General features: G+C 44.6%; 3 protein-coding genes and 2 long non-coding RNA genes across 10 annotated transcripts; 3 read left to right on the top strand and 2 right to left on the bottom strand.

Moving 5' to 3' along the window:
• Positions 1-33753: 33753 nt before the first annotated feature.
• Positions 33754-51984, bottom strand: LOC309716932. 2 transcript variants are annotated; one of them, XR_014279578.1, is made up of 6 exons: positions 51909-51984; positions 40668-40789; positions 38753-38923; positions 38329-38669; positions 35468-35618; positions 33754-34810 (listed from the first exon to the last, which is right to left on the bottom strand). It is a non-coding gene; the product is annotated as an uncharacterized lncRNA (long non-coding RNA). The 2 variants fall into 2 exon arrangements; XR_014279579.1 differs by lacking the exon at positions 51909-51984 and adding an exon at positions 47032-48929.
• Positions 41043-46718, top strand: LOC309717971 (uncharacterized protein; the record flags this gene model as incomplete). Its single annotated transcript, XM_082552912.1, has 3 exons — positions 41043-43852; positions 43919-44322; positions 46678-46718. The coding sequence occupies exons 1-3, from the start codon at positions 41721-41723 to the stop codon at positions 46716-46718; spliced, it is 2577 nt and encodes an 858-aa protein (XP_082409038.1). The 5' UTR covers positions 41043-41720.
• Positions 50000-124680, top strand: LOC309716923 (uncharacterized protein). 5 transcript variants are annotated; one of them, XR_014279545.1, is made up of 5 exons: positions 50000-51433; positions 52231-52320; positions 82567-82628; positions 122271-124485; positions 124573-124680. XR_014279545.1 is itself a non-coding variant. In XM_082551075.1 (5 exons), the coding sequence occupies exons 1-4, from the start codon at positions 52054-52056 to the stop codon at positions 122381-122383; spliced, it is 309 nt and encodes a 102-aa protein (XP_082407201.1). In that variant the 5' UTR covers positions 52006-52053; the 3' UTR covers positions 122384-124485; positions 124573-124680. The 5 variants fall into 5 exon arrangements, 2 of the variants coding, with proteins under 2 accessions (XP_082407201.1, XP_082407200.1); XR_014279546.1 differs by having other exon boundaries at positions 52191-52320; XM_082551075.1 differs by lacking the exon at positions 50000-51433 and adding an exon at positions 52006-52057 and having other exon boundaries at positions 52191-52320.
• LOC309716941 lies at positions 53262-55708 on the top strand. Its single transcript, XR_014279589.1, has 2 exons — positions 53262-53347; positions 54728-55708. It is a non-coding gene; the product is annotated as an uncharacterized lncRNA (long non-coding RNA).
• A 7695-nt stretch (positions 124681-132375) lies between the features above and the next one.
• On the bottom strand, positions 132376-134160 carry LOC309717851 (uncharacterized protein). Its single transcript, XM_082552716.1, has 2 exons — positions 133035-134160; positions 132376-132858 (listed from the first exon to the last, which is right to left on the bottom strand). Exons 1-2 carry the CDS (start codon positions 133527-133529, stop codon positions 132799-132801), a joined length of 555 nt encoding a protein of 184 aa, XP_082408842.1. The 5' UTR covers positions 133530-134160; the 3' UTR covers positions 132376-132798.
• Between the last annotated feature and the right edge of the window lie 10019 nt (positions 134161-144179).

The raw sequence follows: 144179 nt of genomic DNA, 5'->3' as shown, positions 1-144179 counted from the left end.
TAGGAAAAAAGGACCATAAATAGTGCCATCATTGCCAGACCTGGCCTACATCTGGTTGACATACACTCTGCAATGACACCGGTCAGTCAGAAGTACCATCTTGATGTCAGATCCGGGCCAGACCTGTTTTCTGTGGGCCTGGGTCACATAAACCAAACCACAACTGAGCCAGATATGGCATGCCATCACATAGACATTGCCATCTATGCCAGGCCTGGCCCATATCTGGATGGAATACGTCTTATCATGCCAGAAGTCAACCAGCAGTGCCGGCTTGATACCAGATCCGGGCCAGACCTCCTATGTGGGAATAATGTAGGGTCTGCAGTTAAAGGCTCAGTTCAATTAAATTAAATTAAATTAAATTAAATTTATATAGCGCCAAATCACAACAAAAGTCGCCTCAAGGTGCTTCATAGATACAGAGAAAAACCCAACAATCATATGACCCCCTATGAGCAAGCACTTTGGTGACAGTGGGAAGAAAAAACTCCCTTTTAACAGGAAGAAACCTCCGGCAGAACCAGGCTCAGGGAGAGGTGGCCATCTGCTGCGACTGGTTGGCGTGAGAGAAGGAAGACAGGATAAAAGACATGCTGTGGAAGAGAGACAGAGGTTAATAACAGATATGATTCAATGCAGAGGTGTCTATTAACACATAGTGAGTGAGAAAGGTGACTGGAAAGGAAAAACTCAATGCACCATGGGAATCCCCGGCAGCCTACGTCTATTGCAGCATAACTAAGGGCGGATTCAGGGTCACCTGGTCCAACCCTAACTATATGCTTTAGCAAAAAAGAAAGTTTTAAGCTTAATCCTGAAAGTAGAGATAGTTTCTGTCTCCCGAATCCAAACTGGAAGCTGGTTCCACAGAAGATGGGCCTGAAAACTGAAGGCTCTCCCTCCCATTCTACTTTTAAATAGAGATGGCACGATACCACTTTTTTATGTCCAATACCGATACCGATATCGTAAATTTGGATATCTGCCGATACCGATATGGATCCGATATAGTGTGTTTTTTAATCAATAAAACTGTTTTTTTAATATATTGCTGCATTTTGTATAAGTTCATACTCAAGTTTAAATAAACAACAACACTAAAGCTATTCTGTTACACCTGTATGCAAAAAATACACTGTACCCAAAATAATTCATAGTTCAGCAATACTGATCAATCTAATAAACTTAAACCTACTCAATCCTTCCTATTCTGGTATTTTAAAGAGTACTTAGCAGAAATATTAGGCAACCTAACTAATAGGGTTGCAAACTCCCAACAAAAAAAAATAGGGAACCACCCTCCACCTCATGATGCTTAATCGACGTAATCAACTTTAATTTGATGCAGTGTGGAAAAAAAATGCACAGAAATAAATTATTTTTCAAGAATAATTAAATAGATTCAACATCTTTCTTCGACAGAATTGCAGACTGCAAGATGGTACCTTCCCAATCGAAAAAGTAGTATAGCTTACTAGGGTATTTTAGACTTAACAGTTACTATATACAGTAATGGACTTCTATATATTTTACATAAGATTAAAACTTTGGGTGTAAGATTCAGATAATTATTTATTAAAAGCTAGACATTTTAAATGAGAATAAGAAAGAAAAGTATGTCTTTGTGCCCCCCTTTCCCTGTTAACTCATTCACTGCCATTGACGTCTATAGCCGTCAATGGCAGTGAATGAGTCAATGGGTTTAACTCATTCACTGCCAATGGCTGGCAGTGAATGAGTTAATGCCCATTGGCCCCCCCTGGCTAAACTTTGCTAGATCCGCCCCTGCACAGTTACCAGCCGTCAGCTGCGTAGAAAAGGATCCTGATCTAGAAAGTAATCTTAAATAAATTCTAAAATGCTGGTTCGGTAGCGAGGCTAAAAATACACACAGCCGCTCTATCACGTGACGCACACTGCTCCGATGCGCTACGGTTATGAGCCGAGTTATGCCATGTCACAAGTTTTGTGAGGTGCTTTTTTGATATTTAATGGATCGGATTACATTTTTTATTTCTCTCCGATATCTGATCCAGTAATTTAGGTCAGTATCGGACCGATACCGATACGTAATATCGGATCGGTCCAGCTCTACTTTTGAATACTCCAGGAACAACAAGTAGGCCTGCCGTGCGAGAGCGAAGTGCTCTAATAGGGTGATATGGTACTACAAGATCAGTAAGATAAGATGGGGCCTGATTATTTAAGACCTTGTATGTGAGGAGCAGGATTTCAGTTCAGTTCAGTTTCAGTTTTATTTGACATATGCAAGTTAGCTCAGGGTCAGCATTGCAATGAAATGTGTTTGACAAGCAGAAGATAAGTCACTCAGCAGTATAGTATGATAAAAATATTACCAATATTAAGAGACTAAATTTATATAAATATATATACACACATGTATAAATGAAAAAATCTTAAGAAATCTTAATCTTAGGCTGTATGAGATGATTGTTATGAATTACTTTTTGAGCACTTAGCACTTAGTTCCTCCTACGCCGGGTGGTGCATCGGGCAGCTAGTGATCTCCATCGATGTCGGTCAGCAGCAACTGCTATTCGGTCCCGGTAGGAAATTCTCAGGATTCGCCGCAAGCCACGTTGTTGAAGCATGTTCAGGTGTTGAATAATTGCACTTGTGGAGCACCAGGTTTCACTAGCGTAAAGTGCAGTAGGGAAGACGATAGAGTTCAATAGTCTGATCTTGACCCTTACATTCAGGGAGGTCGAGTTCCAAATAGGTTGGAGACATCGCAGGACACCAACTGCCTTCCCTACTCTGGCGTCGACATCCCGATCACAGACCCCGTCATTTGAGATGATGCTGCCAAGATATGTAAAATTCTCCACCTCTTCAGCACGTTGTTGGTTGATCATGACCGGAATGCGGGTACGTGCATAGCCAACTCAGAGTACCTTGGTTTTTTTGGCGCTGATTCTTAATCCAACTTTCGTCGCCTCCCTCTGCAGGGCCACGGTCAACTTTTGGAGGTCTTCCTGAGTCGAGCCCAGCAGGGCGATGTCATCTGCGAAGTCCAAGTCAGTGAGATTACGTGCTTCGTGCCAAGGCACACCGATGCCAGCTTCGTCAACTGATCGTCGCATGATGAAGTCAATTACCAACAGGAAGAGGAAATAGTACGCATCCTTGTCGGACGCCAGTATTGATCTTGAAGAAATCTGTGCAGCCGTCATCCGTCTGGACGCAGCAACGGGAGTTGGAGTAGAGACAACGAAAGGCATCTACAAACTGCTGAGGGACTCCATAGTGACGTAGGATAGCCCATAGAGTTGGCCGGTGGACGCTGTCAAAAGCCTTCTTGGAGTCAATGAAATTAATAGAAATCTTCCTTTGGTATTCCAGTGTTTGTTCAATGATCATAAAACTGTTCAAAAAGAGTTATAAAAATATGATCTTCTCGATATATAAAGAAAAGGAAAATATTTAAATTAAGTGAATGTCTCTATTTAAAAACAAACAAACAAACAAAAAATTCATGATGTGATATTATAGTATATAGTATATCAGAAATCTGTTCACTATTTTTATTACAAATTATATCAGTAAGGAAGCTGACTAAATATTCACTGATAATTTATGGCAAAGGGGTGGGATTAAATAAGTGTATACTTCTTCCCACTCCCTTTCAACATGTAAATTAATCAGAATGTTTTTTTGTATGTAATTTGTATAGTATTTCTTTCTCTCTTATTTCTTTTCTAAATGTACTTGTATATTGTTCACATGTTGAAATAAATTACCAATCAATCAATCAATCAATCAATCATGCGGAGGGTGAAGATTTGCTCGACGCATGACCGGCCACTCCGAAACCCAGCCTGCTCTTCTCGCAATCGTTCGTTCACTGCGTGTCGTAGCTGATTCAAAAGAGCGAGGCAAAACACTTTCCCGGGTACCGACAGCAACGTGATGCCCCGCCAGTTGTTACAGTCACCCAAATGACCTTTCTTTGGAAGTTTGATGATGGTGCCTTTTGTCCAATCATCGGGTACATGTGATGATGACCAGCAGGCGTTTAAGAGTCTTGTAAGGGCGGCTTCAAGATGGGGTCCGCCATGCTTCAGCATTTTGGACTCCGCCATTGCCGGTCCCAAGCCCGGATGAAAAGGGAGGAGGGTTGGGTGTGGGGCTAGCAACCCCACCCTGTAAAAACTCCAACTGCTACGAAAACAGCAAGTGAATCTCATTATCGATTGTTATGAATAGCACCACATAAATAAAAATGATACTGGGTGTACTATTGTCAAGAAATGAAAACATGAAAACTGAGATGAGATTAACTCAAGCTTAAAGTATGTAGCGTGGATGATATCTGTGAATTTAAAGCCACGAAATTATTCATTTTATCTTTTTTGTCTCAAAATAAATAAATTCTTCTTATCACGCTCAGGGAGTTCAACACATAGAGAGAACAGTACAGTGAAAAGCCATTTTCGTCCAGCACAGTTATGGACGCAGAAATGGACGACAAAGTGTCAACAGTATTCAGCACGTCTTCCTCGAAGCATTCAGTAGCCAGTGCCACTGCAAAAGCCAGAGCTATCAATTTGGAAAAAGCTACACTTGAGGCAGATCTGGAAGCACTGGAGCTTGGAAAAGCAGCTGCTGTTGCTAAGGAAGAAGAAGAAGAAGAAGCAGCAGCAGCCATAGAATGTGATGATATACACAGCAACAGGAGCAGCATCTCACACTTGTTCATCAAACAGCAAACCAAGGAAGATGAAGATCAAGCTCGGATCAGTTTCAAACCTGCCATAGACTCTCAAGACACACTGAGCCCTGTCTATGTCAGGAAAGCATCGCTGTCAACAAAAAAGAACCCCCAGAATCTAGTGTAGAATATCACACTTCACCCTCAAAACCAGGTTACTCAAGCTATCGTATTTTCACGACCATAAGACGCACTGTACTAAAAGGCGCAGTCTCAGTTATGTGTGCCATTACTGTATTTAACACACACATAAGGCGCACTGGATTATAGGGCGCATACAAGTACCGTATGCGTATTTAAAAATAAAGCGGGAGCAAACCTGAGTTCGGTACCTTACTCACATTTCTATTACCGGTAATCGTCAACACAAGCATACAAGTGTGCGTATTTAAAAATAAAGCAGGAGCAAAACGAAGTTTGGTACTCACATTTTTATCATCAATCAAACCCATCGAAGTCCTCATTCTCTGTGTCTGAATTGAACAGCTGCGCTAAATCTCCATCAAACATGCCAAGTTCACTTTCTTCACTGTCAGAGTCACTTTCCGCGCCGTGCGGCTCCTCGGAAATGATGCCGGCTTTTGCGAAAGCTCGAACAACAGTGCCAGCAGACATGTTAGCCCAAGCATCTACAATCCATTGGCAAATTGTGGCGTAACTCGCCCGGCGCTGCCTTCCACTCTTGGTGAAACTGTGGTCTCCATCGGTCATCCATCGCTCCCAGGCCGCTCGCAGCCTTACTTTGAACAGGCGGTTCACACCGATGTCCAGCGGTTGGAGTTCCTTTGTCAGGCCTCCCGGAATGACAGCAAGCTCACATCATTTGTTTCACTAGTTTTTTCACATCGGCTGTGAGATGGGCACACATAGAGTCACAGATTAAGAGCAATGGTGATGCGTGGAAAAAACCACCTGGTCTCCTTACATACACCTCCCTCAGCCACTCTTTCATCATTTCCTCATCCATCCAGCCCTTTTCATTTGCCTTAGTGATGATTCATGCTGGAAACTTCTCTTTAGGCAAAGTCTTTCGCTTAAAAATCACCATAGGCGGCAGTTTCTGTCCATTAGCATGGCAGCCAAGCACAACAGTAAAAGAAGACTTTTCATACCCCGTTGTGCGTATCGCTACCGTGCTGGTCCCCTTCTTCTCCACAGTGTGACTCACCGGGATGTCAAAAGTGAGCAGGACCTCGTCCATGTTTGTGATGTGGCTGGGCTGGATGTTTTTGTCACCGATGTGTTTGCTGCAGTAGGAGCGGAAGATGGCCAGCTTTTCCTTATAATCCGCTGGAAGTTGCTGCGCTACCATAGTCCTGGTCCGGATGGAAAAATGGCACTGTTTCATAAAACGAAAGCACCAAGACGGACCTCCTTGGAAATGTTCAATGTTCATCTCTTCAGCTAGTGAAACTGCTTTTAGCCGAATGGTGACCGTCGAAACGCTTCTCCCGCTCGTTCTTTGCTCGATGATCCACCGCTCGAGTCTTTCCTCCAACTCGGGCCACCTCGCCTTATGTCCGCGGAAACTCAGCTGCGTTTTCTTGACCTGCCGGAGCTTGTTTTCTAGCTTCCTCCATTTGCGAACCATCCATTCGTTAATCTTAAATTCTCTCGCCGCTGCTCGATTTCCACGTTCCTCCACATAGCTGATGGCCTTCAGTTTAAACTGTGCTTCATAAGCGTGTCTCTTTGCCATTTTCAGGGTTGTTAAAACAATGATGTTCCACATAATGCACATACCTGTCCTTTTAGACAGGTATGTGCGATTGTCCGGTATATACGATCAACGCCCACACTTCACCCTTTAGCGTTCTCATGGTGTTCTCTACTACGTCCTCCTTACAACACACAGGGCGCACTGCGCTATAGGGCGCGCCGTACTTTTTGAAGAAAATCTAAGACTTTTAAGTGCGCCTTATGGTCGTGAAAATACGGTAAGTGAATATCAGCCAACTGCAGGACTGCCTCAGTTAACCACGTTGTGCCCTCACTACTTTTTAAGGTATCTTCAGAATGCAGTCTACCCATGAGGCATTCAGATCCTATTCAAAGGATCAGCATACACCAACATTCCCAGAATCCATCTACAGGCATGTTAGACTTTGCAAAGTATCTGGCACACAGGGAATTAGTAACCACTAAAAACTAAGCTCTGTAGGCTTAGCATCCTTCCGTAGTGCCATTAAGGACTTGGAGCTGACAGCCAGTGAAGAGTTAGATGTACTGGTAAAATGGCTTGGTAGGGAATCATGGGAACATGTAAAAAGGATCCGTGCTGCTCACATCACTCATATCATAAAGCTGCACTTCAGTTGTCATGGCTGAGACTTTAAGAATGTTATGCAACCCCAGAAGTGATAGAGTGTGCTCCCTTTAAACAGCTGGACGGCTTCCCTCACCTCACATTGAAAGAAAACATAAGACTAAGGGAATCGAGTGACCTACTGATGGAGCTTTTGGCAGCCAAGGAAGATGGTTATTTACCAGGTCTTAAGCTGGGCATACACTGTGCGATTTTCTTCAGTCGCGCGATTCAGCTCCTGCTGTACGATTGACTCGCAGGGGTTAGAAGTTCGTAGGTCACGATGCAGGGTCTCACACTATGCTCTGATGCGACCTGAGTGCTCACACTGTGCGTCCATAAAAATGAAGGTTATAACAGAAAATCTGTCGATTGCTCTCCCTCTCTGTCTTTCACTCACACAGACACGCACACCACCACCATCAACACATCGCACAGTGGCATGATAATTATGCTTTTATCATACCAGTGGTCTGATTGATACCACAATGGACCACTGAAGCCCTGGAAAAAGAATCATGTGTCAGGTCAAACACAAATGCAAGAACAATCATGCCACTGTGCGATGTGTTCACTGCTACAGATACACATGTGGTAAATGCAGACTACAGATACCATGGCAGTGCCAGGATTGTGAGTGATTGCTGAAAATGTTGAAATGTACTCACTCACTTTTTATTATTATTTGTAAATATGTGTACAAATGGTTGGTTTTTTGTACTGTTTTTGTCAATAAATCTCAGCAACAAAGGAAATACACCCATGTGTGTTGATTTCTCCCTAAGATGGCAAACTGAAACACAAGTTTCCTTGTGGCTCAGGAAACTAACCACTCCAAGTTGGTGACTTTTGGAGAGTTATTTCCCTGGATGATTGAGAATGCATCAAGACGAACACAAAAGGAAGTTCACAGCTTTTAGCAGCTCCCCCACCCCCTCATTCACACACCCCCACTCCCCTCCAGAATTCCCAGATAACAACCTAATTTACATATGAATGACTAGCCAATTTAGCTTCCACTTGGCTGAAGCTAAAGCCTAGCTAAAAGCCTACCAGCAATTTGGCTGGAAGGCGGGTTTTAAAGGTAGAAAGGTAGAAGCCTGGCAGTGCTGGTGATATGCCAGAGAGAGACTGGCTAAGGAGGCTGGAGAACACACATGCGCTGGCTGACGTATCAGACACAGTGAGGACCGACTGGTGGACAAGCCAGCGAATGCGGACAACACGCCAGAGAACGCAGCCGGCAGCTGCAGTGCAGCCGCTGGAGAGGAGGGCCAAGCCAGGGACCCGACCTGCAGGTCGCCCCAGGGCCAAGTGGCTGCCGAGCGCTGTCCGTAGACAGGGGAGCCACAAGAGTGAACTCGAGGACGAGACACTCAAGTACAGCCAGCACCGCAGGCTGGAACACAACACAATCGCTGGCTGGCTTATCAGACACAGCGAGGCCAGGCTAACGTGTAACGGGTGAACCGCCTGCAGAGAGCCACGCACTGCAGGCTGTAGAACACTCACTCGCTGACTGAGCATCAGACACAGCAAGGTCCAGCTGGCGCGTAAACCGGCGAAGCGCGGGCAATACACCAGGGAAACACAGCCTGCAGCTGCAGCAGCAGCGGCCGCGGCTTAACCTGCGGTCAGAGCCGAGAAGCCATCCCAATCGAGGAACGACAGGAGCCCTGCTGGCCGTGTGAACCGCGCACTGCGGGCAACACGCCAGACAGGACAGGCTACACTAGGCTGGAGAAGGCATCCGCCGCAGCGAGGTGCGACTGGCGTGAAAGCCGGCGAACGCGGTCAAAACGCCAGGGCAATCGCTATGACAGAAGCCCGCGATATGCGGATGACGCCCCAGAAGGGAAGGCGGAGCCGCCAGCTGGAGAAGTCAAGTCACAACAGATTCCTGCCTGGCACTAGGCAGTGAAACACAGCCAGGGAGAGAGAGAGCCTGTCGCAGCAGCTCGGCCACTCAGAGGATGGCCGAGGTAGGATGAGGCCCAGGGCCTGTCCCAGGAGTAGAGCAGCTGACCTGGACCATCCACAACAGGGGAGGTGCTGGTGGCTCAGGCCACTGAGGGCCCAAGTGGCAACCCAAGGTTCATCACTAGGGCACAGCAACCACTCCGCGGTGTCTATAGACAGGGGGCCAGCAGAGTGGGCCTGATGAGACACTAACGGACAGACGGCAGGTGTCAGCTCACTGAGCACCTGCTCTGGCCAGGTGACCCGCGATACAGGGGCAACCCACTAGACAGAGAGCCAGCGCTGCGCGCTGGAGAACACCCATTCACCGGCTGACGTATCAGACACAGCGAGGTCCGACTGGCGTGTGAGTCGGCGAACCGCGGGCTACACGCCAGAGGAACACAGCAGCAGTACAGCTGCAAAGACGCAGGGCCAAGGCAGGGAAGCAACCTGTAGGGTCTGTACAACCATGGAGCCACCCAGCCATCCGCAGACGGGGGGCTGGCGGTCTAGCCCACTGAAAGCCAAGTGGGGACTCAACCCGAAGGTTGAGTCAGCCAGCTGAGCGGTCGCTAGCACTGTCCGCAGACAGGGGAGCAGCAAGAGTGAACTTCGAAAACAAGACACCCATGCACAGCGTCGCAGGCCGGAGAACACCCACTCGCCGGCCGAATAATCAGACACAGTGAGGCCCGGCTGGCGTGTAAACTGGCGAAGCGCAGGCAACACGCCAAGGGAACACAGCCAGGAGCTGCAGCAGCTGACATGCCAGAGAGAATCCGGATAAAATAGGCAGGAGAACGCACACTCGCCGCAGCAAGGTCCAACTGACGTGTAAGCCGGCAAATGCAGGCAACATGCCAGGGGAAGACTGCCCGGAGCTGCAGTGCAGCCAGGGACGTGACTCACCGGGGGTGTCAGCTCACTGAGCGGGCCCTGCCGGCCACGCAACCCGCAACATTTGGGCAATGTGCCAGACAGAGAGCCAGCGCCGCAGGCCGGAGAACTGTCAACTGCTGGCCGAGCCGTCAGACGCAGTGAGGTCTGACTGCCGTATGAACCGGCGAAGCGCGGGCAATAGGAGCTGGCCACTAGGCCCAACTCACAGGATGTCAGGAGGGAGGAGAGCGGCTGGAGGACAGCTGAGCCTAGGCTCCAAGTCCTCCCCACCTCAACTGAACACGGCTGTCTCTGCACACCTGCAGAGGCCCCTCAGCTTCTTTAAAGCGAGGTGGCCGCAGGCCAGACAGACAGTCCCATCAGGCAACCCTAGTCGTCTGACCGGAGCCAAGCGTCATAAACATCAACCCCCTGACCATCAACCTCCACCAGCCCAGGCCTCAAGGAGGCAGGGCCACGGGAGGGAATGCCGTGGGAGGGCCCCAGAACTAGGGAACCCAGACATGGGTTCACCCGTCCGGACCCTACCCCAGTGGCAACCAGAGGGGATTGAAGCTTCCTCAACACCTCACGATAATCAACCTCCACCGACCCAGGCCAAGCCGTGTCCCTGCCGTGTTTCCACACTGTAGCCGAGCTACCCGCTAGCCGGCAGCTGCACAGCATGGTCCGACCAGCGCATAAGCTTGTTTTTTTTTTCGAGGCGATATGCCGGGGAAGGGGGACCAACCAAGGGGAAGCAAGGGCCAGCTAGGGGGAACCAAGCTAAGGGATACCAGGGGAATACCGAGGCTACCAGGGGACCTAGAAGGGAGAAATACATCGCCCACGGAGGATGCCGAAGCACACTCCAATAGACGCACACACACAGTACTCTCAAGGTAAGCACTCTTTCGCACACACACACAACAAGTGGAGATCAACGATCACCGGTGTCACGTCTGCACAGCTGTTTTATACGTATGCTGAGGGGCGTAGCCGGGCGTGCCGGAGTGTCTTAAAGAAATATCCACACGCCACGACCAAGGGGGGTCGTACCCCGTACATATGGAATATGTAACGGTGTGGAGAGATAGTCTCGATATGCTAGAGAACACCAGTTATGTCACAAACACATAAACACATAAATGCCCTATAGGTCACTTAATTGTTTTTGTTGGTTAGCAGTCACAATGGTTACCGTAAATGTCGGGCTATAAGCCGCTACTTTTTGCACAAGCTTTGAACCCTGCGGCTTTTAGTCAGGTGCGGCTTTTCTATGGATTGTCCGTGATTTTTGTCATATCGTAAGACGATTTGTTTTGTTTGTTCCGCTGTTGTACGGCACTACGTTGCCTGGCGGAAGGATCGGGGTTCAAGAGTGGTATGTTAGTCACATGTCCGTCCGCCAGGCAACGTAGTGCCGTACGAAGTAGCGCGAAAAACAAACTTCAAAGTAGCGCTACGCGTTCAGCGGGAGTCGTGGATGATGAGCGGCGATAAACTTGCAAGTTATGCCCAAAAAGCAAGTTATGCCCAACTCCACCGGTGGATTCTGACAGCGTGGAAAAGTGTGAAAACATCCACGATCACCAACGGATTTTGAAGGGCTGGACTGCTGCATGATGGAGAGGAGGACACTGCCACGGCCCTTCTGAGGGTGTTCGACTCTGACACTGACAATGAGGATTTCTTTGGTTTTGAAAGTGACAACGAAGGAGAGAAGAAGAGTGGATGACAAAGCCATCATGAGCCTGTTCGTATCCGACACTGGAGAAGAGGACTTTGGTGGTTTTAGTGCGCAGGAAGAAGAGAAAGATGGTGAATGACTGACTTTTCTTCTTGTTAAAGCTGTGTCACTGCACCTGAGCCTAAAAGGTAGGCCGAATCTATTTTTCTGGTGTGCTGCAGGTTATTGTTATGTACTACATGTGCAAATATGTACCCATAACTTGTTTTTCAAAATATTAATAAAAGTGATGTCTCCAAACAGCCATCTCTTTCCTGACAATTCCCTTTGTGCATATTCTCTTACATATGATAAGTCAACATTGAAACACCTGCGGCTTTTGGTCAGGTGCGGCTAATGTATGTACAAAACAGGATTTTCCCCTGATTTTAGCTTGTGCGGCTAATATTTAGGTGCGCTTTGTAGTCCGGGAAATACGGTATATGTTTTGTTTATATATACATATATTTTCCCCAAAAATATGTTTTGAAAGGCAAAAGAAATTAAATTTGAGTGTTAGTGAAGCAAAACTTTCCACAAGCAGCCTTGATTCACAGTGGTTCAATTACAAAATTAATGGAATTCTAATAACAGTGCTTTTCTTTTGTTTATGTCCAAATACTCCAATTCTGATAAGTAAATGTCTGGTATTTTTTTCAATGTTATTGGAGGCTTTTTAACAGTGGATCGAATATACTAACCAGATTTACTATTTGCTGGTCTTAAAACAGTCACTTCCGACTCAAAATAACAAAAGGAATAATATCAACAATCAAAATGACAAGGTTGAGGTTTCAAATGTAGAGTCCAGGAACTAGTTTATGACCGGCTACATCTATATGTTATATCCTTTGCACTAAATTTGCAATGCACTCACACCAAACTGTAAAGGTTTAATTTTAGCCACAGTCACAATATAAACTTTTAAACATATAGTAATTAATCTTAGATAGCAAAGTACTGTAATCTTCAGAACCACTGGAACATTGCATTATATTTTACATTCAGCTTAATAACAGACAGTCAGCTCACTGATTAACTGAACAGTTCTGTTCAATGCTGGTAATTTGAGAGCATAATTTGACATAAACTGTCACAACAGCTTGTCAGACCCCTTTAAATGAGAACATCACTCTATTTTTAACTGGATAGTGGGAGGATATTTCCAGTAACAATATGAGCCATTCCCTTTAATTGGATAAACTGTAATTTTATATACTGCTCTACCATTCACTCAGATACTTCTTAGATTTATAGCTTTTGTCATTTTAGATCATTCAATTCAGTTATTTTATGTGACTTCACAAGGCACAATCATTGGTTTACATCACTTTTATTACAGTGTATTTTTACTTCACTGGTGTTGTTAGCTTTGAACATGTAAAGCTCTTTACAGTGTCTTTGTACCTTTGTTTCAGCAGACTATGTACTGTATATACAGTAGATAAATTCTAATGAATTGAATTTTCATTCATTAGGTGATATTTTAAAATTATGGTTTCATAATGATATGCAAGTAAAAACTAAAAAGAGTATTTAAAAGTAGAATGGGAGGCACTTCAGTTTTCAGGCCCCTCTTCTATGGAACCACCTTCCAGTTTGGATTCAGGACACAGACACTATCTCTACTTTTAAAATTTGGCCTAAACTTTCCTTTTTGCTAAAGCATATAGTTAGGGCTGGATCAGGTGACCCCGACTCGTCCCTTAGTTTTGCTGCAATAGGTGTAGGCTGCTGGGGGATTCCCATGATACATTGAGTCTTTTTTCTTCAGTCATCTTTCTTACCCACTATGTGTTAATAGACTCTGCACTGAATCATACTTTTTATTCATCTCTGGCTCTCTTCCACAGCATGTCTTTTAACCTGTCTTCCTTCTCTCTCCCCAACCGGTCACAGCAGATGACCCTTGCTCCCTGAGCCTGGTTCTGCCGTAGGTTTTTTCCTGTTAAAAGGGAGTTTTTTCCTTCCTGCTGTCGCCAAAGTGCTTGCTCATAGGGGGGTCGTATGATTGGCACTTGAGGCGACTGATCCTGATCAGTTGCCTCAAGTGCCTTGAGGCGACTGATGTTGTGATTTGGTGCTGTATACATAAAATTGAAATTGAATTGAATAACAAAATATCATAAAACATGCAATAGAAAATGGGAGATATGTTTACCAGCTACAGTATCTGGAGTGCTCTCAATACCATATAGATAGGTAAAAGTAATGAGCTTAAGGCAAATGGGAGGGTAAATCTCCTCCTTTGTGTGTGCTGCTTGCTATTTGGAGTGTGTAGATCAAATTTACAAAGGATTATCTGCTGGAGACTGCAGTGAAAATCTCTGATACCATCTGACTTTTTGCCCAAAGTCAATTTGTCAGAGGGATGCAATTAAAAGTTTTAGCAAGGCTGTCACAGCATGTAATTGTATAGGCTGAAATGAGATCCACTGGGCTGACTCTATCAGTGGAGAGGGGCAGTTCTGAGGTTTTATTGGCCTCAGTTTGTTGCCCTGATTGCTGTAATTCAACAGATCATTACTATTTACTGCAACCTTGAGTGTGACTTTATTGTCGTGTCTAAACAGTGAAGAAAAAAGAATTAAGAAAAGAGTGTCTGCTTACATGAATTGTAATCAGGCGAATATGGCTATCCATCCTCTGCAAGACAGCAGAGGAGGTTATCCAGCCTACATAAATGCACAATCTGTAGCCCGAATGCACAAAAAACCCCTTCAAAAATAAACAAAAGCATGCGTCACTTCCAACGTAAATATGGACTAAATCACAAACTGATTTAGTGAGAGACTACCAAACTGTGATGTTTGGTTTATTTCAGTGTTTTATTTATTACTGAGTAAACCAATCCGACTGATATTAATGTTCAAAGTTTGTTGTTTTAGTCAACTTTAATGTGTTGACAGTATATTTTGAAGTGAATCAATGACTGCCATTATCACTAGGTTTACTAAACCTGCGCAAATATGCGTAACTTCCCTAAACCCAACACCCCCTAGAATCACTGGCATTTTTATTTTCTGGTGCAAGTCCCAAGGTGTTAATCATCCTGCTGAGATTTTCACAGGTTGTCAGCTTGTTTCTCCTCCAGCTTTTGTTGTGCAAACCACCCATTATCCTTGAGGCCTTGCACATTTGCATTTGCTCACTCAGAGTTGCTCAGATCCAAGTCAGGCCAAACCTCTGTGTTACAACTTTCAGAAATGCCTGCCGTATCTATACAAAATATCCCACACATTGACTGACCTGCAAATATAAAAGACACACATTCACACCTTCCTTGACTCTCAGCACAGACCTTCCATTGTTCCGTTGTCACTGTGTATGTGAGGGAGTGGCATTGCTTGACTACAGCACAGTGCTGTGCATAAAAGCAGACCAACCCAGGCGGGAGAATCATTTCTTGTTCGCATTTCTGAGAACGCACACCAGGATGGCCTCCGTATCACTGCCACGCAGGAAGGCTTTGGCCTTGCTTCAGGAAATGGACGAAGCAGATTCTGATGGAGGAGAGGTTTCATTTGTCCAGCAGGCCACTGATACCTCCTCAGAAGTGATGGCATTCATTTCAATCCTGTTTGTAAGACCAATCATGTGTCCTGTTGGTGCCATTGTGGATTGCTGGTCAGAAAGATTTCTGGTGCCAGTAATCAAAGAGACAATGCCCCGAGATAGATTCATTTCAATTATGCAATACCGTATTTTCACGACCATAAGGCGCACTGTGCTAAAAGGCGCAGTCTCAGTTATGTGTGCCCTTACTGTATTTAACACACACATAAGGCGCACTGGACCATAGGGCGCATACAAGTACCGTATGCGTATTTAAAAATAAAGCGGGAGCAAACCTGAATTCGGTACCTTACTCACATTTCTATTGCCGGTAATCGTCATCATCAACAACACACAAGCATACAAGTGTGCGTATTTAAAAATAAAGCAGGAGCAAAACTGAGTTTGGTACTCACATTTTTATTACCAATAATCGTCATCATCAACAACACACAAGCATACAAGTGTGCGTATTTAAAAATAAAGCAGGAGCAAAACAAAGTTTGGTACTCACATTTTTATCATCAATCAAACCCATCGAAGTCCTCATCCTCTGTGTCTGAATTGAACAGCTGCGCTAAATCTCCATCAAACATGCCAGGTTCACTGTCTTCACCGTCAGAGTCACTTTCCGTGCCGTGCGGCTCCTCGGAAACGATGCCGGCTTTTGCGAAAGCTCGAACAACAGTGCCAGCAGACATGTTAGCCCAAGCATCTACAATCCATTGGCAAATTGTGGCGTAACTCGCCCGGCGCTGCCTTCCACTCTTAGTGAAACTGTGGTCTCCACCGGTCATCCATCGCTCCCAGGCCGCTCGCAGCCTTACTTTGAACGGGCGGTTCACACCGATGTCCAGCGGTTGGAGTTCCTTTGTCAGGCCTCCCGGAATGACAGCAAGCTCACAGTTCATTTGCTTCACAAGTTTTTTCACATCGGCTGTGAGATGGGCACGCTACCGTGCTGGTCCCCTTCTTCTCCACAGTGTGACTCACCGGGATGTCAAAAGTGAGCGGGACCTCGTCCATGTTTGTGATGTGGCTGGGCTGGATGTTTTTGTCGCCGATGTGTTTGCTGCAGTAGGAGCGGAAGATGGCCAGCTTTTCCTTATAATCCGCTGGAAGTTGCTGCGCTACCGTAGTCCTGGTCCGGATGGAAAAATGGCACCGTTTCATAAAACGAAAGCACCAAGACGGACCTCCTTGGAAATGTTCAATGTTCATCTCTTCAGCTAGTGAAACTGCTTTTAGCCGAATGGTGACCGTCGAAACGCTTCTCCCGCTCGCTCTTTGCTCGATGATCCACCGCTCGAGTCTTTCCTCCAACTCGGGCCACCTCGCCTTATGTCCGCGGAAATTCAGCTGCGTTTTCTTGACCTGCCGGAGCTTGTTTTCCAACTTCCTCCATTTGCGAACCATCGATTCGTTAATCTTAAATTCTCTCGCCGCTGCTCGATTTCCATGTTCCTCCGCGTAGCTGATGGCCTTCAGTTTAAACTGTGCTTCGTAAGCGTGTCTCTTTGCCATTTTCAGGGTTGTTAAAACAACCATGTCCTGCATAATGCACATACCTGTTCTTTTATACAGGTATGTGCGATTGTCCCGGTATATACGATCAACGCCCACACTTCACCCTTTAACGTTCTCATGGTGTTCTCTACTACGTCCTCCTTACAACACATAGGGCGCACCGCGCTATAGGGCGCGCCGCACTTTTTGAAGAAAATCTAAGACTTTTAAGTGCGCCTTATGGTCGTGAAAATACGGTACCTTCAATTTGATGACAGGGACACGTGGGCAGAATGGGTGAAAACAGACAAATTTGCGTCGATCTCTGACATCTGGACACGCTTCAACGAGAACTGTGCTAAGAGTTTCACTCCAGGAGAACACATGACCATAGATGAACAGCTGTTCCCTACCAAGGTTCGTTGTCCATTCACACAGTATATCGCAACCAAGCCAGACAAATTTGGGATCAAGTTCTGGATGGCCACCGACTTGGACACCAAATATGTCTGCAGTGCATCTCCTTACTTGGGAAAGGACCCCAGTCGTCAGAAGGGAGAGAGGCTGGTGAATAAAGTCCGGCGTAAACTTTCTCAACTTGCAAAAGACACTGCACAGCGAGAGGTATACTCCACTTCAGTGCTTAGAAGTGGCAGTGTCTCCTTGACAATTTATGCACCTAAAAAAAACAAGACTGTGTGTTCTAAGTTCCATGCACCAAGACGTGGCGATCGGTGACGGCAGAAAGAGGAAACCCAACACGATAACAGACTATAACCACATGAAGGTATGTGAATGTGTGTACAATTTTACACCAGTGCTACAATGTTTTCTGATGTGTGCTGTACAGGCCTATAGAAAAAAAATATATACTCATGACTCTCTCTCTCTGCTTTTATAGTGTGGTGTAGACATGTTGGACCAAATGGCGCAGATGTATTCCGTAAGAGCAGCAACACGCAGGTGGCCAGTAGTGGTTTTCTACAATATGCTGGACCTGGCGGCGGGGAATGCCTACATTTTGTACAAGGCATGTACAGGGTGGCAAAAGAAGATTGTTTCTGAGTCTTCTAGCTCAGCAACTTCGTTGCCGATTCATGCAGCACAAGGAAATATTAGCACAGAGGCAGGCTGCTGAAGCTGCTGCAGCTGCTGTGTCAGGGACTGTAAAGACAACGCAGTGCCAGGTGCAAGAGAGCTGCAACAGGAATCGCAGGTTTACCTGTGCAACATGTCAGAAATTCACCTGTGCCAAATGCAGGGATGATAGACACTGGGTCTGTAAAGTTTGAAACACTTTGAAATAAAACAGACTTGTGTACCCATATATTGTGAATGTGTGTCTTTTGTATGTAGGTTGTAACACAGAGGTTCGGCCTGCCTTGGATCTGAGTAAACAAATGCCAATGTTGCACAAACACACACACACACACACACACACACACACACGCGCACACACACACACACACGCGCACACACACACACACACACACACACACACACACACACACACACACACAGCAAATCTGCAAGTGGAAAATCTGCATTATCATTGCAAAAAAGTGGACAGTGCAAGACAAAAGCAGCTAAATAAAAACTACAAAGAGCACAGTATAGACAGTGCACTATACAAACAATCTGGAAACATAAATATGGACATGTGTATTGAAAAATCTATCTATCTATCTGTGTGTGTGTGTGTGTGTGTGTGTGTGTGTGTGTATATATATATATATATCCAGTAAGGGTCCTAAGGCTAGACCCCCTATGCTAAGCAAGCCTACCGCAGACATGAGCGAGACGGATAAATATGAAGGCATGCCGGCTCGGACGTCGCCCGGATCAACAAGGTCCGCGTCAGGTGTTGAGGAACCAGGGCACCCTGACGAAAAGTGGGCTACTGGAACAAGAAGGCATCGGTGGGCAAGGGACGAAAACAGGGCGTTGTTGGAATGCTACTACGCAAGTAACCCCGGCGGAAGGGGCTACATGAATAGGATGAGGGACCTATGGATTCTTCGATACCCAACATCCACAATGACGGCGAAACAACTAGTAGCTCAGTGTTCCAACATTCGAAAGAAGGGACTGCTCTCACAGCTAGAGATTGACGAGGTACAACACAAATGCTACGGCAAGGAGGAGTCAGGACGCCAGGTCAGGGGGGAGATATCATCACCCCCACCCGAGATTGGGTACATAGCCCCAAGTGCGATAGGAGAAGGATCGTTGAGTGCGAGAGAAACTGACCTGAAAAATAGGATCATGGCCAAGCTTGAAACCTGGAGCCCCGGTTACCAAGATTACGTGAAGTACCCTCAGAAGGTCTGCTAGATGATGTCAATGCAGCACTACGGGCAATACCTACAACCACGATTACCGACACTAACAAGCTGATCTACAATACGGCAGCAGTGATCAGTGAGATGCTTGGCTACAAGTTGAACAGCCACAAGGGGCAGTACCCTCCATGGAGAAGGAGGCTAGAGGGCAAGATCAAAGTAGCACGGAGAGAGGTTAGCCAACTAATGGAGTTGCAGAAAGGTGCGACAAATAAGGTGCCTAAGAAATACAGCAAGCTGTCCATACCTGAGGCCTTGGAAACTGCCAAGCAAAGACTCACAGCCTTGGCCAGCCGCTTGAGGAGGTACACCAGAGAGATAGAAGGCAGGAGAATAAACCAGCTGTTCTCCACAGAACCAGCAAAGGTGTACTCTCAGTGGCAAGGGAACAATAAGAGAACAGCACCACCAAGGCTGGAGACGGAGCAATACTGGAAGAGCATATGGGAGAAGGATGCAACCCATAACGGCAATGCTCAGTGGCTAGAGGATCTGAGGGCAGACCACAGCGACCTCCCTGAACAGGGTCCAGTAACCATCACAGTGGCAGATATCCAAGAAAGGGTCTCCAGTATGAAGAGTTGGACAGCACCAGGGCCCGACATGGTTCACGCCTACTGGCTGAAGAAGCTAACTGCACTCCACGAGCGTCTGGCAGCACAAATGAACCAGCTGCTAGTTAACGAGAGACACCCGGAATGGCTAACTGAAGGCCGGACGGTCCTGATCCCCAAGGACCCCAAGAAGGGACCGGTCCCCTCCAACTACCGACCAATAACCTGCCTCAGTACTACATGGAAGCTCCTGTCAGGCATCATATCGGCTAAGATGAACAGGCACATGGGTCAATACATGAGCGGGACACAGAAAGGAATTGGCAAGAATACCAGAGGCGCAAAACACCAGCTACTGGTAGACAGAACAATCAGCCGAGACTGCAAGACCAGACTGACCAACCTGTGCACTGCCTGGATTGATTACAAGAAGGCCTATGACTCAATGCCCCACAGCTGGATACTGGAATGCCTAGAATTGTACAAGATCAATGGGACCCTAAGAGCCTTCATCAGGAACTCAATGGGGATGTGGCGTACAACACTAGGCCAACTCCAAGCCCATAGCACAAGTCACCATCAAGTGCGGGATCTACCAAGGAGATGCTCTGTCCCCACTGCTGTTCTGCATAGGCCTGAACCCCCTCAGTGAGATCATTAACAAGACTGGCTACGGATACCGACTACGGAACGGAGCAGTTGTCAGCCACCTCCTGTACATGGATGACATCAAGCTGTATGCCAAGAGTGAACGAGACATCGATTCACTGATCCACACTACCAGGCTATACAGCAATGACATTGGAATGTCGTTCAGACTGGAGAAGTGTAGTCGGATGGTAACAAAGAGAGGGAAGGTAGTCAGAACTGAGGGGATTGAACTACCAGAAGGCAACATTGCAGACATAGAGGACAGTTACAAGTACTTGGGGATCCCGCAGGCGAATGGGAACCATGAAGAGGCCGCTAGAAAAGCTGCAACCACCAAGTACCTGCAGAGGGTCAGGCAAGTCCTGAGGAGTCAGCTGAATGGTAAGAACAAGATCCGGGCCATCAACACGTACGCCCTGCCCGTGCTCAGGTACCCTGCTGGGGTAATAGGCTGGCCAAAGGAGGAGATAGAAGCCACTGACATAAAGACAAGAAAGCTCCTTACCATGCATGGAGGGTTTCACCCCAAATCCAGCACCCTGAGGCTGTACGCTAAGCGGAAGGAAGGGGGCCGGGGACTGGTGAGTGTCAGCACCACAGTCCAGGATGAGACAACGAACATCCAAGAATACATTGGGAAGATGGCCCCAACTGACCGAGTGCTCAGTGAATACCTCAGGCAGCAGAAACCCAAGAAAGAGGAGGGAGACGAGGAACCATCATGGAAGGACAGGGCCCTGCACGGTATGTACCACCGGCAGATAGAGGAGGTGGCTGATATCCAGAAATCCTACCAGTGGCTGGACAAAGCTGGACTGAAAGACAGCACAGAGGCACTAATCATGGCAGCACAAGAACTCCCAAGCTAGGCGAGTGGCTCCAGCAGATCCCGGGAACAACATCGGAGATCTCTGTCCAGAAGAGCGCAGTCCTGGGAACAGCTAAGATACTGCGCAGGACCCTCAAGCTCCCAGGCCTCTGGTAGAGGACCCGAGCTTGAAGGATAAACCGCCCGCAGGGGCGTGCTGGGTGTTTATATATATATATATATCAAATCAAATCAAATCAAATCACTTTTATTGTCACATCACATGTGCAGGTACATTGGTACAGCACATGTGAGTGAAATTCTTGTGTGCGAGCTTCACAAGCAACAGAGTTGTGCAAAATACCATAATGTAAACAAGCAAAATACAAGAATGGCTACATCTGAAACTAATAAATATATGTACAATATATAATAGTATGTGCATACTAAATATTGTTCTACGTGTGTGTGTGTGTGTGTGTGTGTGTGTGTGTGTACACATATTTTACAAATTAAATAGAGTCAACAATAAATAAAATATATAAAAATATACAGAGTTGAGACATGTGCAAAACAGTGGCATTACTGTACAGTATGGAGTGCATAATGTTAAAGTTCCAGTAGTGAAGGTGAGGTGTCTATGATGTGTTCAGCAGTCTGATGGCCTGGTGGAAGAAGCTGTCTCTCAGTCTGCTGGTACGGGACCGGATGCTTGCAGAACCTCCTTCCTGATGGAAGTAGTCTGAAGGGTTTATGGCTGGGGTGACTGGAGTCCTTGATGATCCTCCCCGCTTTCCTCAGGCACCGCTTCCTGTAGATGTCTTGGAGGGAGGGAAGCTCACCTCCAATTATCCGTTCAGAGCACCGCACTACTCGCTGGAGAGCTTTGCAGTTGTAGGCGGTGCTGTTGCCATACCAGGTGGTGATGCATCCAGTGAGGATGCTCTCAATGGCACAGTGATAGAAGGTCCTGAGGATGCGGGGGCTCATGCCGAATCTTTTCAGTCTCCTGAGAAAGAAGAGGCGCTGCTGCGCCTTCTTCACTGTTTTGTTTGTGTGTACTGACCACGTAAGATCCTCAGCCAGATGTACACCAAGAAACCGGAAGCTGCTCACTCTCTCCACAGCAGCGCCGTTGATGGCGATGGGGGTGTGTACTTCTCTGCACCTCCGGAAGTCCACTATCAACTCCTTTGTCTTTGCGACGTTGAGGGTGAGATGGTTGTCTTGACACCAGTGGGTCAGGGCGCTGACCTCCTCCCTGTAAGCCGTCTCATCACCATTGGTGATAAGACCCACCACTGTAGTGTCGTCCGCAAACTTCACAATGATGTTGGAGTTGTTAGTGGCTGTGCAGTCGTAGGTGTAGAGTGAGTATAGGAGAGGGCTCAGTACACACCCCTGTGGAGCACCAGTGTTCAGTGTGATGGGGGATGAGGTGATGCTGCCCAGTCTGACCACTTGGCGTCTGTCAGACAGGAAGCTAAGGATCCAGCTGCAGAGGGAGCTGCTCAGTCCTAGATCCTGCAGTTTCCTGTCCAGCTTCGAGGGAACGATGGTATTGAATGCTGAGCTGTAATCTACAAACAGCATTCTCACATACGTGTCTCTCTTCTCCAGGTGTGACAGGGCAGTGTGTAGTGTCAGGGCTATGGCATCATCAGTGGACCTGTTGTGGCGGTATGCGAACTGTAGAGGGTCCAGTGAGTCGGGTAGTGCAGAGCAGATGAAGTCCCTGACCAGCTTCTCGAAGCATTTGCTTACGATGGGGGTCAGGGCTACAGGTCGCCAGTCGTTCAATGAGGAGATGGTGGAGGATTTGGGTACAGGGACGACGGTGGCCATTTTGAAGCAGGCTGGGACTACAGACAGAGAGAGGGAAAGGTTGAAGATGTGCGTGAACACTCCAGCCAGCTGAGCCGCGCATGACTTGAGGACGCGGCCGGGAATCCCGTCCGGACCAGTAGCTTTGCGTGCGTTCACCTTCCTGAAGCACTTCCGCACATCCTCCTCAGACACAGTGTGCGCACTGACGTCATCCGCGGTGCGCACACTGTCCGGTCTCATGGTGTTCGCTGTGTCGAATCTAGCGTAGAATACGTTTAGATCCTCACACAGAGAGGCCGTGGTCTGCGGTGTGCTGGTTTTCCCTCTAAAGTCTGTGATCGTGTTTAGTCCCTGCCACATACTCCGAGGGTTGTCAAACTGTTGCTCCACCCTGTCCCTGTACTCACGTTTGGCTGCTTTGATAGTCTTCCGGAGTTGGTAATGTGCGTGTTTGTAGTCCGATGTGTTCGCGGAGGCAAAGGCGGTGCTCCGTGCCGTGCGAACATCTCCGTTAATCCAGGGTTTTTGATTTGGGAAGGATTTAACTGTTCTGGATGGGACGACATCTTCCACGCATTTCCTGATAAATCCGCAGACTGAGTCTGTGTACTCGTCAATGTCCCTAGCAGTCACGTGAAACATTTCCCAGTCCGCGTGATCCAAACAGTCCCGCAGCGCAAACTCCGATTGGTCCGTCCAACAGTGCACCGCCCTCCGGGTTGGAGCTTCCTGTTTCAGCTTCTGCCTGTAGGCGGGCAGGAGCAGGATGGAGCGGTGATCTGATTGGCCGAATGGGGCGCGGGGGAGGGCTTTGTACGCATCCTGGAACGAGGTGTAGCAGTGGTCGAGTAGCCGGTCTCCACGAGTGTTAAAATGGATGTGTTGGTGGAGTTTGGGTGAGACTTTCTTCAGGTTTCCCTTATTAAAGTCTCCGGCTGTGATAAACGCTGCCTCTGGGTGTGGGGTTTCCTCACTGCTGATCGTGCTGTACAGTTCCCTGAGTGCTCGGTCAGTGTCGGCTTGTGGGGGAATGTAAACAGCCATAATAATCACTGCTGTAAATTCCCTCGGTAGCCAGAATGGCCGGCACTTAATCATCAGGTACTCCAGGTCCGGTGAGCAGAAGGATTTGACCGGGTGCACGTTCGCATAATCACACCAGCTGTTGTTGATCATGAAACACACACCACCGCCTCTGCTTTTCCCAGTAAGATCCTGTGACCTGTCCGCGCGATGCACGGAGAAGTAGTTGTATTGCGGAGTCCGGTACCTTGTCCGATAGCCAGGTTTCTGTGAGGCAGATCACGCAGCAGTCCCGCATCTCTCACTGGAATGAGATCCGTGTATATATATATATATATATATATATATATATATATATATATATATATATATATATATATATATATGCGATAGGAGAAGGATCGTTGAGTGCGAGAGGAACTGACCTGAAAAATAGGATCATGGCCAAGCTTGAAACCTGGATCCCCCGTAGCCGGTTACCAAGATTACGTGAAGTACCCTCAGAAGGTCTGCTAGATGATGTTAATGCAGCACTACGGGCAATACCTACAACCACGATTACCGACACTAACAAGCTGATCTACAATACGGCAGCAGTGATCAGTGAGATGCTTGGCTACAAGTTGAACAGCCACAAGGGGCAGTACCCTCCATGGAGAAGGAGGCTAGAGGGCAAGATCAAAGTAGCACGGAGGGAGGTTAGCCAACTAACGGAGTTGCAGAAAGGTGCGACAAATAAGGTGCCTAAGAAATACAGCAAGTTGTCCATACCTGAGGCCTTGGAAACTGCCAAGCAAAGACTCACAGCCTTGGCCAGCCGCTTGAGGAGGTACACCAGAGAGATAGAAGGCAGGAGAATAAACCAGCTGTTCTCCACAGAACCAGCAAAGGTGTACTCTCAGTGGCAAGGGAACAATAAGAGAACAGCACCACCAAGGCTGGAGACGGAGCAATACTGGAAGAGCATATGGGAAAAGGATGCAACCCATAACGGCAATGCTCAGTGGCTAGAGGATCTGAGGGCAGACCACAGCGACCTCCCTGAACAGGGTCCAGTAACCATCACAGTGGCAGATATCCAAGAAAGGGTCTCCAGTATGAAGAGTTGGACAGCACCAGGGCTGGTTCACGCCTACTGGCTGAAGAAGCTGACTGCACTCCACGAGCGTCTGGCAGCACAAATGAACCAGCTGCTAGTTAACGAGAGACACCCGGAATGGCTAACTGAAGGCCGGACGGTCCTGATCCCCAAGGACCCCAAGAAGGGACCGGTCCCCTCCAACTACCGACCAATAACCTGCCTCAGTACTACATGGAAGCTCCTGTCAGGCATCATATCGGCTAAGATGAACAGGCACATGGGTCAATACATGAGCGGGACACAGAAAGGAATTGGCAAGAATACCAGAGGTGCAAAACACCAGCTACTGGTAGACAGAACAATCAGCCGAGACTGCAAGACCAGGCTGACCAACCTGTGCACTGCCTGGATTGATTACAAGAAGGCCTATGACTCAATGCCCCACAGCTGGATACTGGAATGCCTAGAATTGTACAAGATCAATGGGACCCTAAGAGCCTTCATCAGGAACTCAATGGGGATGTGGCGTACAACACTAGAGGCCAACTCCAAGCCCATAGCACAAGTTACCATCAAGTGCGGGATCTACCAAGGAGATGCTCTGTCCCCACTGCTGTTCTGCATAGGCCTGAACCCCCTCAGTGAGATCATTAACAAGACTGGCTACGGATACCGACTACGGAACGGAGCAGTTGTCAGCCACCTCCTGTACATGGATGACATCAAGCTGTATGCCAAGAATGAACGAGACATCGATTCACTGATCCACACTACCAGGCTATACAGCAATGACATTGGAATGTCGTTCGGACTGGAGAAGTGTAGTCGGATGGTAACAAAGAGAGGGAAGGTAGTCAGAACTGAGGGGATTGAACTACCAGAAGGCAACATTGCAGACATAGAGGACAGTTACAAGTACCTGGGGATCCCGCAGGCAAATGGGAACCATGAAGAGGCCGCTAGAAAGGCTGCAACCACCAAGTACCTGCAGAGGGTCAGGCAAGTCCTGAGGAGTCAGCTGAATGGTAAGAACAAGATCCGGGCCATCAACACGTACGCCCTGCCCGTGATCAGGTACCCTGCTGGGGTAATAAGCTGGCCAAAGGAGGAGATAGAAGCCACGGACATAAAGACAAGAAAGCTCCTGACCATGCATGGAGGGTTTCACCCCAAGTCCAGCACCCTGAGGCTGTACGCTAAGCGGAAGGAAGGGGGCCGGGGACTGGTGAGTGTCAGCACCACAGTCCAGGATGAGACAACGAACATCCAAGAATACATTGGGAAGATGGCCCCAACTGACCGAGTGCTCAGTGAATACCTCAGGCAGCAGAAACCCAAGAAAGAGGAGGGAGACGAGGAACCATCATGGAAGGACAGGGCCCTGCACGGTATGTACCACCGGCAGATAGAGGAGGTGGCTGATATCCAGAAATCCTACCAGTGGCTGGACAAAGCTGGACTGAAAGACAGCACAGAGGCACTAATCATGGCAGCACAAGAACAAGCTCTGAGTACAAGATCCATAGAGGCTGGGGTCTATCACACCAGGCAAGACCCCAGGTGCAGGCTGTGTAAAGATGCCCCAGAGACTATCCAGCACATAACAGCAGGGTGCAAGATGCTAGCAGGCAAGGCATACATGGAACGCCATAACCAAGTGGCCGGCATAGTGTACAGGAACATCTGTGCCGAGTATAACCTAGAAGTCCCGAGGTCAAAATGGGAGATGCCCCCAAGGGTGGTGGAGAATGACCGAGCTAAGATCCTGTGGGACTTCCAGATACAGACGGACAAAATGGTGGTGGCTAACCAACCGGACATAGTGGTGGTAGACAAACAGAAGAAGACGGCCGTAGTGATCGATGTAGCGGTTCCCAATGACAGCAATATCAGGAAGAAGGAACACGAGAAGCTGGAGAAATACCAAGGGCTCAGAGAAGAGCTCGAGAGGATGTGGAGGGTGAAGGTAACGGTGGTCCCCGTGGTAATCGGAGCACTAGGTGCGGTGACTCCCAAGCTAGGCGAGTGGCTCCAGCAGATCCCGGGAAAAACATCGGAGATCTCTGTCCAGAAGAGCGCAGTCCTGGGAACAGCTAAGATACTGCGCAGGACCCTCAAGCTCCCAGGCCTCTGGTAGAGGACCCGAGCTTGAAGGATAAACCGCCCGCAGGGGGGCGTGCTGGGTGTTATATATATATATATTAGGGGTGCAACAATACTCGTATCGATTTTGAACCGTTCGATACAGTGCTTTTGGTTCGGTACGCATATGTATCGAACATTACAAAATTTTTAACTTATTTTATCAACTTTCCTTCTGACGATGCTGTCTGTGTTGAGCGCTCAGTGGATCTTTTTTTTGGCAGGGGAAGTGGTGGTAGGGGGAGATAGGCCTCCAAACCTTGGAGGGCCTAAGATGACCCCAGAGAGGTGGCGCCTGACACCCAACCTGACATATAGACACAGAAATACAGGCACACACATATACAAACATCCATTCCCACCCTCATGCTCTCATATGCACTTACTCCACACTCAACCAACGTGGAGACAGACATAAAGAGACGCTGTACACACGATCACACTCCCCAAGCGTACTCTACAAACCGGGTCTAGGTACCCTTGCCCCTGGAGGGGGGAACTGCACCCAGACCCAGGTGGTGTTACCCTTTTCCCTGCGGTGGGGGGAGGCAGACCGCCCCGACTCCGCAGCAGCAGGGAGGCCCCACACTCCAGACCGCAGTCGGACGGCCAACTCCTCCTCCTAGCCCCCCCGCTCCAGCAGGTCGCAGAGAGCGGGGGTGAGAGAAGACTCCAAACCTCCCTCCACCCGCTCATTGTAGTGTTGATGCATGTGTGTTCTAAGGTGCATTTAAAACCCAGGAGGGCATGGAGCTACCTGCCAGAGAGCAGCAGGTAAGCTCTCCTTGCAACATGGCAAATTGAACCTTCCCCACCCTCATTCAGATCTGGCATTTGGAACTATTTGGATTTTCATGTGACGTATGACCCTGAAGGTAAGCGCATCATGGACAAAAGTAAAACAGTATATTGGATGTGCCACACAATGCTCAATTACATTGGTGGGAACTAGTGCGTTAGCGCAGTTAGCTCGTTAATGTGTTGGCCGTCCAGCCCCACGCATGGGGCGATCCGCGGTAGCTCGTTAACGGAGATTTGCCGTGTTGTGGCGTTAACGTCATTTCAACGAGATTAACGCTGACAGCACTAGTGAGAACACAACCAATATGACTGCACATTTACACCGACATCATCCTAGTGCAAAGACAAGTGGAAGCAGACAAAAACAACAAGTACGCATGCTACAAACTTTACCCGAGTCATTTAGACAGCCGTTAGCACATGATTCTCCTTATGGGGACCTGATATGTTTAATATGCTGCTGAGAATATAGCCCAGAAGAAGCGTATAGTATAGCTTTTATTTTGGAAAGAGGCATTTCTCTGTAATAAACTCTCTTTTCCAAAGATGAGTGATTTCTCGATCAGATAGATTTATTTTTTTTATTACTTTGTTGTTTCAGCAACATTAAATTTAAAAACTGTACTTTTGAGATAAAATATATATTTATAATTTTAATAAATGACAAATTAAAAAGGCATGAACATTTTTTTTGGTATCGAAAAAATTATCGAACCGCGACACCTAAGTATCGAACCGAACCGAACTGAACCGTGAATTTTGTGTATCATTGAACCCCCTAATATATATATATATATATATATATATATATATATATATATATATATATATATATATATATATTAGGGGTGCAACGATACACAAAATTCACGGTTCGGTTCGGTTCGATACTTTGGTGTCACGGTTCGATATTTTTTCGATACAATAAAAATGTTCATGCCTTTTTTAATTTGTAATTTATTAAGATTATAAATATTTATTTTAACTCAAAATACAGTTTTTAAATGAAATGTTGCTGAAACAACAAAATAATAAAAGAATAAAAGAGTTTGGAAACGAGTTTATTTCAGAGAAATGTCCTTTTCCAAAATAAAAGCTATGCTATACCCTTCTTCTGGGGTAAATTCTCAGGAGCATATTGAACATATCAGGTCCCCATAAAATGAACCACTCTCTGATGGACCTCACCTCACACTCATCTTCTGGAGTGCTAGCACTTAGCTGCATATACAACAAAAACAACTTAAATAAAAATATGTATTGCACAGAAAGGCCTTCCTAAATATATTTTTAAACATTTGAAATGTTCTAAAAACAAAGTATCAACCACATACAGTTCTGCATTGTTTGGGAATCCCTGACGGTATTTTCTATTCTTGGCAGAATATAAAACAAACACACCCAATCCCTGGCATGAAATTTTTTTTTTAGAACCATGTTCTATAGTGTACAGAAAACACATGAAAACTTAAATCTGGTAAAGCTATACTTCACATATTTTCTGTTGTGCAGACTTGGCACCATGTAAAACAAACAAACAAAAAAAAAACACCATGTAAAGAGTAAAGAATAAAAAATAAATACAAATAAAAGCTATTCTATACCCTTCTTCTGGGGTATATTCTCAGCAGCATATATAACAAATCAGGTACCCATAAAATGAATCACTCTTTAATGGACCTCCCCTAACACTCATCTTCTGGAGTGCTAGCACTTAGCTGCATATACAGCATAAACAACTTAAATAAACGGTCCTGTTAAATACAAACCAAAACATAGTTTACTCAATTTCCATGTTCTTCTTCAGAAAAATTAGGATGTCCACATGTTCTGCTGACAGTACAGATCTGCTTGCTGTGACAATGTCACCTGCTGTGGAAAACACCCTCTCACTTGGGACAGAGGTTCCAGGTACAACCAAGTAACACTGTGCCAACTTGGAAAGATGAGGGTACAAGCTGTGATGTTCCTTCCACCATCTCAGTGGGTTATCATCTGTGGGAATGCAGTCTGCTAACCTGTACAAGTTAATTTCCTCCTCTGCCACTTCAGCTGCAGACCTGGTCCTTGGCTCCTGTGACATGAACAGTTCTCCAAACAACTCCTTCATGGCTGACTTTTTCTCTGGTGGAGATGCTGATGGTGAATCTGAAGAGTTTGCTGCTTGAGTCTCTGCGGAGGTCGCAGTTTCTGTGGTGCCTGCGGCTTGGTCCTGAGGAAATATAAACAACCAAACTGTTAATTGTATTTGTTTAAATAATATTTATAAATCAAGCAGTAGCTAAATAAAATTTCAAAAAAAAAAACAAAAAACCTACTTGTTCAATGCTCAAGACAAGTTCTGTGGTGAGTGCTCCATAGACTCTCAGCTGAGTGACATTATCCAAGTGTCGCAGGGACTTGAATCGAGGATCTAAAGCTGTGCACTTGTGTAGGTAATTCTGAAGGGCAGGATCAGCGTATCTCTTCTCCAGGTCCTCCCTGATGTTTTTTTTTTTACATCTCTCACTGCTGGGCTGTCATCACCAGACTGCGCCATAGAGTTCAGGATGTTCATTTTAAGTGGCAGGATCATGGATGCTGTTGGAGATGACGCTTCACACATCATGACTGTCACAGTTTTTAGGGTTTTCATGACTGTAACAAGATTTTCAGCCAGTGCATGTTCTTCCTGAGTTAGATTCTGAATGTTCTTCATACTCTTCTTCACAGTATTGTCGGCCATAGCAGCATACACTGCAGCTTGCTGTTCAAGGTATCTTTCCATCATATCATGAGAGGAGTTCCACCTAGTTGGAACATCTTGAATCAGTTTTTTTTCACTAAGCTGCAGCAGTTGCTGTTTTTTCATAAACACATTACATCCTGTTGTGCTTCTGTGAAAGAAAGAGACAATTCTTCTCATCTTTGCTAGGAGATGGGAAACCTTCTGCACTGCCATTCCTTTCTGAGCAGCTATATTAATTGTATGAGCAAAACATCCGATTTGTGGCCCCAGCCCAGCAGCTGTGACAGCATTAACTATGTTCTTAGCATTGTCAGTAGTTACAGGTATTGTCACATTTGGTCGCACTAACTTCCAGTCTTCCACAGCTTCAGAGAGACCTTTGGCTAAGTCGTCAGTGGCGTGACTTTCGACCAGGCGTGTCTGCAAAACACAGTTTTTCATCTGCCATTCCGGATCAATGTAATGTGCGGTGACAGTGAGGTAGCTCTGCGTAGCTCTTGACGTCCAGCCGTCTGAGGTCAGAGCAACAGCGGGTGCTGCTGACACTGCCGTCTCTAATTTAGCTTTTGTCTCCTTGTACAAAGCAGGAACTGCGATATTGGTGAAATAGGTTCGTGAAGGAATACTGTAACGGGGCTCAAGTACTCTCAGCATTTCCTGAAACCCGGTGTTTTCTACAACAGAAAAGGGTCGCATGTCGGCAGCAATAAAAGTAGCAATTGCCCTGTCGATTTCTTTTGCCCTCTTAGAATCATGCGCTAACGGCTGTCTAAATGACTCCGACAAAGTTTGTAGCACGTGTGTTTGTTGTTGTTTTGGTCTGCCTTCACTCGTCTTTGCACTAGGGTGATGTCGGCGTAAATGTGCATTCATATTTGTTGTGTTCCCACCGATGTAATTAACCATGGCGTGGCACATCCGACATACTGTTGTAGTTTTGTCCACAACGCGCTTACCATCAGGGTGATACTTCACACGAAAGCCAAAAAAGTTCCAAACGCCAGATTTCAATGACGGTGGAGGAGGTTCGACTTCGGGAGGCATCGAGGCAGTTGCCATGTTGCAATGAGCTTAGCTTCTGTCTCGCTAGCTTGATTGAATGCCTGTGGGTGGAGCTCAGTGGATCTGTATCCGACAGTGCAGCCTAGGCGGAGCAGTCGAACGCAGATTCACTGAGCGCTCAACACAGACAGCATCGTCAGAAGAAAAGTTGATAAAATAAATTAAAAAATGTATATTGTTCGATACATACGCGTACCGAACCGAAAGCACTGTATCGAACGGTTCAATTTCGATACGAATATCGTTGCACCCCTAATATATATATATATATATATATATATATATATATATATATATATATACATACACACACACACATATATATATATATATATATATATATATATATATATATATATACATACAGTGGGGCAAAAAAGTATTTAGTCAGCCAACGATTGTGCAAGTTCCCCCACCTAAAATGATGACAGAGGTCAGTAATTTGCACCAGAGGTACACTTCAACTGTGAGAGACAGAATGTGAAAAAAAAAATCCATGAATCCACATGGTAGGATTTGTAAAGAATTTATTCGTAAATCAGGGTGGAAAATAAGTATTTGGTCAATAACAAAAATACAACTCAATACTTTGTAACATAACCTTTGTTGGTAATAACAGAGGTCAAACATTTACTATAGGTCTTTACCAGGTTTGCACACACAGTAGCTGGTATTTTGGCCCATTCCTCCATGCAGATCTTCTCGAGAGCAGTGATGTTTTGGGGCTGTCGCCGAGCAACACGGACTTTCAACTCCCGCCACAGATTTTCTATGGGGTTGAGGTCTGGAGACTGGCTAGGCCACTCCAGGACTTTCAAATGCTTCTTACGGAGCCACTCCTTTGTTGCCCGGGCGGTGTGTTTTGGATCATTGTCATGTTGGAAGACCCAGCCTCGTTTCATCTTCAAAGTTCTCACTGATGGAAGGAGGTTTTGGCTCAAAATCTCACGCTACATGGCCCCATTCATTCTGTCCTTAACACGGATCAGTCGTCCTGTCCCCTTGGCAGAAAAACAGCCCCGTAGCATGATGTTTCCACCCCCATGCTTCACAGTAGGTATGGTGTTCTTGGGATGCAACTCAGTATTCTTCTTCCTCCAAACACGACGAGTTGAGTTTATACCAAAAAGTTCTACTTTGGTTTCATCTGACCACATGACATTCTCCCAATCCTCTGCTGTATCATCCATGTGCTCTCTGGCAAACTTCAGACGGGCCTGGACATGCACTGGCTTCAGCAGCGGAACGCGTCTGGCACTGCGGGATTTGATTCCCTGCCGTTGTAGTGTGTTACTGATGGTGACCTTTGTTACTTTGGTCCCAGCTCTCTGCAGGTCATTCACCAGGTCCCCCCGTGTGGTTCTGGGATCTTTGCTCACCGTTCTCATGATCATTTTGACCCCACGGGATGAGATCTTGCTTGGAGCCCCAGATCGAGGGAGATTATCAGTGGTCTTGTATGTCTTCCATTTTCTGATGATTGCTCCCACAGTTGATTTTTTCACACCAAGCTGCTTGCCTATTGTAGATTCACTCTTCCCAGTCTGGTGCAGGTCTACAATACTTTTCCTGGTGTCCTTCGAAAGCTCTTTAGTCTTGGCCATGGCGGAGTTTGGAGTCTGACTGTTTGAGGCTGTGGACAGGTGTCTTTTATACAGATGATGAGTTCAAACAGGTACCATTCATACAGGTAACGAGTGGGGGACAGAAAAGCTTCTTACAGAAGACGTTACAGGTCTGTGAGAGCCAGAGATTTTCCTTGTTTGAGGTGACCAAACACTTATTTTCCACCCTAATTTACGAATAAATTCTTTACAAATCCTACCATGTGAATTCATGGATTGTTTTTTCACATTCTGTCTCTCACAGTTGAAGTGTACCTCTGGTGCAAATTACTGACCTCTGTCATCATTTTAAGTGGGGGAACTTGCACAATCGTTGGCTGACTAAATACTTTTTTGCCCCACTGTATATGTGTAAAAAGAAAATGTATGAGCTGTGATAACTGTTTCTGATAGAATGAAGAGTAGACTGATATATTAAATATTCCTTTATTGGGTGAGAAAATCAGACCATGTCACAACTGCTTTAAGTCATACAGAATAGATATCAGGGCCTTAAACAGGCTGACTTCTGCTAAATGGGTCAAACTGGGCAGAAAGTATACAAACACATAACATCCTTATAGAATATGATGTAACAGTATAGATCAACTTACCTCAGAATATATAAAGCATATAAACAATTACAGCAACATGATGCAACAAACACAGCAGTGCTACTAATCCAAAATACTCAAAGCTTCATAGAACTGAAACAAACATTTATTTTTAGGTCCATTCTGCTCCTGATACATACTTTAGGTTTCTGAACTGTTGGGAGATTTTGAGTTTTGTGTCATGTTTATTTTGTAGCTTCATTTAAAGGAAGAAGAGCTTATGAGTTGTACAACTGCAGAATAGGGAAGTGAGACATTGCGTGCAGAGAATATGTGCTATGACCGTTAAACGCCTTTTTTCTGTTTCAACAAATAAGCTAACGGTTTTAAAGAGTTGTTGTTGAGTTCTATACATGCCACACCTATTGTTGTGAAAGCTGTTTGAGTATAAAATGAAGGATGTGCTGACGCCCCGCGCGATTCCTCTGTGACACATCTAGTGCACACGTTAGAGCAGAATGATCGGATCGTGTCGGGGCATCGCCCATGTACATGCAATATCTTTGAGTCTGTGTTTCTTGCCTCCTAAGAGTTTTCTCCTCACATGAACATTAAACTTGTTGCTGCCTTTCATAGTGTTTAACTTGAAGGCCCTGAGTACTTTCTCCCACACTGAAAACACTGGAATGATAAAATTATTTGAACATTACCTAATAAGACTGATTCAGGACAGACAATTGGTTCTTTTAAACTTTTCTAGCAGTCCTTCACAAACAGGGAACAGTCTGTCTATTCTCTCCATCTGTTAGCTGCTGCTGGCTCTTTCTCCTCCTCTTCCTCACACACTGCTGAGTTTGTCCTGGTGGATCATCAGGGGTGCAAAGCCTCACAGATGATGTGCAGCAGTGGGTCCCTCAATCTGTCCTCACTCTGGACACTTGCAGCTGTCACACATGGAAAAGCTGCAGGATTCAAACACAAGTGTAAATCATAAATACATGTTCATACTTTTATTACACAATCAGAGAGAAAGAAACAGAGAGAGTGCAGGACAGAGAGACAGGTGACAGTCTCAGGTGTATACACTGCTACAAAACAGCACAAGAGAAGGAGGATTTAGTGTTTGTGTTATTACGAGTGCTAAACAAGAAGAGTTCCCAGATGGAACAGTGGACACATGTGTGACTCCTGTGATTAAAGCATCTTTCTTTCACCTTAACGAGTGAACCATCAGCTTGTTCAAACACATGTTAAAGGCCGTTTGGCTAGACAACACCGAACAGACGCAGCAATATAACATAGCTAACATTAACAGTGCAGTGAATCCTGCTTGTGCCGTGATATTCAGGACTGCAAACCGAGCAGCAGACTTTCAGCTTGTTGTGTTTGTGGATATATGACTGACTTTAATTATCCATAAAATCATCACATTCTCTGTAAGATTAAGGTCAACTATATATATATTTTAAAGTAAAGGCTTTAAAACCAAGTTAACGCTGAAAGTACAAACATCACTAATGTCACATAACTTTGCCGATATGTGGCCAACAGTAATGTTTTAATGTTCTTCATTATTAAACATTCACACATAAATAAGTGACATGATATTCGGTACTTACTTTTGACAGTTCACTCTTTGGCCGCTCCCTTCTGCCTTCTGCCGTATTTTGCGGCAAAATTATCCACACCCACCGCCGCGCTTTGAATTGTGGGATATATGGGACCACGAAGCGTACACCGGATGTCACTACCCGATCCGTACCGGAGTATCTGTTAAGGTGTTAAGAATAATAAGAATCTCTTATAATGTTTCCAATAATGAAACATTTCAATATAATGTAGACAAAAATGAAAAATAAAAAGATAGTTATGGATCGGGACTCCCCGATCCTTACTGCGCATGTGCAAAGTCGGAAAGTACAAATCGGGTCTACCCAATCCGTACCGTGCATGTGCAGATGTTTTCTTCTTCTTCTGTTCTTTTAATGGCCGTTTATTCCTCAGTGTACAAGGATACTGCCACCTGATGACCGAGCGAATGAACCCTATTGTAAACTGAATTGGCGTCATTACAAAACAGGGCTCGCAAAATCGCTAGCCCGACGTCCCGGAGCTAGCAATTTTTCCAGTTGGGCTACCAAAATCTATCTCTGCCCTGCCCACCGGGCTATCATAGGAAGGAAAAATATATGTCAATGCTTTTGCATTCTTTCGGAAATGTAGCTGGGTAATTATGTCATTGGCATCGGTGAGCCTCTGTCAATATGTGACATATTGAAATCGCGTTTGAATTTGCGCTTGTTTTTTGCTTTCACTTTGCAATCGCGCAAACTGTGTATAGAGAGCGACAGCACTGATTGGTGAGTGACAATAATTTGTGCACCAATTCCTCTGACATTGTCTTATCAATCGTTAGCTTGACAAGTGAAATCTCCCGCAGCAAGCTTAAACATGTGAGAGGTTGATCTCGCAGAGAATCGCTGAGCATTATGTGAGTGCGTGTGTAAAAGCAGCAGGATATATATTTTAGTTCTGCTGAGCCAAATAAGACAGGTCGGGGTGAAGAAGTGACAGCCAAAGCTTACCACAAAACAGAAAAGTTATGACAAATCAGACTATAAGGCAAAAAGAAAGTGCAGCTTTATGGTTTCATGGACAAAAGAATTTCTTGTGGCTGCAATATGTCAAGCTAAATAACCAGGGGTGCACATAAGTGGTCCGCAAGCGCGCATTCGCTGTCAAAATAAAAACGCGCACAAGATAAGAAGTTGCAAGGCGTGTTTGCGTACATAAGATTTTCTGGAGGAGGACAGACATTTGTTTAGAACTCTTAAAGATGTCGAAGAAGCAAGCTCCTTTAAGCAATTACTTTGGTTTTCCTCCACCTCCAAAGAAATGTCAGAAGGAGTCCGAACCACAAAAGAAGCACGTATTCTTGGAAAAGTGGTTGCAGGAGGTGAGCTGGCTTCAAACAAATGATGAACGCACAGAGATTTGGTGCAGAATGTGCCGTGAAAATCCCACTCTAGCGGACAAAAACAGAATCAGAATCAGAAAGGGTTTTATTGCCAAATGTTGAGCAGGTTTACAACATTAGGAAATTGCTGCGGTGCTTCAGTGCAAACATACTGTTATAAATTAAGCTTAAATAGACATGAAAATAAAAATGAGAATAAGAATTAAAAGTGCTAAGTAGATAGATATATATATACATGATATATACATGATATATACATGAGTGCAGGTGGTGATCAGTGCCAAACATGGAATGATGCAGTGACACAGCGTAGGGTCATGTGTTAGTGGCGGGGACAGTCATACGGTTATTGTTCATGTGTTCAACAGCAGAGGGGAAGAAACTGTTCTTATGGCGAGAGGCTCTGGTGCGAATGGACCGGAGCCTCCTGCCTGAGGGGAGCAGGTCAAACAGACTGTGTCCAGGGTGAGAAGGGTCAGCCGTGATCCGAGCTGCACGCCCCAGTGTCCTGGAGGTGTACAGGTCCTGCAGAGATGGGAGTCTGCAGCCAATCACCTTCTCAGCAGAGCACAACACGCTGCAGTCTCTGTTTGTCCCTGATAGTGGCTCCAGCGTACCACACGGTGATGGAGGAGGTGAGGATGGACTCGATGATTGCAGTGTAGAATTGCATCATCGTCCGTGTTGGCAGGTTGAATTTCTTCAGCTGCCTCAGGAAGTACATCCTCTGCTGGGCTTTCTTAATGACGGAGGTGATGGTGGGCTCCCACTTCAGGTCCTGGGTGATGGTGGTACCCAGGAAGCGGAATGAGTCCACAGAGGTGATGGGGGTGTCAGTCAGGATGATGGGGGGGAGTGGGGCTGTGTGCTTCCTGAAGTCCACAATAATCTCCACTGTCTTCTGGGCATTCAGTGCCTTTTATATGGACGCAAACGCGTGTTGCAACTTCTTATTTGGTGCGCGTCTTTTATTTTGACAGCGAATGCGCACCTGCGGACCACTTATGTGCACCTGTGTAAATAACATAATGTTCTGCCGGGTGTGTTGTTGGTTTTCCCTCGATTTCTGAGTCGACAAGCGCCTTTGTTACTGGGACCAGTCATTTTAAGAAAGGCCCCCATTAGAACCCATGAGAAATGCAAGAAACGCATTATTGCTCAGTCTGCAATATCTTTCCCATGTTACGATTCGGTGTTGTCAGTGTTTTGTTTTAGGCGTGACTGTTATGTGTTTCCTGCTTTACGTCTCTGTGTCATACTTCCTGTTTTACGTTGAAGGTCTGTGTCTTATGTGAATGTGTTCAGTTTACGCTTCCTTGTCTCGTCAGTTCTTATTTCCCCCAGCTGTGCTCTCCTTCTGTGTCTCATTCCCCTCGTTACTTCCCAGTGTATTTAAACCCTGTGTTTCTCTGAGTCAGTGTCGCGTCGTCCCTCATGCTGTGTGGATCTCCCTGTGAGTTCTTAGTTTGTTGTTTCCCAGTTTAGTTTGTATGTTTGTCTTACCAGCAAATAAAGCTGCGATTTTTGAGTTCATCCCCTGAGTCCGTGAGTCTTGCATTTTGGGTCCAACTCCCGCCTGCTGCACAGCAATTCATGACAACAGTGGCCCGTTGAAATGGGATGGACTCAAGTGCAGTTTCAAAACCGGAGGCTTGAGGTCCGGTGTAACAAAAGAGTCTTTATTCACAAGGCTAGGAAGTTAACAGAAAACTCAGACTAGTATTAAGGAACGTAAACTAGATGTCTGGGGAAAGAGAAACTATGACCATAACAGAACTATGACTAGATTGCAGGGACGACTGGGTGCAGGGACAGAGCAGGGGAAACTGTGGCTGGCCAGGGCACTGAAACAGAGGAGAGAGCAGTCAGGGGAATTCCACAGAGAGCTGCGAGTGCATCCGAGAATTATTACACTGAGCTGCCTTACGTGCTTGCAGGTGGAGGTTGCTTGGAGGAGGGAGGCAGGAGACAAAGGTCCAGGTGGGTACTGCGTGCAATGCAGGGAGGCAGGCAGGAGAGACTGGCAGTTTGAAAAGGGAGAGGTTACCGGCAGCTGCAAACTTGAATCCAGGAGAGCTTGATAGGTGGGTTCCAGATGCTGACACATAATGATACACCAAGGAACAGACGTGAGGCCGAGAACTGACCAAAGTTGGCAGATAATCTGGCGAAGACTAGTTGTGTGCGCAGGTCATAAATACTGCCGGTATGATTGCCATCAGGTGAGGAACAACAAAGACTCCACCCAGAGGGGAGGAGCCGATGCCGTGGAAAACTACTCAGACGATGACGCCACCCCCCCGTCAAGGGTCGACCCCTGGCGACAGAGCCACCCCCGGCCCGCGCTGAGCCCTGTAAAAAGCAGAAAGCAAAGCAGGATCCAAAATCAACGAACGGTATAATCTGAAGACATGCTCGGTTAAAACCTTGGCTGTTTCCGTGGTGGTGGGAAGTTTGTTTTTAGAGCAATGAAGTGTGCCGCTTTGGAGAATCTATCTACTACTGTCAACCATAAGGTCCGGAGGGCAGAATCAACCCAGCGAAGACTCCAATCCAGCCGTCTGGACGACTTTGGAAAATATGAAGGAGGGCATACATTTTTGAATTAACTCTGCTTTATTAGTTTTACAACTTTGCCTAATGATAAAGATCTCCTCCATAGTGATTCATACTACATCAGAGTAGTAAAGTAACAGATAAACAATTCAATGACAGTTGTTACTTTAGAAATTTTTCATCAATCAGCAAAAGAACTTTTTCTAACTATGGGACAGTCTGGGCAGTAAGCTACCAGAATGTTTTCAGTAAATTTACACATTTATGTTTTTTTTTTCTGGTTAACATTGGTTAACACTGGTTAACATTAGCTAATAACGAGCATAATACTAACTGCAGCCACATCAGAGCTGTTAGCATGTTGAAATGGGGCTGCATAACCTGTTTACGTAGGTAAACAGGTTATTGTAATGTTTGTGTTTTTCTACAAAGAACGCTAAAAAGAAGTCACAGTATATTTTTATGCCTATGTTCATGGAGGGGTTAATTTGTTAAAATGTATGAATTTTAATAATAAGCATAACTAAAAAATCTTAGTTGTTTAATAAGTTTAAATATTATGTCACTATCCTTTCTTTAGGATAGCGTTGCCATATAAGATGTAGAGTTTAAGTTGGCTGCCAGAGTTTAAATATATTAACTATACATATTCATCATCTGTTTATTTAGTTTATTGTGAGGTAATTCATTAAATTAATTATTTAATATTATTTTAGTGGTTTTAATGCAATACGTATGTCTTGCATTTTGCTAAGTGGATTAAAAAATCTTGCAGTCTGTAGGCATTAGCATCTGTCCATAGAATTCCTATAAGGTTGGAATGTGTAAAGACATAATGGAATTCACTTGTTCCCCTTGTTTTCATATGACACAGTTTTCATGTCTTTGAATTCCCCTTGTTTGGATGTGCTGCACAGCATCACTCACACTCATTGACCCAACAAGTGAAAGGTTCAGATCACAAACCAGTCCATCTGCTCAGATCAACGAAAGGTTGTGACCTTCAAATTGGTATTTTACTGACTTTCATGCCACTCTCCTCCAAAATAATCACCGTGTTTTTCACACAGCCACAGGAGATCAGAAAGATATCCCACCAGCATCACTTCTGCAAACAGACTTTATTTCCTGGACAGTGTTATTTATGAAATGGCTTTAGAGAAAAGGCTGTAATTGCAGTGTGATAAGGTGCACAAACTGCGACTGTAATTGTCATTTTCCACTTAGAAACCACCATGCAAAACAAAATCTGACAGATATAATCTAATTTTCATGAAACTACTTACCTGCTTCCTTCTCTGTGCTCCCACATCAGGTATGATCCCTGGGGCTGTCAGTGTTGTGACAGGCTGTAAAGAAATGAGTCTGCCTGCCTCATTTGGTCAGTATGTGGCAACATCACAGCAGGCTGCAGGAAAGATAAAGTCAAAATCTTGACTGGGCATACATGGGCGTTCACTCACACGCACACAAACACACAGATGAGGGAGTTATAATGTATCAATATCAAAGGCATAATTTCCCTTGAGGTCAGATTATCTGTGCTTGCAACAGGACATTAATAACATTAAAAAAGGAATAGTCATAATGCAAAGGTGATCTTTTACAAATCAGTGTATAATGTTGTCAGCTGTCATGGTCCTGGGCCATGTGGGCCCAGTATTCTTAGTTTCCATGTATTTTTGTATTTCGTTCCTTATTTAGACCATGTTTTCTGAGTTGCCCTGTTGTGGTGTTCCTTATGTGCGTTCCCTTTGTGACTCTCACCCCCTGTGTGCCCCTCTGTGTATCTGTGAGCCTTCGTCTCTCCTTATGTTTTATTCCATGTTTCCCCTGCCCGTTATGTCTAAGTTTTCCCCGTGCTCTCTCTCCCCCCTGTGTGCCCTCTCTGTATTTATGAGCCCTCGTCTCCCTTTGTGGTTGTTCCATGTTTCCCCAGCCCGTTATGTCTGTGTTTTTCCCCGTGCTCTCTCTCCTCCTGTCTGAACCTCTGTACTTCCTGTTTGACTCTGCCCGTCTCCCGTCAGTGTCTCGTTATGGTTATCTGTGTCACCTGTGTTCCCCGTGTGTTCCCACTTTCCTCGTTAACCCTCTGTGTATTTCTGTCTGCGTCTTCCTCTGTTCGGCGTCGCGTTCTCCCTCATGCCGTGTGTGGTTCTCCCCGTGTCTTCCAGTATATGTTTCTTTAGCTTTTCCCAGTTTAGTGTAGTTTTGTATTGCTTTTTGTATCATCATTATTGTTTATCACTTATCAGCAATAAAGCTGCATTTTGAGTTTATCCCCCGTGTGTGTGAGTCTGCAATTTGGGTCCTCATCCTGCCTGCCACACGGCCGAAACATGACAGAAGAACGCGACCACAACATGGACCCAGCAGTTCACAACCCCTCCGCGGACCTCCAGGACGACGCGAACATGTCGGACCCAGCGACACGGAGGAGGGGGATCGTCCGGACAGTGGAGTCTCTCTGCGACAAGTGGCTGCACTGTTCCAGTGAGGAGGAACGAGAGGAGTTCGCCCGCCAAGTAGGGGTGTGCGTATCTGTGTTCCCCTGGTTATGGGAGACGCTGCACCCCCTCGTCAGCGACTTTCTCGTCTCCACCCTCCAACTCCGTCCGCAGGAGCAGCGGCCCGGTGGGCGTGCACCTTCACCAGAGCCGTGCCGTTGCGCCGTTTCCCCGCTGTCTCATGAGCCAGTAGCGGTCAGAGTTGGAACGGTGAGGCTCGCCACAGACACACCTTCCGCCCGCACCCCGCCGGCTTCCGCGTCTTCACCGCGGTCTGGCCGCACGGCGTGGCGCACGGAGACAACGGAAGCCATAGACTTTGGCGAGGAAGAGCGGCAGCAGGTGTTACGGGCTTATCGGGAGGACGAGCTCCGGCGGAAACCCTGGCTCATCCCGGAGGAGGACCTCTCACCTGCTGCACAGCCTACCAGCCGCTCGCCGTCTCCGATCCGCTTAGGCTATTTTTCGCCTGCCTCATTTCTGGCAAGGATGGAGGCGGACGACGGGGAACTCACCACTACGTCACCCTCTGTGTTGGCGCCATCAGCGCCCATCGCGCCAGCTTCCTCTGCTCGAAGGAGGCGGCGCGCCCGCCGCCATAAACCGGACAATGCTAAGACTACAAAACATGAAGTGGACGGCGGGTTCATCTTTGATAGAGCTATTTTTGTCGACCCTGAGCCTGCCATTTCTCGGACAGTTTTTTCTGAGCCTGCTCCTTTTCCTGCTCGTGTTTCTCCTCCCAGGTCAGTTCAGTTAGCTCCCTCGCAGCCCCTCACAACTCAGTTAGCACCCTCGCAGCCACCCTCAGTTCAGTTAGCTCCCTCGCAGCCACCCTCAGTTCAGTTAGCTCCCTCGCAGCCACCCTCAGTTCAGTTAGCTCCCTCGCAGCCACCCTCAGTTCAGTTAGTTCCCTCGCAGCCACGCTCAGTTCAGTTAGCTCCCTCGCAGCCACGCTCAGTTCAGTTAGCTCCCTCGCAGCCACGCTCAGTTCAGTTAGCTCCCTCGCAGCCACGCTCAGTTCAGTTAGCTCCCTCGCAGCCACGCTCAGTTCAGTCAGCTACCCTCCTGGAAGCCCCCGCTGCCTGGTATTTTCAGCATCGGCATCTTTTCCCGTCTAGGTTTATCGCTAAATCATTCGATCCTCCCTTAAGAGAGAGACTGCGTCCTCGCTGCCTTCACCCCAGTACACCAGTGTCACCTGGGTCTCCAGTAGCTCAGCTCCCAGTGTCACCTACCCCGCAACCACTTTCAGCTCAGTTTCCAGAGCCGCCTGTTTCAGTTCAGGCCCCAGTAGCTCCAGTGCCGCCTGTTTCAGTTCAGGCCCCAGTAGCTCCAGTGCCGCCTGTTTCAGTTCAGGCCCCAGTAGCTCCAGTGCCGCCTGTTTCAGTTCAGGCCCCAGTAGCTCCAGTGCCGCCTGTTTCAGTTCAGGCCCCAGTAGCTCCAGTGCCGCCTGTTTCAGTTCAGGCCCCAGTAGCTCCTGTAGCCCAGTCCCCGATAGCAGTACGGTCCGCTGGTCAGCTCAACATTCAGCCAGGGGTCTCAGGTCTCTCTGGCTCTACTTCAGCTCCTGCTGGAAGCTCGGATGAGCTCATCCAGGACTCCGCGGCTCCCACGCCGCCATCTACCTCGTCCGCTGGGGGTTCCAGTGAGCCCGGCCAGCACCTCCCTGTCTCCGCTGGAGGGTCCGAGAGGCCCGTTCAGCCTCCTGTCTCCGCTGGAGGGTCCGAGGGGCCCGTTCAGCCTCCTGTCTCCGCTGGAGGGTCCGAGGGGCCCGTTCAGCCTCCTGTCTCCGCTGGAGGGTCCGAGGGGCCCGTTCAGCCTCCTGTCTCCGCTGGAGGGTCCGAGGGGCCCGTTCAGCCTCCTGTCTCCGCTGGAGGGTCCGAGGGGCCCGTTCAGCCTCACGCCGCATCAGCTGGAGGGCCCGAGGAGCCTGTCCAGCCGCCATCTGCGACCGCCTCGTCATCACCTGGCCCGGCTACATCCGCCTGTGCTTCTGCTACGCCTGGCCCGGCCTCAGCCTCTGCAACCTCGCCTGGCCCGGCCTCAGCCTCTGCAACCTCGCCTGGCCCGGCCTCAGAGCCTTCGTCTGCCGCAGCCTCCTCTTCAGAGCCTTCGTCTGCCGCAGCCTCCTCTTCAGAGCCTTCGTCTGCCGCAGCCTCCTCTTCAGAGCCTTCGTCTGCCGCAGCCCCCTCTTCAGAGCCTTCGTCTGCCGCAGCCCCCTCTTCAGAGCCTTCGTCTGCCGCAGCCTCCTCTTCAGAGCCTTCGTCTGCCGCAGCAGCCTCAGAGCCTTCGTCAGCTGCAGCAGCCTCAGAGCCTTCGTCAGCTGCAGCAGCCTCAGAGCCTTCGTCAGCTGCAGCAGCCTCAGAGCCTTCGTCAGCTGCAGCAGCCTCAGAGCCTTCGTCAGCTGCAGCAGCCTCAGAGCCTTCAGCCTGTGCTTCGTCTGGTCCTGTGCCCGCCGGGCCATGGCCAGCACGCCTGACACTGGAGAGCCGCCGCTGCCTTCCGCGCGGCCGGCCCCCTGAACTGCTCCGTCGTCTCCTTCGCCGCCGCCGCTGCCTTCCGCACGGCCGGCCTCCGGACCAGCTCTGCCACCTGTGCTACCCGCCTGGTCGGCCCCCCGACCGTGTGACCCGTGAACTCTTGTGCCTGTGGGCTCTGGGTCGGCCCCCTGAACTTTATTTTGACTATGGTCATGTGCTCCTGTGTTTTCTGTTGTTTGTTTTGTTTCCCGTTCTGGTCCCTCCGTCCTGGTCCCCCGCCTCCCGCCCTGGGTGGGTTGTTTTCTGTTTTTGTTTTTGTTTCTCGGGTTTGGGCTGTCGGGAGCCAGCCCTTTAGGGGGGGGTGATGTCATGGTCCTGGGCCATGTGGGCCCAGTATTCTTAGTTTCCATGTATTTTTGTATTTCGTTCCTTATTTAGACCATGTTTTCTGAGTTGCCCTGTTGTGGTGTTCCTTATGTGCGTTCCCTTTGTGACTCTCACCCCCTGTGTGCCCCTCTGTGTATCTGTGAGCCTTCGTCTCTCCTTATGTTTTATTCCATGTTTCCCCTGCCCGTTATGTCTAAGTTTTCCCCGTGCTCTCTCTCCCCCCTGTGTGCCCTCTCTGTATTTATGAGCCCTCGTCTCCCTTTGTGGTTGTTCCATGTTTCCCCAGCCCGTTATGTCTGTGTTTTTCCCCGTGCTCTCTCTCCTCCTGTCTGAACCTCTGTACTTCCTGTTTGACTCTGCCCGTCTCCCGTCAGTGTCTCGTTATGGTTATCTGTGTCACCTGTGTTCCCCGTGTGTTCCCACTTTCCTCGTTAACCCTCTGTGTATTTCTGTCTGCGTCTTCCTCTGTTCGGCGTCGCGTTCTCCCTCATGCCGTGTGTGGTTCTCCCCGTGTCTTCCAGTATATGTTTCTTTAGCTTTTCCCAGTTTAGTGTAGTTTTGTATTGCTTTTTGTATCATCATTATTGTTTATCACTTATCAGCAATAAAGCTGCATTTTGAGTTTATCCCCCGTGTGTGTGAGTCTGCAATTTGGGTCCTCATCCTGCCTGCCACACGGCCGAAACATGACAGTCAGCAGCTCAGACAAGATGGTTTTCTGACAGAAAGAGTTGATATATAGGTATAGATATATATATAGAAAAATACAATGATGGATCAATTTCTTGAAAAACATTTCATGCAAAACAGCAGGATGACTGGCTTTTAGGGATGGGTATCGAAAACCGGTTCTTGTTGAGAACCGGTTCCCACTGTTTCAATTCCTTGGAATTGTTTGCCATTTTTGCAAACGATTCCCTTATCAATTCCAATCGCCCCGAATGACGTCACCACGTTGCGGAGTGTCATTTACCTGGTAGGAAACATGGCAGCTCAAATGCTCAAAAGGTTAGTTATACTTGCAACAGGGCAATTTGAAAAGTAGATATTTCATTTAAGGGAGGAAACACTACGAATACGCAAAAGCATTTGCTCACAAAACACGTGATGACCTTAAATGAATGTCATGTTTTTAATTCCGCTCCGGACTCGTGAATCTCAACCCAGCAGCAGCGGTAACAGTAATGCGGCAGGTAAATAATCAACTAACAGTGCATATTATATAAGTGAGATCTGCCTTATTACAAAACCTGCCATTACTGTGCATTTAGGTGACCATGATGAGAGAGACAGACAGAGTCTGGATGGCTCAGATGCTGGCAGTTCTCGCTGCAGCCTACCGTTAGCGTCTCCTTTCAGGCCAGGATAGACGAATGTCACCGAGCAGTGACTAAGTTTGTGGTAAAAGGCTTGCACCCATTTGCCACAGCAGATGCCCCCGATTTTCGGTAAGTGAATGTGTTTAATTGTAGGCAGGGACATTACTGGATATTCTTGTGTAATTGCTACAGAATAATTTATGTTATGCTTTGTTATTGCTACAGAAGAATATTTATTTTATTATTTTACATTTACAGTTTTTTTTCCTGGGGACCCTGTGACACCCCATTGAAGAGCCATAGGCTGGATCTCTTAAGATCTCACTGTTGGGTTTGTAAGGCCATGTTACTCCTAAATTTCTATCTTGTTCAAAGAGAAGATATAAAACAAAGTTCTAAGCTAATCGACCTTAGTGTTCTCCTTTGTTTAAAAAGAATCGATAAGAAAATCGATAAAGAATTGAATCGTTAAACAGAATCAAGAATAGAATCGGAATCGTGAAAATCTTATCAATACCCATCCCTACTGGCTTTACTTTAAGTTTACACAGATCAGGCATAATACCACCTGCCTAGTATTGTGTTGGTTCCCCCATGCAGGCCTGTTTGGAGTCCAAATAGGCCTGCATGGACTCCCCTAGACACCGGAAGGTGTGCTGTTGTAAATAGCACCAAGATGTTAACAGATCAGGTGCTGCAAGTTGTGAGACAGGGACTCCATAGATCAGACTTGGTTGTCATCGGCACACGCACACACAAACACATCTCTCTCTCTCTCTCTCTCTATATATATATATATATACATGTACATGTATATACTCAATCATTCCTCAACTATTTTTACTTTGTAGCACGGCACATTATCCTACTGAATGAAAGAGACCATCGGGGAATACTGTTTCCATGAAACTGTGTTTCATTTGCCAAAATAGTATATTACTTTCACCAACTTACCTTCTTCCCATAGTGCATCCAGGTGTCAGGTATTTTTCAGTTAAGCGATGCACATGTACCCATCACGTGATGTCAAAAAAAAACCAAACCATTATTCATCAAACCAGTCAGGCAACCTTCCATTTTTACCTACAGGCTACAGCCTGTACAGCCAGGCTACAGGCTACCAATACAAATCCATATCCTAATGAGGACATGCATGATCTTTCTCTTAGTATTTATGTATGAAAACAAAGCCAACAACACAAATCAAGGATGAAAACCAGACTTTAAAGTGATGCCACATTCATTGATTACTGTAGAAACATGAACAGGTAGCAATGGAGACTGCAGCCTGACTGCTCATCAGTTTGCTACCTCGTATTGAAGTTCGTATTGAAGGCAGCTGGATTCATCGCAATGGACAGCTCACTTTATCACGGTGCTGTGTTGGAGTCAGCATTTACTGAGCTTTAACATCACTCTGGGTTCTTGGCTAGCTTAGCATTAGCATGCTGTCTCTGCAGGTCCTTGCGAAGAGCTGAAGTTGTGTTAGCAGTATGATGCAGTGGGATCGATAGGCAGGCAGACTAACGATTTCAAGGAACTGGACTGCTGGACTACTGGGATTCCAATCCCTATCGTTGGGCGTTAAAATGGACTCTAACTCATATGTCTCATAGCAGTTTGATCATTAAATGTTTTGGCAGTTTGAGCCACTCCCCATGTGCATCAGAGAACCTTGCCTGCCCATGATCCTGTGGCTGGTCCACCATTGTTTCTAGTGATGTGTCGGTCACGAACAAAATGGCTCTTAGAGCCGTGACGTGAACGACGTGAGCCGGCTCCTTATCGCGAGCCGTGTTTGTTTTTTTTCTTTCTCTCACCCTCTCTCTCTCTCGCACTTTTTTTCCGCTTCACTCCCCACTAGTGATGGGATTTCCGGCGTTTTTAGAGAACCGGCTCTTTCGGTTCGGCTCACTAAAAAGAGCCGGCTCTTTCGGCTCCGAACTGGCTCTTCAGGTTGTTTTGTTACTTTAATTCATTTATTATTAACAATAATATAAAATTATGCAAAAAAGGAATTACTAATGTAAAAAAAAAAAGTGGTTTTATTTATATATGTTTATATATAAATATATGCGGTGGCCCCTAGAGACAAAACACGTACAAACTCCAAAAAGCACATACAAACTCCAAAACACATTTCTAGCATGAACTGAACCTCCAAAACAGAGCTACCTAGATCACTTAAATTACACAATTGAAAGCATGAAAGCATATGTGTATTGTTTGTGTATTTATACACAAGCATTCATATATAGTCAAATAATAAAAAAAAAAAAGTTCCTTTACCTGTTATTACCACACACCAAATCCGGTCGTTGGTACTTGCTGGCTTGTGTAGCCACTAGGTAACAAAAGCTCAACACTGCCCCTAGCATCCTGGAGCACTTCTGTTGTCTTTTGTACGCGTTTTGAGTTTTTATGTGCTTCTGAGTTTTTACGTGTTTTGGAGTTTGTACGTGTTTTTACGTGTTTTGCAGTTTGTATGTGTTTTTACGTGTCTTGCAGTTTGTACATGCTTCGGAGTTTGTACGTGTTTTTACGTGTTTTGGAGTTTGTACATGTTTTGGAGTTTGTACGTGATTTGAAGTTTGTACGTGCTTTGTCTCTAGGGGCCACCGTAAATATACTTTTATTTATTCACTCCACATAAAATGTAATAAATAAATCATATAATACAAAAATCAACTATTCACATTTCAACTTTTAACTATTTAAATTTTCAGCTTTTTCCTTTTACAAATTTTCTCTGTCTCTCCCTCCTGCTCCGTTCCTGTGCTACTGAGTGTAACTACCGCCCCTCCCCCCTCTTCCCAGCGTAAAGCACAAGGCTCGCGTGCGGAGTGAAGCGGGAAAAAAAGTGCGAGAGAGAGGGTGAGAGAAAGAAAAAGAAAAAAAAACGCGGCTCGTGATAAGGAGCCGGCTCACGTCGTTCACGTCAAAGACCCGGCTCTAAGAGCCATTTCGTTCGCAACCGACCCATCACTACTGTATTCATATAGCAACTGATACATCATTGTGTTTACATATGTAGCTCAGCCCACATGTATTTTTTCATCAGGGTTGCCGATTAGCAGATATCAGTACTTCCAAATGAGCCGTTAATGTCACGGTCCTGAGTCTCCTGACCCAGCATTTTTAGTTCTTTGTGATGTTTGTATTATTGGACTTGTGTGAGTTATTCTATGGTTTCTAGTTTCGATCCCTTGCCCTTCATGTTTCTCTGTGTCCCCTCTGTTCTGTGTAAGTCTGTGTCTGCATGTTTGAGTTCCCCTCTGTGTCTTTCGGTTCTTAGAGTCCTCTGCCTTATGGTTTATGTCTGTGTTTCTTAGTTGTTGTCTCCACTGTGTCAAGTTCGCGTCTCTGTGTGATCCTTCCTGTTTTACTTTGAAGGTCCGTGTCTTATGTGAATGTGTCCTGCTTTGCTTTTCTCGTCAGTCCTGATTTCTCCCAGCTGTGCCCTCCTTCTGTGTCTCATTCCCCTCGTTACTCCCCAGTGTATTTAAACCCTGTGTTTCTCTGAGTCAGTGTCGCGTTGTCCCTCATGCTGTGTGGATCTCCCTGTGGGTTTAGTTTGCGAGTTTCCAGTTTAGTTTGCTTTGTATGACTTTCTCCTGCCAGCGAATAAAGCTGAGTTCTTTGTGTTTAAACCTTGTGCCTGAGTGCCTGCATTTTGGGTCCAACTCCTGCCTGCCGCACAGCGTTTCATGACAGTTAAGCGTGATTTGTGTGATCTGCCTTTTGGCAAAGCAATTGTGGGTGAGAAGATTCGACACATTCATGGGACTTATGACTGTGAAGGTTCTCAGTCATCCAGGTTGTCGTAGTCTAAGGAGCTTGTAGTTTTCTTGAAGACGTTTCACCTTACATGCGGGCTACATACCAGTGGATATGTAAACGCAATGATGTATCAGTTTTTATTCATGGGCCTTCATCACAGCATATACAAGATGTTACATGTTGCAGAGTTATCGTTTGGTCACAGCTGTAACTACAAACCTTTTCTCTATTTTCTCACTGACACATGCATGGTATTAGTAATTCTAACTTTTAGAAAGCATCAGGTCCTGTAAAAAGTGTAGCATGTTGTCATTATCTGCAAAAAAACCTATTATTATGCCTTTATAAATGCATTAGCGAAAAAAAAATGCTGATGTCCCTCTTACAAATCCACATATGCACACACTGAACTACTATAGAAGCAATTACACAGCATTTAGCAATCCGATCTTTAAGTGATGACGTGATGAATTCTGCTTCCGGGCCCAAAGTAGTCTGCATTTAATAAGGCTGTTGTGTTTTTAAAATGTTTTAATGCTTTGTATCTTGTTGTCATGGCCGCCGAGGCGAGCCGTGTGGAGTTGGAAGAAGGACCTAAGATGCAAGCAGTGGATGAGATGCTAATGAGGTTTATTTACAAAGGTGTAGTGGCAAACAAGCAGTGGGGCATGACAAATAACTGAAGACACCTAAACTGGGGGAACTAAAAATAACAGACCTGGGAGCATACGACAAAGGGATGAGAAGCAGAGAGACGCAGACGAGGGAAATGTAAAGTGAACACACTCACATCAGACAGAGACCTTCACAATAAAGCAGGAAACTCAAACACGGGGAACCAAACAAGACAGAACTAAACAGACAGCTTCACAAACAGACGGGGTGACACCAAAGACAGACAGAGACACAGACGCAGACTCAAAGGCAGACCGAATATAACACATAGAACTCAAACAATAATAATCATCATCATAATAATAAACTAGAAAATGATAACAAACTAAAAGCGCTGGGGTCACCGACCCAGGACCATGACACTTGTTCTATTTAATCTCAACAAGCCCCTAAAAACAGTCAGTGATCACTGTCGGCTTCTCTCGGTTTTTATTACCACTAATCATTTTAAAGCTCAGTTTTTAAACCCTTACGACGTAACTACAGCCCAGCCCAAGCAGCAGTATATTAATAACTAACCTTGTATTGTGGATGGATTATCTCGGTGGTTCTCCTGACTGACGTTTGGTCCGTTTACAGCAGGGGTCGGCAACCCTAGGCACGTGTGCCACAGTTGGCACGCGAAAGGTTAACTGATGGCACGACCATAGCTGGACTGGCCATTGGGCATACCGGGTATTTGCTCGGTGGCCCGAGGATTATTCTTTTTGTAACGGTATAAACAATAAAAGGTGGTGGATTGGCCAGATGCTGGCCGGTGTGTAAAAATAACTCCGTTGTTTAGTGGTGGCTATGGCGGAGCTTCCACAGATTCAGTAAAATTAACAAGTGAGAGGGGGGGCAGAAGGAGGAGAGACCCGAGGCAGCCGCCGGTCCGAGTGTCAGGTGAACTGAAGTTCAGGTAAGAGGTTATGACTAGGGATGGGTATCATTTAGGTTTTATCCGATACCGGTGCCAAACCGGTACTTTTGAAACGGTGCCGGTGCTTAAACGGTGCTCAAACCGGTGCTTAAAGAATGGAGAACACAAAATTGGTCCAAAAACCTCTCATGTTCAGCTGTTTTTTTTGTAAAAAGATAACAATGTTAGCCTTTTCTGCAGCTATGGGGCATATATGGTATCACTCTTGGCTGGAAGCAGTGCAATGGAAAAACACAAACTTTGTCCAAAAACCTCTCATGTTTAACTGTTTTCCACTTTTTCTTTGGTCATTTTAGCCTTTTTGGCCAGGGTGAAGGGAGTATCTGCCATCAAACAAGAAGACAGCCTCATGTAGCTATGATGATGTTTGCTAGTTCACCTTACATGCATTAATGTAATAACGTGGTTAGCCTACTCAACGTAAATTACACTAGAACAACATTAAGCTACTCACGCATAGAAGAACGGCTGCTGCTGCCATCATCATCCGTCATCATTTCTGCTACACTGGCAGGGCTAGGGGCCAGGACTCTACTCTTCGGGTTTTTGGGGGATGTTGCTAACTCCGGGTCCGATAACAGGCACCACACCCGCAGTAGATGGGTGTGGTGCCAAAGCCTGATGTGGGCCAAAGCCTGGCATAGCCTGTAACATTATTATGATGGACACATTTTATGAGTGAGCTTGACTTTAAGTGACTTACAGGTTTCTTTGAAAAATACTTTCTTATATCCAGGTTCTTCCTTTTTGCCGCCATCCTCCTCTCCTCCTTGCAGGTCTTCGCAGCGCAGGCTTGCCGATGCTAAAACTAAACGAAGCTTCCTGAAAGGCACAGCCAATCACATTGGCCATATTCGTCACATGAGGTAGGACTCCAGTGGAGAACGTAATTTAACTCTTTCAGCACCGCTAGGTGAATAAGACGCTGACAGATCATTTTTTCATTTCTATCGGATTTGTTTTTCTTTACTCGAAGAGATCAAATTATTGGTGGGGACAATTCAATAATCGCTGGATATTGGTGTGGACATGTCCCTTCTGTCCATGCCAAATCTACGCCCTTGAGCTGGTGTTAGCTGAGGCTAGTTCATAGACTGCTGTCAGAACTGCACATGATTATTTGAAGCTAGCAGATTGTTAATGCTATCCATCAAGTCTAACAGTCTATGAACTAACCTCAGCTAATGCCAGCTAATAATGTTAGCTCTGTGGCGAGTAGCCTTCAGTAATAGTAATAAATCACACAGCAATAGTACATCGGAGATACTGAAGTGGCACATAACCCAGGTAGCTACCACAACTAAAACAAGCTAGTTGCAGTAGGCGAACGTTAGCTTTTTTTAAAAAAGAACTTACTTCCGGATGTTTCTGTAGGTTGGAGTCTTTTGACGCTGAGATCAGCTTGTTTGCTTGCAAACAGAGTTTGCATTGACCGGTCAGATTTCGCCCATCCCTTTCTTCTTTAAATTAGAAGTCGTGTTGGAATTTCCAAGTAAGAAATGCATTGCTGCCCATGCACTGCTGGCTATGTTGTGCTGGCTTCTGGTTCATTGTGTAACTGACACCACCAACATTAACAGGATGCTTACATTAGAGCCTCTTATTTCGTGTTTTGTTTGGGTTTCCGGCAATTTGTGGAATTACCAAAATTAAAGAGAGGATAGAGAGGGGATAGCCTATAGTGATGGGTCGGTCGCGAACGAAATGGCTCTTAGAGCCGGCTCTTTGATGTGAACGACGCGGGCTGTGTTTTTTTTTTTCTTCTTTCTCTCACCCTCTCTCACTTTTTTCCGCTTCACTCAGCATGCCAGCCTTGTGCTTTACGCTGGGAAGAGGGCGGAGGTACGGTGTACATTTTAGGACATCGTCAGGTCTCAGGAAAAAAGTTGTCAGGTATCAGTCTCACATGAAAAAATGTCAGGTCTCAGACTCACATGAAAAAATGTCAGGTCTCAGTCTCACACGAAAAAATGTCAGGTCTCAGACTCACATGAAAAAATGTCAGGTCTCGGTCTCAGATGGAGGCTGCCATCTTGCAAATTTGGAGTAGTGACTTGAGGTGGAGCGACTGTGTAACGCTCCCGCCCACACACCCGCTGGTGACCACAAACACGCCCCCCTACACTTTTTACGTAGCCCGGCTGCTCGAGTTTTTTTTGCTGGTTTACCACGACTGATGACTCGTTTAATTAAGGTAAATACAACCATGTCACTGCTATAAAAAAGACACACAGTTTATCATCTTATAGTTCTAAAATCGCTCTGTTGTTAATTCGTTTGCTAGATTAGCCGCTTGCATACGCACTGTGTTGAAGGCTTGTTGCTAGCTAGTTAGCGAGGCTACACACCTGCTACTCTAATAGTCTGTGTTATTGAAGCATTCAGCACTCCTTAGGTTTTGTTATACATTTTTAGACAGCGATGAGATCATCTGCACACTCTACAGAAGCCCAGAGTTACTGTTAATATCAAAAATATAATGCTGTCCTTTGAGATTTTAACATAAGACTGTGAGTGTAATGGATCTGTCATGGATCGCTGTGTGGCAAGCAGGAGGAGGACCCAAATGCAAAACTCACAGACACGGGGATGAACTCGAGAAACACAGCTTTAATGCTGGCACGGCACAACACAGGAAATACAAAACTAAACTGGGGAAAAGTAAACTAACACTCGCAGGTAGACACAGGAAGATCCACACAACATGAGGGAGAACGCGACACAGAACTGAGGGAGACGCAGACATAAATACACAGAGGGTTAACGAGGGAAGTGGGAGCACACGGGGAACACAGGTGACACTGATAATCATAACAAGACATGGCAGGAGTGAACACAACACTAACGGGAGATGGGCAAAGTAAAACAGGAAGTACAGAGGTTCAGACAGGAGGAGAGAGAGCACGGGGAGAACACAGACATAACGGGCTGGGGAAAACATAGAATAAAACACAAAGAGAGACGAGGGCTCATAAATACACAGAGGGGCACACAGGGGGTAAAAGCCACGAAGGGAAAACACTTAGGGAACAACACAACAGGGCAACTCAGGAAACATGGCCTAAATAGGGAACAAAATACAAACATACAAGAAAACTAAGAACACTGGGCCAACATGGCCCAGGACCATGACAGGATCTAAAACGGTTTAAATCTTCAGAGCGCTCTACATCCTGGTAACATGGACACTTTAAAAACATCAGCAGAACGTTTCAGTAGTGTAGTCTAATTTGTTCTTTTCATTTAATAATAGAGTCCATATTATATCAACAGCTACATTCACCCTGGAGAGAAACTAGTGAGGGAGACCATCAGGACCAAGCTGGGTTTCCTGGGTCCAGAGGTTTGGAGAAACTTCTTCCCTTTCTTTCATCACAGCTGTCCTGTGCCAGAAGTTCTGTTGACCCACTCAAAAAGGCATTTAAGAAACAACAGGAAGACTGAAGCTCATCGCATTGATCAAGCAGGACTCGTGATCTTCACCAGCAGCTCCCTCACAGGGAAATCTTCAGCACTCCTCCGTAGGCCCGCCCCAGGAGATGGATAAATGCAGCATTTCATCAACACTGTGATGAGACCTTTGGTTTGTGTAATGTTATAAATACTCGGATACTCCCCAAAGGCTCCAGACTTTTATATAAATATATTATATTCAGTCCTGTATAAAGTTATATATTTAAAAATATATGATCCTCTCTTGTTACTCTGGTATGAATAACTCTGAATCACTTTATGGTAAATAACACACTATCTGCAAAAATCTGTGAAAGAATTACAGATGACAAGTTTGTAGTTCAACATGCTACAACATTCAACATGATGACCTTTGACCTTCATCAGGTTTTATTTAATTGTGTTAGACAAAATCTCATGCTCTTCATGCAGCTGAGTACATCAAGTGTTTAAAACGGAAGGTGTGCAGGTCTGAGATACAAACTGAGGTCCTGTTAATGCTGATATATAGTGACACAGTTACATGAGTGATTAATCCTTTTGACTTTTTGTCTTTAACTTTATCAATAAAACAGCTGCAGCTTTCACTACAGCACATGTGGTACTTTAACCTTTGTACTGTTTTCATCAGTTCATTTTGCAGTTAACATGTGAACATGTTGGATGATTTGTCTGCTGTCACTTGGTGGGGCTGAGGTCTGAATCTGAGGGCAGCTCCTGTAATCACAAAGACAACAGAACCACCAAACTCAGATATAAATTTTATCCCTCAAAATTGAAATAAAGCTGATTTCTTCTGTCCTCACACACTCAGGATCTGAAGTTCTTCTCTTACATTTTTTTTCAGTATTACAGTACACTATAGTACTTTAATCCATAGTTCCTGATTAATGAGGAGTTACTGAAGTACAAGCTTTTAAAAAAAATGTTACTGTCTTTACAGATGTGGCAAGAGACTGAAAACATGCTGTTGTTTGCACATCTTTAATATTCAGCTCTGTCAGGGGCTGAAGCAGGATGCAGCCTGACATTTTTTCATGTGAGTCTGAGACCTGACATTTTTTCATGTGATTCTGAGACCTGACATTTTTTCATGTGAGTCTGAGACCTGACATTTTTTCAAGTGATTCTGAGACCTGACATTTTTTCGTGTGATTCTGAAACCTGACATTTTTTCAAGTGATTCTGAGACCTGACATTTTTTCGTGTGAGTCTGAGACCTGACATTTTTTCGTGTGATTCTGAAACCTGACATTTTTTCATGTGAGTCTGAGACCTGACATTTTTTCGTGTGATTCTGAAACCTGACATTTTTTCATGTGAGTCTGAGACCTGACATTTTTTCGTGTGATTCTGAGACCTGACATTTTTTCATGTGAGACTGATACCTGACAACTTTTTTCCTGAGACCTGACGATGTCCTAAAATGTACACCGTACGGAGGGGCGGTAGTTACACTCAGTAGCACAGGAACAGAGTGGGAGGGAGAGACAGAGAAAGAGCCAGGGATAACAACGTCACATTAGAAAGGTATAGTAATCATCCACAACTATTTTCAGTTGCAGTTGATAAAGGATTCAGAAAGTTTATTCATGCAGGCCCATATGACAGAGAATATGCATGTTCTTTTTGTTTTCATATTATAATTTATATTTAATTGTGTTGTGGTTTGCAGTGTTTTGTGTTGTTTCACTTTAAATTTGTAAAAGGAAAAAGCTGAAAATTTAAATAGTTAAAAGTTGAAATGTGAATAGTTGATTTTTGTATTATATGATTTATTTATTACATTTTATGTGGAGTGAATAAATAAAAGTATATTAACGGTGGCCCCTAGAGACAAAGCACATACACACTTCAAATCACATACGAACTCTGAAGCACGTACAAACCCTGAAGCATGTACAAACCCCAAAACACGTAAAAACACGTACAAACTGCAAAACACGTAAAAACTCAAAAACACGTACAAAAGACAACAGAAGTGCTAGCCAGCAATTACCAATGACCGGATTTGGTGTGTGGTAATAACAGGTAAATGAACTTTTTTTTTTTTTAATTATTTAACTAGATATGAATGCTTGTGTATAAATACACAAACAATACACATATGCTTTCATGCTTTCAATTGTGTAATTTAAGTGATCTAGGTAGCTCTGTTTTGGAGGTTCAGTTCATGCTAGAAATGTGTTTTGGAGTTTGTATGTGCTTTTTGGAGTTTGTACATGTTTTGTCTCTAGGGGCCACCGCATATATTTATTTATATATAAACGTATATAAATAAAACCACTAATTTTTTTTACATTAGTAATTCCTTTTCTGCATAATTTTATATTATTGTTCATAATAAATGAATTAAAGTAACAAAACAACCTGAAGAGCCGGTTCGGAGCCGAAAGAGCCGGCTCGTTTTAGTGAGCCGAACCGAAAGAGCCGGTTCTCTAAAAAGAGCCGGAAATCCCATCAGTTATAGCCTAACATATGAAACAGGAAAAGATTGCAGTGTAATCTATTTATTTCAACAAAGTAACTGTATTCTAATTATCACCTTTTAAAACAGTAACTGTAAAGGAATATAGTTACTCATATTTTGTATTTTAAATACGTAATGCCGGTACACGTATTCATTGTATAACACTGCACAGGTGGCATCCTATCACAGTACCCCACTGGAATTCATTGAGCTCCTGAGAGCAACCCGTTTTTTCCACAGTTGTTTGTACAGGCAGTCTGAATGTCTAGATGCCTGATTTTATAGTCCTGTGGCTCTGCAAGTGATTGGAACACCTGAGTTTGATGATTTGGTTGGGTGAGTGAATACTTTTGTCAATGTAATGTAGATACTGACATGTTTAAAGGTGCATATCCCTAGGTTTATTAGTTTTTCTGGTTCAAACCCAGTTAACTCAACTATAAAGTGAATTACCTAAGTTACCTTAGTTTAATGGCGTTGTGGAAGTTTTCCATTTAAATAAAGCCTGCAGACGAGCGGTAGCTAACATTCTTTAATCCAAACACACAAAGAACAGAAAACCAAGCTTGTGGAGAGCCTACATGACCGCGGGGCAGGGTCAGCAGAGTCTCCCTGAGCCTAGCATGGCTCTCAGTTAAATACCTGCAGGAACAAAAGGCAGTACACAGTTGTTTCACACCTTAAGGTTCACACTCCCTTGTGGAGTGGTCTGCTTCCCCGAACTTCCTTACTACACCCCCACCATTTGTCTTACAGTATGGGTGTCAGACATGTTAAAATCCAGTGGCACCAAGGCATTATACAATAAAATAATGTGATTAATACATAAGTAAAAGAAATTCCTATACAATGGTGAAATTACACTATTGTATTGTATTGTCTAGTCAATCCCAAAAGGTTGATTCTATTAATCTGGACGTAGTGTTTTCACTGGGAGAAACGTTTCGTCACTCATTCAAGTGACTTCTTCAGTCTCAGCTGACTGCAGGTTTACCCAACCTTATAAACAGTACATTTGCACAATGACTGAAACCAGCCCACTGAAGGAACAATGGGCTGTGAGGTCAGTTCTTTGATCATTAACATGCAAACTGTCATGACCATTGATCAACAACCACTGAGCAAAGCCTATTGATCAAAGACAAGAATGGCTGCAATAACAGCATTGTAAGATGGTGAAAGATGTACCCGTAGGCCCCTTCCTCGATTCAGAGATGGTCTTTGCCTTTTCATGGCCTCCTTGACTCCCTCAAACCAGCGTTCCTACCTGTCCAGGATGTGTACATCCTCATCATTGAAAGAGTGTCCACTGGCCAGTAGGTGTAAGTAGACTGTGGAGTCCTGGCCTGGTGAGTTAGCTCTTCTGTGTTGTGCCATCCGCTTTGCCAGAGGTTGTTTGGTTTCCCCGATGTATAAATCCTGGCAATCCTCCTGGCACTTAACAACGTACACTATATTACTCTGTTTGTGTCGGGAGACCTGATACTTGGGGTGGACCAATTTTTGGTGTAGCGTGTTTTGGGGTTTAAAAGCCACCGAGACACGGTGTTTAGAAAAAATGCATCTCAACTGCTCTGATACTCCTGACACATACGGGATCACTAAGGGTTTTTGCTTAGGCAGTGGTTGTCCTTCTCTCCTGGATCATCTGGAGCTTTCTTTAGGTGCCTTCCCAGCTTTGAAAAATGTCCAGCTGGGATAACCACATTTACTCAGGTCCTTCTTGATGTGATGTTCTTTTTCTTCCCTGGCCTCTGTGGCTTACAAATATGGTCTCTAACCAGATATTACTTCTAGGCTAGGCTGGACTACTGTAATTCGTTATTATCAGGATGTCCTAAAAACTCCCTGAAAAGCCTTCAGTTAATCCAAAATGCTGCAGCAAGAGTACTGGCAGGGAGAGCATATATCTCCTGTATTGGCTTCCCTTCATTGGCTCCCCTGTTAAATCCAGAATTGAATTCAAAATCCTGCTCCTCACATACAAGGTCTTGAATAATCAGTTTTCATCTAATCTTAATGACCTTATAGAACTGTATGACCCCATTAGAGCATTTCGCTCTTCGACTGCAGGCTTACTTGTTGTTCCTAGAGTATTTAGAGTAGAATAGGAGGCAGAACCTTCAGCTTTAGGGCCCCTCTCAAATGAAGCTACAAAAATGAAAGTACTACTCCAACTTAAGACACAAACAATAGGTATTTGTGTAAAGGAGGAAAGAAGCATGCAGTTTATGCAGCAACCATAACCTATTCTAATTGGAAAGTGTGATACTTTCTTAAAATATACCTTCAGCAGAGTTGGCTATCACTATTATGGAGAGAGTGAGCTACTGAGTATCAGAATGATGCCTGATAATGTCAACGGCTGGGTCTCTGGTTTAGAGTCTGTAACTAAACAGCCATGCCTTTGTGCCCTTTTGGCTCATGCAGAGGATCAGGCAGGGTGGGAGATTGCCCTTTGGAGGGCTCACCCACCTTTTCTATCAATTTACAGACCTTTTGTGTGGAGGCAGCTTTGCTCTCATTACTGCAGCACTGGGTTCACACAAAATCTTTTAGATTCAATTAGCTCAGATGCACAGCGAAATATCGAAGGGTATTTTACTCTAGCAAATCCTTGAGGAAACTAGAAAAGGTCACACCTCTGACTACCTCACTGAGAGGTACAGGGAGGTAGATCGAAGAAAAAAAACCTGTCACCTTCAGTGGGCTAAAATGGCATTCTATTCCCTATACCAGCAGTGACCAAACTTCAGTAGGCTGCCCACAGTGAGCAGCTCTTTCAATGTAATATTTAGAACAGCAGGCTTTTAGTATCTCAAATATATTGTTTGAAGTTTAGCACTTCATTAATATTCACACCTGAGGTCCTGTCACTTCCTTACTGCAATGAAAAAGCCTGTCACTGCCCTGGATCTAGTAAAAACACTAAAACTGAGAGGAGCCACACTCTGCATAGCACTGCAGTATATGGAACATAACCAGCTGTGCCACTGAAAATGATGGCATTTTTTTCTTGAGGAAAGTGTTCCCGTTTGACAAGGCATTTAACATAAAACTGGCAAATTATGCATGCAAATCAGGCAACTCTCTGGTTCTGTGTGCAGGGCTTTATTGTGGATGACCTTGGTGGACAACAGGTGTAAGAGGGGGAATAATATGCCTCCTGTCTCCTGCAGGTGACATAAAAATCCCAATTAAACTTTAAGATGTCTAGATTCATGTGAACTAAACAAAACGTGTGTGGCATTTGTGATAAGCTTCATCTTGTGTGTGCGTGTGTGTGTGCGTGTGACTCAAAGAGGGTAATCACATTTACTGTGTTACAGTTCATGTGAAGGACTAAAGGAAAAACTTTACATAGAGGTTTCAAAGACATGTAAACACTATGGGCTTTACATAAAAAGAACCTAACATGCATGTTTTTGGACTGCATATGCCAAATACACAAATTCTGTTATGATATGGTACATCAGCTGGTACAAGCTCAATCTAGGATTCTGTAGATTCAAAATACTGACTGTCAGAGAACAACAAGCAGTATGTTATTATCAACGTGAGGTCAGTGTTTTAGAAATACTTCCAATGAACCAAAAGTACAGGTCTCATGCTTCTCAGACTTCTTCAAACAGAGGATATGCCTAATAGGGTCAAGTCTGTTGATGCTATATGGTTACAAAGATCAGTCCATTTAGCACTAACTGAAAGCTGGGGGACTTCAATGCTCACGTGGGTAACAACAGCGAGACCTGGAGGGGCGTGATTGGGAGGAAAAGTCTCCCTGATCTGAACCTGAGTGGTGTTTTGTTATTGGACTTCTGTGCAAATCACAGTTTGGCTATAACGAACACCTTGTTCGAACATAAGAGTGTCCATAAGTGCACGTGGCACCAGGACGCTCTAGGCCACAGGTCGATGATCAATTTTGTAATCGTATCACCAGACCTGCGACCATATGTTCTGGAAACTCGGGTAAAGAGAGGGGCTGAGCTGTCAACTGATCACCCACCTGGTAGTGAGTTGGATCAAGTGGCGGGGGAGGACGCTGGACAGACCCGGTGCAACTAAAAGCGTAGTGAGGGTGTGCTGGTAACGCCTAGCAGAGGCCCCAGTCCGCGAGATCTTCAACGCACACCTCCGGCAGAGCTTCAACAGCATTCCGAGGGAGACTGGGGACATTGAGTCCGAATGGACCATGTTCAGCATCTCCATTGCCGAAGCTGCTGCATTGAGCTGTGGCCGCAAGGTGGTTGGTGCCTGTCGTGGTGGCAATCCCCAAACCAAATGGTGGACACCAGAGGTGAAGGGAGCCACCAGGCTGAAGAAGGAGTCCTATCGGGCTTGGTTAGCCTGTGGAACTTCAGAGGCAGCTGACAGGTACCGACAGGCCAAGCGGAATGCAGCTCGGGCAGTGGCTGAAGCAAAAACTCGGGTGTGGGAGGAGTTCGGAGAGGCCATGGAAAAAGACTTTCGGACTGCCTCGAAGAGATTCTGGCAAAGTGGTGCTCTACCTGCACTGTGCATCACGGTATGACCAGATCCTTTTACTTGGTGATTTTAATATACACGTCTGCTGCCCGGGGAAGCCCCTGGCTAAGGACTTTCTGGACTTAGTGAACTCTTTAATTTTGTTCAGTCTGTTAAAGGTGCCACTCAAGAACGTGGTCACACACTGGACTTGGTTTTATCACATGGTTTATCTGTCCATAACATACTCGTCGAGGATGCAGTGTTCTTTGACCATATGCCTATTTTATGTGACATTGTTCTTTTTAATCCTGTTGTTAAGCGGGCTGTACCTGCTCGATGTTATCGTGCTTTTGGCTCAGATACTGCCCAGCGGTTTTCCATATTGTTTGACCAACTTATTTCTTATCCTCCTGAGTTGTCCACCTCAGATGGATTAGTTTCTTATTTGGATTCTGCTTGTAAATCTGTCCTTGACGCTGTCGCTCCTTTTAGATTCAGACAATGCAAGCCAAAGGCTAGTCATTGGCTAACTGATTTTACCAGAGCCGCTAGAAAAGGATGTAGAAGATGTGAAAGACGGTGGAAAAAAGATAGGCTGTATGTCTCTATGGAAGCTCTTAAGACTAGCTGGAAAGTCTATCAGAGAGCAGTTAAGGCTGCCAAGCACTCCTATTTTTCCCAACTTATTGCTGCCAGCTTGCATAACCCTCGTGTTCTATATAACACTATAAATTCTGTACTTAATCTGGAAGGCTATATTCTTTTGCACTCTTCTGCGGTTATGTGCAATAAGTTTCTTAATTATTTTGTGGACAAGGTTGCTAGTTTGAGACCTCCGACTCTACCTGTTGCCGACCCAGCCATGCATGGTTCTTGCTCAAGTTTGTTCTCTGCCTTTCTACCAATTGTTTTAGCTGATTTAGAGAAACTTGTGTTGAATGCTAAACCGTGTGGCTCTCCAAATGACGTTGTTCCTCCCCGTTTTCTTAAAAAGGTATTTCCTATCATCGGACCACACATTCTGAACATTATTAATACTAGTCTTTTGTCTGGTCAAGTACCTAGGGAATTTAAGCATGCAGTCATACATCCTTTACTTAAGAAACCGGGCTTAGACAGTTCAGTCATATCAAATTTTAGACCCATCTCTAAGCTTCGCTTTCTTAGTAAGATTCTGGAAAGAATTGTTTATACTCAGTTGATGGACTACTTGAATGACTCTAAATTGTCAAAAATCTTTCAGTCCGGCTTTAAGCCATTTCACAGTATGGAGACAGCCCTCGTAAAAGTTATGAATGACAACCTGATAGCAACAAACTGTGGTAAATATACAGTGCTGGTCCCATTGGACATGACCGCTGCATTTGACACAGTGGATCACGATTTGCTGATCTCCCGCTTACAGCACTGTGTGGAAATTTCTGGTTCGGCACTTTTGTGGTTAAAGTCCTATCTCTTAAATAGGACCTTTTGTGTTAAGTTGGGGTCGGCTTCATCCTCTGTGGCCCCTCTGCTTTAGGGTGTGCCACAGGGATCTATTCTTGGGCCGTTATTGTTTTCACTGTACCTTTTGCCTCTTGGCGCGATTTTCCAAAAACATAAAGTGCCTTTCCATCTATATGCAGATGACTGCCAGCTCTATTTACCTTTTAGTCATTCTGATAGTCTCCCAAGTCGACCTCTGCTTGACTGCCTTACTGATGTCAAAGCATGGATGGCAAAATTTTTTTAAAATTTTAATGATCGGAAGACAGAAGCGATTTTATCTGGCCCAAATCGTTTTTCTCATACTCCAGATGTTGATCTTGCAGCTTTGACTTCCCAACTAAAGAGTTCGATCACAAATATCGGAGTTAAAATTGATTCTGCACTTACCTTTGATGACCATGTAAATGGGGTGGTAAAATCAGCATTCTATCACCTCAGACGTTTATCGAAGGTTAAGCCCTTTCTTTCCAAGCGTGACTTGGAAAGTGTTATTCATGCCTTTATTACCTCACGTTTAGATTATTGCAATTCTCTTTTAATAGGGGTTGGGCAGGGCACTTTGTCACGCTTGCAATTAGTGCAAAATGCTGCGGCACAATTTTTAACTGGCAGAAGGAAATTTGATCACATCACTCCGATTTTGGCCTCTCTACACTGGCTTCCACTTGAATTTAGGACCCATTTTAAAGTCCTTTTATTGGTTTTTAAATCTTTAAATGGTCTGGCACCTGTTTATTTGTCTGACTTGTTGAAGCCTCACGTCCCCACTCGTTCCCTTCGGTCAGCTGAGCAGTTGCTGCTTTCGGTGCCAAAGTCACGGCTGAAACGTAGAGGAGACCGAGCGTTCTCTGTTGCAGCGCCGATGCTTTGGAATAACCTTCCTCTCCATATTAGACAGGCTACATCAGTGCCAGTTTTTAAGTTGTTATTAAAAACCTATTTTTATTCCCTGGCTTTTAACTCTGTGGGTAACTGATTATTATTATTATTATTTTTATTTTATTTTATTGCTATGTCTGGTTGTATTACTATGTGCATATTAGAGCTGGGCGATATAAGATTTTTTCATATCACGATATGTTTTTTTCATTTCAGGCGATAACGATATATATCACGATATAAGCCAAATAACTATATTTGTAAGATTTAAATGTGCCGTTGCTCACAAGTAAAATGTGAAATAATCAGCAGCTTGTTTTTATTTAAATATTTATTTCCCATAATAAGTTCAACAGGGTAGATCTACTTAAGGAACATGAGACTTTTTCAGATAAATAAAGGCAAATATTGCAAACTACACAAAAGGCAGCCGCTAAAGCGTTTAAGTTTCAAAATAGAACAAACAGACTACTAAATTGTCAATTCCACTTAGAAACAAAATATTAATTCTAAAAATAAATCTTAGTTTGTTTTACAGAAGAACAGACAAAATTGACTAACTTTTGTCAATATCAAATAAACTGAGAACTAAAAGGAAATTCTCAATCTCTCCTTGTTGTATAGCTTAGCTTTTCAAACAGTTTTAACAGTTACTTTAGTCTGACAAAAGCCGAATGACGAATTAGCGCTTACAGTCAGAGACTGAGGCTACGTCCACACGTACACGGGTATTTTTGAAAACTGAGATTTTCCGTTTTCGTTTTAAAAAATAATTCCGTCCACACATAAAGGCAGAAATGAAGGAAAACGCTGCTATGAACATGCCAAAGCAGCAGGTGTTAGCTAGATTCCTAACCATGCAGAAATGTTGGCCAATCAGAAGTCTAGAAGCCTCGGTGGGAAAAAGTAAACAAAGCTGGGGCATAGAAGCAGAACAGAGTCGTATGTATATGTAAGCATTTAAACACTGCAGAGAGTAGAATTAACAGTAACAGTATTGTAGAAATCATTTCACCGAAACAATAACGCGGCGCACAGTGTGACGTCAAAAAATGCACACACCTTTGACGCTGCGTTTTCTCCGTTTTTCTAGTCCACACGTAAATGCAAAAACGGAGTTTTCAGAAATATCCACCCTGGCCGGAGTTTTTAAAAATCTTCGTTTTCAGTGACCAAAAACGCTGTTTAATGTGGACGAAAGGTGCAAACGCATAGAAAAATCTGCGTTTTCAAAAATACCCGGGTACGTGTGGACGTAGCCTGAGCATGCACCAGTTTATTGTATTTCCAGACTTGCTTTCGGCACAATTTACAGTGAACGCTACTCTGTTTTTTTGTCAGACTTGAAATAGCCGAAATACCTTCACACTACGGAACTTCTATGGCTCTTCCGTTCGACAATCTCTCCGGCATTGGAACCATCATCTGTTTTCTCTTCGGTAACCTTCGGTCACGCTCGGTTGATTTTTCTTTCTTTTTTTTTTTTTTTACTTTATTTACAAACAACAGTATAACATACAAGGCACCGTCATTAATCCGATTATTAATCCGGTTGATTTTTCTAGTCGGCACACTCATTTCCTCCATTACCCGGGCGGTACGGTGGCTGGCTGCTTCCCAAACAAATACACATGTGCGGCTTGGCACTTGTGCTTTACGTAACAAGTCACGTGACGTGACGCTGCGGCTGTGATTGGTTCGGCTCTGCGCTACTTAATTTGGATTGGCTGTTCTTTTTTTTTTTTTTTTTTTTTTAAGAGGACAAGAGCGGCGAGGTCTATCGCAATAGTTAAATTTTTCTATCGAGAAAAAGTTATATCGCAATACATATCGTTATCGTTCTATCGCCCAGCTCTAGTGCGTATTAGTAATGTACAGCACTTTGGTCTACCAGGTGTGTTTTTAAAGTGCTATATAAATAAATGATGATGATGATGTATAGCGCTGGCGGAGCGCTGCTGACTTCGACTGAGAAAATTTTCGGGCAGTGGAATGAATACTTCGAGGACCTCCTTAATCCCACTGACACATCTTCCGTGGAGAAAGCAAAGTCTGGGGATGAGGGGGATGACCCGCCAATTTCCGGGGGCAAGGTCACTGAGGCAGTTAAACAACTCCTTGGTGGCAGAGCCCCTGGTGTGGATGAGGGCTGCCCCGAGTTCCTGAAGGCTCTGGACGTTGTAGGGCTGTCCTGGTTGACATGTCTCTACAATTGTTGCTTGGAGATCAGGGGCAGTACCCCTGGACTGGCAGACCAGGGTGGTGGTCCCTATATTTAAGAAGGGGGACCGGAGGGTGTGTTCCAACTACAGGGGGATCACACTCTATTCTGGAAAGGAGAGTTCGTCCAATAGTCGAACCTCAGATACAGGAGGAACAATGCGGTTTTCGTCCTGGTCGCGGAACACTGGACCAACGCTTTATCCTCTCAAGGATACTTGACGGTGCATGGGAGTTTGCCCAACCACTCTACATGCGTTTTGTGGAAGGCATTTGACCGTGTACTCGGGGTGTCCTGTGGGAGGTGCTATGGGAGTATGGGGTGTCTGGCCCATTGCTACAGGCCATTCGATCCCTATACAACCGTTGCAAGAGCTTGGTTCGCATTGCCGGAAATCGTTCCCGGTGGGTGACGGGCTCCACTAGGGCTGCTGTTTGTCACAGATTCTGTTCATAATTTTTATGGACAGGATTTCTAGGTGCAGCCCAGTGGCGGAGGGCTTTCACTTCGGTGGCCTCAGAATCTCATCTCTACTCTTTGCGGATGATGTGGTTCTGTTGGCTTCATTGGGTGAGGGCCTCCAGCTCACACTGGAACAGTTCGCAGCCAAGTGTGAAGCAGTGGGAATGAGGATCAGCACCTCCAAATCTGAGGCCATGGTTCTCAGCCAGAAAAGGGTGGACTGCTCAGTCCGGGTTGGGGATGAGTTCCTGCCCCAAGTGGAGGAATTCAAGTATCTCGGGGTCTTGTTCGCGAGTGATGGGAGAAGGGAGCCGGAGATCAACAGACAGATTGGTTCGGGCATCTGACAAGGATGCCTCCTGGGTGCCTCCTGGGTGAGGTGTTCCAGGCATGTCCCACCTGGAGGAGGCCCCAGGGCAGACCCAGGACACGCTGGAGAGATTATATCTCTCAGCTGGCCTGGGAATGCCTTGGTGTTCCCCCGGATAAGCTAGAGGAGGTGGCTGGGGAGAGGGAGGTCTGGGCTTCTCTGCTTAGGCTGCTGCCCCTGCGACCCGGCCCCGGATAAAGCGGAAGAAGATGGATGGATGGACTGATGAAAGCAAAAAAACTCAACCTAAAGATTTTTTTTCTTGCAAGAGGATTACCTGTCTCAAGGACCCATATGGAGGTGGAAATTAACCAAAAATGTGTCACTTACAATATTATGTAATTATTTAATTATTAATCTAATTATTAATATGCATTCATTCTCTTCTGCTTGTCTTTAAAGGGTTGGTTGGGTGGTTGGGGGGGTTGCACTTAGGAGTAGGAGCTTGGAAGAATCTTAACATGTCTCCTTGTCACCAGGCCTGAGTGAGGTTTATTTAAGATCTCAGATTTACAACTACATTTCCACCTTGTGGTGAAGAGAGAGCGGAGTGTAAAAGCAAAGGTCTCAATTTACCAGTTGATCTACGCCACTACCCTCACCCATGGTCACAAGCTGTGGGTAGTGACCGAAAGAACGAGATCACGGATACAAGCAGCAGAAATGAGAAGGGTGGCTGGCCTCTCCCTTAGAGATAGGGTGAGAAGTTCAGCCTTCCAGGAGGGGCTTAGAGTAGAGCTGCTGCTCCTCCACATTGAAAGGAGCCAGTTGAGGTGGTTCGGGCATCTGACAAGGATGCCTCCTGGGTGCGGTGTTCCGGGCAGGTCCCACTGGGAGGAGGCCTCGGGGCAGACCCAGGAAACACTGGAGAGTTTATGTCTCTCTCCTGGCCTGGGAACACCAAGGTGTTCTCCCGGACAAGCTGGAGGAGGTGGCTGGGGAGAGGTAGGTCTGGGCTTCTCTGCTTAGGCTGCTGCCCCCCAAGACCCGGACCCAGATAAGCAGAAGAAAATGGATGGATAGATGGATTTCCACCTAATCAAGATAATAGCACTGTCTCTGGAGCATGAAGATGATGTAAGTAAGTAAACGTTATTTTTACTGCACAGGTCACAAACCACAATATGCTTTTAAAAAGAAACAGGCAATAAAAAAATGTATAAGATCTAAACAGCATACATATAACATCATGCAGCCTAAAACTGGTTAAAGGTCAATCTGAATAAGTGAGTGTTCTTAAAGTGTTTATTCTTAAAAGAATAAACAGAATCAAGACGGCGCAAGGAATTTAACAATCGGGGGCCACAGCTCTAAGTTCGTAGGACTATTAACAGCCTTTGACTGGAAGATCTCAGACTGCAAGAAGAGGTGTAGGGTTCTAGAAGGTCGGAATAAAGGCTGTGTCTGTAATGAACCTCCTCTCAATATTCTCAACTCAAACCTAACTAAACCATTCTCAAACCATCCTTCAGTTATGTTTTCTAGCCACCTGAATTTAAGTCCAGCTTTCACTTTTTCTGATCTTTATCTGTTTTGGTTTCAACCAACAGCTAAATTTTAGCTGGTAGTTTGTCTATTAAAGAATGGGATTATTCAACAAAAAACAAGTGCTCAAACTGAGGGAAACAAAATATTATAGTCCATTTTCAGAAATTAGATTACATTTTTACATACCACACATTATCATTATTGGGATTAAGGATCATATTTGTTGTTTTTATTTTAAAAAAATATAAATAAATAGGATGATTTCTGTTCTTTCTTATTTATTTATTGCTCAGTCATTTTGTTTTTAATTTATATATTTTTATTTTTTTATTCATTGTTTAACCCATAACAGGATCAGTCTGAAGTTTTCTCCTTAAAATTAACCCTTGTGTGGTGTTCATATTTTTATTACTCAGCCAGTGTTCATGGGTCTGGTGGACCCGCTAGAGTTTTGGCTTTCCAAATTAACACTATCAAACAATTTTATGTTAAATTACTCAACAGATGTTTATTTCATCCCAATTACAAGCCATATGAACAGCAAACATGGTTAATTTTTTCCCTTTACCTTTGTTAGATCACATTTATGAATTAATGTGCTTCTCGTTTTTTTTTTTTTTTTTTTTTTTTTTTCATAAAATGTTATAAAAAAATAAATCAGTTATAATCAAGTGGAGTGAGTGGAAAGACACAACACATTTACACGTGAAGCAATATGTTTCACAACTAAATGGGATCAGCTGCTCATCAATGGTGACATTAGGCCCAGGGTTGTAAAACAGGGGGGAGGTGGTGCACACACTTATCCCACACTGTCCTGATGGCAGCTAGCTTGTCTCTCTGCCGTCGAGCTGGTCTGTCGTCTCCGTTATCAAAACAGATAATCCTGGAAATTTTGTGGAAATTTTCCAGAGACATTGATGCACGGAAAGGTTCTTGCCGGTTTCTGCATCCCACAGGGATTCTGTGGATTCCCCTTTGGACCTGAAAACTCCTGCAAGGATAAGAACCCCAAAGTAGGCCTTTGGGGTTCTTAGATGAATTTGGTCTCCTTCCACCTCTCTCCAAAAACACACCTTCCTTCTAGATTACTGCAATCCAGAATAATTTTCTGGATGGAATCTGGGATGAAAAGCTCAAATGAAGACTTGATGTCCTGCACATGAGTAACTGTCAGCCGTGTTGGCCCTGGCTTATCACAGTAACAGCTCTGCAGGGTGGCTCATTTCTTGGACAAGAAGACCATTCAATTTCACCAGTTATTGACATCCATATTTCTTCACTTGCTGTCTGGTGGGCTTGTTCTGGTCCTGGAGCTGGCTGCAGATGGGGTACTCGTCTTCATTTTGTTACTAAATGGTGCTCAACCTCATCCTCTTCTTCAAAGTCCCTGTCAGACTCTGAATTTTCAGAAATGCGAAATATTCTGAAACCTCTTTGTCAACATCATCATCTGAAGCCCCTCTCTCTTCCAAAATCAATTGGATGGCCCTCACAGCAGATAATCTTTTGTCATCTTGATCAGTTGTGATAAAGAACCACACCGGCAAAGTCTTATTTATAGTATTATGCCCCTAATTTGCAGGTGGGACAGGGTATGAGAAAATAAAATTTGGATCCCTCAAGAAAGAGGGTAAAATGGGAATGTCAGAGCAGATGGTGTTGATAGTTGAATTTTCAACAATGTTGCAACTTTGTGCAGGAGGGGAAGAAAACACTATCAGCAGCACCAGAAAGGAGGAAGACAGAGTGTGGGAACACAGGACCTACACTTTCAACACTTTTATTAGACCTGGGTCCAGTGGACCCGAACACCTTGTATGTAATGTAAATGCGTGGGGGGAGGTACAGTATGAGGTCACTGAAAATTAGTTTGGATTTATGTTCTTCACAGAAAATAAGCCAAAGTCAATGAATTTCAGGTTGAAAAAATAATTCATTGTTTAATTTTTCTTTTGAAAAAAACTGAAAACGGGTCTCACAGACCCGAACACCATACAAGGGTTAAAAAAAGAACTACAGAAAAGTGGCACATTTGAGCTATTGAGCATTGTTGTGTGATCTGTCCTTTCCCCAGATAATCTTCCGGTATTGCCCAGTTTCAGCTCTGGTGGGTCTGCTCTTGTGCTATTATTCCCTTGTAGCTGACAGTGCACTGTGGAGAGATCTTTGTAGAACCAGACATTTATTCTGTTGGTCTTTAACTAATTATTATGTTTTACTTATTTGTAGTTTTGCTTCCTTATACCACCTGATTGGATTTTACATAACAATCAAGATGAAAAAGGGACCACATATAAAAATAACAAGTGTCTTTGTCCAATTATGGGCCTAACTTTATGTTTTGAGAATAAGCTTTAAGCCAATTCATGCAGCACAGCCCCTCTTCCTGACTAATTACCCCCAGATTAAAAGGTGGGAAGAAACATCTGCATGAGTCAAGGAGAGTCAGATAAAGCAACATGAATTGCCAGAGAACAGTGATGGAGAGCTATTTGAAAAACCATTCACCCTCTGTTTCAGTTTAGCAGGCTGTACCTGGACAGCATACCAATCTTATTTCTCATTACAGGTTTTGTCGCTGAATACAGAATGAACAGAGAAGAAGATATCATTATAATTTTAATTGGTTCCCATATGGAAAAGATATATATAAATCTTATAAAGTTTGTATCTGTCTTGTGTGAAACTTGTATGAAAAGCATACAAGAGTGAAAACAAATATAAGATCCCTTGAAAAATTATATAATGAAACTTGTATGTTTTGGATACTTACTAAAACAATATATGAAAGTAATGAGAAAGTGGCCACTTTCATGAGTAAATCATGTAAGCCTTATATGATTTACTCATGAAAGTGGCCACTTTCATGAGTTAAATCATATAAGTTTTTACTATTTCTTTTCCATATGGGTTGTTACACTGTTAAACCACTAAACTACCACTAAATTTGTCTCAACTTCACTTTTTATCCTTAAAGATTATTAGTTGCAGAGTCAACACTGTATATTTTGATTAACTTGATTATCAACCTGCATTCATAAACTGGACAGGTATAACACAGACACCGATCCTTGCATCACCACACTTGCCAATTTGAAAAAGCTACATCCTGAATTTTAAGCCTTACAAGTATCAAAATGACTTGTAATAAAATGAATGTAATAAATATGACATATGAATGTATTTTCATGAGATTAGAATTCAATTTGTGCTGCCAATATAAAAGCGAAGCTCTCGATTTACTGGTCAATTTATGTCCCCACCCTCACCTATAGTAGCAAGCTTTGGGTAGTGACCAAAAGAAAGAGACTGTGAATACAAGCGGCAGAAATCAGCTTTCTCAGAAGGATGGCTGGCCTCTCCCTTAGGTGTGGAGATTCAGCATCTGGGAGTAGAGCCGTTACGCCATATCGAAAGGAGCAAGTTCATTTGGTCCGGGCATCTGACAAGAATGCCTCCTGGCCCCTCCTGTTCTCTGCATGTCCCATGGGGAGGGGGCCCCGGGGCAGATCCAGGAAATGCTGGAGAGATTATATCTCTCAGCTGGCCTGGGAACGACTTGGAGTTCCTGCGGCCAAGGATAAGGGGAAGAGGATGGATTGATGGATTGCTGATTTTTTTTTAATCGCTTTATAATCTATTATAAAACCTTCTTTTACTGCTCCAAGTAATGTAGGAGGAAGCGTAAGCTTGAGAAACAGATTAGTGTTGCATGCAACATGTGGAAAAGAATCAATAAAAATTTGTCACATAATAATTGCACTGCAAACTCCATTGCAATTTTCTTTCTGTCATGGATATGACCAGCTGACTTGTGCTACTGGTCTGGAATTAAAAGCACTTTGTGGATTAGCTAATTCAACATGGTATAACCAGATGTCACACAATCTCTATCGGTGATTTCCAACCCTATAGACACCAAAAAGTTAGTATAAAAGACAAAATCTGGTTAATTGGTATCGTCACATTAGATATACATTGATATAAACTCACACAGCCAGTTCTGTACCTGCTTACCATGATGCATCACTCTAAGTTTGTAATAATAATTCTTACAATAATTTGTAATAAATAATCTCCTATCTTTCTCTCATGTTCTCTCTGTAACCCACTCCTGGGTAAATACACCTCACTCTAGGTTCGGGGAGGAGCTGAACATGAGTGCGAATAATCATAACCAGAGATGGGCAGTAACGCGTTACTGTAATCTGATTACTTTTTTCAAGTAAAGTAAGGGATTACTATTGCAAAAATGGTAATTAGATTACCATTACTTTCCCGTAGGAACGCTGCGTTACTGCGTTACTAAAACCGTGATTTTTTTGCAAGAATGTCTCATGACAGTGACGTAAGCGAGTGCAACGTTTGTGACAACAGCTGTGTGCAGATCAACAATGGATCATATATCGAGTGCAGGAGAGAGTATGAGCATGCAGCGTTTAAAGCTTGGAAGTACTGACCTTACTTTGAGTTTGATTCCATAAAAAGTGACAAAAACATTAGCGTCCGTTGTGCGTGGGAAGAAAACTTCTTTTTACTCCGAAAAAAACCCTAAACAAGCTCAGAGTGCGCAACGACGTAATGGGAAATTCACAGAGAAACTCACGGATTCTTCCACTGACCGCTGCGCCACACCTTCACCAGAGCACACCTCCGCCTGCCTCACTCCTACTTTACAGGTGAAAATAGAGCAACAGGACTGCTAGTCTTTAATTTTATTTACTTTCTGCTGTGTTTTACTTGCATCTATTTGAAAGACTGAGTGTAAACACAAAAAATATTTTATTTTATGTGCTGGAATGTGCAGAATATTTTCTGCACATTCCAGCACATAAAATAAAATGTTAAACTAATTTCTTCAAGCCAGAGAATGGTCCATATCATTTAATTTTTGCTTGATGCATAAAGTTAAAAGATTAAAACGGATAAAACAAGTTTAAAAAAAAGAGACTTTTCCATTTGATTACATTTTGTATGATGGATTATGCAGAAAAAGTAGAATTGGGTTGACAGATCTATTGCTTTATACCTATTCAGGTTGTAAATCGTGTTTTTAAAAGTAACTAAGTAACTAAGTAATTAATTACTTTTGAAAATAAGTAATCAGTAAAGTAACGGGATTACTCTTTTGGGGAAGTAATCAGTAATTAGTTACTGATTACTTTTTTGACCAACACTGATCATAACACACAGAAATTTCAGTTAACTGTGACTTTAGTTTCAACAATAACAGTTTCACAGCAAAACAACAACTAGGGCCCTTAAAATAAAAATAGAAATAAAATGCCATGTAAAAACACTTCACTTCCTGTTAACCTTCAAAATAAAAGCTCCTGCTAGGCACAGCAGGAAGTGTGGAAATAAACACATTTTTTCCACATTATCACTTCTTGTGACAATAAAATAAAACAAATAAAAGAATGATTCTGAAACTAAACAAATACCTTATAAAGCTCATCTTATTTTTACCCATTTCTCCAGCTGGGTTACAGCTCTTTAAATCTATTTCCATCTCTGAGAATGTTGCACATTAAAGTATTCTGTCTCATGTTTCAGGGACAAGCTGAGCTGAGGAGAAACTGACAAAATATAATAATATATATAATATATAATATTATATTTAAAATATAATAAAAATAAACTAATTATTTTGACCTGTGAATGATAAAAAGTTGCTTTAGTCCAAGAATAAAAATGTGATACTTAATAAGAGGTCCCCTATAGACCATGATAGGTCCATTTTAAGGATAAAAATGCTGAGAAAGTGTCCTTACTTAAAATCCAGACCAGAATAATATTTGTAGAACATTTGCTGCTCAACCAACTCCAGTTTCCATTAAAAAAAGAGGGGGGAAAATCAATCAATTTAGTGGAAGCTAATCAATCAAGGATTAGTTTCCACTAATGATGTCCCTGCAACCAGCAGTCTGACTTAGCTTGATTTTGATTTAGTGTTAATTATCATAAGAAAAAGTACTAATGAACTTGTCTTTTTTTACTCATCAAGATATTTTTAAGCACTCCTAACAGATTTATTATCATGTGCTGGGTCAACTGACAGTTCAAGTCTGTATGTCTGCACTCGATTAGGTTCTCTCTGGAATGATTCAAAGCAGCACTGCAATCCATGTATCTTGGAAGCTTTCATTTTTGTGCCATTTATGTGTATGAATTATTCTTTGTTCCCAGTAGTTTCTTTATCACCCAGTGGTTATCAGAGGGGCTAAAATGCACCGTAGACTCTTGCACATTCAAGAGTTGTAATGGGATTTCCACACTGAGATGCTTGGTAAGCTTAAAAGTGGGTGAACTAATTAAACTAATTGTATCCATGTGTATAAAAAAAGAATTCCGTTCTTCCCTGTGCTGCAAAGGGCAGAACAAAATATAGTGCTGTCATGTTGCATGAGTTGAAATATAATGAGCACCTTGTTGCACAGGCTGCCGCACTGAGCCACTGAGCACGAAGTCTGTGTCCTCATCACAGCTAAGGGTTGACTCACCATATGGTGTTTTTTCTCACCTAAACAGCTTCAAAATGTTTTAGTATAAATTAATCAGTAAACCGTATTCCTGCAAGCTTTTACTTTAACCCTCTCAAGGCAGGCATTGCAGATTTGCAACAAGTAAAAGCTAACAACCTGATTACCCCACATACATATTTTGAGGGTTTTTTTTACTCAGAAGTACCACTGCAGGTATTCTTTTGTGCATTAGCAACAAAAACTTAATTTGAGCCTGAGAGGGTTAATGTGATAAATAACAGTAACGGTAAAGTCAGACAGGTCAAAGTGAGGGAGCTGGAAAAAGAAAATGTACAGTGGGGCAAAAAAGTATTTAGTCAGCCACCGATTGTGCAAGTTCCCCCACCTAAAATGATGACAGGTCAGTAATTTGCACCAGAGGTACACTTCAACTGTGAGAGACAGAATGTGAAAAAAAAATCCATGAATCCACATGGTAGGATTTGTAAGGAATTTATTCGTAAATCAGGGTGGAAAATAAGTATTTGGTCAATAACAAAAATACAACTCAATACTTTGTAACATAACCTTTGTTGGCAATAACAGAGGTCAAACGTTTACTATAGGTCTTTACCAGGTTTGCACACACAGTAGCTGGTATTTTGGCCCATTCCTCCATGCAGATCTTCTCGAGAGCAGTGATGTTTTGGGGCTGTCGCCGAGCAACACGGACTTTCAACTCCCGCCACAGATTTTCTATGGGGTTGAGGTCTGGAGACTGGCTAGGCCACTCCAGGACTTTCAAATGCTTCTTAAGGAGCCACTCCTTTGTTGCCCGGGCGGTGTGTTTTGGATCATTGTCATGTGGGAAGACCCAGCCTTGTTTCATCTTCAAAGTTCTCACTGATGGAAGGAGGTTTTGGCTCAAAATCTCACGATACATGGCCCCATTCATTCTGTCCTTAACACGGATCAGTCGTCCTGTCCCCTTGGCAGAAAAACAGCCCCATAGCATGATGTTTCCACCCCCATGCTTCACAGTAGGTATGGTGTTCTTGGGATGCAACTCAGTATTCTTCTTCCTCCAAACACGACGAGTTGAGTTTATACCAAAAAGTTCTACTTTGGTTTCATCTGACCACATGACATTCTCCCAATCCTCTGCTGTATCATCCATGTGCTCTCTGGCAAACTTCAGACGGGCCTGGGCATGCACTGGCTTCAGCAGCGGAACACGTCTGGCACTGGATCGTTCGGTTCTCCGAAGCTCATCCGGGACTTGCTGTCATAGCAACAGATCCGTAAGCGTAAACCTGCTCGGGAGCAGGTTTACTTTATGTAAACAGAATTAGATCGCGGCCACTCAGGTATGTCCGCTTCATTTATACGAAAGCAACAGCGATATTTTTCCACTGTTTTTCCATAAATCAATGTAACTAAAGATAATGCAGCACTTGATTCTTTTATTGATTTCATACAGATACATACAGGTCATTTCCTTAAAAAAGGGAAATGTACTATTAATCATTCTATTTCATGTATTTGATTATTTCAGATGTAATTCATATTTTAGAGTAGTAATAGTAAATTACTTCGTGTAATCAAGATGAGAGACCACGGCTATAAAAGCGAAGGTGGATTTGGGAAGTCTGTCGCAGCCATGTCCTGTCCGTTTGTACGCGAGCAACCCATTGCGGAAGGTGCAAGATTGATAAGGAGAGTTTTCAGAATTCAGCGTATATTGCGGGATAGACAGGATCCTTTGGCTCAGCGCGACAGTGTGCTCATAGAGAGATATCGATTTTCCCGTGAGGGCATTATTTACTTAACCAACTTGTTGACGAGGGGGTGCAGGACCACCACCTGTCTTTTTTTGCTCTGCCCTTTTCTTGGTTGCTGTTATAAACAAACAAACAGATTATTTCAGGGTCTCTTTCCAAGAGACTAAAAGCAAGTGGGTCCTGTTGTGGCTCTAATGTGAAAGAGGTTATAATGTAATATAATATAATATGATATAATATAATATAATATAATATAATATGATATAATGTAATATAATATAATATAATAAATTTTCCCTACTGCCTACTGGTGTTGACCAGAGGGGCCGATGGCGGGATATGGCAGCCTCGCTTCTGTCAGTCTGCCCCAGGGCAGCTGTGGCTACAACTGTAGCTTACCTCCACCAGTGTGTGAATGTGAGAGTGAATGAATAGTGGCATTGTAAAGCGCTTTGGGTGCCTTGAAAAGCGCTATATAAATCCAATCCATTATTATTATTATTATTATTATTATTAAATTACTTACGAGTTTAATTTGTCAGCAACTTTCTGCCAGCCCTCTCTCCTTGCTTTTGCAGCCTTTGCAGTGTTCCCTTGCATTTTAATTAAACTCTGAAACTCCTGAAATCCCTCAATCAAGAGTTCTTGCTCTGCTGCCGAAAAATACTGAGCATGCTCCTTCGACATTTTCGCCGACCAATCAAAGGGTTGCCGATCAATGTTTCTACTATCGATGCGTAGCCCCTGTTAAGCCACCCAGTGATCTCACATTACTTCGTCCAGCTATACTAATCGTCAACAACAGGTGTGTTCGGAGAACCGGAATAGCGAGCTCAAAGTTGGCGCGATGATTTGATCTTGGATGTGTCATTTGATCTTGGATGTAGTAAGCGAGGTACGAAGAACGGACCCCTGGCTTCTGTGACTATGTTTTGCTCCTGTTATTCTCGCCTCTAAATTTTATTTTAATGTTGTTCTCCTTTCTCTGTTCAGCCCTCTCTTGATATTCCCCTCCCCTGGTATGACAGTTTGACTGTGAGTGTGCAGAAGTATGTTGATGACTGGATGCCTGCTCCCTTTCTCCTGGAGCCCAAATCCCCAATCAACAGTTGTGTAAATAAAGCTTTGTTGTGATTTCACTGTAAATAAATGTGCACTGACTGTGAAAACCTTCAGTTCTGCATTTGAGACCACTTCAGTGTACATGACATTAAGAAGAATTTTGTGTTTCAACTAGCACAGTATACTGGGTGCAAATGTTGATTGTGAAGACGTTATGTGATTGTAAACTGAGCTGTTTTGTGTTACAACTCTCAGATTTTTTTTTTATCATTTAGCTACAAATATGTGATTCAACCCAAATTAATCAGGTTAAGTCCCACAAATGTGTCCGTCCATATACTGTTTTTGGTCAGATATAGAGGAGTGATTGGTTTATGCCCTCCAGTCCTCCAATATTCTGACTGAGTGTCCCTAGAAGCAGATGGAATATGGACCACCACCATGGGCAGGCCCTGGAGTTTAGTGGACAGCAACCATAAATTCCACTTTATTTGTGTGTAAATGTATGTTTAATTAGTTTGAAGTCATTTATAATTCATAATTTTTCACTTGTTAAATGTTTTAGTTTATTATGATTTACACTCTGTGCAGGTTAAGCATTGGCTGAATGGATTATTTGTAGCTCAAAAACCAGCTTTGGCTAGAGTAAGATGCTTATTTTGGTCTCTTATCTGTTAATCCACTTTTTTATAGGATTGGTGTTCCCTAGATTGTGTGCCAGTTGCTGCTATGTCTGAAACCGGTAACACCACAGTCTGTTTACCTCAGCTGTCAAGTGAGGAAGTGAGGAAGAGGATGAAAAAGAGGAGAGAACAGTGGCGATGAAGAGATACTGAGAAAGAGATAATAAAATATAAATGCATAAGAGGTCACATACAGTTTGAAAGATTTGTCTGTGATCTTTACATTTAAACTAACGCAGAATTAATACTTTGAAACAGTTTGCAAACACCTCAATTAATACTTTTATGTGTTCCCCTTTTTTTCTGAATTCTGAATCAGCAATCTTCAAATATCATTCTGTTGTAACGTAGAGGATTTAATTGGATTAAAAGAAAATCTCTTCTCTAACGACTTGTTTTATGTGTCTATTCCAGTAACACAGGATGACTGGCAACCACTTGGGAACTATGGATCACTAGGGAAAAGTTAGTGATACCTGATCACTGTAAAATAGATTGCTAAGCCCAATTATACAGGCCAGGTTACCTAGCCTCTGCTTGCTAGGGAAAAAGGGTATTCTCCAACCTGTAGATAAAAGGTTGATGGGGATTGCTTGCTGTCACTAGGTGAATTTGACTGCATAGAGGTACACAATGCTGTAACTCTAACACCTAATATTACCCTTTGGGTAGTAATTATTTATTCATTGATTGCATGGTATCCAACATACAGTATTGGGAGCCTTGGGATATGCTAGTTGGTGAATTACTCTCAACTCTGTCACTAACCCTGTCAAACCATTTTAAGCAAGTGGACTAAAATAGAAATGATCAGCCAAATGTTTTTTACTTTTCTAAACCTAAACTGGCTAAATTGGTCACTTTTGATTTTTAAGAGTTAATGTTTTTTCTTTCTTTTTTTTTTCTTTTTTTTTTAAGATTGTAAAGAAAACTTTAATCTTTATGTCCTTTGAACAACTCTTCTGTGGTGTTATGTAGATGCATCAAGTCTGAAAAGCAACTAAGAAATAAATGAAATCGAGATGCAGCAAGCAGCTCGTGGGGAGAGGAACTTTTCTCTGCTGGAATTCATAATTCATTTTTAAATAATATATTCAAAGAATACATGATTTGAATGGATGGAACTGTTGACTAAAAAAATAGAAATGAGCTGAGTCCAAGGTGCAACTTTTGAATAGATACAAGAGCATATTATTACTATTGTTGTTCTGTGAAAATGTCATAGTGAGTGTAGGGGAAACTTGCAGAGGAAGGAAAGCTAATGCTGCAATAGCTCTTAAAGGTTAGGTTATATTCAACATTGGGCATAGCTACCATTTATAAAGGTTAAAACACTTACATTACGAACTAACATGAGTGCCACAGTCAAGGTACATTGATAGCAAAAATAGCCACAAAAATATTAAACAACTTTTGGAATGAATGCTTTAGGGATTCAGACAAACAATATAATACCACAGTAACTGTCACGGCTGGGCAGCAGTCGTGTGGTGGAATGAAAGAGGACCCAAGATGCAGATGGCAGTGGAGATGCAGGTGGAGATTTATTTACAGTGAAAAACCCAAGGTGAGGGCAGAACTAAACATAAACCTAAACTGGGGAAACTAACACAAACAGAGGTAAACACAAACAAAGTAAAACAGGAAACTCACAGACTGTTTCACAATACCAACTCGGGGACACGAACAGAACACAGAGGAAGGACACAGGTAGGGATGATAGAAACACTAAACACACAACAAACACAACACAACCATAAGAACGAATACAAAACAGCAGAAAATGGAAAATAATAACAATAAACTCAAAACACTGGGTCAACGACCCAGGACCATGACAGTAACACTCTGCATGGGTTTACTTTTCACAGGGCTACCAAGAGTCCTGGGAAACGTCCTGTCCTTTTTTTCCACATGACTTTGTTGCAAATAAAATATAAAAGTCTGATGTACATTCATTAGAAAACAATAACATACCTCAGGACAACCAAAAGCCTCTATTAGACACTAACTGTTTAATCCTTTGATTCAAATTACTTATAGCAATGTTTAAACGATTTGTCTGCAACATTTTGCTGATATCCAAATGTGGAGCTATGTTTGGATGTTAGCATTGGTATTTTGGTGGCAGTCTGGATTTTTGGAGCCAAAATTCTTGTTTTTGGATGAGAAGGTTGAGCACCAGGTTATCAGCAAATGTCAGCAAGCTGTATCCAAAAACTGCATGGGCACACAGATAATAATAATAATAATGATAGTTTTTTTTCTCTGCTACATACAGATGGATCACTGGATAGATAACAGTAACATTTTTATTAACACAACAAACAAATGAATAAAATCTACAGGTTAAAGGTATTGTTGAATAGTTGAGTTTTGAGGAGCTTTTTAAATTAGTTCAGTGTTGGCGCATTGTGCAGCTCAAATGGAAGAAAATTCAGAGGGTGGTGGATGCTACACTGAAATCTCTTTTCACAAGTATATGGAGGTTGGTGCAAGGGATAGAAAGTAAACCCATGACTGGGGGAGTGGGGAGTTCTGTGGATTTTGTCAAATCTTTTAGGGTTGACAAGCAGAGGCGGAGGCAGACATTTGATACACCCGGGGCTTAGCCCTAAAGGGTAGTATGCATGTGGGATTTGGGGTGGGGGGTTAGAAATGACTGAAAGATTAATTGGCTCTGTTTTGAGTTTTGTTCAAAAAAGAATGACTTTCATATAGGGAAAAATATATATCACATCTGCAGGACACCTTAAACTAGTTTTTTAATTAAGCAGCACGGCAGAACAAAGTCGGGGCTGTATCAAGACACACAGACTAAACCCCAATTCAACCAGACCCAGAACCAGGGGCGATTTTAGCCCATTTTTGGGGGGAGCTTCAAAATGAATCAAAGCACCCCCAAAGATTTCTTACTTTTTTTCCCCACAATATTTGCTGTTTGTGTGACACACTACTAAAAATATAAAAAGATTACAGTACTTGGTTTAAATGTAACATTTCAACAACAAAAGTATAGATATCCCCCCCTCCCAAAATGGTTTGTTCCAGCTCGCCTCTCCCCTACTCTGGCTCTAGTGCTCTTGCTGCCAGAGCGATAGTGGCTGAGACGCAGCAGAGCGGAGGTGTAAGAGCCTGGCTTAAAACAGGACATATTAGCTGCATTTAACCTTCAGTTACTCTTTATATAGTTAGGTAGGAGTCAGACCAGGTTTCTTTTCAGCTGAAAAACATTACACCCAGGTAACCTGCAGTGTTGAAAACGTGTTTTCCGACGATGTTTGCTACCCTACAATCCGTCCTGCTCTGTAGTAAAATCAGCTACATTTGACCGTCCTGTTGCTCCCATTGAAATTTATATAACCTATTTAAAATCTAAAAATTTAAATTGTCCGTAGCCTACTGTTGTTACCACTTTCCTGTTTGAAATGGATACTAACTAGCTAACTGACTGGATGCCCATTAACCTTATAACTCCTGGTGTGTGTGTGTGTGTGTGTGTGTGTGTGTGTGTGTGCGTGTGTGTGTGTGTGTGTGTAATCGATATATGAGTAATGGATATAAGGAAGTTTTTTCAAAAAAAGGAGCCACATTCAGGTAAAAGTGTAAGATCAAATGATCCATCAATAAAGGATAATGTTGGATCAGTGTTTCAATATTTATATCTTTTATTAGATGTTCATGTGGTTTGGTTATTTGCCTTTTGGTTGAAAGTACACTGAGAGAGGACTTTTTGCTAGTGATCTTAATAGTATTTTTTTCATATTAATGTGATTTTTCATCTAATTTAATACAATCTATTTGTGTATGATTGTCAGTCCGAACAGGGAGAGAGGAAAGAGGGAATGTCAGGAGAAAGTACAAGATCAGGAAGAACCAGGTAAGAAAACAGAGAGGGAAAAGTGACAGACAAAACAGAAACTGTTAAACTGACAAAGAAAAAAACAACTAATTTTACTCACACAATCTGGAAGTTGTGTTCTCCCTATATTAAAGCTGCTATACAGAATCTGCTAAACAAACTGGGTTGAAACATTTTTGACCCTCTTTAACAACATTCCAACATTATAATTGATTGGGGAGAATAAAATGAATTATATATTTTTATGTAGTTCAGCCACAACTCTACTAAAACCTCAGCCAGTAGGTAGGCCAACTTTTGGACCGTACAGTTGTCTGTATGACTGCCACAGTACGTATGTGAGGAGCTGTAAAGAGAAGCAGGAGTGCTCTGTTTATATTCTAAAAATGTTTTAAGCTAGCTTGTTTCAAAGATTCTGTACAGCAGCTTTAAATGTTTTCCAAAAGCACACATACACTTACCTTATCAGTGTTCCTCAAACTTTTTACAGTGTGTACCACCTGATAAAAAATGCCAAGCTCTGCTAAGTACCACTATGAAAGCATGAAAGTCACAAATCTTACAACACAAAATTAGTATTATTAAATTAGTCAAATTAGTATCTGCAGTAAAGATTTTTTCATTCAATTCAATTCAATTTTATTTATATAGCGCCAAATCACAACAAAAGTCGCCTCAAGGCGCTTCATAGATACAGAGAAAAACCCAACAATCATATGACCCCCTATGAGCAAGCACTTTGGCGACAGTGGGAAGGAAAAACTCCCTTTTAACAGGAAGAAACCTCCGGCAGAACCAGGCTCAGGGAGGGGCGGCCATCTTCTGCGATAGGTTGGGGTGAGAGAAGGAAGACAGGATAAAGACATGCTGTGGAAGAGAGACAGAGGTTAATAACAGATATGATTCAATGCAGAGAGGTCTATTAATACATAGTGAGTGAGAAAGGTGACTGGAAAGGAAAAACTCAATGCATCATGGGAATCCCCCGGCAGCCTACATCTATTGCAGCATAACAAAGGGAGGATTCAGGGTCACCTGGTCCAGCCCTAACTATATGCTTTAGAAAAAAGGAAAGTTTTAAGCCTAATCTTAAAAGTAGAGATAGTGTCTGTCTCCCGAATCCAAACTGGAAGCTGGTTCCACAGAAGAGGGGCCTGAAAACTGAAGGCTCTCCCTCCCATTCTACTTTTAAATACTCTAGGAACAACAAGTAGGCCTGCAGAGCGAGAGCGGAGCGCTCTAATAGGGTGATATGGTACTACAAGGTCATTAAGATAAGATGGGGCCTGATTATTTAAGACCTTGTATGTGAGGAGCAGGATTTTGAATTCAATTCTGGATTTAACAGGAAGCCAATGAAGGGAAGCCAAAACAGGAGAAATATGCTCTCTCTTTCTAGTCCCTGTCAGGACTCTTGCTGCAGCATTTTGGATTAGCTGAAGGCTTTTCAGTGAGTTTTTTGGACATCCTGATAATAATGAATTACAGTAGTCCAGCCTGGAAGTAATAAATGCATGAACTAGTTTTTCAGCGTCACTCTGAGACAGGATATTTCTAATTTTAGAGATGTTGCGCAAATGGAAGAAAGCAGTCTTACATATTTGTTTAATATGTGCGTTGAAGGACATGTCCTGGTCAAAAATGACTCCAAGGTTCCTCACCGCGTTACTGGAGGCCAAGGTAATGCCATCCAGAGTAAGAATCTGATTAGATACCATATTTCTAAGATTTTCAGGGCCGAGTACAATAACCTCAGTTTTATCTGAATTAAGAAGCAGAAAGTTAGCGGCCATCCAGGTCTTTATGTCTTTAAGACATTCCTGCAGTTTAACTAATTGGTGTGTGTTATCTGGCTTCATGGACAGATAGAGCTGGGTGTCATCTGCATAGCAGTGAAAATGTATGCTATGTCTTCTAATGATACTGCCTAAGGGAAGCATGTATAATGTAAACAGAATTGGTCCTAGCACTGAACCCTGTGGAACTCCATAATTAACCTCAGTGTGTGAAGAGGACTCTCCATTTACATGCACGAATTGGAGTCTATTAGATAGATATGATACAAACCACTGCAGCGCAGTACTTGTAATACCTACAGCATGTTCTAATCGCTCTAATAGGATATTATGATCAACAGTATCGAACGCTGCACTGAGGTCTAGCAGGACAAGCACAGAGATGAGTCCACTGTCAGAGGCCATAAGAAGATCATTTGTAACCTTCACTAAAGCTGTTTCTGTGCTGTGCTGAGCTCTGAAACCTGACTGAAACTCTTCAAATAAACCATTCCTCTGCAGATGATCTGTTAGCTGTTTGACAACTACTCTTTCAAGGATTTTTGATATGAAAGGAAGGTTGGAGATTGGCCTATAATTAGCTAAGACTGCTGGGTCTAGAGATGGCTTTTTGAGTAAAGGTTTAACTACAGCCAGCTTGAAGGCCTGTGGTACATAGCCGATTATTAGAGATAGGTTGATCATATTTAAGATCGAAGAATTAATTAATGGCAGGACTTCTTTGAGCAGTTTTGTAGGAATGGGGTCTAAAAGACACGTTGATGGTTTGGAGGAAGTAATTATTGAAGTTAACTCAGAAAGATCAATTGGAGAAAAAGAGTCTAACTTAATATCAATGGTACTAAGAGTAGCTGTAGATAATATTACATCTGTGGGATGATTATTGGTAATTTTTTCTCTAATGATAAAAATTTTATTTGTGAAGAAGTTCATGAAGTCATTACTAGTTAACGTTAAAGGGATGGTTGGCTCAAAAGAGCTCTGACTTTTTGTCAGCCTGGCTACAGTGCTGAAGAGAAACCTAGGGTTGTTCTTATTTTCTTCAATCAGTGATGAATAGTAAGATGTTCTGGCTTTGCGGAGGGCTTTCTTATAAAGCAGCAAACTATTTCTCCAGGCTAAATGATGATCCTCTAGATTTGTGACACGCCATTTCCTCTCCAGATTACGAGTCATCTGCTTTAGGGTACGTGTTTCAGAATTATACCACGGAGTCAGGTACTTCTGATTTGAGGCCTTAGTTTTCACAGGAGCTACAGTATCCAGAGTCGTACGTAGTGAGGAGGTGAAATTATTAACAAGATAATCTACCTCTGTTGGGGTAGCGTTCAGATAGCTGCTTTGCTCTGTGTTGGTACAGGGCATTGGAGATGATAACAGTGGGTGGATTATATTCTTAAACTTAGTTACAGTGCTTTCAGAAAGACATCTACTTTGATAAAGTCTACTCTTCACCGCTGTGTAATCAATTATTGTAAAAGTAAATGTTATCAGGAAATGATCAGACAGGAGAGGGTTTTCAGGAAACACTGTTAAATGTTCAGGTTCGATGCCATATGTTAAAACAAGATCTAGAGTGTGATTAAAGTGGTGGGTGCATTGTATACATTCCACCACAGGCAAAGCCTCCATTTATATATATATATTTTTTTAATATTTTGTAATAATTTATTTGTAATAATTTAAGTCTCATTTAGGGCTGGGTATCCTCACTGTTTTCTAGAATCGATTCGATTCCGATTCACAAGGTCCCGAATCGATTCGATCCACGATTCAATTCAATTCGATTCGATTCAATTTGATTTAAATCTGGGAAAATTTGCCTCAGACAGTCAGGAATATTATAATTCAGATCAGTACATTTACATATTTTTGCATCTATAAAAAGGAAGCTGACACTTGCAAGACTTTATCAAAGGTGTAAGCATCACAGCAGATGCCTCTGTGTCAAAGTAGCTGAAGATAAAACACAGAAAAACATGAAGGTGATTTTCCTGGCCTGGGATTTTATAAAAATATTCTGCAGTACATCAAAAATGAAAGAAAACCATTAATCAACATATGAACATTACCTCTGAAGTTACAGCGGTTTTATTAGAGACACGTTTTGCATTTTGCATAATTTAAAAAACTTTACATTTGTTCAGAAGCCTATTGAACAGCAGAAATGAGGCTACAGTTGTAGCCACAGCTGCCCTGGGGTAGACTGACAGAAGCGAGGCTGCCATGTCGCGCCATCGGCCCTTCTGGCCATCACCAGTAGGCGGTAGGTGAAGGACACAATGACCGAGACTGTCCGAGCCGGGGCTCGAACCGGCAACCTTCCGATTACAAGGTGAACGCCCAACTCATGAGCCACGGTCGCTCATTGTGGCTGATTTTAGACAGGATGGGATGGCTGCATGATCCAGTGAGAGGTTGAAGAGTCTGGTGAAGATGAGGGTGAGCTGGTGTGCGCATGCTCTTAGTACCTTGCCAGGTACTCCGTCTGGACCGGCCGCCTTCCTGGGGTTCACTGCTAGGAGCACAAGTCTGACATTGTGCTCAGGTTTTCTGTTTTCGCAGTGCTGCCTCTGTGGTTGATGATGTCTTGCATTCCCTGCCACACCTCCCGTGTGTTGTTGCTGGACAGGTGGGACTCAATGTTTCTTTTGAGGTCTGGCTCGGCTTTTTTAATCCCCCTTTTCAGGTCAGCTCGAGCAGCCCTGTACAGAGCTCTGTCACCTGACCTGAAGGCGGCATCGCAAGCTTTGAGGAGTGAGCGGGCCTCGCTGGTCATCCAAGGTTTTTGGTTTGGGAAAACCCGAATGCTTTTGTCCACAGTCACATTTGCAGTACAGAACTTGATGTAGTCCAGTACTGATCCTGTGAAAGTTTCTAGTTCCTGGTGTTCAAATATGTCCCAGTCTGTCTCTGTGAAGCAGTCCTGTAGTTTGGAGAGAGCATTTTCCGGCCAGGTTGTAACAGTCTTTGTGGTGGGCCTGACACTGCGCCTGAGGGGGGTGTAGGCTGGGGAGAGCAGGAGGGCGAGGTGGTTGGACTGACCGAGGTGGGGGAGGGGTATGGCTCTATATGCATGCTTGATGTTGGAGTAAACATGATCTAGAGTGTTTTCTCCTCTGGTGGGACATTTGACATGCTAATAGAACTTTGGGAGTACAGTCTTTATGTTGGCCTTATTAAAGTCACCTGCAATTATGTGAACACCGTCCGGGTGGGCGCGCTGCTGTTCGTTAATGGTGTTCAGCAGGATAGAGAGCGCCGTGTTTACGTTGGTATCGGGTGGAATGTACACAGCCGTGATGATCACTACTGTTAGCTCTCTCGGTAGAAAAAAAGGCCGGCATCTTACTGACATGTACTCGAGGTTCAGGGAGCAGTGACTGTTTATAATTGTCCCGTTGTTGCACCAGCTTTCATGCACGTAAATACAGAGCCCTCCCCCCCCTGCTCTTTCCGGAGTCCTTTGTCCTATTGTTGTAACTTTATTGCAGTTTTGTTTGATAACAGCATTTTGATTATTTTGTAAGTGATTTAAGTGTTAGTCACATGTTTAGTGAGAGCTGTTAATTATAGATTTAATTTTCTGCTAAAAGGGAGCATTTAACAGGTATTTTCATTAGAAAACTGTGTTTCCCAGAATCCTTTGTGGTAGACGAAAGTTACTCTGGGTTTTAGCTAGCAAAGAAAGTTTGGGAAGCCATTATATGTTGCTCTGATGTCGAGCAGTTTATTTGTTGTACATTCCCCTTTTTGAAGCCTTATATAAAGACTATCGTTTCTCCAATTGATGTCCGATCCATTTTTTTGGCTAAGTGGATTCGCCACAACATTTTTTGGTGCCGAAACCCGGGAGAAATGAGCGAACAGGATTTACATGGAGCCGCCGCCACCGGGGCTGCGGGAGTGGCGGATGACGAGCATCAGAGAGAAATGGAAAGAACAAAACGGAAACGTGGGACGATAAGAGGTGCTACCACACGACTTGTACATCAAATTGACTCCGAAATGGCTAAACCAGATCCGGACACTGACCATCTGAGCACATTACTGGAAATGCTGTCGGCAAAGGAGCTCAGCTTGTATGCTTTAGATAGTGAAATAGAACGTAAAACAGCTCTGGATGACCTGGAAATGGAGATCGAAAGCGCAGAGGAATATAAGGAGCGCATCATCCTGTCCAAGAGCCGTGCACGGCGCATAATTAAGAGAAATGAGGATTGCCGCGAACGAGCCGCGCATCAAAGGGTGAGTGACGTTAGCTCTGCTCATTCATTGGCACAGAGAGCATCGGTAAAGCTTCCTAAGCTGATCATTCACAAATATGATGGAGATGCCAGTTTGTGGCAGGAGTTTTGGAGTCAATATGAAGCTGTTATTTACCACAATGATGCACTATGCAAAAGAGAGAAGTTTACCTATTTGAAAACCTATCTCACTGGCCAAGCAGCAAAGGCAGTTGCAGGACTGATGTTGACAGATGAAAATTATGACAACGCAATTGAGTTACTGCAAAACCGATTTGGAAGAAAGGATGTAGTAATTAGTGCGCACATGTCAAAACTGCTGAACCTCACACCTGTTAAAAAATCCTCTGATGTGCATGCTTTGAGGCAGCTATATGATGAATGTGAAATTCAGATCAGAAGTTTAGAGTCATTGGGTGTAGTGTCAGAAAGCTACAGAAGCATGTTATGCCCAATATTGCTAAAGATGATTCCAGATGATATAGCTCTTGAATACAGCGGTCAGAGAAATGGAGATGAAGAGTGGAAAGTGTCAGAAATGGTCACATTCCTACAGAAGGAGGTTCAGAGCAGGGAAAGAGCGCTGCAAATTACAAAGTTGTACAACCCACAGAAAGCTGAAAATAAACTGTACAAGCCACCGTTCAGTGATGTGAGGTTTAAAAGGCCTAGCATACAATCTACTGCTGCCCTGTACACAGCCAGCCAGAAACAAAACACCTGTATATTCTGTGAGAGTGACGATCACAAATCGCAAAACTGCCCAAATAATGACGCACTTCAAAGAAAGGACAAGTTAAAGAGAATGGGGAGATGTTTTGTGTGTTTGGAACAGAAACACATTGCAAGATTCTGTGAGACCAAGAATGTGTCCTGTGAGAAATGTGGACGGAGACATCACGTTGCTGTGTGCGGTGGTGAAAGGGTGGATGTACAGGCCCCATCCCAACCAGAAGAAGCAGTGGTCTCCTCCGTGCTCCCTCATTCAGTAAGAGTGAAACCAGGTGAACAGAATACTGTGTTGCTACAGACTGCAAAGGTGTGGATTGAAGGCCCGTCAGGCAGAAGGATAGCTCGTTGCTTATTAGATGGAGGCAGCCAAAGAAGCTTCATACATGAAACGTTTGTGAAGAGCCTAAATTTACCAGTTATAAGGCAAGAGACATTGACACTACACACATTTGGATCCTCCTTTCCCACAAGATCACAGCGCGGCATAGTGAAGGTTATGCTACAAAATATCTGGGATCCTAGCCAGAGTATTGTAATAGAAGCTGAGGAGACCCCACAAGTGTGCTCGGCAATAATGAAGGTTCCTGGTGAACAGATCCAGCATGAGCTTAAGAAGAGAGGACTACAACTGGCTGACTTCCCAGGATCCATCGAGGAACCAGAGCTTGCTGTCCTCATAGGAGCTGACTACTATTGGCAGTGACAGGAAGGGTGGAGAGACTTACAGAAACATTGGTGGCACTGGAGAGCACCTTTGGATGGTCTGTTCAGGGCCAGTCTCTGCATCAACTGTTACAGAGGCAACCTGCATGTTCATTCCATGTGAGGAAGAGAAACTCCTCTCCAAGCAACTGAAAGCATTCTGGGAAATAGAGTCTCTGGGTATTACAAATGAGACAACAAAGAACCCAGAAGATGATGAGGCTCTGCAGATGTTTGAGAGAACGACTATGTTTAAAGATGGACGATATCAGGTGGAGTTGCCATGGAAGCCAGAAAAGGTAGAGCTCTCAGACAACTATAGAGTTGCCAAAAAACGGCTGAAATGTCTGAGTAAAAGATTTAAGAAGGATGTCACACTCTTCAGCAGGTATAATCAAGTGGTGGAGGACTACTTGGACCAGAACATTGCAGAGGAAGTGACACCAAACAGCAGCACAGATTCTGTAATGTATTATATGCCTCACCATGCAGTGCTGAGAGAGGACAAAGCAACTACAAAATTAAGAGTGGTTTTTGATGCATCGTCCCATGAAGAAGGCTGTCTGTCGTTGAATGACTGCTTATTTACGGGCCCAAATTTGAATCCAGATCTGCTCAGTGTTCTCCTTAGATTTAGGGAACACGAAATCGCCTTTCTGGCAGACATAAAACAAGCATTCCTGCAAATACGTCTTGCAGAAAGGGACAGAGATGCAGTCAGGATCCTGTGGTTCTCAGGTGCACCGAATGGAGAAGTGAATGATCACCTGCGCATTCTGAGGATGACGAGAGTGGTGTTTGGAGTTACACCAAGCCCGTTTCTGCTTGCAGCGACAATTCAAAGACATCTAAAACAATATGAAACAAGCCAACCACAAGTGGTGAATACAATAAGGGAGTCACTTTACGTAGATGACTTCATTTCAAGTACACGCTCAGTGGAAGAGGCGTATCACATAACGACGAATGCCAAAGAAATACTGGCGGCTGCTGGTATGGAGCTTTGCAAATGGATGACAAACTCAGCTGAACTGAGGCAGAAATGGGAGAAGAGCTCCACAAACTACACGATGGCACCTGAAACGAATGGAGTAGCATTAAAGGTGCTTGGATTAGTGTGGAGGCCAGAGCCAGATGATTTCACCTTTGACCTTAGTTCACTAGTGAGGCTTCTAACAGAGAAGAAAGGAACCAAACGAAGCGTGCTGCAGTCCTCAGCACGAATTTATGACCCACTTGGGTTTCTGAACCCCTTCACCATTAGGGTCAAGTGCATGTTCCAAGCAATGTGGGAGAGGGGGCTCTCCTGGGATGAAGAATTGCCACCAGATCTGGCACAAGAATGTGTTAAGATTCGTTCGAGTTAGGGAAGAGAAGAAAGCAAGCCCAAGTCGAAGTAGGTGTCAAAAATAGTGATCTTTATTACACACTCTGTGCACTAAGAGTGGGAAAAGACAATTTGCAATCGAATCCTCTCGTCAACTGAAGCATCAGTCTCCTTATATTGCCTTTATGACATCACAGTTGGATCTTTACTGGAAATGATCTCAAATGATAACAATTCCCCGCCTATCCCAAAGTTTTCCCTTATATAGACATCAACTGCTACTCTTAAGAGAAAAACAAGTGTGTATTACATTGTGCATTTTGTGAAAGTGTATTTATCAGAAAAACTGTCCTCAGATGACCCTCCTATTATTACTAAGTGTGTAGGTGACCGTGCGTGTGTTACATAAGTGCGTGCATGTAAGTAGAGGCCAGCGTACGTGCATAACTACACGCAGGCCTGCCAGGGCCCAACAGGACTCGTGGATCTGTATAGTGTGACTGCTCTGCTCTAACGTGCAACAACTTTATATAAACAGTCAGTGTGGATTAATATAAACAGTCAGTGTACATTAATATTTGCTCAAAGTAACACAGATGTAATTAAAAGATTATACTGTCAACAGATTCAACAATGGCAAATGAATAATCAATGATAACTGATTGTGAGAATACAAAATAAAATATCTCCTGATCACACTCCTCCTCTTTGGCCTTTTGAAAAAAGGCCAACATTTAAAGATATTGTGTCACTCCTCCGTCCAGGCGGCTTCTCGCAACGGCATCATATGTTCCGGACCAGCTGACCCAGCTGAACCAGAAGCTATGGCCCTGCTCACCAGATTACCCAACACCTGCCTCACCAGAGGAATGAGACAACACCCGATCAGCAACAAACCTAGAAAAACTAGAAGAGAAAACATGGCAGACATAAACAATCCCTTATATTGCCCAAAAACAGATGTGAACCAATCTCCCAGCCTTGAATTCACGCCTGATTGCTCATGCATGGTTCTAGATAACGTTTTCAAATTTTCCAGCGCCCGCGTGACTGTTCCGTCCGGAGCTGTATTGTTGGGAATAAAGGTGCAACATAAATCTCCGAACATCGCGCACACGCCTCCCTTCTCGGCCAATAACATGTCCAGCGCCATGCGATTTTGGATTCCCATTAACGACGTCGGACCTAATTGTTCTGCAAGACCTTCCACCGCGTCCCTGGTGAGATTAGAGAGTCTCAACACATTATAATGAACATAATTAATGCGATCAACATTTTTATTTGGAGTCACCCACAGAAACACACTTTCAAACCCGGCCGCTACCTGATCAACTAACTTATACTCATCTGGAACTCCTCGGGGAACTCCTATTGAGTCTATCCAGGTTGGCGAGTCCCGTCTTGGATCATACTTGTGGATAGCTCCTGTGGCTCTCCTCCGTCTGGCTGTAGACACATTCGCACCTTGCTGTGGAATTGTCTCTAGCCTACTGCCCATGAGCATCAAAGGTGCAGCTAAGCGCACCAAAGCACACGTTCCCACACTCCCCAAGGGAACCTGCACCAAAAGGGTGTACTCCCCACAATAATAATATAGCCCACCTCTCGCCCAGGTGCCTATAATTGTGCTTGGGTCACTTACATCATTGGTAGTCCTACCTGTAATTGTCCTCTGGCACCAGCTTGGATTAATCCTTCCTAGCCTAAATCTCACTCTGTCTGTAGAAAACTCAAAACATGTATAATTATCTCGTTTTGGTGTGAATGAACCTGGTTGTGTGCGTTTATCAATTGGCGGATATAAACCTGACAAAGTGGTGCAGTTACCTGTGTCCACCGCCTCTCTAGTTAATCTCAACATGCAATTATATCCCCACTCATCCTCTGGATACAGAGGAGCGGGTTCAGTAAACAAATGTGGTCGAGCGGTAGCACAAGCAACACAATCAACCACTTTCTGCTCCTTAGCATTTTGAGCCACCCAATCTAACCAAAGATTCCTATCTCCAAAACCTGTGGCACGCTCTATCAACTCCTGAGGTTTTAACCTAGTATAATCAGTGGCAACAAACCATTTTTCTTCTGGATCCTTGTAAATAACTGTCTCTACGGGATCTGTTTGCACCGTAAGATTCAGTGCTGAGTCATTTCCCAGCGGTTTAGACCTGGGATTAAATAAATTCACCCGAATTAACCCGAATGGATCTGTCCCTACTTTATCTACCCCTACTACTAAATAAAACGCACCTCCATCAAACCCAGGTTCAGGGAGTTCACTCCATGGTCCTAGGGAAAGAGTAATAGGGTTATTGGTAACAGAATAATCTCTCTGAATAGCTATTCCTTCAAGGGCCGGTGGCACCGTTGGCTGCCATCCTACTCCTGTCCACGCGACCACATCCTGCCAAGAACACCACTGATCCGTTACATAGGTGTAGGTGTCACTATCCCATGATGGGCCCCACACCGACTTAGGGTAACACATCATTGGATGATAACAAACCCACACATTATATGTTCTCCAGCTATTCCCGTCACCCGAGCATTTAATTACCTGACACAAATCGAATGTGAACGCTGTTGTAGATCCATTAACATACCCAAACTCGACTCCGCCACTGGCTTTGAGACACCCATCATCCCCACCTGAACCAACCGCACGCTTGACTTTTTTCGACGATTTGATCGGTTCGGGCTCAGGAGCGGATAGACCTCTGTGTCTGGGCAATTCACCTGTCTGCCAAAAAACAAAGAAACACGTTATAACACTTATTAACCCCAACACCCCCGTTATTTTCCAATTTTCCCACAATTTCATGATGACTGTTCCCAGGCTCGTTTACTTTTACTCTATACTAAAAAGATAAAGTTACAAAAAGAGTATAAGGTTATGAGTATAAAAATATGCGAGTAACATACAAAACTATTACGATTCCTTCAAACTATCAAATACTTTAGACTAGAGCCCTAGCCTATTTAAGAGCCTGTACTGGATTCCTCCTTGGCGCGTGACGCTCCTCTTTCTTTCTTCGCCTCACTCAGGTAGACTACTGAGGAGGACCGTAGCACAGGTGGAACGAGTATTATTCTGGCTCTATGTTCCCTCCTGCGTCGATTGGGTGGAAGCTAGCTCCAACAAACTCTCGTCCGCGACTGCACACTGAGACCAATGGAACCAGGTCTCCCCTTTTCCCTTTAGACGGACAGCACTGGTGGTTCGGGCAATTACTTCGAAAGGTCCGGTCCACCTTGGGTCTCTCCACTTTCGCTTAATGACCTTCAGCCACACCGCCTTGGCATCGGGGATGGACCTGTCCTCCGCTTTCACCCCTTCTCCAACCTGTTGTGTGAAACTAGACACAAGAGCTTTTAATTCTTTCCAACATTCAATATGTTTTCTATTACTTTTTACACTTTCTTCCGCCGGAACTGTTGTCCAAGGACCTGGAAACTGTCGTCCTGTCAACAGCTCATATGGTGTGAAACCTGTGGATTGATTAACACAACATCTTATTATCATCAATGCAACTGGCAGGGCTGCTACCCAATTTAGCCCCGTGTGAGCTGAAATCTTAGCAATTTTATTCTTCAGATTTAGATTCATTCTTTCTACCTTTCCCTGCGACTGGGGGTGATATACTGTGCCAAATCTATGTTGTAACCCCAGCTTCTGTTCTACCTCTGCCAAATCTTTGTTTTTGAAATGAGTCCCATTGTCGGACCTAATCCGCTTAGGGAAACCATGCCGGGGGATGTAATGATTGATTAAACACTTAATCACACTTTTTGCATCCTCCCTCTTGGTAGGCCATGCCTCAGGCCAACCCGTCAAAGCATCTACACTTACCAGTAGATATCGAACTCCTCCTGGACCTGGATCAATCATGTCAGTGAAGTCAATGACAATCTCTTCACCTGGTCTTTCTGGAATGGGGAACTTACCTGCCTCTGGTTTAATCACTGGCTTCGGATTATGCTTCCCACAGATCAGACAGGTCCTAGCCTTTTCCTTGATCATATCCTTCAAAAAGGGATGCCACCAATGGCACAGATGTCTCCCCATCTGGGCGACACCTACATGTCCAAGGCCGTGCGCTTCGGCAATCTTCTGTTTTGCCAAGTTGGCTGTCAACACTGGTCGACCGTCAGGTCCTCGCCAGAGACCTCCTTCTTCCCAGGCTCCTCGACTCTTCCAGATCCCTTTCTCTTCTGGGGCAGCCTCCCCTTGGGCCTTCCTGGCCTCCTCTAGCATGTTAACTCCTGATTCTTCTTCCACCGTTATTTGTACCATCTGTCGTGATGCTTTATAACCCGCTGCCTCTTTTGCAGCTCGATCGGCTTCCTGATTTCCTCTGGCCATCAGGCCGGTCCCTGAGGAGTGGCCTTTGCATTTTATGATGCTCACCTCCTCTGGATCTCCCAAGGCCTGCTCAAGTTCCTCCATTTCCTTTTTGTGGCAGATTGGTGCGTTATCTGCTGTCCTGAATCCTGCTCTTCTCCATTGGGCTAGCTCCACATGAGCTGCTCCAAAAGCATAAGCTGAGTCCGTGTAAATGTTGACTCTTTTTCCTTTTGCAAGTCTCAAAGCTCGACTTAGAGCAATTACTTCTGCTCTTTGGGCTGACTGCTGCCCTTCAAGTCTTCCAGCCTCCTTCACTTCAAATGCCGCCCCTTTTCTGCAAACTACCGCGTAGCCTGCTTTTAATCCTTCATTGTCCCTGTAGCAGCATCCATCAGTGAACCAATCTTCAGCTCCTGTCAGAGGTTCTGCTTTCAAGTCTTCTCTTATCTTCTCGTCCACTTCAGCTCTCTTTGCGCAGTCATGAGGTTCTCCTCCTGACTCCATTAAATCTGCCATGTTAATTCCTTCATGTGTGAAGGTCAAGTTAGGAGCATCTAAAACTCTACACACTCTCTGTTGTGTAAGAGGTGTCATGGTGAAGGCTTGTGAGTTAACATATGCCACCACACTGTGGGTGGTCAGCACCTTCAACGGATGGTCCCTCACTATATGTGCTGTCTTTTGTATAATTTTTGACACCCCAATGGCATGCTGAGTGCATCTCGGGTGCCTTGTCTCTAATGAATTCAGCCTGATGCTGACGTACATAAGTACATCTCTTCCTCCCCCTTTTTTCTGAAACAACACCCCATTAGCTATCCCGTGTGTTTCAGAAACATCAAGATAGAAGGGTTGTTCGTAATTAGGGATAGCAAGATCAGCCGATCTAGATAAGTCCTGTTTTAATGCAATAAATGCCGACTCAGTGGCCGATGTCCATGGCAGTTCAGCCTTAAGATTTCTGACACCTGCCGTTTTTACCAAATCCCTCAACAGGGCTGTTTTGCCTGCATAATTTGGAATGAAGTGCCGGCTGTATCCTGTTAACCCCAAGAATGAGAGCAACTCCTTAACCGTACGCGGTCTTGGATGTGTCAAAATCTGATCACGATGAGTGTTTAGCAGACCCACTGATTTGTGAGCAATGACACGGCCCAGAAATGTTACTTCTGGTCGGACCAACTGCAACTTTTCTTTACTGACCTTGAAACCGCACTCAGCGAGTCTCTTCAGTATGGTAAGTGAAGCTGCCGTGCATGCCGAAGCAGACGGAGCTGCAATGAGCAAATCATCAACATATTGCACTAGTGAACACCCCTCTGGGAGATGGCATGGCGATAAAGCTTCTTTCAACACTTGGTTGAAAATGCCAGGGGAAAGTGCAAACCCTTGTGGCAACCTTGTGTATCTGTACTGTTGTCCCCCATATGTGAATGAAAAAATGTCCCTCAGAGACTCATGCAATGGGAGACAGAAAAATGCATTCGCTAAATCAATACATGTAAACCACTTCTGATCTGGTGTTAATGCCGTCAAGGCTGTGTATGGGTTTGGGACTGGCACCGTGTCAGTACGTAAAATGGCATTGATGGCTCTTAAGTCATGTGCCATTCTGTACTTTCCTGTCCCATGCTTCTCTACTGGCAAAATAGGAGTATTCCAGTAGGATTGAGAGGGCTCAAGCACCCCTACTTTCAATAGCCCCTCAATGGTTTCTGCAATTCCCTCCTCAGCTTCTCTCTTTTGCCTATACTGTGGTTTCCAAATTGGCGTTTCAGACTTCAGCTGGAACAAAACGGGCGAACACGTGGCCTGGCCCACATCCGTAGGCCCTGCTGACCACAAAGTGTCAGGAAGAGTCGCAAGTGCGGCAACTGCATCCGCATGGTCTGTTCTTTCTCTCCCATGAATTCTTGAGATTTGTTGATGCTCCAACATCACTGTGTCCTCTGATTGACAAGTGATACGATAAATTTTGCATTTTGGCGAGTACCAAACGTCTGGAATCTGAGTAGCTTGCCAGCCAGGTTCCTCGAGGGCTCTTTTGACCATCGTCCCCAGCTCCTTCGCCTGATGACTCTCATGGACCGCCAATGTTATATGGGGCACTGAATCAGGTCCCATTTTGAACCAAGGCCGTTGTTCGTCGTTTAATTTTACTGCTGCCGCGACGCCCTCCGGACCGACATAGATGTTTTGAGAACACACATTCCAAGTCTGGCCTTCAAGGTCAGACTGGAACAGGTCCCTGTAAATTTCATCATCGTTTCTATCATAATAGAGGGTGACATGGAACGGATCCCTGGGGGGAGAGAAGACTGCCAAGGCCATAATCCAAGGTTTCCACAACTGATATTGTCTTAGTATGCCTTCTTCCACCACACGACCCCAATAGATGTCAGCGGTCGTTTGTTCACACTCTTTCAGCAAGTACTGGTTCTTTGAAAATGTCCCCAGGCACGGAAACTCTTTTCCTCCTGGAAGTGTCACTGTTAGTCCATCAGCTGAACACATGATGGTGGCCCCCAATTTAATGAGCAGATCCCTGCCCATCAAGTTCACAGGCACATGGGGAGACACCACATAGCTGTGCTTCAATGTCTGTTTTCCCAGCACCGTCAGGGCTGGATTGGTTGTTGGCAGCGTCATTGGTACCCCAGAAAACCCAACAACACTGACCACATGGTTGGAAAGTGTGGCACTGTTTGGTTTTTGTTTCAGTGTTGAATAGGTAGCCCCAGTGTCCACAAGGAAGGTCATTTCATCTCCTTCCACACTCATCGACAACATAGGATCTGCCACTCCCATGTTGTCTGGTCTCTGTGGGTCCCGTCAGTACAGCTCCTCCTCTCCGCCCCAGTAGCCCAGGGGATACTGAGCCGCTGGCGCCATGCCTGGGTTTGGAGCTTGATGTCCCCTTGTCTGGCCCACTCTGCCTCGAAAAGTTCCCTGTGCCTGGGGTGATGATGAATAACCTGCTTCTTGCTGTCGTGGTGTAGGATGCTGTCGTGGTGTAGGACAATCACGAATCCAATGTCCTCGTCCTCCACACCTTAGGCATACATTCGGGTCCAGCATAGGTCCCCCCAGACCACGGCCCCTTGGTCCACCTCCCCTTTGGGATCCACCACGTCCCCTCAGCGACCTAGTAGCCCCCCAATTCCCCGCGGGTCTTCCTTGCCTTGGGAATTCATTGGCGGGCCATCGGTCATCAGGGTACAGAACCGGATTCAAATCTGGCCAATCAGGCCCCGGATCGCCCCGTGGCTGCGCCACCAGCATCCTCTTAGGTCCATCTTTAGTTTCCTTTTTCTTTTCGTTTTGTTTTTCTCTCGCCTCTGCCAATTTCAATTTCACTAGCTGCCCTTGCGCCTCCTCCAACTCCTGTTTTTTCTTGTTCACCTCGTCTTTCTCCAGCTCAAGTCGATGTATAATGTGCCTCTCCCATTTTGCTGAATCCGCCACCGCAAAATCAGGATTCTTTTGTAAATCTGTTCTTACTCGTTCTGGGAGACCTGCTAATACTGCAGATCGGAACCACGCCCTTGGTTCACCATTCTGCCCAGGATGTTCACCAGTTTGAAGAATCCACTGTTCTTTTGCATGCTCCATATACTCTCTAGGGGAATGTTCTGGGGTCCAAACAATCCTAGGTGTAGTGCCCATGTTATGAGTCGGATACTTCTCACGCACTGCGTCAGAGAGAGCATTTCGCACCCTTGCATAGGGGACGTCGTTTGGTTGGCATACAGTTCTCGCTATCTCTTCTACATCTGCGAGGCCTCCTCCTCTGAAGGTCCTCCCACCGATAGCTCGGAAATCTCCCAGAGCCAATTCCTCTCCTTCTGTAAGACTTCCTAGTCTCCTCAACCAAGCGGCTCCTCCCTCCGTGATTGGGGGCAGCTGCTTCACCAGAGCCTCAAGATCTCTGATATTGTAGGGGTGGTAGACTGGTTCACCCCTTCCTCCCTTCAATAAAGGCATTGTGAGGGATAATTCCTCCTCTGTGTCACCCTGCCCTTCTTCAGTTGGCAATGCAACAGTCTTCCTCTGGTTCTTCTCAAAGATGGACGGTCTTTTATCTCTTGGTTCCTCCAGAACCCTCCCAGAGCGAAGGGTCGTCCTTCCTGTGGGAGTCTGAAACTTTGGGGCAAATCCTCCCCTTTGCAGGTTTGACACTTCTCTGGATTTTCGTGTGTTGCTCTCTACTGAGCCCGCCAAGTCCTTTTCCAAGGCATAAAGTGTTTGTGCTACGCTACGTGGTGTTGCTACGCCTTCCTCCTCTAATTTTCTCAAGAGGCGTTCCAGCTGTATCACGGCCTCCCGATTGTCAGATTCTTTTCCGAAAACGTGGCCTTGCCACTGTTCTTTCTCAGAATCATCAACCGTTGACCTCTGATTAGTTTTTCGGGTCGCCTTTGATGGCGCCTTCTGATACTGCATTGAAGGTGAGTCTTCCTCTGAAGTCCAGACCTCCTGGGATGGATTTTCCTGGCTGGGCTGTTGCATTGTCACCTGTCCGGTACTTGTAGACGCCACAGGTTGAGCTTCTTCTGTAGCTCTATCTGGGCTAAAAAGAGAGGGAGGAATCAAGATCAACCCCCGTGTAGTAATTCCTTGTGATGTCCCAGCAACTGGGTGCGGCTGACTTACCTCTGATGCAGCTGCCGCTGATTGAGACTGCATCGCTTTCTGTGCAGGTGCCCCTGATTGTGGCTGCACTACTCCTGTGTCTGCCTCCACTGTGGCTGGAGCAGATGTCGATGATGGAGGATTCTCCTGTAAGTTGACAATTCCACCTGTCACTTTTCCTGTTTTTCCTTCCGGCCCCCACATAGTACCACCCTCCAGGGCCACCACTGGACAAATATAAGGTGGGGGTGGGCCACTCAGGAAGTCCTTCAGGCTGGGATATAGCTTTCCTTCAGCCTCAGCTTCCTTTTTTAAGGCTGGCTGGATGTCGTTCACTTCCTCTTGCATCCAGTGGGAAACACCTTGGGAGATAATCATAAGCTTACAATACTTACTTTGTTTTTCCATCATAAGTTTCTTTTCAGCCTTTATTTTTCTCCCCTGGAAACGTCCTAAAGATTCCTCTTCAAGCTCCTTGATTCTCTCTTCACATTTCTCCCCTTGTCGTTGAAAGAGGGAGTGCAGAGGGATTCTGTCCTCCAATGTCTTCTGTTGATTTTCACATAATTCCTTCACTTCTTTTTCTAAATCCTGACACTGACGAGCAATCTCTTTTGAAGACGTCCCTTCAGTCATTTTAATGGCTTTCTTCAATTCCTGTATTTGCTCCTTCAGTGGCTTGTATCTCTTTCCCCCTCCAGGGGTCGCCTTTTCCTCTTCAGCCATTTTGCTTTTTGACCTCACTTACCTTACCAAAATGGCCGGTCTTAGGCTCCTCCCCTAGGGGTTGCCTCGTTGTATTTTCCTTTCGGCAGTCAGAATCTCACAAGCTGGTCAAGCCGAACTTCCGCTAGGCTCCAGCCTGAGAGAGAGAGACCGCCCACAGACACACACACACACACCCTCTAATCCTCCTTTCAAGCTCAAAGCTTGACAAACGTCTAATATAACAGTTTTAAGCACGCAAAGCCAGCGAAAATTCACTCTCACATTCACTTCCCTAACAACTACAAAGTTTTCACATACAAGAATAATCCAAACAATCTACCATGCACCGTTTTCCCTCCTTATACGAGAGACTCAACCAACTTTTAAAAGCTTTATTTACACAACATCAAATAGAGCACAGATCTCTGCCTTTTCCAGGTAGAGAAAGAAATACGACCCAACTAAAAATCTCCCAACAATCACACACAGTTCTCAAATTTTGTCAAGATATTTATCCCCGCATCCTACCTTACTGGAGTTTTACCCAAGGGATCATTACTCATGGAATTCTATTAAACCATAATCACATTAGGAAATCACCAACACAAAACTACAAGGTTTAGTTTATTTAATATACTGAAATCTTTCAACCATACTTCTGAGACCCCCCTTCACCTAACGAAAAGAAGCTCAGAAGGACAGAAAGGGAGAAATAGGGCCGCAGCTGTACACACACACACTCCGCTCGTACTCGCGCGCGTGTGCCCGCTACTGCGCAGCACCACACTACCCCTCCCCTTTCCTTCAGGAGAGATACACACACACTCTCTGTTCCCTGAGAGCGAGAGAAGAGAAAGGCGTTTTCGTTTTTTCACACACTCTGAATCCACACAGAAAAAGTTCAACAACACAAGACAGTTTATACAATTTACACTTTTAAATGCACAGACACACGAGTAATTTATATACAGTATACACGGGCCCCATAGACGTCATATACCAGAAGAGGTTACTCCTAACTTTTTTGACTAATTTAAAAGCACCTATAGCCCAGGCCTCGCCTTGCTGGTCAATACACACCTCGGGAACGCCCTCCCGATAGTGCTCGAATTCCTAAGAAAACACCATATGCCAGAACAACTTTATCTCACTTCTCTATTTCTCTGCTGGTGTTGCTAAATTTTTGACTAATTTAAAAGCATCTTTCAGCCCAGAGCCTAGCTCTTGCTGATCAATTACCCGTCTCAAGTACGCCGCCTTGAAAAACGGTCAAATTACTAAGTTCTAGTACTTTAAAACTGCTTCCCCGCCCGGACACCCGGATCTCCACCAGCGGCGTGAAATATCCCAGATCACGCTTTTGGCTTTACTTAAAGTTCACAAGCTCCTGACGTTTAAATAGGATGCAGCCAGGTCTAACCTTCTTAATCAATCAATGCAGTAGAAGGCAATCACTCATAGATTACCTGGCCATTAAGGGCGTCCCAAAATTCCCTCGGTAGGCCAACCGAGCTTAACCATAACAACGCGTCCGTTGCATGTGGCGTCTGCCAAAACGCTGAACAACTGCATTCCTAGAGAGCCTAGCTTCTCCGTCCTAAACGAATTTACTTGTTTAAAAAGCCTCACGGTGAGCTCTCAGCCCCCCCGTTTAATTATCAGAAGCCCGAGACCGTCTCTGCTACCCTATTAAAACCAAATTATCCCTACACTACCGATTGACTGGCTGGCATCCCAGTCAACCCACAGTTAAACCTCTTAAACCGTATTTATTTGTTTCCACACACCTTAAACCGTATTAACTTAAACACATAACTTCTTAACTCAAAATTCACCCCCAAAATGAACAACAATGAATTTAGTCAGACTACTATGCCCTATTTTAAAACTAATTAGTCAAGATCACTATGGACCAACGCCAGAAGCCCAGACTGAGTGAATATTATTTAATTAAATTTAGTTTTAACTTCCAATATAGCGCCTTTGGATAAAAATCAACAGGTGGCACTCACCTTTTCTTATGTCGCCTGGCGTCACTCAGATAGGCTGCTGGCCTTCGACCCCTTTGTCACCTTCCACGACGAGCTGCAGGTTGCAACTCCTCCCCACCCGGAGTTTCGGCACCAGATTGTTAAGATTCGTTCGAGTTAGGGAAGAGAAGAAAGCAAGCCCAAGTCGAAGTAGGTGTCAAAAATAGTGATCTTTATTACACACTCTGTGCACTAAGAGTGGGAAAAGACAATTTGCAATCGAATCCTCTCGTCAACTGAAGCATCAGTCTCCTTATATTGCCTTTATGACATCACAGTTGGATCTTTACTGGAAATGATCTCAAATGATAACAATTCCCCGCCTATCCCAAAGTTTTCCCTTATATAGACATCAACTGCTACTCTTAAGAGAAAAACAAGTGTGTATTACATTGTGCATTTTGTGAAAGTGTATTTATCAGAAAAACTGTCCTCAGATGACCCTCCTATTATTACTAAGTGTGTAGGTGACCGTGCGTGTGTTACATAAGTGCGTGCATGTAAGTAGAGGCCAGCGTACGTGCATAACTACACGCAGGCCTGCCAGGGCCCAACAGGACTCGTGGATCTGTATAGTGTGACTGCTCTGCTCTAACGTGCAACAACTTTATATAAACAGTCAGTGTGGATTAATATAAACAGTCAGTGTACATTAATATTTGCTCAAAGTAACACAGATGTAATTAAAAGATTATACTGTCAACAGATTCAACAATGGCAAATGAATAATCAATGATAACTGATTGTGAGAATACAAAATAAAATATCTCCTGATCACAAATGGCAACAGTGGTGTTCAGAGCTTACTCAGTTACACCAGCTCACCATACCAAGGTGGTACCAAATCAATATGCAACAAGAAAGCAAAGATGGCTTGGAATTACATGTGTTTTGTGATGCCAGTGAAAGGGCATACAGTGCTGTGGCCTATCTGCAAGGCAAAACACGAGAAGGAGAAACGACAATGAGCTTGGTCGCATCTAAAGCCAGGGTGGCTCCCCTAAAGAAAATGACGTTGCCACATCTGGAACTCATGGGAGCCGTGATTGGGGCCAGATTGGCGAACAACTTGATCAGCTCGCTGAAGATGGAGCAAGCCCATCTCATCCTCCACCCGAACTGCAAATACTCTGGATTTGCAGTTCGGCACAAAGGTGGAAACCGTTTGTTGCAAATCGAGTGACTGAGATCCAGACTCTTACGAGTCCATCTTCATGGTCACACATCCCAGGAAAGGCTAATCCCGCTGACCTGCCCACAAGAGGACAATCAGTGGAGGCCCTACTACAAAACCAGCTATGGTGGAATGGCCCCAGTTTTCTTGTATCAGAAGATCGGATACATGAGTCTGAAGATGAAAACATTTCAGACAAGATGAACTTAAATCCAGTTATCAAATAGCCATGCAGTTTGCTGCTAATGACACTGACTTCTGTGAACCAATACTGAAGCTTGAGAGTTGCAGCGAACTGAAGAGAGTGCTCAGAGTGACAGCATGGATTAGGAGGTTCATAGCTAATGCAAAAACAACCATGCAACCAAAGATGCGAGGTGAGCTGACAGCAAATGAGCTTCTTGATGCTGAGAAGTACTGGATTAAGGTTGCACAACATCACAGTTTTAACCAGGAGGTCCAGAGACTGAAGGTAGGAAAACCTATGATGAATGACAGTAAGATTCAGGAACTGAAACCATTCCTTGATGAAGATGAGCTGCTTAGTGTTGGAGGCAGGCTGCAGCAGTCGGACTTCACATTCAGAGAGCAGCATCCTTGGATTCTGCCAAACAAACACAGATTTTCAGAACTGCTGATACAGGACTGTCACAAAAGGGTGATGCATTCAGGAGTGAGGGACACTCTTGTACAAATAAGAGAGAGATATTGGATCATCCGGGCTTGGCAGCTGGTTAAGAGCATTGTGACCAGATGCACTGTGTGTAAGAGGTTTAAGGCAAAGGCTGGGCATCAGCTAACTGCACCTTTGCCTAGGGACCAAATATCCGAGTCACCACCATTCGAAGTTACAGGTGTGGATTTTGCTGGGCCACTCTATGTGAAAACAGAGGATTCTGTGAAAAGTTCCTACATTGCCCTATTTACCTGTGCTGTGACACGAGCGGTCTATTTAGAGCTTGTGTCAGATCAGTCAACTGAGACATTTTTGCTAGCGTTGAAGAGATTCATTGCCAGGAGAGGGCTATGCAGAGTTATATATTCTGACAATGCCAGAACATTTAAGAGAGCAGACCAAGATTTGAAGGAACTGTGGAAGACAATTAAAGACCCACATTTCCTGGAGTTTTTTTCGGAAAGAGGAATTACTTGGAAGTTCATTGCAGAAAGAGCAGCCTGGTGGGGTGGATTCAGGGAACGTCTTGTCAGATCAGTGAAAATCTGTCTCAAGAAGGTGTTAGGTAGAGCTTCACTCCACTTTGAAGAAATGTGTACTGTGTTGGCGGAAGTCGAAGCTACTCTGAACTCTAGGCCTCTCACCTTTGTGCACAACGAGATAAATGAACCGCAACCACTTACTCCAGCCCACTTTTTGGTGGGCAAACGACTGACATCTCTACCACCCAAGTCAATCCCAAAGGACACACACAATCCAACACCTAACAAAGAGGATATTACTCGGAGATGGAGATACCGGCAGAAACTTATGACCAACTTCTGGAACACCTGGAGAAGGGACTATCTGTTGGAGCTGAAGTCAGCTCATTGCTGTGACGCTTCAAAGCCTACACCCCTAAAACTAGGGGATGTCGTGCTCATTGGGCATGACAACCTCCCCAGACAAGTGTGGAAACTTGGAAGAATTGAAGAAATGTTACCTGGTCGAGACGGTCTTGTTAGATCTTGCTTAGTTCGCACGACAACGGGGACTCTGTTAAGAAGACCGATTCAGTTGTTGTATAACCTAGAGCTTTAGATGAACAGATTGTTCATCGGGGGGGAGGATGTTGTAACTTTATTGCAGTTTTGTTTGATAACAGCATTTTAATTATTTTGTAAGTGATTTAAGTGTTAGTCACATGTTTAGTGAGAGCTGTTAATTATAGATTTAATTTTCTGCTAAAAGGGAGCATTTAACAGGTATTTTCATTAGAAAACTGCGTTTCCCAGAATCCTTTGTGGTAGACGAAAGTTACTCTGGGTTTTAGCTAGCAAAGAAAGTTTGGGAAGCCATTATATGTTGCTCTGAAGTCGAGCAGTTTATTTGTTGTACATTCCCCTTTTTGAAGCCTTATATAAAGACTATCGTTTCTCCAATTGATGTCCGATCCATTTTTTTGGCTAAGTGGATTCGCCACAACACCTATCCCAGCGGAGCAGAGTGCGGCCTGCTAGCTGCACGCTAGCATCGGGTATTCCTGGGTGAAGCCAGGTTTCGGTGATGATCAAGGCACAGCAGTCTCGAACTGCTGTGCCTTGGGTGGCTATAGGTCAGGTGGCAGAGCAGGTCAGCCACTAATCAGAAGGGCGGTGGTTCAATCTCAGGCTGCCTCCTGGCTGCATGCCAAATATCCTTGGGCAAAATACTAACCCCATGTTGCCTACTGGTGGTGGTCAGAGGGCCCGGTGGCGCCAGTGTCCGGCAGCCTCACCTCTGTCAGTGCGCCCCAGGACAGCTGTGGCTACAATGTAGCTTGCCATCACCAGTGTGTGAATGTGTGTGTGAATGGGTGGATGACTGGATGTGTAAAGTGCTTTGGGGTCCTTAGGGACTGAGTAAAGCGCTATACAAATGCAGGCCATTTACCATAGCGATTTCCCACTAGTTGTAATTCCAGGTCATCGGTTTTTTGCACGGGGGATCTGGCGTTGGAGAGAGCAGCTCGGCAGAGGTGGTTTGTTTTTTAGCCCCAGCATAATGCCAGACCTACGGCCCCGCTTTTGCTTCCTCTCCCTCCATCTGCACCGCCGCCAAGTCCCGATAACAATCCACGGGGAGCCCGGTGGTCTCGCTATGTGATCCGGGATGTTGTGCGTGCGAAGAAAGTCCAGTGAAAAAGATGTTTGATGCTGGTCACCAATGTCTATGAGGCTCTGGCGGGTGTATCAAGAAAAGGAGAGCTGATAGTGCAGAAAAAAATAAGAAGGACATACAAACTAAACAAACTAAACAAAAGAAAGGAGTACTGAGACGGAGAGCCGTAAGCCGCTGCAACAGTGTGCGCCGCCATCTTAGGGTTAGATGCCTTTGGGACATCAGAACTAGATCATAGTAGCACTAAAAATCATCATAGACCTGCACTACACTTATTTTTTAATTCTACAAAAGTACACTATTTAGATTGAGAAAAGTTTATATAATTATTTAGCCTGCATAACTTAATAAATATAGAATTTGAAAAATAACAAACCAAAAAAGAAACACTAGGTACGATGATACGGTGATGCTTTTGGTAAACAACCATTTGACTAACATGTGTGTCTCACCTGCTCTTGTTCCCTCTCTGTTCTGTCCTCATTCTCCATCTCCCTCTTTGTTCATCTCTCTCTCTCTGTTCCTCTCTCTCCCTCTTTGTGCTGACAATCAAGAAAAACACCAACATCAGCAAATATAGAGTTGAAACCAGATATTTACAAACTCTTCAGATAAAAACACAAACACTTTTTTTAATTGTAACATCAAATTAATTTTTTTAGGTTGATAAATATAAAAAACATATTTGTTAACTTTAAGAGTAAACAGAGAAACTATCTGTATTTCTTAATTGTAAATGGCACCAAATTGTATTCAAAATTGAGCCACACTTATGGAGCTCCACGATTCTTTTCCTGGTGTTTTGGTTGACATCTCTTGATTTTCCCATTTCAAAGAAACAGGCTCACTGTCAGGGTTCCTGGGTCGTTGACCCAGTGTTTTCCGTTTTGTCATCTTCAGTTTATTTTCACATCTGTTTTCTGTGCCAGCATACCGCCTGCGTATTGTGTTCCAGTTATTCCCACGTATCATTAGTTAGATTATGTTCAGCTGGGTACTCACCGGTCTTTCATTATCATCCTCACCAGTCTGTGTATTTAAGCCCTCTGTTTCTATTCATTCACTGTCGTGTCATTGATGTTACGTTGTCCTTCCCGTGTGTTCCCTCAGTTCAGTCAGCCTGTTACATCCTGGGAGGCTGTGGGAGTGTGTGGGCGTGGTGTTGTCTTCTCCCTCTCCTCCTCCTTCGTTCTGGCCCCTCCCTCTGCCCCTGCCTTCTCCTTTAGGTCACACCTGCTGCTCATCTGCTCTCGTTACAACCAATTACCCTCAGGGGTGATATAAGCTGGAGAAGAGCAGTGTGGAGGAGGAGGGAGAGGTTTCTGGTGGATTTCCTCTGTGCTGGTCAGAGTGTGCTACTGGCTTAGGTGTGTGACCAGCCTTCTGGTGTGTGACCAGCCTTCTGGTGTGTGGCCAGCCTTCTGGTGTGTGGCCAGCCTTCTGGTGTGTGGCCAGCCTTCTGGTGTGTGGCTCTTTGTGAGTAGTGTTTAACTGAGCAGTGATTGCTCATGAGTGACGGCGGCCTTCATTAGTTTGTGTGGCCTGCCTGGATATTGTTTGCTAGCAGCGTTGCTGTCTCTTTCTGTTGAAGCCTTATTGTTGCTTTCTTTGTTGAAGTGGTCATTACCACTTTGGGTTGACCTCCCTGATTTCTCATTAAAGCAGCGGTGCTGTCTCCTTTTGTTGTTGCCATTTGTATGATTATTGAGGTGTTTGCCTACAATAAAGATCTATTTTATGTTAAATACCTCTGCCTGGCGTTCTTTTCATTCCACCTGGATCTAACTGTTACTGTCCCCCACCCTCATCGCCTAGACTTTTAAATGGGGACGTAACAAAGTGGGGGCTCGTCCGGGATCGGAATGAAAGGAATTGGGTTAATTACAAGTGTGAACAGGTGTTTGTGTGTTGTGTGAAGGTCATTTGGCTAGCTGCTGCTCTCCCCGGCTAGCACAGGGGAGTGTCTAGCTGAGCATTTGCTCTTCCTTCGGACACTCGTTTTTTGTTTTGCCTTTTTTATTTTCGGAGCAAACCCGGGTGGGGATTAATTCTCTGTTGGGGGTAGGCTTGTCGGTGCCTGTGGCACTTGATGATTTGCCTTTAAATTGGCCTCGAGCCTGGTACGCTCCAGAAGCTAGGACAGGCTAGAGTCTGAGTAGGCAGGACTGGGGGGAGTGTGGGTAGAATTTTTTTAATTAATGGTTGACTTGACACAACACATTTTTATTTCGCCTGTTTTTGGTTCTGTAGTGAAGGCGGTGTGTGTGTGTGTGTGTGTGTGGCCCTTTAGTGATTTGCTTGTGTTTTGCAGGCCGTTTTGAGTTTTCATGGCCACTTTTGATATTGCTGGGTTTACGGTAGAGCCGTCGCTTGCCCTGCTGGATGTTTGTAGGAAGAGGGATCTGCATGAGCTGGCTACATATTACGGGATCAGTGTCTCCACTGGTCTACGCAAACCCGAGCTGAAAGCCGCTCTGGTGTCCGGGTTGTTGGAGAAGAGGGTGATTGTAATGCAGGAACCCCCGAGCACACCCGGTCCGGCTGGACCAAGTGCGGCGCCTCACGTTCCAGGCCAGGTTTTAGAACCATCAGTGTCTACACCTATGGACCAGGGGTTGCCCAAGGGGGGGCTAGTGATGCTGCCCCGTTTTGATCCACTCTCCATCCAGTCATCAGAGGGTTCTAAGCAGGATGCTAGGCTCAAAATCCGTCTGGCTCGTCTCCAGCTGGAGAAGGAGCAGCGTGAGAGAGAGTTCCAGCTGAAAAGGGAGATAGAGCTTAGGCGTTTGGACGCGGAACTGGCTAGGGCTAGGGAGGTTGAGCTGATGAAGGTGGAGGCAGAGACGAAGGTCAAGCTGCGACAGCTGGAACTCCAGCAGGCCTCCTCCCCTCCTGTGGTGGCTTCGCTGTCACAGACAGACGTACAGTTTGATGTAGGACGGAATAGTCGGCGTTTCGTGACACTGAGGTGGAGATTTATTTTGAATCGTTTGAGCGGATAGCGACAGCCTTGCGTTGGCCGCGGGAGGCGTGGGCCATCCTGCTACAGTGCAAGCTGGTGGGCAAGGCACAGGAAGTTTGTTCCTCGTTGTCCGCTGAATGCAGCTTGGACTACGACAAACTGAAAAGTGCAATCCTGTTAGCCTATGAGCTAGTCCCCGAGGCTTACAGGCAGCGATTTCGGGGGCTGAAAAAGGTGCAGGGTCAATCCTTCCTGGATTTCGCAAGAGAAAAGAGTGTCCTCTTTGATCGGTGGTGTATGGCCTGTAAAGCTGCAGACCTAGCTTCGGTACGGGAATTAATTCTCATTGAGGAATTCAAAAACTGCGTCACCGAGCGGATGGCGGTATATCTGAACGAGCAGAAGGTCTCTACGTTGCAGCAGACCGCGACCCTGGCTGACGAGTTTGCACTCGTCCATAAAACCAGTGTTGTTAAGCATGAGCGACGCGACATACTAGCAAAGGCTAGTGGTGCTAGTGGTGAGCAAGACACAAGGAGAGAGGTGCCTGTGCCTCGTCCCAGGTCAGACCGGAAATGTTTCTATTGTTTTAAATCCGGCCATTTAATAGCGGACTGCGAGGCCTACAGGCGGAGACAGCCAGTTTCAACACCACGTAAACCAAAAGGGATAGGGCTGATTAAAAACGCTTCTCCTGGTAGCAGACCACTTAGCACTGAAACGCCTGACGAATGTTTTAAACCCTTCATTTTCAAAGGAGCGGTGTCACTCTCTGGTAAGCCTGGAGACGGGCGTACTGTGACCATTTTACGTGACACAGGTGGTTCACAGTCCCTCATACTGGCTAGTGCACTTGCCTTTGATGAAAAGACCGCCAGCGGCACTGATGTTATTGTTAGGGGCGTTGGAATGACTTATGTGCCAGCCCCCCTCCATCAAATTTGGGTGCAGAGTGACCTAGTAAGTGGCATTTTTCCTGTAGCTGTGTGTCCTTGTTTCCCGATTGATGGTGTGGACTTCATAATGGGCAATGACATTGCAGGCGGGAAGGTTTATCCTACCCCAGAGGTCACAAAGACCCCTGACCCAAGCCCCTTGCCAGATGTTTTAAACCGGCAGCACCCGGATGTATTTCCCATAGGTGTTCTTACCCGGTCACAGGCCCATCGGCAGGGAGAAGTGGTTGACTTGTCAGGGTCAGTGGTCGGCTCTATGCTGGAGATGGATGTGATGCCCTCGGAGGGGGAGGTGGGTCCTGATGCCAAGGAACTGGCTCAAGAAGTGGCTGAGCCTGCTCCTGAACCCGCAGCCCCCCCCTCTCCTCACATGGGAGGCCCTTATTATCGCTCAGAAAGCAGACCCATCGTTAACCAAATGTTTTGCTGCCGTAGATGAGAGTGATCATCTGACAGGAGACAGGAAGCAGACATTTGTTGTATGTGATGGATTGCTAATGCGCAGGTGGACTTCAAAGCCAGGGGAGGACTGGAGTGTAGTCCAACAGATAGTGGTCCCGGCTAGTTTGCGTCAGCACGTGCTACAATTAGCCCATGACCATTCATGGTCAGGACATTTGGGGATAACTAAAACATATGACCGTATTCTGCAGCACTTCTTCTGGCCGGCAATGAAGGCAGATGTTGCGAAGTATTGTAATACTTGTCATACGTGTCAACTGGTGGGCAAACCAAACCAAACTGTGCCCCCCGCCCCACTATGTCCAATACCTGCTGTTGGTGAGCCATTCGAGCATGTTTTGGTCGATTGTGTTGGTCCGTTGCCAAGAACACGAGCAGGCAATCAGTTTTTGTTGACCATAATGTGTTTGTCCACGCGGTTCCCTGAAGCAATTCCTCTGCGGAGGGTCACCACTGCAAACATTACTAAGGCGCTAATCAAGTTTTTCACCACCTTTGGTCTTCCAAAAACAGTGCAAACAGACCAGGGAACTAATTTCTTATCTCGAGCATTTAAACAGACTTTAGCTTCCCTGGGCGTCTCTCATTCTGTGTCTAGTGCTTATCACCCAGAGTCGCAGGGTGCACTTGAGCGTTGGCACCAAACACTTAAGGCCATGCTAAAAAAGTACTGCCATGACACGGGCAGAAGCTGGGATGAGGGTGTCCCCTTTGTACTGTTTGCAATACGCAATGTTAAGCAAGAGTCCTTAGGATTCAGCCCAGCTACCCTTGTGTTTGGCCGCGAGGTGCGGGGCCCGCTAAAGATGTTGAAAGAGAGGTTCCTTAGTGGGGGTGTTCCAAAAACTAACGTGGCAGATTTTGTGAAAACATGTAAGGATCGTTGGCAACGTGCTACCTCATTAGCGAAAGAGGCCCTGTGTACTGCCCAGGCGTGCATGAAGACGTGGCATGACAGAAAGGCTGTGAAAAGGCATTTTCAGGCTGGGGACAAGGTCTTAGTGTTGCTACCGGTGCCTGGTTATGCTCTTACGGCCCGTTTTGCGGGACCGTACGTCATAGTGAGGGAAGTGTCTGAGACAGATTATGTTCTCAGTACCCCAGAGCGTAGGAGGAAAACACGCCTGTGCCACATCAACATGTTAAAACCCTACCATGATAGGGAAACCCATGAGACTGTTGCCAGTGCGGCAACCTCCAGCTCTGTCTCTGCCACCGTGCTGAGTGTAGAGGCCAGTGCTGACGACGGTCTGCATATACTTTCTGAGGGACAACAGTGTGGACGGTTGGCGAATTCAGCTTACTTAGCCGAAGTAACGGCCCACTTGTCTCATCTGTCCCCTTCACAATGCGAAGATGTGCTTAATCTACTGCACTCCTACCCCTCTCTCTTTGGTGATGTGCCCTCACGTACTGATGTTTGTGAACATGATATCGATGTTGGTGACGCAACCCCATTCAAACAGCACGCGTACCGCTGCCCTATGGGAAAGCGCGAGGTGATGAGGAAGGAGGTCAGTTATCTAGTGGAGAATGGTTTGGCGAAACAGAGTCACAGCCCTTGGAGCTCTCCATGTTTACTTACGCCCAAGTCTGATGGCACCCCACGTTTCTGCACCGACTACCGTAAGGTAAATGCAGTGACTGTCGCCGATTCTTTTCCACTTCCTCGTATGGAGGACTGCATTGATAACATAGGTCCTGCCACATTTATTTCCAAACTGGACCTTCTTAAAGGATATTGGCAGGTGCCTTTGACCCCCAGAGCCTCTGACATTTCCGCATTTGTCACACCCGACCATTTCATGCAGTACACCGTGATGGCATTTGGCATGAAAAACGCTCCGGCCACATTTCAGCATTTGATGCAGCTGGTTTTAGGAGACGTGCCTCAATGTAATGTGTACTTGGATGATGTAGTGATATACACAGCCACGTGGGAAGAGCATGTGGCCATCCTACGATCGGTATTTCAGCGACTGGCTGACGCCTCGTTGACCCTAAATCTCGCTAAGTCATGTACCTGGGGAAACAGGTGGGTTTCGGGCGGGTACGCCCAGTGGAGGCAAAAGTCGAGGCTATCGTCAGCTACCCGGCCCCAGCCACTAGGCGGGAGTTAAAGCGGTTCCTGGGCATGACTGGATACTACCGCTGTTTTTGCAAGAACTTTGCGGTAGTTGTGGCCCCTTTGACAAGGCTATGTAGCCCCAAAGTCCGTTTTGAGTGGTCAGGGGAATGCCAGCACGCCTTCGAGTCTGCAAAATCCCTCCTTTGCAGCGCCCCAGTTCTGGCTGCCCCTAACTTCTCTCAGCCTTTCAAGCTGGAAGTCGACGCCAGTGCCACCGGAGCTGGTGCGGTGCTGTTACAAGACGACGCAGAGGGTGTGTGTCACCCAGTCTGCTACTACTCTGTAAAGTTCAAGCGCCATCAGCTAAACTATTCCACCATAGAGAAAGAAGCTCTAGCGATGCTGATGGCCTTGCAGCACTTCACTGTGTATGTGGGCTCTAGCTCCTTTCCGGTAACGGTGTATACAGATCACAACCCCCTCACTTTCCTCCAGCGCATGTACAACCACAACCAGCGACTAATGCGCTGGGCATTGCTGGTGCAGGATTATGATCTGGTTATCCAGCACAAGAAAGGGACTGAAAATCTGGTGGCTGATGCACTCTCACGCAGTGCATAGTGATGAGTCTATTCTTTGTTTTGTATAGTGTGGATATAGGGTGGGGGGAATGTTACATCCTGGTAGGCTGTGGGAGTGTGTGGGCGTGGTGTTGTCTTCTCCCTCTCCTCCTCCTTCGTTCTGGCCCCTCCCTCTGCCCCTGCCTTCTCCTTTAGGTCACACCTGCTGCTCATCTGCTCTCGTTACAACCAATTACCCTCAGGGGTGATATAAGCTGGAGAAGAGCAGTGTGGAGGAGGAGGGAGAGGTTTCTGGTGGATTTCCTCTGTGCTGGTCAGAGTGTGCTACTGGCTTAGGTGTGGAACAGCCTGCTGCGTGTGACCAGCCTTCTGGTGTGTGGCTCTTTGTGAGTAGTGTTTAACTGAGCAGTGATTGCCCATGAGTGACGGCGGCCTTCATTAGTTTGTGTGGCCTGCCTGGATATTGTTTGCTAGCAGCGTTGCTGTCTCTTTCTGTTGAAGCCTTATTGTTGCTTTCTTTGTTGAAGTGGTCATTACCACTTTGGGTTGACCTCCCTGATTTCTCATTAAAGCAGCGGTGCTGTCTCCTTTTGTTGTTGCCATTTGTATGATTATTGAGGTGTTTGCCTACAATAAAGATCTATTTTATGTTAAATACCTCTGCCTGGCGTTCTTTTCATTCCACCTGGATCTAACTGTTACTGTCCCCCACCCTCATCGCCTAGACTTTTAAGTGGGGACGTAACACAGCCGTTCAGTTGTCTGGCCAGTCAGTGTCCGTTCACCCACTCCCTATAATAAACCTTCACCTACCTGCCAGTCCTGCGTTTGGGTTCCTTCTTCCTCGCCTCCACACAACGCCTGACAGAATGACACGACCCGTGCCACAAAGACACGCTTGGAACCCAGCGGACTCGGACCTCTACGAGCGGCAGGAGGTAGCGCTCTCCATTTGGGCGGAGAAGCTCAGGGGGAAACAGCGGCTCTTCTCAGAGAGGGAGCACGTCTTTGAGGGGACTCGTCTGGCTCTGGGCGGGCCTCGGAGACGCCGCGGTCCTCCACCTGCTGTCTCACCTGCATCGGAGCATTCGCCGCGGAGAGTGGGCGTTACAGGCCAAGCTTCGGCCGCTCCCTCTCTCGCCACTCCGCTCCACGCTCACACACCCGCCGCTTCATTCACCAGACCTCCACCATCGCCACGGCACAACGGCTACGCCTCCCACCTCGGCTCAACGGAGGCTACCGCGCCAGAAGCTCTGCTGTTTACCCCGGCCGCTTCCTCTTCCCAGAGAAAGCGGCGCACACGCCGCCATAAAACGGACTACTTTCAGCCACTCCCGATGGTGAGCTCCAGTGACTTTTTTTTGCACTCACCATCTGATTATTCACTCAAAACGCACAATAACCCCATCTCTGATTCGTGGGATGTTTCCCTCCTGGAGGATTCTGTGGACTGGGAAGATTTGTTCTGCTCTGCTCTCCCAAAGACTGTAAATAGTGGTGGCAGGAAAACCAGGACAATCTCCAATAAACCTGCCAGTAACACACACGCCGTCACTATTTCCACACCCATTATTCAGCCATTTCCCACCAGCACGGGGGCCCAGTCTACGCCCACACCAGTGCCAGGTCCCAGGAGGAGGGCAGCTGCGACCCAGTCTACCTCCACACCCGCTTCTGTTTCTCAGGTGGGGGTGACTGGTGTCCAGCCACCTCCCGTGCCTGTCCCAGCGCCTAGGCTGAGGGCAGCCAGGGTCCGGCCTGACCCCCCTAGAGACGCAGCTGAGGCTCTCCAGCCAGTGCCCTCACACTCTGGAGGCACGGAAGAGCTAACCAGTTCACCTGCTACGTCACCACTCCATCCACCTCCTGACCCAGCCTTTCACGCCCTCGCACCATCCCTAGTTAGATTAGCTGAAGTGTCCCCTGCTCAGGCACCAGCCTTACTAGCTCAGGCTGTAGCTTTATCTCCCGCATTAGCTCAGTCTATAGCTCAGCCATCAGCTGTACCAACCTCAGCTCAACCATTAGCCTCACCGACCTCTGTTTATCCATTAGTCTCCTCACTCCAGCCAGTTCCCTCACCTGCTGTTCAGCTTCCACTCCAGCCGGTTCCCTCACCTGCTGTTCAGCTTCCACTCCAGTCAGTTCCCTCACCTGCTGTTCAGCTTCCACTCCAGTCAGTTCCCTCTCCTGTCCTCCAGTCTCCTCCTGTCCAGTCAGTCCAGTCTGCCCCTGTCCAGTTTGTAGCCCAGTCAGTCCAGTCTGCCCCTGTCCAGTCAGTCCAGTCCGTAGTCCAGTCTGCTCTGGTCCAGTCTGTAGTCCAGTCAGTCCAGTCTGCTCCTGCTCAGTCTGTAGTCCAGTCGCCTCCTGTCTCCCAGTCGCCCGTCTACCATCCTGTTCAGTTCCCGGACCTGCAGCCACAGCACCCAGAGCCAGCTGTGAGCTCTCCTGCTCCTCAGCCAGGGGTTTCCGCACCCGCTGGCCCGGCCGCTCCTCAGCCAGGGGTTTCCACACCCGCTGGCCCTGCCTGTCTCCAGCCAGAGGCTTCCGCGCCTACTGGCCCTGCATCAGACTCAGCCGCTGCCTCGCCTGGTCCGGCATCAGACTCAGCCGCGGCTTCGCCTGGTCCAGCCTCGGCTTCTGCTTCGGCTTCGCCTGGTCCAGCGTCTGCTTCTGCTTCGGCTTCATCCTCGCCTGGTCCAGCCTCCCCATCCGCTTCAACGTCGCCTGGTCCGGCCTCTGCTACTGCCTCGCCTGGTCTGGCCTCTGCTTCTGCCTCGCCTGGTCCGGCCTCGGACTCGGCCTCTGCTTCGCCTGGTCCGCCCACCGGACCTGCTCAGTGGCCGCCGCCGTCTTCCTCGCGGCCGCCCACCTGAACTGTCTCTATGTGGATTCCGTCCCTCCGTCCTGGGCCCCCTCCGCCCGCCCTGTTCTGTTTTTTTTCTTTGGCCGTCGGGTGCCGGCCTTTGAAGGGGGGGGGTACTGTCAGGGTTCCTGGGTCGTTGACCCAGTGTTTTCCGTTTTGTCATCTTCAGTTTATTTTCACATCTGTTTTCTGTGCCAGCATACCGCCTGCGTATTGTGTTCCAGTTATTCCCACGTATCATTAGTCAGATTATGTTCAGCTGGGTACTCACCGTTCTTTCATTATCATCCTCACCAGTCTGTGTATTTAAGCCCTCTGTTTCTATTCATTCACTGTTGTGTCATTGATGTTACGTTGTCCTTCCCGTGTGTTCCCTCAGTTCAGTCAGCCGTTCAGTTGTCTAGCCAGTCAGTGTCCGTTCACCCACTCCCTATAATAAACCTTCACCTACCTGCCAGTCCTGCGTTTGGGTTCCTTCTTCCTCGCCTCCACACAACGCCTGACACTCTGTGTTTTGGGGGTGCCTTATATGCATCCAGAGGTGTGCCAACAGTTTACTCAGATGGACTCTACTAACCTATCAGAAACGTCTTAAGCTCAGAATGGAATCGTCTGGAGTTTTCTTATTGATTAACTTAATAATTAATAATTAATAAACTTAGTGTATATGTACTCCTAAATTTGATGAAAGTGATAAAAATAGACAGCTCTGTCTCTCTTTATTCTGACATTTAACTAATTCAAAAGATATTTCAATATTTATTTATCCAAAACAAAACAAGTTTACTCTAAATTGATGTTGTACAGTAAAAAAATGTTCTTGTGTTTTCCATAGAGTGGATGTAAATATCTGGTTTAAACTGTGAATATACTGCTGTGTGTTGAAATTCCTCTTGTTTTGCATAGAAATATACTGAACAACATACAAAGCATAATATATAAAATACTACCAGAGTTTTTTCTTTGAAGAAAGCCCCTTATGTCCATTCTTGTATATCAGTACATTACTGAAACCGATTTATTTAGCCGTGGAGGGTAACACCTGAATATATGAAATAAACATACATGTAAGCTAAGACTCTCTAAAGAAACAGCATTGTTGTTGTTAGGCTTGAAGAGCAAGTAATGTAATATGGGTCAAGTGATCAGTTTGACATCAATCTTTCGTGATACACCGTCATATTTACATTATTTGTACAGTACAAATGATTTGCTTTGGTACCTGGTAAAACTTCAGTTCTCCTCTGTCTGCGCTTCTCCAACACCGCACTCGCAGGCAGCAGCTCCCCCTCGCTCAGTCGCTTAGTGTCTGAGCTCGGATCATACCAATATTGGGGGGGATTTACGCACAGTCATAAATTCCCACAGTGTGCACTATGTGCTTCGAATATTGTGTGTAGTTTTTTGTTTCATACAGTTGTCAGCCAGGCAGCTAACTATGAAAAAATTACACTCCAAAAGACCCCGGGCTTCTGAAAAAACAACCCGGGCTTAAGCCCAGTAAGCCACCCCCCCCCCCCGCTCCACCACTGTTGACAAGTATCTCAAACTCAGTACTGATACCCAGGAAATTACTTGAAACTTGATATAATTTTTAATACTATGGAGAAGTTTTACAATACCTAACCTCTAACCATTAGAAGTGTTATGGAAAAATACAACATCTTTGCATAAAGTGTGATATTTATGGAAGGGGAAATAAAAATAATTTGAGAACACATTTTAATCAATTATTGTAAAAGCAGAAAAGTTAAAGTTTATTATCTTATTACAGCAGCCTCTCTCTGATCCACCATTCACACTGTTTCACCTCAGCCTGCAGCTTGTCACTTCCTCAGCTCTCTCTTTAGGCCATATTCTTTGTCTGCTCTGCTCAAGAGTTCACTCTTTGATTTCTCAGATTAGTTCTTCACACTCAAAACTCACTGCTCAGTTCAGATATGGTTTCGCCGCTGCTCAGCACAGCCCGCAATAGCCAGTTCTCCATCTGAAGGTAATCTACTCTGTTATGGTTTAATATTCCATTCACGACTCATTCAGCATGGAATAATTAACAATTATTAATTAAATAGTAATTATTAATATCTAAATACAGTGTGCTATCCATTATTTTTATTAAAACAGATGGCAAATATTTAAAAAGCTTACGTTAATGTTAAGCTAGCTTATGGTAAGCTAACTAGGTTATGATAACTGTTTATTACGTCAATGCTGTTGAAACAGGAGCTTTACTTACCTTTTTAAAATCATTCCTAAGGAGTCGTTCAGCGCAATGAACATTCACTACTTTAGCTGGGGAGGGATGAGCTGTGTGCTGCGGTGGGTGCTGTGTGAAGTTGTGTGTCAGCTGGATGGGGCAAAGACAGCACTGTTGGTATTGATACTGCTGCAAAGTAGTATCTTTATTTGTGATAAATTTTTAGTATTGATTAATATCTGAGTATCTACTCTTTTGACAATCATAATCTCTGCTAGGCAAACAAAGTCAATGTTCCTGTTACTAATGATATCATGGTTTAAGTAGTGTGGTTATTACTGATGTTGTTAACAGCCATTCAGGCACTGACAGATGTTCTGTTGGGAAGGTATGGAGAAAATAGTGCTGTTGATGCTAGTCAGTGGTCTTAGATTGCTCAATATACTCCCATTAGGTTTGTTTGATGTCATCGTTGCCTACTGAAATGCCTTTAGCCAGGCTGAGCTAACAGCTGTTTGGCTGCTAGATAGCAGATCAGCGGCACACAGGCGTTAGCCAATCGATGAGGATGCTGAGATACACAGGTACGTGTATAACATCACTATACAGTGACACGTAGCATCGAAAAAGTTCCAACGCGTGTCAGACTACTTAGCATGGAAACCTTTGTATTGACTCACTTTTGGAGTCAGACTCAATTGGCTACCAGAACAACTGATGGTAGGCAGTTATTTTTCAGCTCCAGAGGTTGCTGCTATAGGTGATCCATTTGTTTTTTCCTAAGTCTAATCATGATGTCACTGTCACAATGACATAATAATGAATATTTGTCACAGTGACATGATGGAGCACCACCTGAGAAATCGATGTGGTGCAGAGGTGAACAAAGAACATGCAGAAACCTGGGACAGCTAAATCTTGATTTAGACTTAGCAGGACATCTATGTCCTAACTTACGTAATAACTGCAAAGTCCTTTTATCCCTACACCGCAACTTTCCTTGGCATTTAAGTCATTGTGGTATGCATCGAGCTGATGTTCCTACATTTCTAGGAGGTGCACATCAGGCTACCCAAAAGGTTGCAGGGTAGGATTACAACCAGGGTCCAACCAGGAAACCAGAAGAAGAAACAGGTAAATAGACTAGCCAAGCACTGGCGAACAAATGCAAACACGCAAACAGGGAAAGACTGAAGGGGGAGAAAAGAGAACAAAACAAAGAAGCGTTGTCACTGATGGCAACTAGGAACCATAGCACCCTCTGCTTTTAAAGAAAGTTTAAACTAATTATTTTTGGCATTCCAGTTTTTAAAAAATTAAACAGGGAGCTGTTTTCCAGGGAAAGGGCTCTAAAGCACATTGTGCTAGGTATAGAAGCCAATGGCTTGCAGATAATTAGCAGTTAGCACTGTGAATTGTGGGGATTTGAGGAAAGCAAAATGTTAGAAAACTTACTTTTGAAATTTCCAAATTACTTATTAAGAAACAAATAAGCAATTTACAAATTGCTAGAACTAGAACTAGAAAGTAGCCATTAGACACTGGAGCTACAAAAAACTGAATAGTAAGGAAATAGTATTGTAATGTATACCTTTATTTAGGTTACACAGACAAGTCGCCTTGAATCTTAAACAGGGAAAAAGGGACTGTTGCAGATTCCGTGACTGGGGATTTCTAAAAATCACCCCGCAGTTCTTCAGCTGAGACACCTGAGTTAGAAAACACAAACACTGCAGTTGTCTTTACTCGCGAGGATGGTCATAGAGCGCTCGTACTCCAGACTTGCGCTGTATCACTGTCTGCGTTCTTTATTTATACAAGCTTGTGTCTGTGTGTGTGTGTGTACAAAGATAACAGAGTTATTCTAAGAACTCAGAGCTGAGGTTCCCCTTTTCTAAGTCTGCATGTTCTTAGAGAAAGAGGAAGCTATTAGTTGTTTATCACACAAGCGTTCATGTCAAAAGTCACGTAGACATTTGCTTAGTGATCAATAAAAGAACACATTTCATGAAGCTATATACAATTTTCTTCTGACATTCCGTTTTGCCTGGATTCTGCAAATATATGACAGTGATCATAAGTTGTTGAGCAGATCTGTTTTTATAGAAATGGTGAAATGGGCTTCAGAGGTTAGTCAACCTTTGTTCTTTAATTTCAGTTTAAAAGATTTAAAATGGACGAAGAAAACTTTGCAACTTACTGTAGGAGTAGGAAACAAAAGAATCCCAAAGGTAGTGGGAAGATCTAGGGGATGACCTTTTAAATGATTATTGAGTTTAGAGGAAAACTAAACAAAAACTAAGTTGTCTTTATCATTGTATATATATTGAAAACCTAGAGAAGATCTATACGTTTGGGGCCATATTCAACACTCAATTACACACGTAATCAATTTCAGTTCCTTGTGAAGTCCAAAAATGGACATGAACAAAGTGCTTTTGTATTTTTATTTGAACATGCAGAACAGTTTATTATTCATTAAGTAGATATAGCCAGTGCGCAGTATGTAGTCACATGTACAATTCACAATCAAAACTTTTTTTTTTGCATGAAGCAAACACACACTCAATAAAAGGCAATAAACTTCCACTTTAAAATACTTTGTAGCCTCTTGAGTTTGTACCACTATCAGCTAGAGGGTGAAAGAAACAGACATTATGGTTCTAACAGGGAAACCTTGTGAAACACATGTATATATATTGAAAAGTTGTTTTACAGCTTCAGTTGTGTAGTAATTTACTTAACCTAAACATGTTTGTCTGTGTTTTGAATCCTCAAGTTTGAGAATAGCTGAGCTGTTATTTTGTGGTATGTAAACAATCATTCATTAGTATGTTGTTATTATTTATTTCTTTTTTGTAAACATGCAGCACAATTTCTAAAGGATTAAACTGATCTTGGCTTTGTTGTTAACCCCCTGAAATGCCCTGTTTCTGAGATAAAAGCTTTTGGCTCTACAGCGGTGACAGAGACATCAAGGAGGAATGAAGAGACAACGGGACGAAACTGTGAACACATTTGGTCAACATTCATTACAGAGATATTCCCTTCTTTCAACAGATGACTCTGCAATCCCCCATGCCCAACTCATACCTTATCAAGATGAGAGTGAGAGACTGAAAGAGAAGTGGAGCAGGGGGAGGAGAGAGAGGAGAAGAAGAAACTCTAATTAAACTACACCAGCTCCTAATTTAATATTGTGTGGTTTAATTAGGAAAATTATCACTGATGCTAAATCCATCTTTGCAGATGCTCCATCAGAGGCTTTGTGTAGAGTGGACAGCAGTAGGGGAGTGAGCTGGAGATAGGGGCAGGTCTTAAGAGTCAGCCATTTATTGCTCAAATATAATTTCCTCCCATTGCCCAGAATTGTCATTTTCATTAAAGAAAATTGAAAAATATGAAGCAATTAAAAGACAGCTTGTTCTAGAGATGAGGGCCTGACAAGAAGTGAGTGGCAGAAGGTGAGGTGGCACAGGAGAAAGTGAGGAATTCTCTGGGATAATTCAAAATGAATTAGCATCACTACTATCAAATAATAAGAGGAGAAATCCAACCTGAGGTGAAGCAGGGCCATTAGAATATAGGCATTATGAATGAATGATGTCTACAGCAGTTTGAGTGCTAACATCAGAACAATGAACACCCTCCGCCATATACCCCCACCAGGAGGCCCTGCCGGGGCCACATCTGGCCAAACCTACTTCTTACTTGGGGCGCGGGCACGAAACAATGGTGGCCTGTGCACACACCTGTACCACCCCCCAAGTGGTACTCCAGATACCATACCTCTCTCCATCTAAGGCTACGTTCACACTGCAGGTCTTAATACTCAATTCCGATTTTTTGATCAAATCCGATTTTTTTGTCTGCTCGTTCACACTACAAATAAAATGCGACAGCAAACGCGCTCTAGTGTGAACGCTCAAAGCGGCCCGCATGCGCAAAAGAAGATGTCACACACAACGCGCTCTGTTTAGACCCAGAGCAAACAGTATTGTTTGACAGATGGCCCTTAATATAAAGACTTCGGACTTCACGTTTCCCAATTTTTGCTTTAAGTTATTTTGTTATTTACATAATAATGTAAATAACCTAATAATGATCCTTATTGCTGTTTAAGAGAGGAGCGGTGCTTCAAAGGATAGCTGCAGATTTCTGTCAGAATCTGCAGATTATACAGTACAAATAAAATGTTTACGTTGTCTTCCCAACAGTTTCACTTACATCTACACTGGATGGCCAGGAAGCGTTCGCGATGTCTTCTCGGGCGCTTCTCTGGCGCTGATAATTGGCTTCAGTCTTGTGTCGGTGACGTAAAAGGCGGATTTAATGCGACTTGACCGTTCAAACAGCAGTCGCTTTCTAATACATCGGATATGTATCGGATTCAGTACCACATACGAAAGTGACCCAGATCGGATTTGAAAATATCGGATTTGCGCCGTTCACACTGTCATAGCATGATCGGATATGGGTCGCATAGGGTCAAAAAAATCGGATTTGATGCGCTTTCGCCTGCAGTGTGAACGTAGCCTAACTGCAGACTTCTTTGGGTTGGCCGTGAGCCTCACCTGCCTCAGGCATTCCACGACCGCGGCCATCCGCTGCACATGCACATGTTATTGTGGATGACCACATCCTCCAGGTAGGTGGCAGCATATGCAGTGAGCGGCCGCAGCACCCAGTTCATGAGGCACTGGAAAGTGGCACAGGCTTCAAACAAGACGAACGGAAGTGTGACAAATTGGCACAAACCATACGGAGTGGAGAAGGCTGTCTTTTCCTTGGACTCCACCGTCACACCAGGCTCCATCTGAAAATCCAAATAGATTTAATGCCAAATAATTCATACAGATCCCTGTGCAAGACATAACATGTCAGTCAGTATCTCTTTCGTGATACTGACTTGGGAGATGACCTGAAACTGTCACGGACCCAGCTCTGGAGGACTCGGGGTCCGTGAGCAGTTTTGACTGTTGATGTTATTGTTATTATTATTATTATTTTGGTGATGTGTGTGTTTTTCTGCACTGTGCTGTGTTAGTCTGTGTTCCACTCATATGTATAGGCAGGGTATGGGTGTGTATGTCTGCGGGTGTGGCTGGAGGATGGAGCTCAGCCACCTGCAGGCCTGAGGGGTGTGGCCCTGCGGAAGGACTGGCCACACCTGAAGTTCATGCCACACCTTTTGTTGATCAGGGCTCATCGGGGGAGCTACTTAGGAGAGAGTTGGAGCTCCCACCGGCGCGGGATCATTGAGTTATCTTACCAAGTCAGTGTGTGTTAGCTTAGGTCTGTGCTGTGCGTATATGCCCGCCGAGGGTTAGTGTTGACGGCTGCGTCTCTGGTTTCCCTACAGGAGGAGGAGTGGTCCGGAGAGGCAGCACGCACGGGGGTGCGGAAACACAACAGCGGGGAGCACGAGCACAGATATCGGAGGGAAGCACGCACACGGGGTTCGAGGGAGCAACGGGGAGTAATAACTCCCCGTTGCTATTTACAGCCTTTTCACTGTAAATAAAGAGCACTGTTTGCATCGCAGAGTCTGCGTTTTGGGTCCTCCTTTCCCCACATCCCCACGGTCTGCCAGCCAGACCGTGACAGAAACAGCGCCTGCGCCACACTATTTATAGAAATTGTGTGCAGCTGTGCTGCACACTGCACTTGAGATATCGCGTTGCATAATCCACTCGAACTAAGCTATACCTAACTAAGCGATATCCATGTGCACTTCAGTTAAATGTATGTATAATAGGGATGTATAATAGATTTTTGAGAAATGTATAGATAATCAGTGATAATTGCCTCAAATACATAGAGACATATATATATATATACTATAGTCCTTATTGTAGAGTTATTGTCTCCTTCCTTTGGCTTTCCTTTTTTTAACAGTAGTTGTAGTATGCAATCATAGAAAAGGGTGATCAAACAAGGTGCAGCAAGTATTGCTGTAACTGGTGCTAAAAAGTTTTCTAGATGAACAAAAATAGCTCCTTTTCACCCTCAGAACAAAGAAGATTTGATGGAGAGATGGGCTGGAGAATTCAACAGCTTTTACTGCAAAATACTGAACTGAAGAGATGCTTTGCGAATGTGTGGGAGAGAGATATAAGGATTGGATGTTGTTCTTTCTTTGTAACCACAACAGAAAGTGTATCCTGGCAACTTCAAACCTGTGCAACAAAAGGTCATGCTGGACACACAGGAGTGATTCACCACCGTAAATTTTAAATAAATCATCCCAGCGATACTGTATAGTTACCAGCATGTTTTTCATATTTTCATCAACAGCAACAAACAGCTATTCTTTTCCAAATCAATGCTATTAACTGGCTTTCTTCCCTTTTTTAATTCTTAAAAAAACTGAGGTTCAGTGAGCAGTGTTTCATTAGCCACTGTGAAATTGGTGTATACAGTGTGGGAAATAATTATTTGATCCCCTGCTGAACTTGGCTCACAAAGAAATGAACAGTCTCTAATTTTGGGGGTAATTTCATTTTAACAGAGAGTGACAGAATATCAACCAAAAATCCAGAGAAAAAATAAAAACACATTCCATGAAAGTTGAAAAATTATTTGCATGTCATCGAATAAAATAGAGTATTTGATACCCTACAGCCCTGGCAGAATTCTGGCTCTCACACACTGGATGTGTGCCCACGTAACACAATCAATTAATCAGTCAATCAATTACAGATACTGATTTTCAACTGTGCATGTGTTTAAAGCCCATCCATCCACTGAATCAATTTATTGCATTCCAACCTCTCTCCAACCATATTAAAGACCAAAGACCTGTCAAAGTATGTCAGCAAGAAGCTTTGTGAGAAGGTGACAACTGTCGCCCTTAGTCTGGAGTCCCATTCAAGATCTCAGCTCATGAGTGAGGGTGATAATGAAAACCTACACAGAAGGAGCTTGCTGAAGCCAGTTGGGACCACAGTGACCAAGACTACCATTAGTAATAATGGTAGATTGGAATAATTTGCCTTCTTAATCATTTAGACGGGTCTGCAAATGTAGCTTCTTCTTGCTCAAGAAGTCTTTGGAATGAATGGTTTGGTGAAGGTTTTTATAAAGAAGTTGGCTAAATTCCTTCCTGAGATTTGCACAAACTTGGTAAATTGGTAACTACAAGAAATGTGTTACAGTAGCAATTTGCATGCCAACAAGTGCTTCTCCACAAAGTACAACGTCATTTTTTTCTTTTCCTATTTCGTTCAGATATTCTGTCTTTCTCTATTAAAATGAAACTACCATAAAAATTAGAGACCGGTCATGTCACAACTGAGAGTAGAGACTCAAGAGCAGAGCAGGTTGACGTCTCCAAACACAGTTAATTTACAACACTGGTGCACAATATATACAGTGAGGGGGAAATCCAGGCTCCAAGGGACCAAGGGGAAGCTCTCTCACACTCGCTCTCATCTTCACGCCCAGCCTCACACATGCGTGCACTGCAGGGAGGTCACAGGTCCAGGAAGGAAAACTGTGGCACAGGAAAAAGAAGTCACTCACGAATCACGAAAATACTAAAGCACAGATTCACGGAAGCTGGGAGAATCACTAACGTCTGTAGTATAATCATCCAGCGACGAGAAGATCTGTGTCATGTCTTTGTAAGTAAGCAAATGTACAAATTCAAAATGGGAACAAATAATTATTTACCACACAATATCCATTAAATCTTTTTGAGGGAATTTGTCATTCGTTGAACCAACACATACCTCCATCAGCTGATGCAGTGGACTGTGGTTAATGGCTTTAATAAATGGGGAAAGTTGACCGTCTGAGGTTGATCAACTTTCCCCATTTCCCCTGAGATTCCATGTGTGCCTAGTGAGAAATACCAAAAATAGGACACAATAGGACACAATTTTTACTTGTACATTTTACACCACAATCATAAATGTCATAAATAATAATAATAATATACAACATCTTGGAGCTTGGACTCTTAGAGTTGTTAAATCAAAGAACTGGAGCAGTAAATACCTATAATCCTCCACTCTTAGAAAATGTCCTGCCTACATGCTGTAGATTATCGTATGCAAAGAAAAAGTATTGTAAAAGTGATTTGCCGGACAGTGCCTCGAATTAAAATAAATGCACATTTCCACAAGTAATTACACTAAAATAGGGACATGCCACTTATCCATCCATATATATTAAAATAATTGTTACAGTGGGACCCTTTTTGTCATTCAAGCAAATAAAACAATCACATATACAGTGGGTAAATAAATGGTAAATTGCTTTTTGTTGCCTTGGACAAATCTCCCAGCAAATAATGATATTTTTATGCTTTCAAAATGTTGATAGCAGTTTTGTTAAATAAGCTAATTGGAATTCTGATTGGGTGAAGGTTTGCTGCTCATCTTTCACAAGATTGGTGAAATTGCAAAAGATTGAATATAGGCCATAAATAACTACAATGACATTATTATGGTCCAAAAAGTCAAGTTTCTGTGCTCTGTGCAGTATGATAGTTTGCAGTATGCAGGCACACCTGAATCAAATGTAACAAACACTGAACAGTGCAGTTCTTCTCTCCCAGAAGAAATAAAACCTGAACACACTGCATAAGAGCATTAAATAAGTTTTATGATAGATACCTCTTAAAACTTATTTCAGCATAGATTTGCTATGTCCTTTCATTGCATTTATGAGGTGTAACATGTTCTGTTAAATACAATTTTATATATTGTTTCTCATCTGAATATCCTGCTTTATGTTTGTTTGTATCTTTTCCCTTTAGACCATCTGGTGTGGCTCCTAGTATCCTGATCACTTTAACAATGTGTGTCTAGACAATGTTCACCATTATGAAAGACCTGCAAGTTGTCAATGGTCATGATTTTTCTTCTCTCTGGGTGGTGGGAGAGTGGGAGCTTTAGTCACTGCACCACATCTGAAATCCCAATAGGTGACCTGCCATGGATTTTTCTGTCCCCCATTGATGTCTCAAAGGCTGCATTTCTCTTCTCACCATCAAAGCTGAAATAAAAGAAGGGATGAGAAAAGCTACTGTCAGTCTAACCTGCATTTCTGGCCCACAAATATGGGTGACCCCAGGTGAAAGTGCCTACAGTACTAGTGGCTGACATGACCTCTCAGATTTCTCTCTTTGTATAAAATGGCTCTCAAGTTAAAACAAAAGGATTTCTTACTGTGTCTACAGACACTGAGATTAAGCACTTATCCTCCAGGTGTAACATTTTTTAATAATTTGTGTTTTTCCTGGAGAAGTGCAAGGTTTTTGTCAACACCGTCAGACACAAAGAAATGCAAAAATATATATTTTAAATTAAGTTGTTTCAGCTCTTTTGACTATTAGCAGCTTCTCTATTCTATTGTTTATGCACATATGTTTTCAAAGTAATTATACCACATTTGCCCCAGGGCAGCTGTGGCTACAACTGTAGCTTGCCTCCACCAGTGTATGAATGTGAGAGTGAATGAATAGTGGTATTGTAAAGCGCTTTGGGTGCCTTGAAAAGCGCTATATAAATCCAATCCATTATTATTATTATTATTTAAAAGTAAGATTGTTTTGGCTTTTTATTATTAGAGTTACAGTCATACATATTTTCAGAAGCTTGTATTTAATCTGTATAAGAAACAGTCATATTAAGCAGCATGCAAATTACACATTTATTAAGAAAATTACGTATTTTTATTGGAAGATAAAGGAAGGAAACTATATGGTTCTCCAAAAGAGAAAAATAAACTGACGGTGGTGACACTCTGGTAGAAAACAAGATATTATTTCTTTCAAAATGACCATTAAACCTTAACAACCTTTGTAATATCACAAGACACATCATAACAATTCTGTTTTTGCACATGTCAAGTTCTACATCTTAATAGTTCACCAGCAAGTAGCTGCCTACTACTCCTTGATTCTCTGTGGTTGTGTGTTAAGACCCCGCTGTAATTTCTCTCCTTTTGTCTCTCTGTGCTTGTTTCCAAAACCTTCTCTTCTGCTTTTTTTTCCTCTTTCTTTCAGATAACTGATGTTCTTTATTTTTCCCTCTTTCACTCTATATCTTTCCCTTTATGAGAAACTCTTTCTTCAACTCAGGCTGGCTGTTAATTTTTTCTCTCCTTTTTTGATCATCCCTGTTCCTTCTCCTTCGTTGCTCTACTGACAGGTTCCCCTTTGCTATTCTAGCCTGAAATGTACCATTTTGTAATTACTATAATTTTTCTGAACCTTATGCTTTTTTACAGATTAAGGATGAATATTCACAGCACAATTATGCATTAAGCAATAGAAATGCTATCCGGCCATTAACTCTGATGTCATTAGCCATTTCCAGGTCCAAACTCCCCTTCAGATCCCAAAGTCAAAGGAACTCTGTGGCATCACTGAGAGTTACAAACTGTCTAAATTCTTTCATCTTTAATAAAATGATCAGTGCGGCTGCTTTACCAGGTGTAACATCCAGGCATCCATGAAAACAGAATATATGACATTTAACAGAGTTAGAAGTTAGATTGCTTGTTTCCACCTAAACATGATACGCCAGCTCTGCTACCACTTCCAACATAAATTAAGACAGAAAACTAAACAGCAGTGACTTCTGTAGGCAGTAGCGGTTTTAGATATGGGCGACATAGGCGGTTGCCCGGGGCGGCATCGTGGTGGGGGGCGACATCACGGGCATCGCGTCAGTCAGCGCATATTGGGAATGACATACGCACCGATCGGTTTTCTATCGCCCATTTGCTGGGAGCAAGTAAATAATTCTCTGACCGGCTGGAGCAGCATCTAATAACCAACTCGCAAAATAAAAACAAACACGAAAACAGCGGACATTATGATACAGACTCATAATTTGCACTGATGTTTTTTCGAAATTCTATACGCGAAAAGTGAGCGGAAGATCCCTCGGTGCACTTGCTGAAGTCAAAGTAAACTTTATTGTATATAGAGAGACGAGACGATGAGGCTCCAGTTACAGCAGTGCAAGTAAACAAACAATAAATATAAGAAGAGTAAGAAAATAAATATACACTTTAGGACTAGGGGTAAACGGATCAATAAAAATGTAAATGTTTAAATTTACAGTTTGATGATTTAAAGTCTCACACACAACCCGTGGAAAGGGGAGGGGGTGGCTGCTTCCAAATAGAGCACATTTCATTCATAATGTTGTAAATCCAAGCCCATTTGTTAGGTGTGGCTGTGTGCAGGCAGGAATAGGACCCAAGGTGCAGACTCCGGAGACGGACGTGAACTCAAAAAGGCTTTAATTAGGTACTCAAAAATATAACATAACTGAAAAAACTCAAAACAAACTTAAACTGGAGAAATGACAGAACACACAGCTAAGAAAACGGTAGATCACGACACGGACACAGAGAAACACAGGGCTTAAATACACAGAGGGAGCAATCAGGGAATGAGTAACAGGAGGGAAACACAGCTGGGACAAATCAGAACTGACGAGACCAAAGAAGCGTAAACTGAACACACTGAGAAAAGACAGAGACCTTCAAAGTAAAACAGGAAACACATAACACAGACTGAACAAAGACACAGCCTCACATGTAGGCACTACAGAGGGAACAGAGACGTGGGACCAGGGCAGACACAAACACTGACTGGACACGGGGATATAGGAACTAAGGATACACATAGACGCGAACTAGACAAGGGGATGCAGGTGATAGGGGAGACAGAGCAACTAAAGAAGACAGAGACATAAACCATAAGACAGAACTCAAAGAAACCAAAAACTAGAAAATATAAATAATATCATAAACTCAAAAACCCTGGGTCAACGACCCAGGCATCCTAACAGTACCCCCCCCTTAAGGGCTGGCTTCCAGACAGCCCAAACCAAAATATCAAAACCAAAAAAAAAAAACAAAACAACCGAACCAGGGTGGGCGGCGGGGGAAACAGGATGGAGGGCTCGAAACAAAACCAAACAAGGAGCCAGAAACTAAAAAAGAACAAACAACGGAGCCCGGAAAGCAACAGAACAAAAAACAGGCTCACGACAGGCGCAGACGGCCAGGAAAAACAGTTCACAAAAAGTTCAGGGGGCCGACCCGGAGGCTGACAGCACAACAGTCCAAACCCGGGCAGTTCAGGGGGGCGGCCCGGAGGCTGATGGTCCAAGAGCCCAGAAAACAGTTCAGGAGGCCAGCCAGGCGGAAGGCACCGGTGGCGACGGAGCAGATCAGGAGGCCGGCCGGGCGGGAGGAACCGACGGCGGCGGAGCAGGTCAGGAGGTCGGCCGGGCGGGAGGAACCGACGGCGGCGTAGTTCAGGGGGCTGTCCATGACGGCAACGACGTCCAGTCATCGGCCGGACAGAACGTGCAGGACGAGCAGGCCGGACAGGATGTGCAGGCCGGGCAAGACGTGCAGGCCGGGCAAGACGTGCAGGCCGGGCAAGACGTGCAGGAACAGACAGCATGGAGACCTCAGGAGCAGACGAAGCTGAACACTCGGAGACTGGACCAGGTGGAGCTGCAGAGGCTGAGGCCGGACCAGGCGAAGCCCAGGCTGAGGCCGAAGCTGGACCAGGCGGAGCTGCAGAGGCCGGGGCCGGACCAGGCGGAGCTGCAGAGGCCGGGGCCGGACCAGACTCGGAGGCAGGACCAGGCGGAGCTGCAGACTCGGAGGCCGGACCAGGCGGAACTGCAGAAGCTGAGGCCGAAGCCGGACCAGGCGTAGCAGAAGCAGAAGCTGGACCAGGCGTAGCAGAGGCAGAGGCTAATGGCGGCTGAACAGGCTCCTCAGGCCCTCCAGCTGACGTGGCAGAAGGCTGAACAGGCTCCTCGGGCCCTCCAGCTGACGTGGCAGAAGGCTGAACAGGCTCCTCGGGCCCTCCAGCTGACGTGGCAGAAGGCTGAACAGGCTCCTCGGGCCCTCCCGCTGACGAGGCGTGAGGCTGAACAGGCTCCTCGGGCCCTCCAGCAGGAAGAGACGGCTGAAGCGATTCCTCGGACCCTCCAGCGGAGACGGGTGGCTGAAGCGGTTCCTCGGACCCTCCAGCGGAGACGGGTGGCTGAAGCGGTTCCTCGGACCCTCCAGCGGAGACGGGTGGCTGAACGGGCCCCTCGGACCTCCAGCGGAGACGGGTGGCTGAACGGGCCCCTCGGACCCTCCAGCGGAGACAGATGACTGAGCAAACAACTGAGGCGGTAACTGAGCAGGTGACTGAGCCGATAGGTGAGCTAATGTCTGAGCTATGGAGAGAAGTTTAAGTTGTATTGACTGTTGTAACGATGGCAGCAATGGCGGGTGAGGTGGTGGATTAGCAGATGGTTGGACTAGGTTGTCTGAGCCTACGGATCCTACAGAAACCTGCTGGACGGGCTCACCTGAGCCTCCAGCGAGGTCAGAAACAGGTGCAAGTACCTGCCGGACACCAGCCACTCCCACCCGAGGAGAAGGTACGGGTGCAGGAGCTAACTGGTTCCCGGTCATCCTCACCCTGGGAGCCGGGACAGGCACAGTCAACGGCTGGGCAGCTGCAGTCCCCACCCGAGGAGCTGGTACGGGTGCAGCGACAGGCAGAGGCTCAGCCAGCCTAGACACCTGAGCAGGGACCAGCTGGACCTCAGCCTCCCTCACCTGAAGCACTGAAACAGGTGCAGGGGAATGCTGGGCCTGAGCTGCCCTGGGAGCAGGAACACAATGGTGTGAAGGAGCAGGCTCAGCAAACACAGACTCTTCTAAAACGTTTTTTAACTTCCTACCACCACCACGTCTAACAGTCTTAATAGTCTCAGTCTTAGCAGTGTTCATATGATTGTTAGTTTCCAGCTCCGAGGAACGACAGCAATCACAACTCACCACCGGGAGTTGCTCCGCAGAAAAAGAGTGGTGACGGTGTGAGCGTCGCCTCCTCCGGGAAGTGGGAGGTGGCGAACTGGGCTGCGAATCCTCCAAAGGACCGGGCTGCGATGAGGAAGCAGAGAGTTTGTGAAGCTCAGAACGTGGCAGACCCAAAAACAGAGCGAAGGACTGCAGCGGAGTGAGTCTAACGTCCGGTGTCACATAATCTCTCTTCCTCCGCCGCTTAACTCTCTTGTCGGACTGGTAATCCAGGGGTGAAGGCGGAGGTGTAGCGACTGGAGAGAAGGAGCATGTGCTCAACCTGATCGCCCGAGGCATAGACACTGGCTCGGCCGTAGCCATTTGGAGGCTGCGGGGCCCTCCCAAAGCCAAACGTGACCCATAGAAGGGTGACTGGAGCTCCTGGGCATGCTCAGCTTCCTCCCTCACGATCTCCTTGAGGAAGGCAGAAACTGCGGGTCGCTGATACCACACGGAGTCTGCTGGGTCCATGTTCTGGTCGTGATCTTCTGTTAGGTGTGGCTGTGTGCAGGCAGGAATAGGACCCAAGGTGCAGACTCCGGAGACGGACGTGAACTCAAAAAGGCTTTAATTAGGTACTCAAAAATATAACATAACTGAAAAAACTCAAAACAAACTTAAACTGGAGAAATGACAGAACACACAGCTAAGAAAACGGTAGATCACGACACGGACACAGAGAAACACAGGGCTTAAATACACAGAGGGAGCAATCAGGGAATGAGTAACAGGAGGGAAACACAGCTGGGACAAATCAGAACTGACGAGACCAAAGAAGCGTAAACTGAACACACTGAGAAAAGACAGAGACCTTCAAAGTAAAACAGGAAACACATAACACAGACTGAACAAAGACACAGCCTCACATGTAGGCACTACAGAGGGAACAGAGACGTGGGACCAGGGCAGACACAAACACTGACTGGACACGGGGATATAGGAACTAAGGATACACATAGACGCGAACTAGACAAGGGGATGCAGGTGATAGGGGAGACAGAGCAACTAAAGAAGACAGAGACATAAACCATAAGACAGAACTCAAAGAAACCAAAAACTAGAAAATATAAATAATATCATAAACTCAAAAACCCTGGGTCAACGACCCAGGCATCCTAACACCATTATGTATTCATGATTTGAATCCTGGGTTGTGTGAAATCTCAGAAATGCACCCTAGACAAAGTAATTCTGTGAACTAAGGTGTAGGTCTATTAGGTTATGTTGTGGTGATCCTCGGGTTGAGGGATGGGTGTTCATACTGGAGTGCAAAATTAAAACCAATGGAAGATGGACAAGAAAAGTTCAGGTCCTCAGTTTAGAAAAAAGAGGAGAAGAGGAGGAGAAACGAGTAAAAGATGCAGGTAAGCAGATGTGTCATTGGATAATGGCAGGTCATCCTAAAACAATCAGAATCAGAATACTTTATTAATCCCCAAGGATATTATGTGGGTTATGTGGGTTGGTCCAAGAAGAAATGGTAAAAATAGTAACAGTGACAGACTAAACTCCAAACAATACAATATGTTACAGATTTTAATATTAATTAGTCATTGTCAATTGTTGATTTGTCCTGTTCTCATTGTATGACGAATCGTATCTATGAAGCGCCTTGAGACAACTTTTGTTGTGATTTGGCGCTATATAAATAAAATTGAATTGAATTGAATTGAATTGAATTGAATTACGGGCAGCACGGTGGCACGGTGGTTAGCACTGTTGCCGCACAGCAAGAAGGTCCTGAGTTCAATTCAACTCCATGTGTGGCATGTTCTCCCCGTGTTTGCGTGGGTTCCCTCCGGGTACTCCTCCGGCTTCCTCCCACCGTCCAAAGACATGCATTGTCTGTCCCTGTGTGTTAGCCCTGTGACAGGCTGGCGACCTGTCCAGGGTGTACCCCGCCTCTCGCCCTATGACAGCTGGGATAGGCTCCAGCGCCCCCCGCGACCCTGAAAAGGATAAGCGGAAGCGAATGGATGGATGGATGAATTGAATTATGATGGCTGTTTGGTAGCCGTTTGCATACTATGCATACTCTCTCTCGCTTCGTGTGTGTGTACAACAGTTTTATGTTAATGTACAATACTTAATATGTTTTGTGTGTGTGTGTGTGTGTGTGGGGAAGGGGACGCCAGAGGGAGTGTTTGCCCGGGGCGCCAAACAGGCTAGGACCGCCACTGTCTGTAGGGTTACTCAAGTTGGGCTAGCTGGTATATAGTGATGTGGTACATGATTGCTAGCGACACAGCTGTGTTAGCATAACATAAACACAGTGAAGCTGGAGGATGAATGCTAACTTTTTTCCACTTGATAAAGGTTAACGTGAGGGTTCCCGTTGGTTAGGCTGACAGTGATCACTGACTGTTTTTAGGTGCTTGTTCAGATGTAATAGAACAAGATAAAAAGCATTAAAACATTTTAACAGCACAACAGGCTTAATAAACACAGAGTAGTTTGGGCCCGGAAGCAGGATTCATACATCATCACTTAAAGAACAGCTCTCGGGGCACAGCTAGCTCAGTAGATGCCACATGATCGAAAGGTTGGGCATTCAAATCCAACGAACGGCGGCTATCCTGGATTGGTAGCTGCCCACTGCATCACTGAGTGAATGGGTTAAATGCAGAGGACTAAGCATTTTCCTACAGGATTAATAAAGTATACATAAACAATGAGATTCAAGATAATATTTGACACATCTGTAAAGCAGAAATATCAGTAAAATACACAAGAAGTAATATGACTGAAATATTAGTAAAAAAAAAATTACTTAATATAATTGATTAATAGGACACTTTTGTGACATTTGTCAACACCGTCAGACAAAAATCCTGATGGTGTTGACATCTGATGGTGTTGACAAAATACCCTACTTTCGCTCATAACACATGTTTTTCTGACAGAAGCCATCTTGTTTTTCATCGTTTGCTTATGGCCTCTACAATCTACCTAAATTAAGCTCTTTATACAAAAAACAAAAATTAAATCTTGGATTACATTGACTTTGGTGTTGACGCACTATAGCTGTGACACAGAGTTTTATCAGAAAGGTATGCCATAAATGAAATATATATCACAGCAGTGACCTTATGGCATGTGTATCAAACAGGAAGTGGTAAAGGGGTCCTCAGACTGTAAGCTACCCACAATAATTCCTGATTTGTTTGTACTTTTAAAAAATCTGACGGTGCTGACAAAAACTCTGGACACAATTTTAATCACTTAAAAAATATGTAAAAATAAAATTTTAATTGTATATTTTGATATTATATAAGGTATTGACTTAAAAACTTAGTGACGAGAGCCATGATGTTTAATTTTACATTACTTTTATTTTTTTCCCTGAATTTTAATATTATCACACCTGCTTCTGGACAATGGATTTTTAAGGTACTGGTAATGTACCATTTAAAAAAAATTTATATGTATAAAAAATGCAAAATCATACTTTTGTTGTATAAACATTGCCTTGGTTTGTCTTTTAGGCATTTGGGTTAACACTTGTATGCATATTTTTAACCACAAAATTGGGTTTTATCTGGCAGACATGTTTTGTCCCTTATCTCAAGAATCGGTGAAGTTTGTGTTTTGGAGTTTTGTCTTTCGGGTGAACCAGTTTCTGTCTGAGTGTGTTGCTGGGTCTGAAGTACACTGGGATGTTGTACTTGGAGAAAAGTCTCCTGAGCTTCTCTGATACACAGGCTACATAGGGGATGACAGTGTTGTTGCGTCTGTCTTTCTTATCCTCCCTCGCTGGTGTCTGATCTTCTTTTCTGTGCATCTTTGCTGACTTTATAAACGCCCAATTAGGATAACCGCATGTTTTGAGTGCTTCCTTTACCTGTGTGTGTTCCTTCTTTTTTCCTTCAGGTTTAGAGGGAACATTCTCTGCCCGGTGATGTAGGGTCCTGATTACTCAGGACTTACAAATTTGTGTTCCAGAGTGTGATGGGAGTCAAAGAGGAGGTACTGGTCCGTGTGTGTGGGCTTCCGGTAAACTTCAATGTTGAGGTTGCCATTCTCTTCAGTGTGCGCAGTGCAGTCCAGGAAAGGCAAACAGTTATCCTTTGTGTCTTCCCTGGTAAACTTGATGTTTTTATCCATGGCGTTAGTGTGAGCAGTGAAGGATTTATTTTATTCTGCTGTTGGTTCCAAGGTGGATATTTAACTTTCAAATTTTTCTGGCAACCTTAATTAGAAGTTTCCAAAATGCTCAGTGTGGAGAAATAATTAATTTTCCTGAAATAATCTACTGACAAAATGTCTACAGTGAATTTTTTTATTTCTAAATTGTGACTGTATGTGCACTAACTTAATTCACTTTGATGTGAAAATTTAGGCAGATCTTTAAAATAGGACGATCATTAGTCCTGATTATAGATTGATTAAAATTACTATGACATAATTCAGTATGCATGGCTTCATCACAGAGTGACCTTCAGTATGCATGCATGCATTGAAGTGGTTTGCTGCCCAGTCAGCACCTCAAAGTAACACAGTTCTCTGCCAAAAAACACTGGAATGCTCCCTTTAGGTTGGGGAAGAGAGGCTCCCCCAAGTGAGAGGACCCTGGAGTAAAGATTAGAGATTAGAGTAGTAATTAGTTAATTTCAAACCATATTCACCTGAAAATTAAATTAGCTATCAGCAGTGAAGTCTGGTGACAATATGTACCTAAAAATGTCTTGATCAGTATGTGATCTGAAATCAGAAATTGTCACAGCTTCAGGAAGCCTTCAAGTAACAGGTTTGTTGCTCATAGTTTCCACACACACAAATGCTGTCTCTTGTGCACAGAGAGGTAACTTCTCCAGCAGCATGCAGAGATATGAAGTTAATTAAACTGCCAATCCCAGTGAGAATAACCAGTACCTGAGTTAACCCTCTCAAGGCAGGCGTTGCCGATTTGCCGATTTGCAACTAACAACCTGATTACCCCACATACATATTTTATGAGTTTTTTTTTTACTCAGAAGTACCACTGCAGGACTTGGTTGTGCATTAGCAACAAAAAGTTTAATTTGAGCCTGAGAGGGTTAAAACAGAGAAACTATAGAGGGTGAAGCACGCATACAAAACACACACACACACACACACACACACACACACACACACACACACACACACACATACATTTGCTAAGAAACAATCATCCAACACATAGGAAGATCACATTTACACATTTACTTATTTAGTTTTTATTCTGTTTACCAGTCATGAACAGAACTTCCTTATTTGACCTTTGACCCTAAAGTAAGTAATAGATTTCAGGTAGGGAAGGTGAAAAAAAATCAATGCTTATATTAAACCCTGCAAGCAAATAACACTAGTCTATCAAAATGTCAGCGTAGAAACAATGAAGTAGTGCCAGCTTTGATGGCACATATTGACAAATGCAGCTGGTCATGTGTGGACAAAAACGTGATAGAGCAGTGCTGGCATTAACTTGAGAGATATTCTCTGGTGGCTCATTCAGCAACAGTGTTTTTCCAAAGGCTGCTTCTCAGCAGAGCACACTGAACAAGAAGAGAAGCAAAATATGCACAAGCAATGCAAAGGGGAATCCAAATTTTCACCCCCAAATGTGATCTGCTTTTGTTGAAATGAAATCAGTGTGATCACTCTATTTCTCAACATAAATGAAAGATTTCTTGCAGTGTTGGAAGCATGAAGGACTCGACAGTGTCAATTTGTCTCCACTGTGACATTTTTATCTCTAGTAAGACACAATACTGCTCCGAGTTTGTCTGCCTTTTATCAAAGAAAAATATGTGGACAGTTTCCCCCAAGGGCCATGAATATACAGATAGATAATAGAATAGAATAGAATAGAATAGAATAGAATTCAACTTTATTGTCATTGCACATGCACAGGTACAGGGCAACGAAATGCAGTTTGCATCCATCCAGAAGTGCTTTAGTGATATAGATATATTACAATATATATTAGCAATAATATAGATATGTGAGTATATTACAGAAATGGGTCTATTATGGTATGTTATAATGTACACGGTATGAAGTATGTTGTGAATATTCTATAACTATAAGTATGTACAGGCTGTAGTGAGTACAAGCTATGTACAGGATATGAACAGGATATAAATATGAAAAACTATACAGAATATGAAATAAATAACTTTACAGAATCTGAGATATACAGCTATACAGAAATGGGAACTATGCAAGTTGTAAACAGTTGTAGGATTAAAGATTATCGAATGTACAGAATGATTATTTACACAGAGCTATACAGTAGTGCAGTTAAGATAAGTGAGGGTGTAGATAGTTTCTACAGAGGCTATATAAAGTGCTAGTGGTTGTGAGTGGTGGTTCAGTCCATGTTATTATTGTGTGTTTGAGGGTACAGTTGTCCATTGTGGGTGTGTGTATGTTCAGTCCATGAGTTTAACGTGGGTCAGATGTCAGGAGGCAGAGTTCAGGAGTCTGACAGCTGTGGGGAAGAAGCTGTTCCGGTACCTGGTGGTCTTAGTCCGGAGGCTCCTGTAGCGCCTCCCAGAGGGCAGGAGGGTGAAGAGTCCATGCGATGGGTGACTGGGGTCTTTGATGATTTTCCCCGCCCTTTTCAGACACCACTTCCTGTAGATGTCTTTTATGGCAGGAAGTGGTGCTCCGGCAATGCGCTGGGCAGTTTTCACGACCCTCTGCAACGCCTTCCGGTCCGAGGCAGAGCAGTTCCCGTACCAGACTGTTATACAGTTGGTCAGGATGCTCTCGATGGTGCAGCGATAGAAGTTCACCAGGATGTCTGAGGACAGGTGGTTCTTCCTCAGAGTCCTCAAGAAGAAGAGGCGCTGGTGAGCCTTCTTGACCAGCTTGGAGCAGTTGGTCGTCCAGGTGAGATCCTCAGAGATGTGGACTCCCAGGAACTTGAAGCTGCTCACACGCTCCACAGCCGTCCCCTTAATGCGGATGGGTGGATGTGGGTCAGGGTCAATAGGACACTACTTGCCATTATTTTTGAAGAGTCAAACTCCACTCATACAGAACTGATATTAACTTGTGCCATTTTGTGATTTTGTTTTTTTATCATTGTTGTGCTCATCTGTTTCTGTGTAATATTTCATTTTTCTAATCTACAAATGGGACTAGATTTCATAGACAAGTAACTTGAAACTTAATCTTTAAAGGTTTTGGTTTATTTTGGTAAATTAAACCCATGGATGGATTACTAAACAGGCAGAGTATGTACCCAGTAGTCCACAAATCTTTTTTATTTTAGTATATGTTCACAGGAAAATGCAATTTCTCCACAACTGTGCCATAGTAACTTTGTTTAAGAAACCCACCGGCAACTGGCCAACATCACGAGGTTGGTCCCCAGTGCAAATTGGGAATGTATTGTAAATATTTTGCCGTTGTAAAACAGTTTAGAACAGTACCACTCTTGTCTTCATGTCTTCAGTCTATTAGTTCATAGTGCTGGGCTCTAACCACAGCATTAGCTTTAATTTATACAGCAATAAAGAAATGGCAAGAAGTATAATATTGATTTTCATCAGTGAAAGCCAGTGCTAGAGCAGAGTTTATTAAATACTTTTAAACTGTGGACCCTGGTGTGTGAGTGTTTTTTAAACGCCTCTCTCATACACAACATAACCTGGAGCCCATTCCCATGACCATACAGCATCAATGCTAATATTTATTTCTTAAAACTTCACATTAAAGCTTGTTTCCCTGAAACAAACTCATGAATAACAAAGCATATGCACTCTTTTCAAAGGGTAACCACAACACTGGGTAAGAAAAGCAAGAGAGTCCCTGTAGCAAAATGCTAATCATCTCCCACTGCTGTAACCTTCTCCCCCTCATCCCCCACCATTCCCCTGCTTTGCTTGACTCTCCTGATTTCATTCTCCTCCTTTGTCTCCAAGTGTTCATGAAGAAGGAAGCAAACATCTGTAACTTTCTACATATTCATTTCTGTTTCACACTTCCTTTTTGAAAAATAATGGAGTTTAAGGCCAGAGGGGGAACAGGGTCTTTGTAAATATGTAAGGAATTTGTTTGGGGGTGAAGTACATGCACGCTCTGTGGTTTGAAAGAGACCACTTTCGGCCACCCCGTCGCCATCTGGACGGCTTCAAGGCCGAAGCTGGATGGAACAACCAATTCTTCTCACTGATTATGGGAATGTATTTTGACTCTCTGTCCACATCCTTCAAGGTCACCTGCGTCGACTGGAGGACTGTTGACGTTTGCTTAAAACTGGGTGAAAGGACACTCTCTCTTCAGCTGATACAGGATACACACACACGTACTCAGACACAGATATACAATCATATGGTTATGAAAAGATTGTGGCTTCAACAAAGCAGTATTATTGCCTAAATCGTTCTCTTTAATATGACCCTGCAATATTAAAAAGCAAACCCCAGCAAAAACAGGAGGAGCAGCAGACAACTATTTAATGTGTATTAATAAAATGCATTCAAAGCCACAAATTTAATGATGGTGATAGAAGCAAACTGCTTTAAAAAAAATGAATGATTACAAGGAAGAGACACATACAGTATACTGTAACTGCTTATCAAAACTGAAGCACAATTTTCTCATACGGGCTGTCCATACAGCAGGCCATATTATTTATAAAAGATGACTTCACTGAAAGGCTCCAAAAGGCTCCAACCATACAAATTCAACTCACACCTCTCAATTATTTAGATTTTGCTTGCAAGAAGCCACACTTTACTATAATTTTTCTGGTCTTGCGCATTCGTTTCATTGGCTCTCTGAAGGTCTTTCAGTGTTTGTCTTTAAACATGTAGCTTTTTCATCCATTTTCAGGCCACTCCTTTTTTTTTTGAACCACTTAACACTGACTTGTGAATCATCATAGTATCACAAATGTCACCTAACTCTTTCAAAATGAACTTGTCATTGGTTTGCATTTTAGAAATTATATTTGAACCTTTAACTGCAACAACATCTGTTCAAAAAGATCATCTGAGGCCTTTGATTGCATTCACGTGAAAACATTTTCTTAACTGCAAAAATATATAAATAATCTCAATTACAGTCAAAGGTGAAAGTCAAATAAACAACAACCTTCAGGTCAGTAGCTCCAGAGTTTTACAGGCCCATGTACATTTTTATTGGCTTGTGAAAAATACCTATTTTTATCTTTTAAAATATTACATATAATAAAATATTCAAATTGATTAACACATATAATATTTTACTTTCAATCTGAAAAATGTTATGAAAGCCTTGAAATAAACATGGTCCACGCCCCCCCCTTTAGACTCACCCCTCTTTGCTGCAGGCATTACTTCAATGTAAAATAGGATGACTGCCGTCAGCCTTCACGAAGCTGTTTAATTTAACCAGTCAGATATCAGACTAAGTTAACAGTTCATCTGTATATTTTGATGTAGCCTTACTTCTGTAGCTCTGCCACAGATTGTTGTCTGTGTAAAACAAACAGTGGTGGATGGAGCAGCTCCAAAGTTCATTTTCTTCATGGCAGAGATTGTTGATCACTTCACTAAGGTGTTGATCCCAGTTGTGCTGCTGGCGGGAGGTCAGGTTAGCAAGCTGGGTGGCAAGGGTGTGGTTGAAGCATTCCACCAACCCATCGCTTTGGGGGTGCAGTGGCATTGTCGGCATTGTCCGGGTCTTCCTGATACCCAGCCGCTGACAGACCTCCTTGAACACCGCAGCCTCAAAATTCCAGCCCTGGTTGCTGTGCAGTTCCTCTGGTACCCTGAACCAGCAGAACATGTCGTTGACCAGACACTCAGCGGTGGTAACACTCAGCTGTTACCACCGCTGAGTGTCTGGTAACACGCAGCCCACGCAGTCACCTGTGGTCGGGGACTGCGTGGGCTTCAGGCCACTTGGTGAAGTAGTCCATCGCAACCAGGACATAGCGGTTCCCCTGGTCAGTGGTGGGCAAGGGTCCCAGGATGTCCACTCCAACCCGGAGCCCCCACCTGATACTGTTGCAAGGGGGCATGAGAGCATTGGGAAGGTCCTTTCTGAGCTATGCAGGCATCGCACCGATGGACAGTCTTGGTAACTCTAAAGTGTCCTGCCCCCGCCGCACCATGGACCAGCTGGAGGACCCTGGACCACAACTGTTGAGGTACCAAGAGCTGAAAAACCTCATGTTGACTCACGGGAGCCTGCCAGCGGCAATAGAGGATGCCTTTCTGGCTTGTGAGGTTGGCACAGAGTGCGTCAAACGGACTACGAAAGGAGTGACCAGGAAGAGATGGCCAACCAAACCACCATCACACCACCCTGGCGATCTTGGCGAGAGAATAGACGAGCAGGTGGCCAAATCCTGGGAAAACTGCCATCAATGCAGAGAACCAGGCCACATCGCATGCTACTGTCCAGCACGGAGCCCATGAAGCCTGGCACCCCAGCTGCCGTTAAATTAAGGCGGGGTGGCACAACGGAGGAACTGCCCCCCACCACCAATTTGTCCTCCGAATCACACTGGCGGGTTGGCCGGCTGGGCCAGACTTGGGGACTGTATCTGGACTGTGACCTTGCCGGCACCACCTGTACAGCCCTGGGTCCACACTTTCCTTGGTACGGGCTGGAGCCCTCCCTGGTACTGACGGCCCCAGCTGAGGCATTAGCCAATAAACCAAAAGAAACTAAATCTCGTACCTAACGAATGTATCAGTTGTAGGTTCATATTATATTTCATACAAAGGTCCAGCATGTTTTCATCATAGGTCATCTCATTAGACTTCATTTGTGTCTTGTCAAAAAAGTGGTCACAGCTGTTCAAAACCTCACAAGGCTGGAAAGACCCATGAGTACTCAAACTGTGCTTATTGAACGCAATATTGATAAGATCTTGGAGAAGTTCATGGCTCTGCAAAGGGAATTGGATAGACCTGGGGACCCACTTGGGGATCAGTTGCGAAATTACATTCAGTCTGTTGGCACTAACCCTAAACCAAACAACTATTAACTCTTTCGGCCACCCTGTCGCCATCTGGACGGCTTCAAGGCCGAAGCCGGATGGAACAACCAATTCTTCTCACTGATTATGGGAATGTATTTTGACTCTCTGTCCACATCCTTCAAGGTCACCTGCGTCGACTGGAGGACTGTTGACGTTTGCTTAAAACTGGGTGA

Source organism: Aulonocara stuartgranti (assembly GCF_965226115.1).
Source record: "Aulonocara stuartgranti genome assembly, chromosome: 11".
Taxonomy (NCBI): Eukaryota; Metazoa; Chordata; class Actinopteri; order Cichliformes; family Cichlidae; genus Aulonocara; species Aulonocara stuartgranti.
The sequence above is the reverse complement of the archived record's forward strand: the minus strand, read 5'-3'. Positions and strand labels throughout refer to the sequence as shown.

Bases quoted from the DNA above. Each gene is read 5' to 3' on its own strand.
- LOC309716923 (XM_082551074.1), top strand. From the start codon at position 61,573: ATGTTCAGCATCTCCATTGCCGAAGCTGCTGCATTGAGCTGTGGCCGC. The intron at 61,906-82,566 runs GTATGACCAGAT...TATGATTGTCAG, and splicing joins TACCTGCACTGTGCATCACG to TCCGAACAGGGAGAGAGGAA.
- LOC309717851 (XM_082552716.1), bottom strand. From the start codon at position 133,529: ATGGACCCAGCAGACTCCGTGTGGTATCAGCGACCCGCAGTTTCTGCC. The intron at 132,859-133,034 runs GTGAGTTGTGAT...TCCTGCTCCCAG, and splicing joins CTGCGGAGCAACTCCCGGTG to GGCAGCTCAGGCCCAGCATT.